The sequence below is a fragment of the Zalophus californianus genome, chromosome 9, assembly GCF_009762305.2.
Source record: "Zalophus californianus isolate mZalCal1 chromosome 9, mZalCal1.pri.v2, whole genome shotgun sequence".
Classification (NCBI taxonomy): Eukaryota; Metazoa; Chordata; class Mammalia; order Carnivora; family Otariidae; genus Zalophus; species Zalophus californianus.
Window position 1 is genome coordinate 9,320,695 of NC_045603.1, and position 139,706 is coordinate 9,460,400.

The 139,706-nt window shown below is 53.4% G+C and overlaps 3 protein-coding genes, 4 non-coding genes and 1 pseudogene across 10 annotated transcripts; 5 read left to right on the forward strand and 3 right to left on the reverse strand.

Annotated features, from left to right (window-relative positions):
* Positions 1 to 245: 245 nt before the first annotated feature.
* On the reverse strand, positions 246 to 32,414 carry TAB1 (TGF-beta activated kinase 1 (MAP3K7) binding protein 1). 2 transcript variants are annotated; one of them, XM_027592332.2, is made up of 11 exons: positions 32,309 to 32,414; positions 18,030 to 18,166; positions 17,509 to 17,662; positions 11,067 to 11,153; positions 10,392 to 10,530; positions 9,330 to 9,443; positions 8,631 to 8,742; positions 6,575 to 6,719; positions 4,779 to 5,001; positions 3,539 to 3,701; positions 246 to 1,927 (listed from the first exon to the last, which is right to left on the reverse strand). In XM_027592332.2, the coding sequence occupies exons 1-11, from the start codon at positions 32,339 to 32,341 to the stop codon at positions 1,720 to 1,722; spliced, it is 1,515 nt and encodes a 504-aa protein (XP_027448133.1). In that variant the 5' UTR covers positions 32,342 to 32,414; the 3' UTR covers positions 246 to 1,719. The 2 variants fall into 2 exon arrangements, with proteins under 2 accessions (XP_027448133.1, XP_027448132.1); XM_027592331.2 differs by lacking the exon at positions 32,309 to 32,414 and adding an exon at positions 20,100 to 20,284.
* A 21,110-nt stretch (positions 32,415 to 53,524) lies between these two features.
* Positions 53,525 to 53,666, reverse strand: LOC113923293 (annotated as a pseudogene).
* Positions 53,667 to 56,178: 2,512 nt separating this feature from the next.
* SYNGR1 (synaptogyrin 1) lies at positions 56,179 to 82,542 on the reverse strand. 3 transcript variants are annotated; one of them, XM_027592333.2, is made up of 4 exons: positions 82,376 to 82,542; positions 65,840 to 66,077; positions 64,318 to 64,463; positions 56,179 to 60,011 (listed from the first exon to the last, which is right to left on the reverse strand). In XM_027592333.2, the coding sequence occupies exons 1-4, from the start codon at positions 82,472 to 82,474 to the stop codon at positions 59,790 to 59,792; spliced, it is 705 nt and encodes a 234-aa protein (XP_027448134.1). In that variant the 5' UTR covers positions 82,475 to 82,542; the 3' UTR covers positions 56,179 to 59,789. The 3 variants fall into 3 exon arrangements, with proteins under 3 accessions (XP_027448134.1, XP_027448135.1, XP_027448136.1); XM_027592334.1 differs by lacking the exon at positions 56,179 to 60,011 and adding an exon at positions 62,099 to 62,857 and having other exon boundaries at positions 82,376 to 82,541; XM_027592335.1 differs by lacking the exon at positions 56,179 to 60,011 and adding an exon at positions 62,099 to 62,818 and having other exon boundaries at positions 82,376 to 82,538.
* A 19,746-nt stretch (positions 82,543 to 102,288) lies between these two features.
* Positions 102,289 to 110,207, forward strand: RPL3 (ribosomal protein L3). Its single transcript, XM_027592231.1, has 10 exons — positions 102,289 to 102,439; positions 103,422 to 103,614; positions 104,769 to 104,937; positions 105,643 to 105,778; positions 107,316 to 107,502; positions 108,031 to 108,191; positions 108,707 to 108,808; positions 109,261 to 109,356; positions 109,752 to 109,871; positions 110,107 to 110,207. Exons 1-10 carry the CDS (start codon positions 102,437 to 102,439, stop codon positions 110,149 to 110,151), a joined length of 1,212 nt encoding a protein of 403 aa, XP_027448032.1. The 5' UTR covers positions 102,289 to 102,436; the 3' UTR covers positions 110,152 to 110,207.
* On the forward strand, positions 102,928 to 102,991 carry LOC113923258. Its single transcript, XR_003520257.1, has one exon. It is a non-coding gene; the product is annotated as a small nucleolar RNA SNORD43 (small nucleolar RNA).
* Positions 105,588 to 105,642, forward strand: LOC113923282. The gene has a single exon (XR_003520280.1). It is a non-coding gene; the product is annotated as a small nucleolar RNA U82P (small nucleolar RNA).
* On the forward strand, positions 107,550 to 107,640 carry LOC113923276. The gene has a single exon (XR_003520274.1). It is a non-coding gene; the product is annotated as a small nucleolar RNA U83B (small nucleolar RNA).
* On the forward strand, positions 109,071 to 109,164 carry LOC113923275. The gene has a single exon (XR_003520273.1). It is a non-coding gene; the product is annotated as a small nucleolar RNA U83B (small nucleolar RNA).
* Positions 110,208 to 139,706: the final 29,499 nt, after the last annotated feature.

The window sequence follows — 139,706 nt, forward strand, 5'->3', positions numbered from 1 at the left end:
TGCTCACAGGGCCTGGAGGACTTGGGTCTGCGGCAGAACGGTCCCCTCCCCGGATGTGCGGGGACCGGGACGAGGGGGAGTGCCAGACACCCAGCGCTGTCCCGCCGGGCTGTGAGGCCGGCCGCGCACGTCCCATGAGAAGGCTGGTGCCGCCGGCTGCGGAGTGAGACCGGAGGAGGCGTCCAGCCCCCCAGGCCGCTGCGACGTACACGAGACCCGAGTAACAGCACTCTTAACACCCGATGTGTAAGACCACCTATTACTCTTTCTTTATTGCGGTAAAAAAGTGGTTCTATTTCCAGAGACCAAACAGCATCACAGAGACATTCTTGGCAGAGGATTCTCTTTGTCCGCAAGCCCTCGCGACGGACTTTAAATCTGCTCCCTGCGGAACGGAGCCGGCCTCGTGGTGCGGGGCGGGAGACGCGGCCCTGCACCGCACAGCGGCCGGGGCCTCGGAGCTGGCCTCCGACTGTCCAGAGTCCGGGCGCCCCGGAGGCCGCACGTGGCAGCCAGTCCCTGGGGTGTCGCGGGGCAGGAGCCTGGGAGCTGGGGAGCTGGGGAGGGATCCAGGGCGGCCTCCTGACTTCTGCTGCACCACTCACGGTGGGAGCCGGCACGTGTGAGTCCCCTGGGCCTGCCTGGTCCTGGGCCCGCAGTCTCTGCCCTCCAAAGGCGGAGAAGGCGTGCTCTCGGGGCCTGGGCTGGCCCGGTCCCGTCCCCAGGCGTAAGAGTGGGGCGTGTCTCTGAAGCCCCCAGTCACCCAGGGCACCTGGTATCCAAGAACCTCCTTCCCACTGTTCTTTCAAATGCGCCCCCCGCCCCCGGCCTGACTCTTGACCCGTTTTCTCCTTAAAGCCGGGCAGACTCATCGTCAGTGGTAAAGACGACTAACTGTAGTGGCTCCCCAACCTGTGGCGGTGAAGGGAAAACAACGCAGCACCGGCTGCCCCCGATCCGGGGCCTCCCCGCTCCTGGAGGAGCCTGACAAGAGCGGCCACGTCCTCACCTCTCCTGCACCCCCATGTCTGGGGGGGGGGCCCAACCACACCCAGCCTACCCCCTCCAGTGGGCTCCAGGACCAGTGCTCCCCTTGGACCCGTCCCCTCTCGGTCCTTTTCACTTGACCTGCCCCTGTGTAGTCACCCAGGCTCCCCACGCTTCCCTTGGCCTTCCTGAACACTGACTACTGGCAACAACTTGGGAAGGCCCAGGGATGGGCGCAGGCTTCGAAGGTGCAGGTGCCACACGGGGCTCCACTCTGGAGGCTGAGGAAGGAAGGGGGGAACCCCCAGCCAGGGCTGCAGGGGCAGAGAAAGCGGCGGCTGCCGGACCCATGGCATGCTGGGCCGCAGAACACCTCGCGCTCTGCCGCACACGGCAGCCCCCACCCCCACCCCCCGGCCAGCGCGGCTTCTACCCTGAGCTGTCTGTCCGAGAAACAGCAACGGTCCTGGCTGAGTCTGCCTGAGGGAGGGGCCTCCAGCCCCCCACTGCCAGTGGCGAGGCCAGGGCCGGTGTGCAGGGCTGCTCTCCAGGAGAACGTTCTCTGCAGCACCGAGGACGGCGGGGTGCGAGTGTGGTGCAGGCTGAGGACCGGGCGCTCCCTGGGCCCGCACGGCAAAGGCAGACCACAGGAAAAGGCCCATCCGGCCCCAGAGCTCTGGGCCCCCTTGTCCCCAGGCCTGGTCCTGCTCGGGCCACATCCCCCAGCCGGGGCTATGGTGCCGTCATCACGCTCTGCTCGCCATGGTCCACGCTCCAGAGGCGGTAAAACTCAGCAAAGTCCACGTAAGGCTCCACACGGCCGCCCTCGCCAGGCGGGAGGGAGTGCACGGGCCGGGAGCGGAAGAGGCCTCCGTCCGAGCTGGAACTGCTGCTGTGTGTGTGCGTGGTGGTGGACTGCAGCGTCAGGGTCGGGCTCTGGCTGTGGGGACCGCAGGGGACAGGCAGTCAGGAACAGAGAGGCCCCTCAGGCCACGAGAGCCAGCCCGGTCAGATGTTCTTAAGGGCTGATGAAAACTCAAACGTATTTTCCAAGCTCTAGCTCTACATGGCTCCTTAAGTTAATTAGAATTTAATAGAACGGATCACTCGGTTCAAGGGCTTGATCACCACGCATCCGAGTGGCTACAGTATCGGACACAGAACATCTATCTCCCCTCAGAACAGTGCTGAGCTAGAGGTGATCCACTCCAGCCCCTCCAAATCCCACTGACCACAGGCAGACAAGGGCTCTTCTCCCCAAAAACTGGCTGGGTGGGACAGGCCCCCTGTTGTCAGAGCTCCCTGGGCACCCGGCTCTGTCACAAAGCACCTCACAGCCGGGCATTACCTGCGAGCCTGCCGTCCCACACACTCCTAGCACTGCCCAGAACCTAGCCCTGGCCCACCCACAGTGGGGCCCACCTAACACCCAGACGCAGGCTGAAGGGAAGGGGCCATTTAGGGTCCCCAGGAGCAGAGGTACGGCAGGATGGCTGGTTCTCCTGCCTGGCCTGGGACCCGTGCTGTCCCGCTCTGCCTCTGTGGACACTGCTGGTGGTTTCCTCCGGGCAGCCCTGCAGTTGGGATGCCCACCACTCGGCTGCCTGGCAGGCCCCTCTGGCCCCCAGCAGCAGCAGCTCTGGTGGCAGTGGGGGCAGGGAGCCGGAAGGCCCCCTGGGAGGCCGAGGCCAACAGCACCACTCCCTCCTGGGCGGCCCTTCCAATTGGCCACATCCTCTGAGTGGGCTGGGTGTGGCATCCCTATTATTCTGCGCAGGGCTGGAATGTGGAAACCAGATCCCGGTCCCCTGGGGTGGTGGGGTTGCGGGGGGGGGGGGGGGGGGGGGGGGGGGGGGGTGGACATTCCACAGAAGGGAAGCGGCTGGAGGGACACAGACCTGTGAGGCAGGTCTGCAGCGAGGGGGGCCAGACGGCTCACCCCTAGACTCTGGGCCTCCTACTGCCTCCGCCCCTCCGCCCCCGCCCCCCCCCCCCCCCCCCCCCCCCCCCCCCCCCCCCCCCCCCCGCCTTAAACTAGACGACTCACTTAAAGCTAAAATGGGACGCTTTAGTCAGAGCACCGGCTGTGACCAGCCAGCAAAGGCCAAACAATGTCCCCCAAGCATGGATGCCACCGGGGAGGCTCCGAGATGGAGAGAAGATGGAAGAAGAGAAAAGAACAGGGGAACCTTCCCATTAAAGGGGCCCGCGGGAAAGCACAAACAGCAGGCTGTCCGCATGAGCGGCCTGCCTCCTCCCGGCCCGCCTCGCCCACTCGGCCCCCGCACCTCCACTCCTCCCAGGTCTGGGTTCAGTGAGCTGCTGGAACCTGCAGGGCTGCCTCCTCCTGCCTCCGGGTCTGGGGAGGACCCCCAGGGATGGAGCTGGAGGATGTGAGAGGCACAGGACCCCAGCGCACCTCACCCAACATCACTCGACCCCAGGACTTGGCCCCGTGGCCACTTATGTCCAGGTACTGAGGGCTGTCCCAGGAGGCAGGCTGTCCCAGGAGGCAGGCCTGCGGGAGGCTGGGGGCGGGGTGAGGGCTTACTTGGTGAGGGTGGGGGTGGCTTCGTCCAGGGTGGACGCGCTGTGGGCCCCATTGAGCAGCTGGCCCTGGGAGGGCATGACGAGGGACAGGGTCACGCTGGTCTTGCTGGTGCTCTGGGCACTGGAGTACGGCACGGAGACGGGGTACACACGTCCTCCTGCAGCTTGGGGAGGGAGAGAGCGGAGGGCCGCAGGGAGTGGCTGAGGGGAGATCCCTGGGGTGCTGGGAACAGGGCTGCTGTGGGGCCTGCTGGGGGCAGTGTCTGAGGGGCCGAGTAGGTGGGCAGCGGCCAGGCCTGGCTCCCGACACCGCCCCTTGGGACAGTGAAGGGATGTCTTGTCTCAGGGCAGACTCTTCCAGACAGCAGCGGGGGGGGGGGGGGGGTTTCATCTCAGCAACAAAGCACCAGTGGTACTTAAAGCAGGAAGAGCGCATGCGCTGAGCTGCCTCGAGGAAAGGGTTACTGCCAGGCTTCCCATGGTGCTCTCAGCCGAGGGGTAAGCTGAGGTTGGCCCAGCAAAAATCTGGTTGCAAAAACAAGTTAGAGAAAATCGGGTGACCCCGGTGTCTGTGGGGAAACAAATCCACTGCTCGCACGCTAAGCCCTGCTTGTCTGAAAAAAGAAAAGGAAACACAGCCCCTAGGAATTGATGGTCTTGACACTGAGCAGCCCTGGGAGAGAAACAGAAAAGGACCAGCACCTCTCTTCCTGAGCAACCTGATCACAGAATTACAAAGGCAGAAAATAAGGCGTCTCAGCCTCACCCCCGACAAGGCCCAGGGACAGAGCCAGGCTTCGGGGGACCCTCTGTCCACATGTCTAACCTCGCCTCCCTCTCTTCCTTCCAGAGCCTCAGCTCCTCAGTAAAAGGGGGTGCCACCTGAGCCTCGGGTTTTCAGGAGGCCTGAGGGAACTCCGTGGACCCGGTAGACACCCAAGCAGTGGCAGCTACCATCCCTATTATGTGGCCTTGTGGCTTGGCAAAGCGCTTGTTCACGCACTCAGGCCTTTCGGAGGTCTGCCAGGCAGGTGCTAGGATCCTCATTTCACAGGCAAAAGGGAAAAAAAAAAACAACAACAACAAACTCAGATCAGAAAGCTTAAAAGTCTGAGAGACCAGATTAGAATGGTTCCAAGCCAGGCCTCTGGCTCCACGTCCACTCCAGGCAGCAAGGCCCACCCCAACCCCGGGCCTGGCCGGCCTCCTCAGGTAGGTCCCCGTCTACGCTGCACACATACCTGGGGCCGGGGACGGTGTGGGCTGGCTCATCTCGCCCAGCGGGTAGCCAAAGTTCCTCACCAGCAGGGTCATGTCCTCATGCCTCGGGCAGAACTTGGCACGCTCGCCGCCGCTGGCAAATGTGTCCCCATGGATGCGCTTCACCCGGTCCACCACGGCCTGGGCCACGGCATCCAGGGAAGTCTGCTTGGCGAACTCTGTGTCGATCATGGCGGCGATCTCCTGGGGGGAAGGGGGAGCTGGTGAGGAACAGGGAGGGGGCGCCCAGGACTGCAGCCCACGACTTCAGAGCTGAATCCGGATGCTTAGGGGGCATCAGCCAAGCAGGTGGAGGAAGTCTTCACCAGCCAAGCCTGTAATCCGAGCCTTTCAAGGTATTCAGGATAATTCTTCTGGAACTTTCTCATTAGAAAAGGTGTGACCTTGTGATCTCTCCAATTGTTGGCTTCCACACCAATAAAATGGGGGATAATATCCGCCTCGCTGGGTTATTAGGAGGATTAAATTGCACAGTGGATGGGAGGGCACTCTGGAGACCACGAAAAAGCCTGGTACGAATTGCTGTTATTATTAGGTTTACTTTCCTGGAACAAACTTACTGTAGGCTACATTACACCATTTTTGTTAGAAATAGGGAATACAGAATGAAGACGGGGCTCAGAGAAGTCCACTATCCAGTTTATTCTAGAACCCAGCAAAAGCCACTGGGTAATTCTTTGGCGAAGACCAAAAACAAGGAAAAGAGGGAAAAAAAAAAAATCACACTGACAATAAGTTCACAAACACAAACACAAACTCCTCCACATGATGGCTAGCCTGAATCTCTTGGAGGTAGGAGAGCTGGGGCAGGTCACAGATGACCCAAGCCCCATCTGGGTCCATCACTGACCAGCCATCACCTCAGAACCTCAGGCAAGCCCCTGAACTCCATGAGCCCCAAGTTCCCTAACTCGACGTGGGCAGTGAGCCCCTGCCTCCTGGGTTACACGCCTACTGGCAGGAACGGTAAGACAAAATGGATGAAAAACCTTGAACATGGGTTATCAGGAGACAGGCACATGAGACATTTTCCTCCTGATTTTTAATTAAAAAGAGGACAAAGCAGAAAAGGTTACTTTCCCACAGGAAGCACAAACGGAAGGAGACCCCACAACCTGAATTCACTATCCAAGGTCAGGAAAGGGCAGCTTCCCTTCAAAATCATCCTTGAGGTGACTGTCTCGAAGCCACAGCGTCAGGGACAATTGTCTGGCACGTGTGCTCTCAGCACAGGAAAAATAAGCGGGTCCCACTGGCAGGGGACCTAAGCTTATCACACCTCGATCTCACCACAGCCCCCAAAAGGCAGATGTTATCACCCCCTGTGTCAGGGAGGAAGAGCAAGCTGTGAGCGAGTGCAGCTCAGAGGCGAAGGGAAGGGAGAGGAGGGGAGGGGAGGGGAGGCGGAGGGAGGCCGAGGCTCAGGCCATACCCTCTGGGCCCTCCTCCTTGGACCCGGGCCCTTCTCAGACACACTCCAGAGCAATGTGCCCCTGGAAATTCACTTCCAGGGGCCCTGGGGACAGACCCTGCTTCAAGCCCAGAACAAGCACAGCTTTTGGGTGGGATGGGTGTTCTCAGAGCGCTGGACATTTTCTTCCCCCAGCTTTGAACGCACAGAAGCTGTCTGGTGAGGGCATTTGAGAACCGGAGCTCTGGGTCCCTCCGTGGAGCGAGCAGGAGGGCTGCCTGGGTCCCCAGGGGAGCACACCATTCTGCGGGCTGGCTGGCGGCGCCCTGCCCGGGCCGGGCTCACCTGGTTGGCCTGCCCGGGCCCATGGGCAGCCTCCAGAGCCTTGTAGAGCCCCTCCGACATCAGCACCAGGAAGCCAGTCACCCCATCCAGGGGCTGCGCACCATGGATTTCGGGCTCCGCGATAATCGGCTTGGACTTGGCGGCACTGTGGGAAGAGAGTGTGGGGAGAGCTGTGCTTGGAAGGGCCCCAGGGGACATTTCTTCTGCTGAAGGCAAGAATCCACCCAGGATGTAAAGTAAAATGCACATGTTAACAAGAGGAAAAGAAACAGAGGAAAGAGAAAACCAGAAAAACAGACCTATCTTCTAAGGGTGGCTCCTGACGTAAAGCTCTGAGGGCCCGGAGGGCCAGTGTGGCCACTGGGGTCAGGACGGTGAGGGTCGTCGGGTGCCTGATCCTGGCCCCGGGCCCCATCCCCTGTCCACAGCGCCCGGGCGGTGGCAGGAGGGACAGCACGAGGGTGGGGATCACTTTTAGAAGCCCACTTCTCCCGGGCTCCTCCAGAACGAGTATCCACGCATACCCCACGTCCACTCCCCAAGTGCACGGGGACCCTTCACTGAAGCACTGGCAGAGCCAGAACGTCACAGAGCTCCAACACGTGCGCACGCAGAGCCAAGTCCAAGACGTTCCTGGCAAGAGCACTTGGAAGAGCAGAGTCTGGAAATATCCTGGGTGCCCATGAGTAGGGGCCGGCGAGCTCCGCTGCAGGCCCGCTCTGGGCCCCTGGGAGCCGTTTCAGAGAGCGCCGCCAGCCTACCCTGCGCTGCGCAGGGGGGAGGACAGCATCCATCGGGAATCGAGGGGGGTGCAGGGCGCTGGAAAGGGTAGGCCAGCCCCTGTGGGCGTTTTGGGAAGGGGGCTACCCCCCCGCAAACACACCCCCACACACATGTGCACAGGAGCTCCGGGGCAGGATGCGGGAGAGACCAGCAGCTTCTGGGGAACGAGTCCAGGCTCGGGGTGGGAAGAAAACTTACTTTTCACTGTGTATCCCTGGTGCTATCTGAATTGTTTTGAACCACATATGTACTTTCCAATTAAGCAAACAGAACCCCACAACTTAGAGACAAAAGTTTCCAAACTCAACTGCCTAAATCTTGTGAGAGTAAGGAGTTGTAATCATGCTTTCTAGGCCATGAGGAGTCTGGCTCCGATGCTGGGGACTTTGGTATGATCCCTCAGAGCTCTCTCTGGTTGTGACGGCAAATGCTGTAATGGGCAACACACACCTCCCGGTCCCCCCCAACACCTCATACACCCAAACCACACCCCCACATACATACCACAACCCCCCCACACCCCCCACACACCCCACATATATACCACGCCCTTCCACACACCACAGATATACACACACCACACCCCCCCCACATGTCTATTTCCCAATCAATATTAAGGACGTTGCTCTGGATTCAGGACGCCTGGGTTCAAGTCCTGCCTCAGCCCCTGCTAGCCCTGTGACCGGGCAGGCTCCCTGATGTCCCTACAGCTGTTTCCTCAGATGAACACACCTTTGGGGCAACAACAGTACCTACCTCACAGGGCCTGAGTGAGGACTAAGACTGTGTGTAAAGAGCTGGGCACAGGCTTGGCACAATAACGGCCCACAATCATCACTGCTGCCCATTTGCTGCTGTGAGCCCTGGGTGGCACCCGGAAGGGAACTGTCCTCGGAGGGCCGTGTCCGCTTCGTCTCGCACCTCTGCCCCAGGCCCAGCCCCAGGCAGCACTGACCAGCAGGCCTGTGGGCCGTCCCTACCTGCACCTGGTGGCTCGTGCCAACGCTGGTCACTCCTATCAGGCCCTGCGGCACTGGCTGCTGCCCTTGGCTTTGACTCAGCTCCCCAACCTGACCCCTTGCCAGCCCAGCTCTCCGGAACCCCCACTCCCGGCCTGTTGGGTCTAGGGCCACACACCAACCTCTCCGGAAGGAAGAAAAGTCTTGGGCTCTCAACTACCTCAGCTGCATCTTTGTGTCCCTAGAGCCTAAAATCTGCTTCTGCCCAGACCCTCTGGCCTTACAAACAGGGGACAGCTAGGCTGGCTGCCTACCTGAGTAGGTCGATGTCAGTGTAGCCGTATTTGACCTTGTAATCCCCGATGCGTCTGGTGCTCTCCTGCCCACAGACGATCCCCACTTGCTTGATCTTTCCTGCATCTAAACCTGCCAGAGGGAGAACAGGACAATCCCAGATCCTGTTCATCATGAAGAACGAAAAGAACGGCATACAGACAAAGCCCCCAAAACAAGGCAAAGAGGACCCCCTGAACGGAAAATGAAGTCACATCAGGGCACCCTAGGGAGCAGCTCACACGAAGAGCCCCAGTGCCCTCAGTGCCCAGCCGCACCAGAACGCCCCCTCCCGCAGAGGCCCTGGGCAGGGAGGGAGCGGCTATGCTGTGGTGGCTGCAACCTTGGGACTTCTCTGGCCTCTTAGTCTCTAGCAATCGTAGTACCTACTGCATGCTCAGTACTCTTAGAAGCACTTTCCACATAAGGGCTCTTAACCCTCACGACGCCCTGCGGCAGGTGTTACTACGATCCTCTTTACACAGATGGGGAAACTGAGGCACAAAAAACTTCCAAAATTCTGAACATCACCAGCTAGCAAGGGGCAGAGCTGGGATCCAACCCCAGGCAGGCTGGTCCCAAGCCCAAGGTCAGCGCCTGAGCACTTCACTCCTCTCCCTACACAGCCCCCAGAAGAGGACAGAGGGTGAGCCATGGGGGCCGGCCCCACGCTGACGCACCCAGCTGAGAGAGGCGGAAGAGCTCGTCCTCATTCTCTGTGGTGTGGTCCACGTTCAGCTGCGTCACCTGCAGCCCGTCCACCGTGGATTTGCATAGAAGGGCACGATTTGTACCTGCAGGAGAATTTGAGAAGCTGAGCCAAGTCTGCATAAGGGGAGGATACGGGGAGGAACAGACATGTTGAGCGGAGGGGGGGGGGGGGGGCAGGCATCTCACACAGGGAGATCCTTGGAACGAGCAAAGCAAATAGGCTGAGACCACTGGGGTGAGTCACCAGTCAGGGCATGCTGCTGATATTAAGGAATCAGGTTAAACTTTCCCAGTGTCATCCTAGGATAATTATGATTTTACTAGGAGACCTTCTCTCTAGAGAGACGTACTGAACTATTTACAAAGAGATAACATGGCACGATGTCTGGGGTTCATGGGGACAAAGGGGTGGAGAGGAAATGAGACTGGTCTCGCGGGGGTGACTGCTGGGGTTGGGGGATGGGCACACACGGGTGTTCACTCCCTGCTTTTCACCCTATCTTTTCACATTTTTGAGTTCTGTCCACAATGAAATCTTAAGGAAAAGGGGGATATTATCAGTGGGGTCTCTACACTGCTCCTATAGTAATCTGCACCCTGTGGGTAGGACCTTCTTGGGTTCCCAGATGGCCTCTTCTTTGCCCACAAATCCAAATATCCTTATGGCCCCTCACCCAGCCCATCTCGCCACCCTTCCTGGGATGCCGAGTGGGTCTTCCACAGCCAGGCGACCTCTTCCAGAAGAGGAAGCCACTGAGGTGACCCAGAGAGGGGACACAACTCGCGCACGGCCAGTTGGGGGCAGAGTGGGGACGAAAGCCGGGAGGCCCGCCTCCTAGCCGGTACCGCTAACTCCCCGCACTGGGACTGGGGCATTCCTGTGCAGAAATAGGGAAACGGACCCCGTGGCCCCAGGAGACACGGGCTGGAGGGCTTACGTGTCTGGGAAGCAGACTGTCCAAAGAACACACAGACCTTGAGGCTGATCTCTTGCCCAGCACTCCCCGCCCTGGGACATGTAGGTGGCTCACCGACATTGGCGACGTAGAGCTTGTTGTTGAGCAGGACCGCCACGACGGCCATGGCTCCTCCCGAAATCTCCCTCTCCAGTGCCTTGAGTCTTTCGAGGATCTTCTGATACTGAGGAGGCAGCTGGTGCTGAGGGACACCCTACAGGCCAGCATCAGGGGGTCAGAGCAGGCTGGGTCCTCGGAGACCATCTCACCAGCTGTCCCTCCCTTAAAAGGCAAGGATCCGAGGGCCTGGCCAGGATGAAGCCGCGCTGCAGCTCAAGGGCAGGCTTCTCGCAGGAAGGCCAGACACGACCTTACTCGTCCTGTCAGTTCTGGAAGTGCCGGTGGCTGATGTGGGTGGGTGGGGGGGGGGGGGGGTGATGAGGGCTTATGGACAGGTTCAGGTCGAGGACTGAGCTGGAAGGGCCTTTTCTCACATCCTTCACTGCCCACCCCTATGCCGAACCCAAGTGAAGCTGCCCACAATGGGCCAGGGAGGCCCCTCGGTGGGGGGGGGGGGTGCCTCTGCAAACGCACTGTTGCCCAGTCCCTCAGTCAGGAACTTCCCCCTAATTCCTGCCGCTCTGGCCCAGTCATGTCAATGGCTGGGGAGTGACATGGCAGGTAAGTCCCTGCTCCTCGCAAAGCTGGGCCTTGGGGTGCTTCCCTGGGGTAACAGGCTGGGGAGATCACCTCTGGCAGCTGGGACTGGAGGCTCGCCTTCTCAGCCAACGCGTCATCAATGGACTCCAGGAAGCTCCTTTCTACCACATCGAAGGCCTGGAGGCAAAGAGACAGGGAGGGGGGTCAGGGAAAAGGCCAGTTCAAAATACCACTGTCACCAGATACTGAAATGCCTATTAATAGTGACAAATTCTGGGGGCGCCTGGGTGGCTCAGGTGGTTGAGCAACTGCCTTAGGCTCAGGTCATGAGTCCAGGTCCCAGGATGGAGCCCCGCGTCTCCCTGCTCAGCGGGGAGCCTGCTTCTCTCTCTGCCCCTCCCTCCTACTCTGCTCTCTCTTGCTATCTCTCTCTCTCTCTAATAAATAAATAAAATCTTAAAAAAAATAGTGACAAATTCTGTACGAACTGCAGGCCATCACGTGATAGTGGCTTCACAGGTAGTACTGCAAGGCCTGTGGTTCCCACAGAGCCGTGTTGGACAGAGACGTCAGCCCCATGGGGCTGGAGCCTTCTAGGTAGCACTGCAGAGACCAGAGAGGCAGGAGCCCGCAGAGAGGTTCCGAGCAAGACTTGGAATCAGGCCACCCGGGGTGAATCCCAGCTCTGCCACTTGTCCGCCGGGCAGTCTCCATCTCATCCACGAAGGAGACAAGTGCTGCTCTGGGGGGGGGACACTGAGATAATCCACCCTGTGCACCCAGCACCTGGCTCAGCGGGAGCCAAGGGCAGTGACACCTCGTATCATCACTACATCCTGCCAGTCAACTGCCCGTCAGCCGGTCACACTGCTGCCTTTCAGGGGGTAGGGGGATGGGGGAACCAGCCGAGAATCACTGGCGCGGGGCCCTGAAGCCATGGAGGCCCTCTGGCCCAGGTGCTGAGGCTGGAAAATGGCTGGGAACACTGTTTTCGAGGAACAGGAATCCATCCTTCTCACTGAAAACTAAGTGCCTCCGGACGTGCTTCCAAAAAGAGATGCCAGGAGGAAAACCTCCAGAACATCAGCAAGCAGAAAGCAGAATTGGCCAGTGAGTTCCAGCAAACCCAAAGTGAGGAGGCAAGGCCCAGGGCTGCCTGCAGCCCCAAGAAGCTGAGCACCTAAGCCTCAGCTGGAGGAAAGGGATCATCCTAAATTACCGTTCCTCAGCCCTCTCCCACCACACCCCTTTGTCCAAGGTACATCCCTGATGCCCCTCTCCCCAGGAGGATCCCTCCAGAGCCCACCCTGCCACTCATGGGGAAGGACTGCAGCTGGCTGCCTGGTCCCGGACTCTGGGGGTGTAGGGAGCCCGTGTGATGGGAACAACTTTTGAGAAAAACAACTTTGCCTTTGAGCGGCTGCCTACATGTCTGACAGTGTGACAACCCTGCTCCTAACCAGAGTCTGGACTCTTAGATAAGGGCCTGAGCTCAGGAGTCCCACCCAAAATTCCTGCTTCGCAGTTCCTGGGGCACCTTTTAAAATAACCACGTAGAGTTAAGGCTATGAGAGTAGTGACCTCCACCCCAACCACTCGTTAGTAACAGGTGCTGGCTCCCGACCCGGGATGGAGGACTGTCCACCCACCCACCCCCGCTCAGTGGCGCCCTCTTGCTTCTGGGATCTGTAAGTAATAATAAATCTGTGGCACGTGAGATTGCACCTTGGGTCAGAACAGTCCTGTGGGTCTCCCGTCCCCAGAGGGCTGCCTGGAGGCTGAGGGAGCTACCTGCCAACCTCATGACATCATCTTAATTCAATATACCTGCTCTGGCTTCGCAGCACAACTGGTGACAAGGATGGGATTGGGGGTGGGGGCAGTCTGTCCTACATGATGCCTGGGAGCTGTGAATGGCTTGCTAACTTCCTCCCCCAGACTGATCCGGTTCTCTGGGAAGGAACCACTGCTTGCTGGCCGGCCGTCTGTGGTGTTGCCTGGCACCAAGCAGGGTGCTGCCACAAATGCCCACCTGAAATTGTTCGTGCTGTAAAAGGTCAGGCTCCCCTGCAGAGACCTGCCAGCAGGCCCCGATCTGAGGTGGATGTGTTTCCCATTCGTCTCTAAATGAGACCCCACTGGGTGGCTGGTCTGGAGGTGACTGGTTATAATCACAGGTGAAAGTCGAGCCCCAGTGAGCTAACTAGGACAGTAGGGTTCTGCCTCTTTCCCAGCAGGGGCACAGGCTATACGGCCCCTGGGAGCCAAGGAGAGTTCCCCCAGATTAGTGCCAGAAAAGGGAGGCTGGCTGCTGGGGCCGCTGTGCTGGTGGTCGGGGCTGGCTGTTGAGCTTGGGCAGCCGGCCCTAACCGGTGGCACAGGCAACTCCACCAGGGGCATCACGGCACCCCGGGTCAGCGCCTTCTCTGTTGCTGTGTTCCCTGCTGTCACAAATCATCCCCCAACCCCAGGGGATACTGGGAGTCCCACCCCTGGTGTGCTACAGCAGAACGAACCCTCCCTAAAAGCAGGGCCCCTGAGCACACGGCTACCAGCTCCTCCCCAGTCCCCAGAGGCTGCAAAACTGCTAGGCTCTTGGAAAGCTCTGCTGAAACGGCCCGGGCCTTCCTGAGCGCCGTGGAGTGACAGGCCTCACCGAGCGCCGTGGTGTAACAGGCCCAACTGTTGCTGCTAAGTTCTCGGGGCTGGGGGGCCTTCCCAGACACGCTGGTGAGCGCTGCACCGGTGGAGCCGCTTCCCCGGACATATACCGGGCCACCCCAGAGCCAGAGGCGGCGGCACGAGTCAGGAAGGAGACAGCCTCCTAGGTGTTGAAGGAGACAACACCCAGGTGTTCCCGGCTACCTTCCATCGCACCAGCATGTCCAATGATGACCAGCGTGACCCGGAAATGGAGACCAGTAACTGTACCAGGTTGGCAATACAAGGTTTTCTAGAAACATTTGTTCAAAGTGGGGAGAAGGGTGCTGACTGACTCTTACGGGACTCTGAACTGGCTCCGAGCTGTTCTTTGCAGCGGCTGAGATGGGTCAGTTTGGCTAGCCTGGCCAACAACTCTAAAATTCATAATTCGTTAAAAAAACAAAACACCCAAGGTACTGAGGACCCATTTTATTAGAGACACCCTAGAGGACCCCCGGACTTGGCACCACAGGGCCTCCAAATGTGTCAAGCCACAAAGGCAGGAGACAGACAAAATCAAAAAAGGTGGCAGGCTCTGAGGAAGAGATCCCCGAAGCCTCAGGAGCCCTCCGAGATAAGGAAGAAGACACTCCGCCTCTCCTGACTCAGATTTAAGCCCAAATCTTGTTTGCCCCTACAGCCAGGAACCCAATGGAGGGGCCCGAGGAGATACGGAGGCTGCAACCCTCCTGAGATGCAGGGTGGCCTGCAACCCTCCTGAGATGACCCATAGGCCTCTCTGGGTAGCTCCGGAGATCAGGGACCCTTCATGACTTGCTCTCAAGACGGCCAGGACACAAGTTAGAGGTCTTTGCTCAGGTGCTGTGTATGCTGTCACCTGCTGGCATGCCCGAGCCCCTACAGCAGGATCTGGATCCCAGGCCCTGACCTCTGAGAGGGGCAGCTGCCCACGCCCCTGCCCCAGGGACCCAGCCGTCCCCTGGGGCCTGTCCCTCCTCCAGGAGACAACCATCCGTATGCTTCTCTAATTACCCACTGGGACACATAAAGACATAAAGACATTTTACTGCTCTTGTGGACACTTCCTGGGAACCCTTCCCCACATCAGTGAGGGGCACCCTTTAAATGACAAGGCGTAACAGGCAGGATATAGAAGGCGTTCAACCTCCATGGGATGGGATCCACCTGCAACACAGAGGTTGGGCTATTGCCCCACATAAAATTCAAGGGCCTTAATTCGTCCTGTAAAGGCAGGGAAATTCCACTTGAGCTAAACACCAATTGTGAACTATTCAGTCTCCCACCACACTAAGACAAGCCCGCCACGCCTTGCGTCTCCTCACACTTTGGAGGCAACACACACCACACTCTCCTCCTTTCTTTATCCAGGCACCAGCAAAGCAAGGAGAAGCTGCACAGCGAGTTCGAGCTTGAAAGCCCGCGGGCTCGGGGAACCTGGGTGGCTCAGTCAGTTAAGCGTCTGCCTTTGGCTCAGGTCATGATCCCGGGGTCCTGGGACCGAGCCCCACGTCGGGCTCCCTGCTCAGTGGGAGGCTGCTTCTCCCTCTCCCTCTGCCGCTCCCCCTGTGCTCACTCGCTCTCTCGGTCAAATAAAGAAATAAAATCTGAAGGAAAAAAAAAAAAAAAAAGAAAGCCCAATGGTTCAAAGGTCAACTCATCAAGCCCGCTCCCTTGTTCCCTCGGCTCCTTCTTCCAGGTGGCCTAGGCGTCCTGGGGACGACAGACTAACCACGGCCCCTCCTGGCTGCCTGTGGGCTTCCAGCCCAGACGGCTGCATGCCCTCAGAACCTCGGATTCTGGCTCCTTCATGGGCTTTGTTAGCAACCGAGGCCCTCACGGACTAGGGCTGCCCTACTCACCTTCCTCACGATATCATAGATCAGGGACGGCTCCCGGCAGTGGCTCGACACCACTACAAATGCCAATTCGCCACAGCGGAAAGGGTCCCTTTGGGAACGGGCTAAATTCAGCAGGGCAGGTCTTACCCAGCTGCAGGAGGATGCGGCTTCCGCGCTCCTCAGCCCCCTGCCCACGGACCTTGGGGAAGCGGTGACAGAGCCACCACTGCCTGAGGCCCCGGCAAGCTGGGACAGCGAAGGGGGTCCGTGCGCCTCGTGGATGGCAGCGCCCCCAGGCAAGGCGGGGTCAGCTTGGCCTCCTCAGGACAAATGGCTGCACCGTGCACGGCTGCCCACGACATGCCTCTTGTCCATATTTTTACCGACTCCCACAGGCAGCTGCTCACAGGCTGGCGGTTTGGTCAGGCCAATGGCAGTGGGGTGACTTTCACATGCAAGGCTGACCCATCTGGGCTGTTCCAGTTTGGAGGGCACCAGGGTGATGAAGGTCACCCACACTAGAGCATATGCAAACACTAGCACACCAGAGGCTGTCTCTAACCTCCGGATGGATTCCCTTGCCTGAATCCCAGTCACCACCCATTTGGGGCTCTCAAGCACAACCCTCCACTCCGAGGACAACTCCACCAGCTCTCCAACCCTCCACTCCACTGTTCCATACTCCTTCTTCCCTGGCCTAAGGGTCCTCTCTGGTCCCCCATCCCTTCCGGTCTTGGGGGAGCTGTGACCACAAGGGCCTGAGCTCCAGCAGGGGCACTGTGCCCCCACAGCGCTTCCAAAATGCACTGTTTTGAATTGCAAATTGTGCTACCAAACCAAAGGCCGGAAACTGCCATTCTTTGGGCCTGTGAGGGGACAAACCTCTTAGCTGCTGGCCAGTTGAATTCACTGGGCCACTTCCTCCATCGGTGGGCACGACCCGCTGCACTGTTACAAGTGTGGTACTGTACTGGCTTATGGCTGGCTACACCCACCTGGAACACCTCTGTGGGGCAGCAGTCTTTCTAAGTGCAACCTACCCCCAGCAAGGCCTCCTGACACCATGACTCAGATCCTCAGATCCAGGATCTCATGTTACTGTCCATATAACATAGCACTGGGCTCTCCAACAGGGCCTCCGTGGAACTTTCATCTCGAACACAGGCCTCTGGCATTGCTGAATGCCACAATGGGCTTTTAAAATCTTTGCTCCTTAGGACGCCTAGCTGGCTTAGTCAGAAGAGCATGTGACTCTTGATCATGGGGTTGTAAGTTTGAGCCTCACGCCCCACACTGGGTGTAGAGATTACTTAAAAAAAAATAAAATCGGGGCGCCTGGGTGGCTCAGTTGTTGGGTGTCTGCCTTCAGCTCGGGTCATGATCCCAGGGTCCTGGAATCGAGCCCCGCATTGGGCTCCCTGCTCCGTGAGAAATCTGCTTCTCCCTCTCCCACTCCCCTTGCTTGTGTTCCCTCTCTTGCTGTCTCTCTCTGTCAAATAAATAAATAAAATCTTTAAAAAAAATAAAATAAAATCTTTTGGGGTGCCTGGGTGGCTCAATCAGTTAAGTATCTGCCTTTGGCTCAGGTCATGATCTCAGGGTCCTGGGATCGAGTCCCGCACTGGACTCTCCGCTCAGCAGGGAGTCTGTTTCACCCTCTCCCTCTGTGCTCTCTCTCTCCAATAAATAAGTAAAATGTTTAAAAATAAATAAAATAAAATCTTTAAATAAATAAAATAAAATAAAAATAAGATCCTTGCTCCTTAAGTTACACGGCAGTAAACAGCTCCTAAACTTCCTCACTGCCCGGGGCCCTTACCACTTTAAATTCTAGGCCCCACGGCCATTACGCTCCTCACACCCTGCCACCGGGAAAGGCTCCCAGAGCGGGTTCCTCTGCAGGAGAAGGAGCCGGCAGCCCCTTCAGACCAAGCCTGGCTAACCCAGCACTTTGCAGTTGCCGGGCTGAGCTCCCGGGGGACCCGGTCAGCCAGCCCGAGCAATGCTACCTGCAGCAGCACGCGCCGCACGTCCGCCTCGGTGTGCTCGGCGCTGAGCTGGCCCAGCAGGAGCTCAGCAGACAGCCGCTGGGCCACGAAGCTGGTCACTCGGTTGCCATCATAGCCGTTGAAGACCCCGTACAGGAAGCAGTTGTTCTCACTCCTGCCAGAGAGAGGGGGAGCAGCTTGAGACTGGGGGCTTATAGAAGAGTGACACCAGTTCCCAAGCGGAGGGGAAGAGGGCCAGGATTGGGGGAGGCCAAAGACACAGCAGCGGTGGCTTCAGCTGCCCACCTGAGTCTCCCCACATTGACCTTCCTTCCCCGCGGGCATGGCCTTCTGGGACACTTCCCGCCCCCACGGTAGCAGGCCCTGGGTGGGTGTGAGGTCCAGCTGTGCAAGGGACAGCAGCAGGTGCCACCTCCCACATCTCAGTGGCGAGCCCCACTTGAGAGAGGTGCAAAACTGTGGCTTTTTCTTGCCCACAGACCTGCTTCCGATGCCCAGGGGGACACTGCCGGCACACTCACCTGAACTTGAGCCAGCTGTCCTCCGGTGGGTGGCTTTCAGTGCCCTTGCCATCAGCAGAGTAGCTGCGGTTGGAGGCCGAACCAACGCCAGAGAGGTGGCAGAGCGGCAGGTCATCTGTCCAGCTTGGTTGCTGTTCCTGAGAAGGACACGAGGAGACCGAGAAGTGTCACCTTCTCCCCGAGGACAGAGCCCTCACCTTCTTCCCCAACAAAAACTAGTAGCCCCAGAGCCCTGTGGACAAGGTTCCACTTCCTCCTGGAAAACAATGCTTGTACGAACAAACACCTACAGAAGGGCCTGCATGTTTTTATGGGTAGTCCACAATGTCTTTCTCCAGGAAACCTAGAAAAGCCTAGAGCTCCCAAATTCAAGGCCCAGCAGTGGTTGCCAAGCATGAGCTGGGTTACAAAACATGAGTGAGACACACAGGTGCAGCAAACTCTTGGTAGAAAGCTCTTTGGTAGCTCCCCACCTCTCCCTGCTGCGGCTCTGACGCCAGTCCCTCGGGCACTGGTTATAACTGGAGGTCTCCAGGCCCAGCCCCCAGAGTGGCCGATCCTGGTGGGGCCCAGGATACCAGCAACAGCAGATCCTCCAGGTGACTGATTGAGGCGGCCCGGATGGCACTGGAGAAACGGTCTTTGCGAGCAAGCCTCAGTCATGCTTCATGCCACTGGGGCCTCTGCCCCTGCTCCCTGCTCTGCTCCGGTGACCTCTTCCATCTGCTCCGTGCCACATCCTTCTCCACAAGTACAAGGCCCCCAGAACCCCACTCTTTTCCCTCTGCATGAACAGACTCCTTATCCTTGTCTAGCAATTCTCCATGCCTTCGGGACTCTGGCTCAGCAGTCACCGCCTCCAGGAAGTCTTCCTTCAGGAAGACCACCCCACCCCCAGCCAGGGCTTGACTGATAGCCCTCCCATGCACTCCTACGACACCTGGGTCCCTCACTCTGGCCTGCCTGTGTCTGACTGCCCTTCTACCCCATGGATCCCAAACCAGACTGCTCAGTATCATCACCATGGAGCTTAGAACCTTACACACACACGCAGGTGCACACACACCTGTGTCCAGGCCTGGCCCAAACACAGATTCTGAACTGCCTAAATCTTCCCGCAGTTCATTCTGAGCATCTGCATTTTTTAAGCCTCAGAAAACAACTCTGACACAGGGCCCTGGTGCAATCCACTGCTTCTCACTGAGAGCCTCCCCAGAGCCATCCCTACCCGAGCTTCAGCCCAGTTCACAGGGGGCATTCCCAGGACCACCGGGCTGAACTGCAGGAAACCGAAACAACTGGGAGAATAAAAAGTCAACTGCAAGGAGGACAAAGTTTGCATCGGACGCTGTACTGAAATTATTAAACAGGCATGGCTACTGTGTGCGACTGCTCGCAAGGTAGCAGTCCGAGCCTTCAAAGGAGGCCGTGAAAACCACTTCGATGGGCTTTTGCAATCAGGTACGTAAAAGGCCTGTGGTTAGCTTGTGACTCTTGTGTCACCCCTTTGTAGCCACACCCTCCCCTAGCCCTGTGCTAGGCCACTACGTTGTCTTTTCAGTAATATCTTTGGTGAGGGGCGCCTGGGTGGCTGAGTCGTTAAGCGTCTGCCTTCGGCTCAGGTCATGATCCCAGGGTCCTGGGATCGAGCCCCACATCTGGCTCCCTGCTCGGCGGGAGCCCTGCTTCTCCCTCTCCCACTCCTCCTGCTTGTGTTCCCTCTCTCGTTGTCTCTGTCAAATAAATAAACAACATCTTAAAAAAAAAATCTTCAGTGAAATTAAGCAGTACATGACTTTTTTTTCTTTTTGTGATAAAACGCATTTAGCAAAATTCACCATCTTAACCGTTTTTAAGGGTATAGTTCGGGGTACTAAATATTCAGTATTGTGCAGCCAGCCCCGCCACCCATCCGCACGGCTCTTTCCATCTTGTAAAACTGAAACTCTGTCCCCATCGAACACTAACTCCCCCTCCCCAGCGCCGGCACCCACCACTCCGCTCCAGGTCTCGAAGGGCATAACCTTTTGAGACGGGCTCCTCTCCCTCAGCACCATGCCTCAGAGATACCTGCCATAAGTTGCTGTGGCAGCAGGTTTGTCCCTTCATCACAGAGTTTTCCATCAGATGGATGCAGAAGCCCATCCGCTCATCCACTCAAGGGCATCTGGGCTGTTTCCAGTTTGAGGCAATTATGGAGGGCCGGTATGAACAGTCATGGGCAGGTTTTTGTGTGAACATGACCTTTCACATCCCTAGAGGAGGGATGAGATGGCTGTCTAATTTTGTAAGAAATTGCCAACTGTTTCCCAAAGTGGTGTACCATTTGCGCTCCCGCCAACAAATGCACAAGGAGAGTTCCAGGGGCTCCGCATCCTCACCACTATAGCGTCTCCTTTGTTAAATGGAGACATTCTAGGAAGTGGGTAGTGCTAGCTCATCAGGGCTTTGATCTGCGTTTCCCTGGTGGCTAATAATGGTGTTAAGCATCTTTTCATGTGCTTCTTTGAAATCGCCACAGCTTTGGTGAAGTGTCTGTTTTAAGTCTTATGCCCATTTTTTTTTATGTCCATTTTTTAAGTGGGTTGTTTTTTCACCTGCCGAGTTCTGAGAACTCTTTTATGTTTTTTGGATAAAGTCCTTTGTTGGACATGTGATTTGCAAATCTTTTTTCCCAGTCTGTAGCTTGTTTCTTTCTTTCTTTTTTTTTTTGCAAGATTTATTTACTCTGTGAGAGAGAGAGAGAACGAGCAGGGGAGGGGCAGAGGGAGAGAATCTTTCAAGCAGACTCCCCACTGAGTGGGGAGCCCGACTCAGGGCTCTATCCCACAACCCATGAGATCATGACCTGAGCTGAAACCAAGAGGCAGAGCTTAACCGACTGAGCCACCCAGGTGCCCCTGTAGCTTGTTATTTTATTTGCTTATTGGTATCTTTTGCAGGCCAAGAGTTTTTAGTTTTGATGAAATCCATTTTATCAGCTTTTTCTCTCACGGCGCATGCTTTCGTGTTCTAACTATCTGCCTGGCCCCAGCCACAGAGACCTAAGTTTTTCTTCTGATAGTTTCACATTTAGACCGGTGATCCATTTGGGGTTAATCTCTGTATTAGACAGGAAGTTTAGGTCTAAGGTTTTTTTTTTTTGTTTCACATATGGATATCCAATTGTTCCAACACCATTTGTTGAAAAGACTGCCCTTTCTCCATTAAGTTATCTCTGCACCTCTTTCAAAAAAATTAACTGGCCATCCTTGTGTGGGTCTCTGTCCTCCACTCTGTTCCATGGATCCATGTGTCCATCCCTCCACCAATTCCATGCTCTTGATTACCATAGCTTTATAAATCTACATCTAAAATGTCCATTATCAAACCTACGTTTTATTTATAATCTATATTATACAATTGGGTAGTGGCTTGCTTCTAACTTCATTCTTCTTCAAAATTATTTCAGTCATCCTAGTTCCTTTGCTTTCTCTATAAATTTTAAAATTAGCTTGTCTGTATCTATAAGAAAATCTTGCTGGGATTTTGACTGGAATTGTTTACAGATCAATTTGAGATCTGACATCTTCACTGTGCTGAATCTTGCAATTCATCAACATGGTGTGTCTTTAATCTTACTTACTTTTTTTTTTTTAAAGATTTTATTTATTTATTTGACAGAGAGAGACAGCGAGAGAGGGAACACAAGCAGGGGGAGTGGGAGAGGGAGAAGCAGGCTTCCCGCGGAGCAGGGAGCCCGATGCGGGGCTCAATCCCAGGACCCTGAGATCATGACCTGAGCCGAAGGCAGGTGCTTAACGACTGAGCCACCCAGGTGCCCCTAATGTTACTTACTTCTTTATAAGACTTATTCACAAGATGTCACCACAAGTTCTGAAAAACCACTAATGCCTATTAGTAGCCTTAGAAAACAGAAAATGTGAACGAAACCTAGCCGTGGAAAAGAAACAGCAACAAGAGCTGAAATTCTGCTCAGCTTCTGAGGACACCAGGTATGTAGGGCATGTGTTCCCTCTCTCGCTGTGTCTGTCAAATAAATAAATAGAATCTTAAAAAAAAAGATTTTATTTATTTATTTGAGAGAGAGAGCAAGCGAGAGCGAGAGAGAGCACACATGAGCAGTAGGCAGAGGGAGAGGGAGACAAGCAAGGAGCCCAACGTAGGGTTGGATACCTGGGATCATGACCTGAGCTGAAGGCAGACGCTCAATGGACTGAGCCACCCAGGCGCCCCTCTAGCTGGAATCCTGACCTGTCTCATTTGAAGGCAATATAAATGTCTCTCTTAATATAAATGCGAACTACCTTAATTAAGTCTTTGGAATTCACATATGACATTATGCAATTAGAGTACATTCAATGAATACAAACACGTATTCAATAAACGTTTACTGGGCATTTATAAAAGGCTGGCATTATTCTAGGTGCTGGAGCCACAGTGCAGAAAACGACTGAGGGTCCTTGTTTGAAGCCTCCTTTCTAGTCAAAGAGAAACTTCAAACATGTAATACTATAAATAGAGCTATTTGAGACAGGGATATGTGCCATATAATATATATAGTTATAGGGTAAGGGGACCGAGAGTGATGGTGAGGGCTCTTTTAGATGAAATGGTCAAAAGAGGCAACCTCTGAGCCAGACCCAAATGATTATGGAGCAGTGACCATTTCAGAAAAGTGGGAAAGGAGCCTTCTAGGCAGAGGAAACAGCATGTGCAAAGACCCTGAGGTGGAAAAATAAGTGTGTGAGGTTTAAGGAGGTCCAAGAAGGCCAGCGTGGCCTCTGTAGTGACCAGAGGGGAACGTGGCTTGCTACAGTGTTCATACATGTGCGCCTGGGTGGGAACAGGGTAAGGCCTTCCATGCCATTGAAAAGAGTTCATTGCCAAGGAATTAATTATTTTTCAATGAACTGCTTTGTGCCAATTATCCCTTAGGTCTTAGATCTGACTAATATACCACCATTGTCAGAGACCTTACAAAGGCAACCTAGCAAATAAGTTTCCAAAAGAAGTTCTTTTTTTTTTGAGTAAATATATATCATCTTTTTTTAAAAATTTTATTTATTTGTTCATGAGAGACAGAGAGAGAGAGGCAGAGGGAGAAGCAGGCTCCCCAAGGGGCAGGGAGCCCGATGCGGGACTCGATCCCAGGACCCCGGGATCATGACCCGAGCTGAAGGCAGACGCTGAAGTTCTTTTTTTTTTAGGGTGTGTCTCTTGCCTCCAATTCAAGTGAGATTAAGCATGACATTAAGCACAAAAGCATCTCCCTAGTCAGGTGTGTCCCATGTCTTCCTCCTGAAAAGATGGGTCAAGAGACCAATATTCAGTACCCCAAAGCATCACAGCTGTTTTAAAGCACGGCAGAAGGGGCACCTGGATGGCCCAGTCGGTTAAGCCGTTAAGGGTCCTGGAATCGAGCCCTGCATCAGGCTCCCTGCTCAGTGGAGAGCCTGTTTCTCCCTCTCCCTCTACTGCTCCCCCTGCTTGTGTGCTCTCTCTCTGTCAAATAAATAAATAAATCTTTTAAAATAAAGCACAGCAAAAGATGTTTATACTTTCTAAAGTATAGAAAGTGATTAACTTAATCACTGTCTGTGATTAAAGATGAGATTAAGATGGACTGAACTTGTCCTCGAATAGAAGATGAACCATACAAATGTGTCATCCAGGATGCAAAACCTGTCACTGGTGCTGCGACCATGGTGCTTCCTCTGCCATTCCCTACCTCCCACAAGGGACAGGGACAGGCTTCCGAGGACTCAAATCTTTCCAACAAATTCATACTTTCCAGCAAAAAATAAATGTTACCCAAGCAACTTATGGGCCCACTTGACATTGAGATAGGCTACAAAAAACACTAAGGAAAGAGTCTTTTACAAGGAAGGAAGGAAACAAACTGGAACAAATGACCGAGGAACTGGCCACGTCCGTGTTTCAGGGCACAGGGACAACTCATCTGAAAGCATTTCCCGGTGGGCGCCCATGACATTGCTACCAGGAATGGGCTGATGCTGCCTGGACCGCTGCAGCCACACTCAGCTCGTGTGGGAATAGCAAGCCCTCCCAAATCCGAAAAATTGTATGACAGTGGTCAATCTACTTACAATCATCTTGTTCTTCCATATTTATGACTAGTGCCTGGCCACCTCTACAATGTTAAGTGCTCTTTTTGAAATCTGATTTTCATAATGTTGAGCTAGCAATATTTTGGAAATATGGTTGACTCTTGAACAATGCTAAGGTTGGGGCAGCAACCTCCTGCACAGTCTAAAGTCCACATGCAACTTCTGACTCCTCAAAAACTTAACTATATTGACATAGGCTACTAGTGACTGGAAGCCTTACCAATAACATAAACAATTAATTGACATGTTTTGTATGTCATATGTATTATATAACGAATTCTTACAGTAAAGTTAGCTAGAAAAAAGAAAATATTAAGAAAATCATAAGGAGGGTGCCTGGGTGGCTCGGTTGGTTGGGCAGCTGCCTTCGGCTCAGGTCATGATCCTGAAGTCCCGGGATCTAGTCCCGCATCGGGCTCCCTGCTGGGCGGGGAGTCTGCTTCTCCCTCTGGCCCTCCCCCCTCTCATGTACTCTCTCTATCTCATTCTCTCTCTCAAATAAATAAATAAAATATTAACAAAAAAAAAAAAGAAAATCATAAGGAATGGGGCCCCTGGGTGGCGCAGTCGGTTAAGCATCTGACTCTTGGTTTCGGCTCAGATCATGATCTCAGGGTCCAGGGATCAAGCCCTGTGTTGGGCTCCACGCTCAGTGTGGAGTCTGCTTAAAATTCTCTTTCTGGGGCGCCTGGGTGGCTCAGTCGTTAAGCGTCTGCCTTCAGCTCAGGTCATGATCCCGGGGTCCTGGGATCGAGCCCCGCATCGGGCTCCCCGCTCAGCGGGAAGCCTGCTTCTCCCTCTCCCACTCCCCCTGCTTGTGTTCCCTCTCTCACTGTGTCTCTCTGTCAAATAAATAAATAAAATCTTTAAAAAAAAAAATTCTCTTTCTGCTCTCCCTCTGCTCCTCCCTCCATACACCTGCTCACGTGCTCACTCCCTCTCTCTTGAATAAATAAATCTTAAAAAAAAGAGAAAATTATGAAGAACATACACAATACAGTACTGTATTCATAGAAAAAAATCTGCATATAAGTAAATCTGCACAGTTCAAACCCATGTTGTTCAAGGGTCAACTGTATATTATTTGATTAACTAGCAATTGGTTTTCAGATCAATGGGTATGGACTCCAGTGCTGTTTGTTTAAGGACAGTCTTTGTCCACTGCCAATAATAACACTCAAGAAAACAGTAGTCGATGGATAGTTAACATGCCATTATATATATATGTCTACTTCCGTCGGCACTAATGCCAGCATCTTCGTGGGGAAACACCAGAGGCATTCTCATTAAGATCAGAAACACAGCAAGGATGCCCACCTTCTCCATTACTGAACACTGAACCAGAGATGTCAACCCACACAATTAGATAAGAGAAAAGAAGCTGAGCTTAAGAATTGGAGAAGTACAATTATCTCTATTTGCAGTTGATAGGATGGTAAACCTAAAGAATTAATGTTAAAATTAACTCAAATAAAAGAAATCAGTAGGGTGGTAGGATAGAAAAATCAAGACACAAAAACCAAGAGTCTTTATACACTTAAAGATCGGCATCTAGCCTCCACGTGAAAATCCCCACTTGCTGTCAACTAAAATCACAAAGTCTTTTTCCTCTGAGGTTCTCTCCAGTCAGTCTCCCCCAACCACACTCCCACAGAGGATGTTTTTAAACCTAAATTTACATTAGCTGGATTATATCTTAATGCTTTCATCTCAGCCTTCCAGCCTGTTGACATAATTTTGAATCTTACCCTTTGAAGATTAACAATCTCACTCAGCTGTCTATCTTGTACAGATAAGGCCTTCTATACAGTGTTCCAAACGGTTTCTAAAAAACTGTGACCAGAACAAAAAAGCGTGGGAAGCTAACCTACTTCTGGCAGGAGGAGTCCACACCAACACAGGAGGGAAGTAACACCTCTACCAAAGGTTTGCTCTACTTGAAAGGCCAAATGTATTTTGGGGACCTCAAATAAAGAGGCTACTGACCCCACAGGTACAATCACAGAAACAGGCACACACTTTAAAACATATCAACTATTTGAATACATTAAGCTTGCTGAGCAAAGTCCTACTTATTTCATACTGACACTCTTTAAAGTTCCTAGCCAATTGGACTTGACTTGCTCTTAAAGGAGAAATAAGAAAAAATTACCCAAAATCATATTAAAAAAAGTACCCATGGTGAGACAAGGCCTCCCTCCCCTTTTCTTGTCTTTCCGAGTCCTGTCCACCTCCAAAGGCCCTGCTCAGATCCAACCAGCGCCAGAGGCCCATGTTTCCCAAACCTCAACCAGCCGTTCACTATCTTCAAGGAATTACCCACTTCGTATTTTTTCTTTATACTGCCACATATTCTTTTACTCAAATGACTTCATTTTGAATGTAAACATTTTCAGTATTATAAGTACAAAACCAGTATCACTTGCTGTATCTTGAAGATAATAAAAAATGAAAACAAGATTATTAAATTCTAGCTGAACCTACTGCCTGCATTAGACTCTGAGCCAGAACCCTGTTCTCGCTCTTTAAAAAAAAAAAAAAAAAAAAGGCGGGGTTAGGACACCTGGCTGGCTCAGTCGGTGGAACATGTGACTCTTGATCTCAGGGCTGTGAGTTCAAGCTCCACACTGGGGGTAGAGATTACTTAAAAATAAAATCTTAAAAACAAAAACAGGGAGGAGACTAGCAAGAATCAAGAAAGGTGTTAAGGACATACTAGGACCAAACCAAGTCTTTCTCTCTTGATCTCATCAGAGTTTGAAAGAGAGCTGAAAAGCAAATAACCTGTGTGATATATAACAATGAGTTTTATGCCAGCACACACCAAACCCTCTCACTGTACGTGTCCCACACTCTGGGAAAATAACCACCCAAGGCTGCAGGGCCCCTTCCCTGAGAAATCCATCCTAGTGGTTCATGAGGCAACCTGGTCATTAACCATTTGGTGTTTTGGCAACTTTCATGCTATAGTTTGGTATTGGTTTCTTGGTTTTTGTTTTATTTAAGCAATCTCTACACCCAACATGGGGCTTAAACTCACGACCCTGAGATGAAGAGTCACAAGCTCTTCTGACTGAGCCAGCCAGGGGTCCCTGTTTTGTTGTTGTTGTTTCATAGCCTAGTACTGTTAATTAGCTACTTATTTTGCTGATTCCAAGACGTGTATTCTCAATCTTTTAATATCTGAAGTTGATGCGTTACACGTTAATTAGCAAAGTGTTTTCTTTCTTAGTAGTATATAAAATAATGATGGGTCCTTATAATTAATGGTGTCTTGGATCCAAAGATATATGGACAATTTCTCATATAGTTATGAGTGCTCCTTCAGTGGGAGGCCCTGCCTAGAATGCAGTCCCCACAGCACCTCAGACGTTCAATGACAAGTGGCCAGAGAATTCCAGGAGGTTCTGCCCAGGCGGGAGTGGGACAGTCCTCGGTCTTCCCTGACGTCGGCAATGGCCCCGAAATCACACTGACGCTGCTGTGGCCGGGTGAGCAGCCATCCTGCTGCCGCAGCTCTCTCCCCTCCATTGGGGATTAGCCACACCAACCCTCCCCCGCTGATTCCACCCCACTGCCAAGTCTCTTGCTTCCTTCCTCCACATTTCTGGAACAATTTTCAGAAAGGTCATGTATTTCCTATTCACACAAACCACCCCCTTCCTCACCCCTGCACGCACTGATGCATACTTCCTCCCACACCCACAAATGCCAGGCCTGCCAGCAGGAGCGGCGATGGATGCCTCAGCACCCGCACCCGGAGCCGAGATGGGGGTGCCTTGCGCTCACATAGACTCATCACAGAGCTGCATAAATACACTCCACAGTGAGCCTGCACCTCGTTCTCTGGTGGGTTCCAAGTTATTTCTCAGAAATTGAACACAAAATACAGTAAGAAAGAAGGCTGTTTCAAAATGCCGAATTTTGGGGCACCTGGGTGGCCGAGTCGGTTGAGCGTCTGCCTTCTTCGGCTCGGGTCATGACCCCAGGGCCCTGGGATTGAGCCCCGCGTGGGGCTCCCTGCTCCACGGGAAGCTTTCTTCTCCCTCTCCATCTGCCTCTCTCCCCTGCTCCGCTCTCTCTCTCACTCACTCCTTGAAATAAATAAAATCTTAAAAAAAAAAAAAGCCTAATTTTGACTTGTGTGAAGGAGCTCCCAAAATTCATATTTTGATGTGAAAAGTATTGATAGTGATCCAATTGCAACCTAAGTGAAGGGTGTTACAACCTCTGTATGCACATACCCTTAAGCAACCTCATTCACATATGTGACCGTGTCACAGAGTAACAGTCTATAACAGTCCCCGCAGAGATTCATCTCAAACTCCTGGGCAGCAAAAGTGGACAAAGCATGGTTCCAAGTTCAGGCCACAGCTTGAATATCAAATTATAGTATGAAAAGGCTGAGTGTTTTTGTGGTGAAAGCACCCGAATTCCTTGGAGGGAAAAAGGAAGCTCAGAATGAGAGAATAATGCCCCCAGGAAGATGGCTCAGGGTGGGGGGGGGGGGGCAGCTGTTCTTTCTCTCCGAAAAGCTTAAAATACCCAATGCCTCCTGCCATCTCTGTCTTTCTGAATGACCCCCTTTTCCTTCCCCACTCCTCCGGGACCAGCTCAACTCCTGGCCCCCACCTCTCCCAGCAGGGTTTTCATCAAAGGCTCTCTATGTTTTCATCACAAATATAGTCCTAATACATTCTTAAAGGGGCTACTAATAATTGTGGAGCACTTACTGTGGCTGGAGCAGCTGGGCCACATTCTGAAGGCGGATGAGATGGCTGTAGGTGATGGCCTCATGGATGTTTTTATTTTAATGGGGGCATTTATTACATATATTAGAAAAAATATAGAGCCAGCACCTGTGATCTTGTAGATGTAGTTGCTCAAGGTTTTTGAGTTAAAAAAATTAATTTCAAGTTGATTTTCTTTTTATAATTAAGTACAGAATAGCACAGGCAACACCAAACACTTGATTCTCTCAGTCCCAAATGTGCTCCTCTTCCAGAGATCCTAATCTCAGTAAAGGGCACTGCTGTTGTTCCAACTGAAAACCTTGCAGTCCTTCTTGACTCTTCTTCCTCAGTCATGCACCCCACATCTGATCCACCAGCAAATCCTATCAGCTCTTCCTCCAAAATACAGCCCTTCCTAAAAACCACTGAGTTTCACAGCACACTTAGAATAGAATCCAAAGTCCACACCAGGGTCCACAAAGGTCCCTTGGACCTTGGCCACCCCCACTCCCCCCAAGGCACTCTACTCCAGCCATGCTGGCCTCCTTGGTGCTCCCCAAACACAAAAGCCTTTGCATCCCTATTCCCTCAAGCAGAATACTCCCTCCCAAATCCCCTCCTTCATCCCATCAAATGTGGAGAGGTCGTCCCCTACCACTCTAAAACGGCCCCTCCACCATCCTATGAATCCAGACTATTCTTCCTCACAGCACCAACTGATGCTACAGATATTATATTGCTTACAATCTGTATTTACTCATTGTGACTGTCTCCCTTATTAGAACAGAGGCTTCATGAGGAAAGTGTCCCCTGTACCTACACAGTATTGGCCACATGGCAAGTGCTCAGTGACACGTGAATGCTCTGAACTTCATGGCCGGACTGGGACCATGCTGGGCTCAGGACAGTAATGTGTTAGTTCATTTAATCCTAACAGCACTCCTGGGATTCCTTTCTTTTGGGAACCAAGGTTCAGGGACGTTAGTTAAGTGACTTGCCCAAGTCCACATAGGACTTGTACTTTTTGTTAGGCTGCGAAGGGCCCAAGTTCCCTTGAACACATCAAGCTACCTTTAAAAGCTCTTCTTTTCTTCAAAAGACCTTTTAAGGTACCATGCTGGCTAGGGACCAAAGGTGAAACTCCCCAGTGCTCTGCCATCTGGCCCCAGCACACCCTCCCAGCACCACGTTGTCAGCAAATCCCCGGCCCTTCTGCAAGCCTCCACTGTCCCAGTCAAATGAGGCCACCCACAGCCGCTCAACACTGACGACAGAGTGCCTTACACACTGTTAGCGGTCAATGGCTCCTTCCCCCATGCTGCAAACGCAGTGAGGGTGCGCACCCATCCTCTTTATCTTTGTATCCCCAGGCCCCGCAACCGCAGACCAGGGACCCTCATGGCCATCTGCTCAATGCTGCTACTTGAGCTGCTCTTACCAGACTCAGGACAGTGGAGAGCAGGTCAGTGAGCCACACACGCTGCCTGGACACTCAGACACCCTGTGGGCAGAGACGTCTGGTCATCCTTAGGGTGGGAGGGGCCTTGCGTGGACTTCACTGCCATCCCCTTGCCTTTCGTCACGATGCTATGCGCTTAAAGCTAATCGTCCTGTCTTGAAAGGATTCCACTTCCACCCAGGAACACATTCTGGAGCTAGCAAAGCTTCTGCTTAACCCGAGTCCCCTGGGCTCCATCACATCCAGAAGAGACGGACGCTGGAAGCCACTCCCCTCAGCAAGCCGAGTCGGCGGCCCACAGCAGTCACCACTTCCAGCATTCACTACAGTCCAGCCTGTTATTTCTGGAATTTTTACAACTAGTAAATTTATACAGGGGCCCTGCCCTTTGGAAGCTTACAAAGCAAAGGGCCGGCCCTACCTATCTTGATGACAAGGCTGACCCACAGAGCACTAGTAAAATAAAACGGCAGCCAGAGGTGTGGAGTTGGGGGCGCCTGAGTGGCTCAGTTGGTTAAGCGACTGCCTTCGGCTCAGGTCATGATCCTGGAGTCCCGGGATGGAGTCCCGGGATCGAGTCCCGCGTGGGGCTCCCTGCTCAGCGGGGAGTCTGCTTCTTCCTCTGACCCTCTCCCCTCTCATGCTCTCTATCTCATTCTCTCTCTCAAATAAATAAATAAAATCTTTAAAAACAAACAAACAAAAAAACAAAGGTGTGGAGGGGAAGAGAGCAATCCCCACTGGGGAAACCTGGGAATTGCTATGGTGGAAGAGCAATTTCAAAAGAAAGTCTACACAAAGCTTGTCATTAGTATACAGCACTGACAGTCATCCCTGCCTCCAATTCTGATGCTTTAAGGCCCTCGAGAACAGGAGGGCCAGTGTCTGCTGTATCTTTAAGGCCAAGGCCAAGCCCTGGACATGTCTACAAATGCTTTTTTACAAATATTTATTGAGTGCCTGGCCCCTCGTGGTGGTAAGTGCCGGTGATACTGTTCATTGTAGATCACAAGTACAGGAGGCAGACAAGTGCACAGGCAAGCACAACAGACTGCCCCACCTGGGGAGGACCCAGAGGCCCCACACCCTACACTGGCCGGTCAGAACAGGTTCATGGCGTCAAGAGGGGTGTGCATCCATGTGCACGTGTGTCAGGAGGATGCAGGGGCTGTAAGACACCAGCGACAAGCCCATGAGGGTCCAGACGAGGGGGTAAGAGTGAGTCTCAGGACAATCCTCCTACTGCCTGCTCTCACCTTAGAGTCAAGGAAACTGAGGCACAGTGCGTTAGAGCCAGGACCAGAACCCGGGCTGCCCCTCCGGTCACATCTTCCGTAGTGCCAAGAGGTTAACAAGGTTTCTGGGATCAGACTGCCTGGTTTTAATCCTGACTCTGCCACTTACTAGCTCTGTGGCCTTGGGCAAATGACCACCCCTCTGTGCCTCAGTTTCTCACCCGTCCAACAGGAGTAATTGTAGAACCCACCTCCCGGGGCTGTTATATAAATTAAGCTTACAAGGTAAAGCCATTGGCAGAAAACCCGGGAGATAAGCGGTACACAAGCGGCTGCCGCGGCTATCACTGTTATTATCCCACGGCCGCTCGCTGCCCGCGGTGGCCTCACCACCCCGGCGATCTCCGCCGCAGCGCGCCACGTTCCCTTCCGGCTCCAGGCCGCTCCCCACTCTCGACGCGCCCTTGACGCTCGGGGTCGCTGGACCACGAATCCCAGCCCCCGACGACCGGGCGGCAGCGCGCACGCGCGGACCTCGCGCGGTCGCACGCGCCCCCGGCCTCGGGAGTGAGGGGGGCCGGCCCGGGAGAGGGGAGGGCGGCGGCCACACCTCGCCAGGGAGAAGGAGGCGGCCCAACGGCGGAGAGGGAGCCGCGCCTGCACCCGACAGGCCCCCCTTGGGCTCCCAACCCCCAGCCCGGAGAGCGGGTCGGTTCCTCACACTCTGCAGCAGGCTCCTCCTCTGCGCCGCCATCTTGGAGGGACCCCCCGCAGGTGCGCCCGCCTCCCAGCAGAGCAGGCGAGAAGGGCGGCTAGAGCGGTCTGAAGCCGGCCGGGAAGTTCAGGCGCCAGGGAGCGCGCCCACAGCGCCACCCCATGGCCAAAGTGGGATGGGGCCGTAGAGGAGTGTTGGCGCAGGCGCTGTCTTCCGCTGTTTTCTCTTTAGGGAGGAAAAGGGAGGGCTTTCCTAAATGATGGCCTCTCGCCCATTTTATTTGCGCGTTTTCTCCGGGATGCTTTTCAGGTGGGGCTCCTAAGACACCGGATTTGCGTTCTTTATGGACGCTTTGGGCGTGGGGTCCGGTGAATTATTCATTCACTCGATAAATATTCATTGGGTGGCCATGCCTGGCCCTATGGGGTGAAGCAGCAAGCAAGACACCCTCAGAAAGCTAATGTTTTAATTGGGGAGGACATCATTTACATACATAAGTCATTTCGAGATGGGCTAAATGCTAGGAAGAGAAGTTTATGGATGTGGCATGGGAGTGGAGGGCGGGCCAGGCCTAGGGGACAGCTAGTGCTCAGGCACGAGAAAAGGGAGCGTGTGAGTGTGGGTTCAAGAAGCATGCGTGTCACAGAAGGCCTCTATGGCTGGAACAGAGGTGGAGGGGAAGTGAGATAAAGGGCTGTGGGGTGAGTTCTGACCTTGCCTGCTCCAGGCTGGAGTTGAGCTATTCATGTGGTGGACAAAGGAAAGTTGTTGACTTCTGAGCAAGCCAGCGACATGATCCCCTTGGTAAAAGATGTCTTCGACTTCTATGTCCAAAACATGTTTAGGAGTATTGGAGTGAAGATCAATTAAGGGACTGTTGTGTTGTTAGCTCAAGGCAAGAGATGATAGTAGTTTGAGTCGGCTGCCACTGCCAAGTCAATGGATTTTATTTAGGAGATGAAATTGTCAGAGCTTGATTCATGGATTGGTTGGCATTGATGATGGAAAGAGATTTGTCAAAGATTCTCCTAGATTTCTTGAAAGAACAGCTGGAAAATCTTAGGGGGAGGGAGAAGGGAATGAATGACCTTGAGTTCAGCTTGGATATGTTGAGTTTAGGTGCTTTTAACACATGCAAGAAAAAGGTCAGTCCTGAGATGGAGAGGGCGAGAGAAGAACACAGTGAAGGAGCAGGAGGGGCTGGAGAGGCCGGGGAGCAGAGGCACATAGAACCCAGGGTGAGGGGCGCCTGGGTGGCTCAGTCGTTAAGCGTCTGCCTTCGGCTCAGGTCATGATCCCACGTCCTGGGATCGAGTCCCACGTCGGGCTCTCTGGTCGGCAGGAAGCCTGCTTCTTCCTTTCCCACTCCCCCGGCTTGTGTTCCTGCTCTCGCTGTGTCTTTCTCTGTCAAATAAATAAATAAATAAAATCTTAAAAAAAAAAACAAAAAGCACCCAGGGTGAGGAAGGCAATGGCAACAGTTTCAGCTCTAGGTAGATTACTGAACAAAGTCCACTAGGTTTAGCTATCCAGAGGCCCTTGGCCCAGGCAATTCAGGTAGGAAGGTAGCACAGAAACCCAGATGCAGTGAGTTGAGGAACGGTTGGGATATGGGGACATGGAGACCTTGAGAATCGGCAGTTATTCCTGGCTGGTGGGCTGTGAAGAGAAAGAGAGAGGGAAGGGAACTTGAGATTAGGTGTGTTTTCTTTTAGGTTGGGAGAAACTTGAGCCTGTTTAAATGCTGAAGAAAAGACTTACCAGAGAAGAGCTGACCATTTGGAAGAGGGAAGGGGAGGCCATCTAGGTCTGGGATGGTGACTCACCATCTTGTCTTACCAGCATAGCTCCACGTGGCCCAGGACGACTGCTTGAACTCCGGCTATTTTGTCTGGGTTCAGCCAGCAGGAAGGAAAGAGGGAAGGAAGGGAAGAAGATGGCACTTCTCTTCCTCTTTTTTTTTTTTTTTTAATTAAACATTTACTTGCAAGCAATCTTTCCTTTTAAGGAGACTTCCAGAAGTTCCACCTGATGTTTCTCCTTACATCTCATTGGCTATAAACTAGCCCCATGGCCGCATCTAGCTATAGGGAGGTAAGGACATGCAGGCTTTGGACTAAGCTCCAATGTGCCCAGCTATAGTTTCCGTCACTAAAGAAGGATTGAGACTTGGATACTAGGAGGTTATGAAGAGTCAGTGCCACAAAGGGGACTGGGAGGAGCCAGACAGTTTTTTGAGGAAGAAGAGTCTGGAAGGATTCAAGATTTGGAGCCCAACCCACTCCATTCTAATCCCAACCCCATATACTTTCACCTCTGTGACCTTGAATAAGCCACCTGAGCCTCAGTGTCCTCTGTAAAATGGGGGTGACAATCTACTTGGCAGACTGCAAGGATTAAATGAGATGCTGTGGAAAGACCTGCCCTGTAGTAAGTGCTGATGTTTGTTACATTCAAATTACAATTTCATTTTTTTTTAAGGATTTTATTTATTTATTTGACAGAGACACCGGTGAGAGAGGGAACACAAGCAGGGGGAGCAGGAGAGGGAGAAGCAGGCTTCCCATGGAGTAGGGAGCCCGATGCGGGGCTCGATCCCAGGACCCAGGGATCATGACCTGAGCCAAAGGCAGACACTTTAACGACTGAGCCACCCAGGCGCCCCACAGTTTCATTTTTTTTTTAAGATAATAAACGCACCCTGAGTGCCTCCTGTATGCCAGACACTTGCCAGATGCTTATTCATCATAGTTATTTCTCACTCCAACCTGGTATTACAATCATCCTTAATTTTATAAAACAGGAAACTCCAGTTCAGCGAGTCACCCAACAGGTAGATGTTGGGATTGGAATCCAGGTCCAGTGACTGTGATGCTGTGATATGATGAGAAATATACATCTGGTCTTCATCTCTGGTCCTTGGCTTCCAAATCCTTGAATGATAGGGGTTCCACCAGCATCCTTTGTTACAATATTTGGTCATCCTCATAGCTTCTGGAAGGGCTTTGGAACTTTAGTTATGGAAGCGATAGGGGCATCTTTTGTTATTCACCGAAAGCCCCTTCAGCCATCCTGGAGTTTATGAGATGACTGGTGGCTGGAAGGCCCTAGGTAACTTCAGGTGGGACGGGTTGCCAGAGGATCCAGTCATGGGATTAGAGGGTTAGAACTTTCATCCACTCCCGCCCCCACTTCCTTGGGGGGGCGGGTGTCAGATTGAGTCAATCACCAATCGCCAGTGATTTAATCAATCATGCCTGTGTAACTGAACCTCCGCAAAACCCTGAACAAAGGGGTTTGGAGAGCTTCTGGGGTGCTGAATGCATCCACAGGTGGTGGATGGTGGCACACCCCAAACTCCATGGGTCCAGAAGCTCTGGCACTCTGTGGACCCTTCCAGATCTCCCCCTATGTACCTATTCATCTGGCAGTTCATTTGTATCTTTTATAATAGCCTTTTTAATAAATCAGCAAAGTAACTCTTTCCCTGAGTTCTGTGAGCTGTTTATACAAAAAAATCATGGACCCTGAGGAGGGAGTCATGAGGATTCCTGATTTGTAGTCAAATCAGACAGAAGTGGGGGTGGCCTGGGGACCCACCACATACGACAGGCTTCTGAAATAGGGACCAGTCTCATGGGACTCAGCCCTTAACCTGGGGGTCTGGTGCTACCTCCGGGTGCTAACTGTTAGAATGGAGTGAATTACAGGGCACCCGGTTGCTATCCACGGAGAATGGAAGAGTTGCTCGCCATGCACACACGTTTGTGGTCACAAGTCTTCCGCTCTTGTAGATAAAAACACCCTGGTGATAGATTCCAAGGCCTTTGCTGGCAGCCCTGCAAGGTCAGCAGACCCTCTAACACCCTTCACTGCCTAGCCTGGGCTAACTGCTTGAAGGCTCCCAGACAACCCCGTGGTTCCCCTCCCCCATCTTTGCAGCTCCTTTCCCACTTGACTACCTGGTGAACTTGACTGCTCTTCATGATTCCTATCAAATCAAAGTCCTTCCCGGAAACTGTTTTTTTTGTGTGTGTGTGAGTTTTTTGTTTTTTTTTTTTTATTCACACCCCAAGAATTGCTGCCTCAGTCAGTTTAAAATCACACTTATTGGGGCACCTGGGTGGCTCAGTCGTTAAGCGTCTGCCTTCGGCCCAGATCATGATCCCGGGGTCCTGGGATCCGGCCCCGCATCGGGCTCCCTGCTCAGCAGGAGGCCTGCTTCTCCCTCTCCCACTCCCCCTGCTTGTGTTCCCTCTCTCGTTGTGTCTCTCTCTGTCAAATAAATAAAATCTTAATATAAATAAATAAAGTCATATTTGTTGTTTGCAGAGGCCTTCCTGACGGCAGGAACTGTGGCAGTTCAGCTCTTGGTCTCCTCACAGGCTCCAGAGAAACAGCTCAGCAAATGTGTGTGGCACCTAGTCGGTTGAAGAGGCAGAGCTGAATAGATACATTGGTAGACGAGGCAGCTGGGGGACAGGCCATCTGTCCCCAGGTCCCCAAGTGACTAGAGGGGAGCTGGGACTATGACTTGGGGCTTCCGCTCCCCACCCCAACTCCTCTTTCCACACCTGACCATCTAAATAATCCGCTGTGGTGGGTCCTCCTTCCAAAATTCCTCTGGTCTGGTTTTCCAGGTGACGTAGTTCTGGAATGTTGGTGTGTTGGAGGGGTCTGGAGTCGATGGCCAAGAAAGAATTCTTGAGACGTCTTTGGTGCAAAAAAGGTGGTTTTATGAAAGCATGGGGACAGGCCCCGGGGGGCAGAAAAAGCCACACTGGGGTCGTGAGGAGTGGCCCATTATAGACTTTCAAGTTGGGAGGAGGTTAGGGATAGTGTAAATCTCTAAGGGATTTGGAGGCAAGGTTTCCAGGACCTTGAGGGGCTAGCTGTTGTTTAAAACAGGTCATTTACTGGGGCGCCTGGGTGGCTCAGCCGTTAAGCGTCTGCCTTCGGCTCAGCTCCCTGCTCGGCAGGAAGCCTGCTTCTCCCTCTCCCACTCCCCCTACTTGTGTTTTCCCTTTCTCGCTGTGTCTCTCTCTGTCAAATAAATAAAAAGTCTTAAAAAAAAAAAAAAGGTCATTTACTACTGTCTAGTAAAACCTTACTCAGAGACCCTTCAGATGTATATCAGGGAACCATATGCTTGGAGGATGATTGCTAACGTCTATCTTGGGGGTGGGGGGGGGTGGTAGAGAGAAAGGAAGTTTCCAAAGGGATTTTTACAGGATCCTGGAGGTTGGGCTAATGTCGAGCTAAGGTGGCCTTTTGCCTCCAGCAAAGTATTCACAGGGAGGTAGCTAAGGAAGGTCACCCTGTCTGTCCCAAGTACTTGTCAATGGGCTGCAAAGGAAATTTAATTTTTTCTATATTCCTTTGGCCTTTGTTCTCCACATCAGTGAGACAGGGAAATCTGCTATGGACAGTTCCCCTTCTCCTCTGGGGACAGCGTTGCCGGGGCACCAGGTTGTGACGTGGATCCTGTTTTCTCCAGGACAGCCCTGTGGTTCACACTGGGGCTTGCAGTCAATCCAACAAGCCAGAGAAGCAAAGATTCCACAGCTACTGACCTTGATAACCACTTAAACAGCCAGAGAGAGCTCCAGGCCCGCTCACCAGAGCCCAGATGGAAGGGCTGACCCGCGGGGACCAGGGTCCCAATGCGCTGTGCAGTGTACGCATGGCCCAGAACATCAGATCATTCTGTGCCCCTGCACCATGACCCTTCCAAACCCCAGACCTCGGAGGAAAACCCAGCCGCACAGCACGGAAGCAGAAGCCGAGAGGGCTGGGCACGGGAGGTCGCAGAGGCCCCGTGTCACAGGGTCTGCGGCAAGGCTTTCTCTTTTTGCACTCCAGCTGGCTCCATCGGTCCCTCGTGTGGCTTCTCAGTGGCTGCCGGGACCCTGGTTTGCAGATTGCAGCTTGGAAAGATGACGCTAAGGACACCGAAGAATGTTTTGAAGGGTGTCCCACCATCTGCACACCCACCTTCCTTTTCACCGTCTCCGTTCTGGCTGGGACCCCAGGCCGGTGAACGCTGGCTGCCAAAGGAGAGCGCAGAGACCACCTGGCACCCAGCTCTTTGCCTTTCTGGATTTTTCCTGGCGCAAGTGTTTTGCCACGTGGCTGCGTGGTCTTCATATTGATCATCTTAATGGAGGTGTCATAGTCCTTTGACTGGATACACTCTTGTTTCCAAATGTTCGCCAATAAGCTTGTTTCCACTAGGGGGCTGTTACAAATAGCTCTGCAACAAACAGTCATTTATGGGTTTAAAAACTATTTATTGAATTTCTTAGAGAAGCACAATGAACTATATAAGGGGGAGGGGAATGATTTGCTTTATTTTAGCAAATAGAAAAAAGAAAACGGGAGAGCTGGGGCCAATGGGACAAAATCAGTGTAACCTGGGCTGATGGGCTTACAGGGTCTCTTGGTGCTGCTGTCTCCTTTTTCTGTATATGTTTGAGGTCTTTCATAATAAAAAATTGAAAAATGCAAACATGGTCCCTGTCCTCAGCTCACAGTCGGACGAAACAGACGAGAAACCAGGATCTAGCAGAGCAGTGTGACAAGTGCCAGGATGGGACTAGGGGACCCAGACGAGGGCCACTTACCTCAGACTTATGAAATCAGGGAGGGCTTCCTGGAGGAAGTGACCCCTGATGCCTGAAAGATGTGGAGGAGGTGGTCACGTGACACTGAAGGGAAGGGTGTTCCAGGCAGAGATCCTGTCAGGAGCAAAGAGCCGGTAGAGAAAGAAGGTGGCCCAGATAAAGCCTGGTGCGATGGTCCATCTGGCCCGAGTGTCGGTGAGGTTGAGCCAAAACTGGGGCAGGGGGCAGGGGCCGGCCCAGCGGCGGGGCGTGAACCTCAGTAGGAGTCTGGGTGGCTTCCAGGTGCCGGGCAGCTGGGGGAGGTTGCAGTCACATTGGGATTAGAGGGACTCCCGTGACTCCTGGATGAAGGACAGATTGTGCGTGGTGGAAAGAGACCAGAGCATCCTCATGCTTGCAGCTTTTTGCTTCTCCTGGATCACTTCCCTGAGATCATTTCCGGAATGCTCACCCCCCACCCCTACATTGTACCCTTGATTTCTTGGCTGTTTTTGGCTTACCTCTTCCAAGAGGCCGTGACCTCTTTGAAAGCAGAGGTTAGGTCTTACTCATCCCTGCAACCCCAGCCATTAGGGCACCCAGCAGGCACTGAGTAAATGCCTGTGAATGAGTGAACTTCCATTGAGCAATTACCAAGTGCCAGGCACTACTCTCAGCACTTACACATATTCCTTTGTGTGCGGGGCCTTCATGACCACGCTCCTGGGATGTGTTACTGTTAGCCCCGGTTAGTTCGGGTCCTCTGAGAAGCAGACAGCAAGACAGGATTTGAGGGGAAAAGGAAGGGGAGCCGGGGAAGGCAGGTCTGACTCTTGGGGGAGGGTTGGGTAAGAAGATTCTCAGACAGCAGATGGTATGGTCCCAGGAAAGTGTCAGCTGGGCAGCTGGAAAGTGGTCCAGCTGAAGTCACTGGTTAAAGGGAGCGCTGTGCCCCGTGGGAACTGGCCTGCGTAGCTCCCCCTTACCGGTTCCACTAGGCCCCCGCTGCCTACCTGAGGCTTCAGGAGCCCAAAGGAGGGGGAGTTTGCTGGAAGATGGTCAAGAGCTGACAAAGAAGACAAAAGGGGTCTTTCCTGAGCACCCAGAGGGCTACGGAAAAAAAGATCAGTGTCTGAATCCCCACTGGAGCATTGCTGTAGCTGTATGTCTGCCCGTTCAGCCATTCAGTCAACAGATACTTGTTACCTCCTACCTACTGTGGGCCTGACCATTATAGATGGTAGTATATGCAGTGTGATTGAGTGCACAAACTCTGGACACAGAGGGACCTGGTTCAGGTTCCAGCTCAGCCACTTACTGTGTGGCCTTAGATGAGTTGCTTAACCTCTCTGAGCTTCCTTTGCTTCCTCGGTTAAATGTAAGTAATTTTACCATCACTCTCACGGGATTTTTTTTTTTTTTTTTTAAGATTTTATTTATTTATTTGAGAGAAAGAGAGCACACGAGTGGTGGGGAGGGGCAGAGGGAGAGGGAGAAGCAGACTCCCCACCGAGCAGGGGGCCTGACTGGGGGCTCGATCCCAGCCCCCCCAGGAACATGATCCAAGCCGATGGCAGACACTTACCTCACCGCTGCAGGATTGTCAGGAAGATAGAATTGCTATAAGTAAAGGGTTTAGCATACACCCAGCGCGCAGTCAGTGCTCCTTGACCTTATTGCTGCTATAGAAGTCTGAGAGGAGAGTGAGGTGGAGTCCGGGCCCTTAAGAAGCATTTGTACACTTACGGAAGACAAATGTGAATCAGTGATTACTGAACACATCATAGGTTCAGCACAGAAGGACTGACACACTGGATGAGGTGGGGAGCGGGTGGGGAGGAAAGAGGATAGAGAGGCAGAAATCCAAGAAGGCTTCTTAGAGGGGCGCCTGGGTGGCTCAGTTGGTTGAGCGACTGCCTTCGGCTCAGGTCATGATCCTGGAGTCCCGGGATCGAGTCCCGCATCGGGCTCCCTGCTCAGCGGGGAGTCTGCTTCTCCCTCTGGCCCTCCCCCCTCTTGTGCTCTCTTGTTCATTCTCTCTCAAACAAATAAACAAATAAATAAATTTAAAAAAAGAAGGCTTCTTGGAGGAGGCAACAACATTGGGCAATTTATCTAACTTCTCTAAGCATCTGATCAGTTGTTTATTTTCTTTAATAAGTAACTCTTAGGCAAAACTATAGTGACCAAAAGTCGATCAGTGGTTCCTAGAGGTGGGAAGAGGTAAAAGGCCCAAGGAAATTATTCTTACTTCTCCTTCTTCTTCTGCTTCTGCTTCTGCTTCTGCTTCTGCTTCTGCTTCTTCTTCATTTTATTTATTTTTTTGGTTTTGGGAGTGTTCTATGACTTGGTGACAGCAGTGGTTACAAAACTGTATATTTTTGTCAAAACTTACCAAATTGTACACCTAAAAGTGGTGAGTTTTATTGTGTGTAAATTATACTTCAAGAAGACTGATTAAGAAAATTAAAAAGAGCTTTTAATGTGGTTTATATCTTATAAAAATAATACAAATTTAGGGGCGCCTGGCTTGCTCAGTTGGTTCAGCCTCTGCCTTTGGATCAGTTCATGATCCCAGGGCCCTGGGATCGAGCCCTGCATGGGGTCCTGGGTTGGGTCCTGGGATCCAGCCCCCACGTTGGGGGCCCCCTGCTCAGTGGGGAGCCTGCTTTTCCCTCTGCCCCTCCCCCTACTTGTGCACTCTCGCTCTCTCTCTCAAATAGATTCCTTAAAAAATAAGAATAATCATATTTAATGTGGAAAATGAAAAAACAAGAGCAGAGAAAAAATATTAAATCGCCATATCCCAAGACCACTTAGATACAACTACTATTAACAATTTAGTGGGATGCCTGGGTGCCTCAGTCAGTTAAGCGTCTGCCTTCAGCTCAGGTCATGATGCCAGGGTCCCGGGATCGAGCCCTGCATTGGGCTCCCTGCTCAGCGGGGAGGCTGCTTCTCCCTCTGCCTCTGCAGCTCCCCCTGCTTGTGTTCACTCTCTCTTTGACAAATAAATAAAATCTTAAAAAAAAAAAACTAGGTAAATATCCTCTGAGACTTTCATATATATATATTAACATGTATATTTCATGCTTTCCTTTTACAAAAATTAGATATCACTGTACATATTATTTTATAACCTGCTTTTTCCACTGAATAGTATACTTTGAATGTTTTATTTTATTATTCTTCTACAATAAAGTTTTTATTTCCCTCATGATATCCTGTTGTAAAGATACAACCAAGTTTAATTAACCAGTTCCCCTTGTGTGATGCCTCTGTCTGTTCTTTCCCATTTCTCAGGAGTATACTCAAGGTTGCGTCGTGCGCCTGAGACCAGAATTTCTTAACCTTCTGTTTTAAGAATGCCTCTGACCACCTGGAATAGCCCCCTCTCAAAATAATATTTAAAAATGCAGAGAGAGGCACCTGGGTGGCTCAGTTGGTTAAGTGTCTGCCTTTGGCTCGGGTCACGACCTCAGGGTCCTAGGATGGAGCCCTGGGTAGGGTTCCCTGCTCAGCAGGGAGTCTGCTTCTCCCTCTCCCTCTGCCCCTGCCCCCCCCAACTCATGCTCTCTCCCTCTCAAATAAATAATCTTTTTAAAAAATGCATAGAATAATATACCAATGTTTACAAAGGAAACCAATGGTATGGAAACATATTTATCAAAACATATTTTTTAATTTGTGCTACAGTGATCCAAAGGTGTGAAGCATGTGGAGCAGAACCACCCCAGCAGAGCTGGACACCCACAGTGAGACGCAGAACAGTCCCAGTCCCACCACACTGCAATCAGCTAAACCCCAGAATACTGACAGATGTGTGGTCATTGTTTTAACCTACTGAGTTTTGAAATCATGCCTTACACAGCAAGGCTATCTGATACAATGGGGTCAAGTAACCTTCCTGCAGAAAGCATCACCTAAGCTTATAGTTAAACCTGGAGCAGAAATGGCAAATAAGCATATGAAAAGACGCTCCGCATCCTGTGTCATTATGCAATGGCAAATTGAACAACAATGAGATACTACTATGCACTTACTAGAAGAGCTAAAATCCAAAACACTGACAACACCAAATACTCATGAGGATGTTGAGCAACAGGAATTTTCCTTCATTGCTGCTGGGAATGCAAAATAGTACAGACACTGGAAGTTTGGTGGCTTCTTACAAAGCTAAACACAGTCTTACCGGATGGCCCAGCAGTTGCTCACCTTAGTATTTATCCAAATGAGTTGAAAATGACATCCACACAAAAACCTGCACACAGGTATTTATGGAAGCTTTATTTATAATTGCCCAAACTGAAGCAACCAAGATGTCCTCCGACAGGTAAGTGGATAGACAACTCTGGTACATGCCCACAATGGAATATTATCATAGATACAAAGAAATGAGCTATCAAGCCATGAAAAGACAGGGAGGAAATGTACATGCATTAGTGCTAAGTAGAGAAGTCAGGAGACAAGGCTACATACTGTATGATTCCAACTATACGACATTCTGGAAAGGCAAAACTAGAGAGAGTAAAACAAATCAGTGGTTTCAGGGGTTCAGGAAGACAAAGGGAGGGATGAACAGGTGAAGGGGAGGGGATGTGTAGGGCAGAGTACATTCTCTGTATGATACTGGAATGGTGGATGTACCACATTGTGCCTTTGTCAAAACCCATACAATGTGCAACATAAAGAGCGAACCCTGATGTTAACTGATGTGGGGAAAAAAGGCAAAAGAAAAATTAAGTTTTCTGACTCCCTACAGCCCACTGACAAGCCCTTGAAACAGGCAGAGTGACCTTCCTCTAGGAACTCAGCTGCCCCAACGTTAATACTTTGCTAAGGGCAAAAGGCAATCTTAGCCCGTCCCCCAGGATCCTGTAAGCCTACCTTAACATATAAAAATTCCTTTGGAAACTTCCTTTATCTCTAAACCCCCCAAGATACATGTTGGCAATCGTCTTGCAAGCATATGGCCTACCGATATTCATCTGAAGGGTCTCATGACTAAAGTTTTATTAGACGGTAATAAATCACCTTTCCCTAACAATAACTAGCTCCCTCAAGGTCCTGGAAACCTTGCTTACAAATTCCTTGGAGAGGGGCGCCTGGGTGGCTCAGTTGGTTAAGCGACTGCCTTCGGCTCGGGTCATGATCCTGGAGTCCCGGGATCGAGTCCCACATCGGGCTCCCTGCTCAGCAGGAAGTCTGCTTCTCCCTCTGACCCTTTCCCCTCTCATGCTCTCTCTCTATCTCATTCTCTCTCTCAAATAAATAAATAAAATCTTTAAAAAAAAAAAAAACAAATTCCTTGGAGACTTCGCTATCCCTAGCCTCCTCCCAACTTGAAAGCAAATAATTGGCTACTCCTCAGGACCCTGGTGCAGCTCTTTCTACCCACGGGTCCTATTCCTGTGGGCAGAATAAAACCACCTTTTTGCACCCAAGACGTCTCAAGAATTCTCTCTGGTCCATAGGCTCCAAACCCCAACATCTTTCCTACATCATTAACTATGGCAGCCTTTAGTCAACAATAAGAGGTCGTTATGGCTTCATCAATGGTAAACAATTAAAGGCAGGATGTTAATAATAGGGTAAACTCTGGGGGCCGGGAGACAGGAAGTATATGTGAACCCTAGTTCCTGCTCCATTTTTATGTAAACCTAAACCTGCTCTAAAAAATAAAGTCTATTGTGAAGTGCCAAAAAAAGGACTATAATTATAGATATGCTGCTTCTTATTAATGCATTTAATAACAAGACTGCCTAACTTTGAACTGGCAATGGGCCTTCAAGAGCTCCATGGCTCTGTGACTCTGTGGTCAAAGCCCCTGGTACTGCTGATTCTGCCGTGGGTGGCTGCCCGCATTCGGAAGTGCTCAATCTCATCCAGCGGTCTCTGAAAATACAGGTGCAATGTTTTTGTTCCCTGCCAGCCTCCCAGATTCCTGTTGTACAGTCAGCTTCCTTTGACCTGAGGGTAAAGTCCTAGACGTGGTTTCGTTGGGTCAGAGTCTGTACACTGGTAAACTTTGGCTGGCGATTGGAGAGGCAATTTCCAGTCGCCCAGCATGAAAAGGGCCTGTTCTCCTGCCTCCAACCTGCAGCCTGGGGTCCTCAAATTCTTCATCCCCTGGGGCCACTCTGCTCTTTAACACTCCAATGGAAATGGCCTTGAGCGGCTGTTCTAGAGACTGAGCTTTCACAGGTTTGACTCCCCAGCGACTTCCAAGCAACACTTCCTCTCCCTGCTCCCACCTGGCTTGTCACCTAGGCCACCTCCCTTCCTCTGGATCACTGCCCTACTCCCCAGAAATGGGTCACCTCCTGCCATCTGGATCCCTCTCCAGGCTTCAGCTCCCAGGATGGCTTCCCTGGGCTCTGCACCCTCCCAGAATTCCCTAAAACACAGCGGCCACCAGCCTGATGACCCTTTCCAGCAGGTTTGGGAACAGAAGGCCGATTTAAACTAGAGGTCACTGCCACCAAAGTCTGCCGTCTCCGAGTCTCCCCTGGGGCCACCCTGGTGTGTCTCTTTTCTTCTCCCTCACTACAGGGACTCCACAAGGGCATGGAAGCCCTTGGCTGAGTCTCTATTGCCTGGAGCATAGACCTCCACAGCCTCCCACTCCAGGGGGAGGAGACATCCTGCTTCAGCTTCTGCTCCCGAGTCTTCCATGGTGAGAATGCTCATTTTCTTCGGGAGCAACCCCTACCCTCATCATGGGGCCTGGTCAGGCCAGACCATCACAACATGTGACTGCATATCCCCAGGTCAGGCTGGCCGCACCACTTGCCGACCGACAGCCCAGACCAGTGGTTCAGGAAAGGTCTGGCCTGCCTGGCTCAGCCATCCTCCTGTTTGCAGGTGGTGGGACCGCGCTCATGCACACACACGATTTTCCCTGCATAGAGTGGGAAATCCAGATTAAAAAAAAAAGAAAGAAAAGTCCTTTCACTAACAGACCCAGTTTACATAACTCAACAGAATCCTTAATGTCTTAGTCTAAAGAAGCTGGCTCAGGGCTTTCTCAAGAGCGGCAGCAGCTCTCACCCCACAGCTGCCTGACCAAGAGGGTCCACGAAGGCGATCTTTCCAGAGCAATCTAGAACAAAGGGAAGGTCTTCTCTGCAAACAAATTCTCTCTCCCCTGCCCTAGAATGCAAAATATGTTTATATCTTTTTTTAAAAAAAAGTTTAAAGTCATCTTGGGGAGCCTGGGTGGCTCAGTCATTAAGCGTCTGCCTTCGGCTCGGGTCATGATCCCAGGGTCCTGGGATCGAGCCCCACATCGGGGTCCCTGCTCTGCGGGAAGCCTGCTTCTCCCTCTCCCACTTACCCTGCTGTGTTCTCTCTCTGGCTGTCTCTCTCTGTCAAATAAATAAATAAAAATCTTAAAAAAAAAAAGTTTAAGTCATCTCTACACCCAACATGGGGCTCGAACTCATGACCCCGAGATCAAGAGTTCCAAGCTCGGCTGAGTCAGCCAGGCACCCCTGTTTATAACCTTTATTTATTTTTAAAGATGTATTGATTTATTTGGCAGAGAGGGGCAGAGGGAAAGAATCCCAAGCAGACTCCCTGACGAGGACAGATCCTGCCCCGCAGGGCTTGATCCCATGACCCTGAGATCGATCACAACGTGAGCCAAAATCAAGAGTTGGACATTTAACCCACTGAGCCACCCAGGCACCCCTATAACCTTGAAAATGGCAGGTTCTAGTGATGTAGTTGGTTTGAATATTGTTGTGTTGGTGAGGTTGGTGGGGTCGGGAGCCAAAGGCCAAGAAGGAACTCTGGAGATGTCTTTGGTGCAAAAAGGTGGTTTTATGAAAGCACAGGAACAGAACCCTGGGGCAGAAAGACCTGTAGTCCGCCGCCTGCTGCGCCTTGTTGCCCTGGGATTGTGAGCTGCGTCTGGCTATACGCCTTGGGGCTGGGGGAAGTAAAGATAAGGGAAGTTCCAAGAGGACTTTCATATGCTAAAGAAGACCCAGGCTGGGCGCCTGGGTGGCTCAGTTGGTTAAGCGACTGCCTTCGGCTCAGGTCATGGTCCTGGAGTCCCGGGATCGAGTCCCGCATCGGGCTCCCTGCTCAGCAGAGAGTCGGCTTCTCCCTCTGACCCTCTTCCCTCTCATGCTCTCTATCTCCCATTCTCTCTCTCTCAAATAAAATAAAAATAAACAAAATCTTAAAAATAAATAAATAAAGAAGACACAGGCTCCTGGAGCAATGTTATAAATCTGCCTGTCTCAAGTATCCGCGAATGGGCTGCAGGTTGTAAAGACATTTCATTTTAGCTACATTTCCTTCTGCCTTTGTTTCTCACCATCACTAGATCTGCAGTTTTAAGATGCATTCTCCCGTGGCACCTCGTGATAGAATAATCTTATTAAAGCGAATATTTGATAATTTGGTAGATTACAAATGGTACCTCAATTCAATTTAATCTGTGTTTCTATGATTACTCAGAAAATGGAACTTTTCTGGATAGGTGTATTGGCGCACTTTATTTCTTATTATGTGAATTATCTGTTTAGATCATGAACCTATTTCTGTTAACATGTTGGAAATAGTTTTCCCAGTTTTGTATTTTCATTTTAACTCTATTTTTTTTACATACTGAACATTCACATTTTGACTAATGAGATCTCTCAGTATTTTCCTTTATGGTCTCTGTCTTCCGTGTTATGCTGAGAAAGACCTACCTGACCCCAAACTGAAGTAAATATTCGCTTAACCACGGTCATGTTTATTCTATTTGGGGTTTAATGCAGTGGAAGGGATCCAATCTGGTTGTTTCCATACACATGGCCAATTTCCTATGAAAGCCTTTCATTGATTAATCTCTTCTTTCCCCCACTGCTTTGGAACGCTGCCTTTATTAGTTTTGTAAACCTTATGTACCAGTTTCTTTGTTTTTGAAATCCCCACCATCCAGAGATGTGACAACGATTAAATGAAGTAACATTTTCAAAGCCTTTAGCATGGGAACACAGAATCCGCTCCAAACATGCTGGTTCTCTGCCCTTCTTCTCCAGACCATTACTTCCTCCTCATGCCATATGCTTCTACTGTTTGACCTTGGGATTCTGGGAACGGTTCCAACCACACAGAAGGTGCTTACTCAGGCCTCACCGTTTGGCCCCCAAACTTCTTTCTGGCCTGTTATCCCCTCGGCCAAGGTGACCCTGCTCAGGAGGGCTGGGTGGGTGAGCTGCCAAGGGAAGATGGTAGTTACCCAGTGCGGAGGACGTGGTGGAGGTGGGGTGGGGGGAGTCGGGGGAGACTTCACAGGAGCGGTGACTTTGGAGCTGGGCCCAGGAGGGGAGAGGACCTGGGCAGGCAGAGAAGGGAGAAAGGGCATCCTAGGCCAAAGGAATAGCGTGATCAAAGAGGGAGTGGGAGGGAGCAATGGCAGAAGTCAAGAGTGGCCGGAGGCTGGGACAAGTCAAGGAGGGGGGTGGTCTGTGCGTGGGAAAGGGTAGGGATTCACTTAAGTGGGGGAGTCCCGTGATCACACTTGTATTTTAGGAAAATTAGCCCAGGCCAGATGGCAGGCAAGGAGTCCAGCACTGGGGGGCGGCTGAGATAACACAGATGAGATGGGGTGGTGGCCAGGACTAGGGTGGTAGCCTCGAGGATGAAAGGAAATGGGCAGTTTTCAAAAACATCTAATTTGATAAAAAGAGAAACACTGGCAGTGGGTTGGAGGTGGAAGAGAGGGGTGTTAAGGAGGACCCCCAGGTTCCCGGCATGGGCAGCTGTGTCGATGGCGGAGGATTCACTGAGACAGCAGCACTAGAAGAGGAGCACATTTGGGCCGGGTTAGGGAGGACAAGGGGATCAGTTGAAAGGGGTGGGGGTAGAGAGGACAGGGAAAAATTCAAAATCTGCAAAACTCAGTGTATTCTTGTATGCATTCCAGGCATCTGTTACGGAAAGGCAGAACCCAGGAGGTGGCAGAAGGGGTGGTGGGAAGTGGATGGTTTGAAAAATATTTAGGAAGTTGAGTCAACAGGATCTGGCAGATGCTTTGATTTTTTAAGGGAGGGACAAAGCTCAGATATTACCTCCAGGGAGGGGAACCAAAGGCTGAAGGTGCCTATCTCTGGGATGGTGAGCACAAGGAAAGAAGGAGGTTTGGTGGGAAGATTAATTCATTTAGGCAACAATTCTCAATTAAGCCCCTACTATATGCCAGGCACCCTGTATTTAGGATAGAGCAATGACAAAATCTCTGCTCTCACGAGACTTAAATTCAGTGAGAGCTAGACAATAAAGAAACAAACAAACATATGTCAAGTTGTAAGAAGTGTTATGGAGGAAAAGAAAGTGTTATGGAGGAAAAGAAAGCAGGGGTGGGATCTGCAATTTTTATTTTTGTTTTATTTTTAAGTAAGCTCTACACCCAACGTGGGGCTGGAATTCATGACACTGAGATCAAGACTCACACACTCTACCGACTGAGCCGGCCAGGCGCCCCTGGTCTGCAATTTTTTAAAGACATGACCAGGGATGGTCCCATTGACAAGGTGTCATGTAGGCAGAGACTCGGAGGGGGATGAGCATTCCAGGCAGAGGAAACAGCATGTGCAAAGGCCCTGAGGCAGGAACATGCTAGATATATCCTAGGAACAGTGGGGGAGGCCAGTGTGGTGGAGCAAGGAGGAGCAATGTGGTAGAGCAAGGGGAGGAGTGACAGCTGATTGGATGGGAGGGGTAGCAGAGGCAAATCCTGTGGGGCCTTGTAGGCCATTGTAAAGACTCTGGCTTTTATGCTAAGAAAGCCAGGAAGGCTCTCTGGAGAGTTTTGAGCAGAAGAGGACCCTGAATGGCTTGTATTTTAGAGGCTTAGTGAATAAGAATTCCTTGGTCCTTAGATCCCAATTCCACCACTTTCTAGCTGGGTGACCTTGGACAAGTTGTTTAATTTCTCTGTGCCTCAGTTTCATAATATGTAAAATAGGGATAATAACAGTAATCACTTTGTATGGTTATTGCGAGGATTAAATAAAGTTAATATAAAGAAAGCACTCGGAACAGTGTCTGGCACGTTCTAAGCACTTTAGACTGGGAGCAGCAATTATGATAATTATCATCAAGGCTGCTGGTCTGAGAACAGAATGGAGGGGGCCAGGGTGGAGGCAGGGACACCATCTGGGCAGCTTCTGCAGTGGTCCAGGGGCCCAGGAGAATGGTGAGGATGGCTTGGACCAGAATGGTTATGGTGGAAGTGGAGAGAAGTGGTCAGAACGAGGAAGAGCTGATAGCATCTGCTTGTGGATCAGACATGAAATATGAGAGAAAGGGGAACCACGACGGCTCCAAGGATTTTTGTCCTGAGTGCATGGAAGCTGAAGTTGCCATTTACGGAGATGGGGAGAAACAACAGGAATCTGGCTTTGAGCGTGATAAACAGGAGACGTCAACTAGGTGTCTCAGTGTAAAGGCAGGCAGTTGGATATACAAGTGGCCCAAGCTGGGGGTGTATGCTTGGGAGTGATCCGTATACAGTGGATATTTCAAGCTGTGGGTTTGAAAGCCCAGATGCGCTTACCAAGGAAGCGAGTGTGGATGGAGAAGAGAGCCAAGGGTGAGCCTGGGAGTCTGCCATGCGCACAGCAAGGGCTCAGCCAATGCCACCACCCAGCTGATGTAATTTGTGAAAAGCCTGCAGAGTTTTGAAAAAGCTTGAGGAAAAGGTTCTCGGTTTTGTCAGAGATCTCTCACATGTCTGAAGTAGCATTTCTAGGACACATCATTAGGACAGGCTTGGGAAGACACCAGAGATGGGTAAGCACAGAGGAGGCTGGATGGGTGACCAAAGTTGAAGTCTCTGCTGATCCAGAAAACATTCTGAGCGGGGTCAATTTTTGTGTAAAACTGGCTTTAAGGATATGTGAAATACCAATATGACCAGATACTGGTATTAAAATAATTTAACAAAAGGCAGTGGCTAAGAACATGGATTTTTAAAAACGATTTATTTATTTATTTGAGAGAGAGAGAGTGAGCAGGGGTGGGAGGGAGGCACAGGGAGAGGGAGCGAGAAAGAGAGAGAGAGAATCTCAAGCAGACCCCCCCTCCCCCCACTAAGCACAGAGCCTGATGTAGGGCTCAATCCCACTACCCTGAGATCATGACCTGTGCCGAAGTCAAGAGTCGGATGCTTAACTGACTGAGCCACCCAGGCGCCCCAAGAGCATGGATTTCAAAGGTGGTAGAACTATGGTTCTTCAGGCTCTGCCCAGTGAAACCCTGGCTGTGTCACTTCTCTGGCCCAGCTCCTCACCTGTAGAACGGGCTCAGCTTGTCTCTAACACAGGCATTGAAAGAAGTGAAATACATATGCTAACAAAGCGCGTAGCATAGCTCTGGCCCTAACACACACACACACACACACACACACACACACACACACACACACACACCACACACACACACACACACACACACACTTTTTCTTCTCTACTACCACTAGCACCAACACTCCTGACACCAAACATGTGGGTTTTTTCTCACATTGACCCACTCTGACACCAGCTGGGTGTCCTGTAGTTCAATTCAGTTCAGTTCTGACATTCTCTACCTAGAGTTAGTGTCAAATCCCACAACTTAAGGCCTCAGTCCCAAAACTGCCTTCACTTTAGATATTAATGGAAGGTCCCAGCCTCCTCTACTTCTGATATGCTGGATATATAAATCAGGGGTTCCCATGACTCCCTCCTGAATAAGTCAATAATTTGCTAGGATGGCTCACAGAACTCAGGAAAATGCTTTGCTTTCTATTACCTATTTATTATAAAAGGATACAACTCAGGAATAGCCCGATGAAAGAGATGAATAGAGCAAAGTACGTGGGGGCGAGGGTGGGTGCAGAGCTTCCATGCACTGGGTGCATCACCCTCCCAGCACCTTGATGTGTTCACCAATCTAGAAGCTCTCAGAATCCCTTTGGTTAGGATCTTTCTGGAGGCTCCATCATGGAGGCATGCTTGATCCAATCATTGGCTATTGGTGATTGAACTCAATCTCCAGCCCCTCTTCTCTACCCAAAGGTCAGGGGGTGGGGCTGAAATTTCCAACCCTTCAATCCCAGGGCTGGTTTCCCTGGCAACCCCCCCTTAGGGGTTTTCCAAAAGTTACCTCATTAATATGCTTGCAGGTGTGACTGTAAGGGGCTTGTTATACACAACAAAAGGTGAATCCCTTAACCCTATCATTCAGAAATTCCAAGGATTTTAGCAGCTCTGTGTCAGGAACTAGAACTGGGTGATCAAATTTATTATAATTATAGCCAATATGACAGGCGCACAATTAAGTGTTGCTAACTAATTGACAAGGAGACTAAAAGGAGAAAAAACCAATTCAGAATAGAAGGAAGGAGGGGCACCTGAGTGGCTCAGTTGGTTAAGAGTCCGCCTTTGGCTGAAGTCTTGATCCCAGGATTCTGGAATCGAGTCCCACGTCGGGCTCCCTGTTCAGTGGGGAGCCTGCTTCTCCCCCCCCCAACCCCGTTCATGTGCTCTCTCTCAAATAAATAAATAAAATCTTAAAAAAACAAACAGAATAGAATGAAGGAGCAGTGGAGAGGGGGCTGGAATCAGTATTCTGGGCAAGGCTCAACTCATAGGCCTGTGACCTATGCAGTTATAGAGGCCTCCCAGCTCAAAATGGACCCAGTTCTTCCCTTAACGCTCTGCTCTCGCCACCTTGAAATTCATAATAATTTTCTCCTTGAACCTGTGTTTCATAAAGCAAGTCCAATGGGAGAGTGAAGTATGGTGTGAAGATACACCAGGTGGTAGGGAGCTGGCCCTGGCCAGCAAGTATGGCGGGTGGTGGGCAGTATGGGTGCTGAGCAGTTGGCCTGGCCACCCAGTGTGCACCCACACGGCTGGGCAGTCTGGGATCTGTGCCCAGATTGGCAGCAGCAGAATATGGCTGCAGTCCACCAAAGCCAGGGTGAGAGAGGGTACTCCCCCCATGGAAGAGCCCATCCAGTAGATTCACACAAACAGAAACTCTGCAGCCTAAGGCTGGGACAGGAACTGCCAGCACTTGGGCAGTAAACTGTCAGTAAATTATTACAAAACCAAAGCATACACATGGATGTTGCAATAAAGCATATCAGGGAGTTGCCAATTCTTCAGAGTTTAGAATCCTTGGTTTTGAAACCACCGCAACATTGCAAAGCAAATATTCAGAGGCTTAGGACTAGAACTCAAATTTAAAACTCACATTTTATAGAAAATAATTGTATTTTCATGTGAAGTTTCATTATTAGTGAGAAAGACAACTTTAAAATTAATTTTTCTTGTAATCAAGGATATGGCAAACAGGTGCATAAACAGTTTATTAAAATTATAGACAAATTATGAAGTCGCTTTCAGTTTTTTTTCCCCCCAGAGGAGAACATGAATGCAGGCCCCTACTATTAGAAATTACACAGTTGAGGGCGCCTGGGTGGCTCAGTCATTAAGCATCTGCCTTCAGCTCAGGTCATGATCCCAGGGTCCTGGGATCAAGTCCCACGTCGGGCTCCCCGCTCAGTGGGAAGCCTGCTTCTCCCTCTCCCACTCCGCCTGCTTGTGTTCCCTCTCTCACTGTGTCTCTATCTGTCAAATAAATAAATAAAATCTTTAAAAAAAAAAAGAAATTACACAGTTGAGTTTCCCACATTTCCTAAATGTAATGTAAGAGCCTCACCCTGCAAAAACCACTTTGGCGATCACTTAGTATCTCCCCTGCCAGGTAAGTATCACTTTTAGTTTTTGTACAACTTCACAAGATACAGAAAATGTTAGAAGAAATATTAAAATGTCACTGTATAAACTCACATATAAAATTAAATTCAGGCATATGTGAAGTTGATTTTTTGAAGACAAATATTTTGACAAATTGTTCCACAAGATTAATCAACTCAAAACGTACTGATTATAACAATTTTTTTGCAATTTTCAGTTTATGATGTCACTCGTGTAACCCCTATTTCATTTTATAAGTAATCAAATATTTTGAAAGGAAAAAATTTTTATTTTAGTACCTTTAACTGCACTTTTTTTTTTTTTTTTTAAACTGCTGTGTGTGTCTGTGTAAGTAGGCTCCACACCCAGCATGGAGTCCAACTCGGACTTGAACTAAAGACCCTGAGATCAAGATCTGAATTGAGATAAAGAGTTGGATGCTTAACCAACTGAGCCACCCCCGTGCTCCTTTTTATTGGTTTTTTAATAAGAGGCCCCCCAAATTATGTAGGGGCTCTGATTTTGAAAACTAGTATTTCTTTGAGAGGATTTTCATATTTCCCCAAATTATTCTGACTCTGTTAAAGCCCTTTCAGGCTTTTAGTGATTTCTGTCAAGTCCAAGGAATGGCCATCATGTTATCACGTTTTCAAACCCACATCACAGCATGGAGGACTGGTTATCTTTGAAGCAGAGATGACCACTGTGATGTCCTCCTCATCCCAAACTGGGAGCCATCTTCTCCAGCCAAGGCTCATTCTTCTGAGTAGTCCGCCCTCCCCAAACCCCACTCCCCCCCGGGTGGATCCGAGTCCTTTCGATTCAGATTTTAAGTTTTGAAGTCCTTTGGCAGGTAAGGTATGTGACGAGTATTTTGGTAACTCCAGAGTGGAGAAAATAGGTGAATAATAATGACAAAAACAGAAAATGCAAAGGGAGGGCGGCGTGACTATTAGGTAATAATAATAATGATGTTATAAGTCTCGTTAACAGTGACTCCGCACATGCGCTCAGCTGTCTGGTTGGTTCACAATTCCATTAGTCTTCTTGATGCCTGGCAGGGAAGGGTTGTTACAGGTGAGGCAGCCTTCCCGGGGCAGTCAAGCTCTTGTGATTGCAAACAGTTGCAGCTCTCAGGCCTCCTGAAAGCAAGAGGAGGGAGGATGAACCCAGGAGCACTGAAACTCGCTCCGCACTTTCTCTCGGAACTGTGCCTCTTCCAGGGTCTCCTCCAGCCTCCTCCCACTCCTGATTGACCAATCCTCCCGCCCCATCGTGGAGGGAAGCAGTCTGATTGGCTTAGTCATGGAGGGAGGGTGGTGCTCTTTAGTGCCGCGTGGCACCTAGGCCCTGAGACCCATCAGCCTATGAAGGGGCATCCCGTAGATCAGGTGCTCACCTCTGTCCAGTCAGAGACCCCGCGGTGGGACTAAGGCGGGACTTGTGGACGGCCATGGTGTGGGCGTGGCCAGCACTGTGACTGACAGGCTGATACAGAGGCCGGAGACCCGGATCAGCTGAGCTCGGGCTTTTGCGGGAGAGTGGTTCTTACACCCACCTCAGCCATCTCTTACTGATCTGCTCTTTCCCCAAATCTATCTAGATTTCCTCTATTCTCCCCATGTCCGTGGTGACCTTCCAGTCTGAACGACGGGCAGCAACCTCTTGGCTGTCATCCGACCACAGGAGTGGTCTTTTTCAAACACACGATGGTCACCCGCCTGTCAGTGGGTTCCACATCGCTCAGCGGGAACCAGACCTCCTACGGAAGACTGGAGGCCCTCCGCGGTGGGACCCCTGAGTACCCTGTGGCCTGTCCCTCCTCCTCCTCCTCTCCCCCGTGTGTCCGCCTCTCCTGCCTTCTGCCGCTCCCAAGCTCTTGCCGGGCCAGGGACCTCCGCGTTTCAGTTCCTCTCTTCAGGTCCCTCGGCAGCCCACCCCCTTGCCACTGAACACCTGCTCATCGGAGTGAGTTCCAGCGAAGGGTCACCAGCTCGGAGGGCTCTGTATCTGAGCCCAGGTCTAAACGGCATCTTCTGACGTTCTCCCAGCACTTGTCACAACTTACATTTTTGTTTGCATGTTGGTTTCACATCCATGCCTCCTGCTGGAAGACTGCGTTTGCGGGGACAAGGGCTGTCTACCTTGCTCAGTGTGGACTCCTAGCGCCCGGCTCAGTGTCTAGATAAATATTGTGCCCGCTCAGGGCCATTAACTTTAAATAGTGACCTGCAAACATATGTGTAGATCTGGATGGAGGCTTGGGTGCCTCTGGAGATAGGGAACATTGACGGGGTGTGTGTGTGTGTGTGGTGTGTGTGTGTGTGTGTGTGTGTGTGTGTGTGTGCCTGCAATCGCACATGTAAAGCTGGGGGGGCACTGGTTTCAACTGTAATGATCTTACTTGTATTGAACAGTAAGAACAAATAAAGCATGAGCCAGGTCAGGGGAGAGAGGGAATGGGTGATCCCAAGCCACACTCAGGAAGAACAAAAAGATTGTGACACGCCGCAGTCAGCTGGTGGGTTTGTCTTCACTTTATTACTATGTCACCAGAAGTCACCACCTTCACTTGGTTCACCACAAATGGACAGATGTTGTAACGGAGGGTGCCACGGGGCCATTGGATTCACTCGAGACTTAACCGGGTGGTGGGGGAGTCCAGAGTGGGGGCCCAGGATGGGGACCGCCATTCACTGCACACACGCACACACACAGAGATATATTTGTGGAGCCTTATATTATACATCTTATATATAGAAAATATATATATTTATACTATACACAGGCAGTTATGCTGCGGGAGGACCGGGACACCCAGACAAGGGCTGTGGGCACCAGGGGATGGGGGAGTGTCACATCAAAGGGCCGCGCTGGGAGATGGCTGGACCAGCCCATCCTCCCACAAACTCTTGGGAGGGGTGCTCCCCCCTTCCTCCTCCTTAGAGAATCAAAGGGGTCTTGGGCCAAGGTTGGGGGGCCCTCAAGGGGTAACAAGTGGGGGCTCTTGTTTACATGGGGGAAGCCTGGGACCCCCCAAGAGTCTTTGAAGATCAAAAATCACAGGGGAGGTTGGAGTAGGGGAGCGGATGCCAGTCCCCGGGGAATTAGTCCCTCAATTGTCACACCCCCAGGTACCAGAAGCCAGACCCAGGCAGATAGCCCATGACTGTGCAGGATGAGGGTTAACTCAGAAGCAGGAGACCTAGGTCCTCAACCTCTGACTCTGTGCGTAACTTTGGACAAATGAGTCTTCCCGGCCGACTCCACCATCTCGAAGGGTCCTTGCAGCTCTCAACTTGGGTGGCACCCAGTTTTCCTGGGCCCTCTCTTGTGCTTGGTGGAAGGAGGGAGCCCAAACTCAGCAAGGTCAGGAGGCAGGGGGCAGCCTTCTCCAAAGAAAAGGGTTGGAAGCAAGGAAGAGGCAGAGGGAGGGAGCAGGGAGGGGAAAAAAGAGGACACCACTGGCTCTAAGCTTGGGGACTCCAGGGCACTGTCCTCAGCCAGTGGGAAGCAGCAGGGAATCCCTACGAACCGCCCCGGAGGGGTAGTTAGGAGCCCTGGGTCCCAGCCGAATCCCGCCCTCTGCCCGTGTCTCACCTCCACCATTGGCGGGCCCCGCCAACACCCAGCCTGATGGTGGGATCATGTCTGGGCTGTACCCCAGGCTGAGTGAGCAATGCAAAGTGAGAAGATTCTGCGCCCCTCCCTCCTGGCAGGGGTCCTGTAAACTTTCCTGGTCTGGGGTGGCAGGGAGAGTCTGTAAGAAACACCCAGGGGATCGGTGAAGCTTAAGTGGTAGCCTGCCCTCCAGCTCGGTATCACAAGCAGCTGGGCGGTGCCCAGGGAGAAGCATTGGATGGGCAGCACCCTGGGGTCTCCCGGTGTCCATCGGCAGGGGAGGTGTTTGGTGGGGAGTGGGAGCGGGGAAGGACCTCTCTCAGCCTCCCGCATGGGCACAGAGCTTCACTTTGCCAGAAGCGCACCCACAACCACCCACACCCTTACCTGCTTTGCAAACCTGGTCTGGTACAGGCTCTGCTGCTTGGCCTGGTAGATGCCACAACCCCATCCCATGCCCACTTGGGCTACTGGGGGGGGTACCAGAGACAGAGCCCCTTCCCCAGATGTGGAAAATTGAAGTCCACAAAGACCAGTTGTTGCTCAGCTGTCTGGGATTCTCTCCTGTCTCTGCTGCCCCTTATGAGGACTTGAACAGGCTTAAGTTCAGATCCATGCTCCACTGCTAACTCGTTTACACTCTCTGAGCCTCAGCCTCCCCTTCTGTTAAGTGGGGACAACAACGCTACTTCTGAGCCTAGGAAATTCCTTCTCCTTCCCTCACCACCGTGCTAACTGCTGCGCATCCTCCTGGCCCCTCCTAGGGGCGCCGCATCCCTTGGCAAGCGCTCGGATAGCACTCTGCCCTCTGGTGGACCCTGAGTACAGAGGTTGGCTTGGTGCTCATCTCTGGACGGCCAGCTTGCATGCCTTCTGCAAGGATACCTGCTGAGTCCAAGGGCAAGTGAGTATCACCTGCCTCTGAGGGTTCTCATGGAGGCATGGGGTGCTGGTGGTGGGAACATCCAGCACTGTGCCAAGCCACGATCCCCTGGCCCTGCTCCCCGGGTCACTGGCCAGTGGACACAGGGACCCATGTCTCCCCACACCTCTCTCTCTCCTTCAAGACCTCCCCGTCCTTTAAGGTTCAGTGAAGAGTCCACCTGTGCAAGAGTCCCTCCCTGCCTCAACCCTTCTTGTGCCTTTGGAGACACCTGCTACAGCCTCCCCCAGCCCACCGCGCACCAGGGGCTCTCAGCGTTCACTTTGGGAGCAGTGTGTCCCATGGCAGCAGCTTGAAGGCTGGCCTTGCTGGCTCCAGAGCCCCCACCCTCTCTACTCTGACTCCCACAGAGACTGTCCTCTCATCAGGCCTTCTGGAAGGCCAGTGGAAGGACTCTCCATGCCCTTGGCCGTTCCAGCCCCTGAGACCCTGGCTAACCCCGGCTGAGGGAAAGATGACACAGTGTCCCAGATCAGTTCTGTTTCCTGGGAGGTCACAAGGGCAGGGCAGGGAATCGGGGCACCTGCTGGGTGGCTGGGGCCAAGAAACCCAGGAAGCAAGCCCAGCTCTGCCACTTATTCACTGTGACCTTGGGCCGGTCGCTCCCCGTTCTGGGCCTCCTCGTCCACCCAGCCCTGGGCAGGGACAATGGTCAGTCCTTTGGGAGGCCACAAAGAGGGTGTTGGAGCTCCCGGTGGGGAACGCACAGCATGGAGCAGTACATGGGGAAACAAGCGAGTGAGGCGAGCCCCCTTGGCCCTCCCACCCTGACTGGCGGCTGGGAGAGGGGCCGGTGGGGATGTGGGGAGAGGGGCCTGGAGGCAGAACAGGCCCCTGGCTTGCAGCAGAATCAGGGTTATATCATGGGCTGAGGTCCCCAAGGCCTCCCAGAGTGACGGGAGCACGGAGCGGTGGAGCCCCAGGCTCAGGGATGGGGAAGGCAGGGAGGACAGGGGACAGCAGGGACTCTCCGGTCAGGTGGCCGGGGCTTGGCCCCAACTCTATCACTGGCTGCCTGAGTGACCCTGGACAAGGGACCTTGACCTCTCCGGGCCTCAGTGTCCTCAACATAAAATGGAGACAGCCCCCATGCTCGTAGTAGGGCTGGGTGACGGCCCCTGATGTCCTGCAGGTGTTGCCACCCACCCTGGAGCCAAACCTTCCCAGCATCATCCAGGTCTATCTTTCACACCGATTCCTACCTCCGGGACCAATGGGGCTCCTCTGTCCCTCATCTTCGCCCTTCCCGGGACCCCTGGTCTCTCACCACCGGTGTCAAGCACATACCTGACACGCAGTAGGCACCCCATGAATGCTCAGTGACACAATGCACGAATGCAAACGCCCCCAGCCCCTGCTGGACAGACTTGCACACATGTGGAGATGCACCCCCCACCCAACACCCTACCGCCCCATCCCACCCTGAGCTGCCCTGGACCTCAGGGGAACAACCCAGAGGCTGCTGAGGCACTGGGCAGGGCAGCCTGGGAGGGAGCAGGGGTCTGGGAGTGGGCGGGGGGGGGGCAGCTGGCGCTGGGGCAGGGGACAGGCGAGGGGCAGGTGGTCACTGCAGCTCAGTAGCCCTGAGACTGGTAGCCCTGGGGCTCGGTGTCAAAGGCGTTGGCCGGCTGCTGGTAGGTACCGCCCAGGCCGGCAGGGTCTGGCCCGGTGCTGGGCTCCACGTAGGGGGCATAAGGCATGCTGGAGTCCTGGCTGGGGTCCATGTAGTCCTGGGAGAAGAGAGCCGAGTCGGCGCCAATCTGGTACCGCTGGAAGGCCAGCACGGCCTGGCCCGCCTGGGGATGGGCGCCCAGGGGGGGGGCAAGGACGGGGTGGGGGGGGACGGTTAGAGGAGAGAGACAGACAAGAACAGTGGGTTAGTGGCAATTAGTTCACAGGACACAGGCAGTAGGGGTTAAATATCCTCAAAGACCCAGAGATGAAACCAAGCTTGCCTGATGGGGGGGTCTGTCCTGGCGGCCAGCCCTCAACAGATCCAGAGCCACACTGTCCATCCAGCCAGAAAGCCCTTCAGAAGTCACCTATCCCATGTGCCCCAACCCCAAAGGTCATGATGGGTCCCCAAGCATCCTCCGCGGTGGAGCGTTAAAATGGCCCAAAGGCCACGACATCCTTCTCAAACTGTGGTCTCAGGGGTGTTAGGTGGAATGGGGAAAAAGAGTTCTCGGTGGGATAGGGAACTGTTGGTATCTCCTAAAAGCCATCCTGTCTCCCTTGCAGCTAGGTGTAAGCATGTGACGAAGTTCTGGCCAGCACGTCACCCCAGGTCCTTTGTTCCACCCTCTGACCTGACTCGAGGAATGCAGATGTGGTAGCTAGAGCTCTAATTGCCACACGGGACCGCGAGGTCCATGAGCCAAACTGGAGGGATGGAAGAGGCCCGGGTCATGAAAGGCCTTGGAGCCACTAGGTCAGTCCTGCACTGGGCTGCATTTAAACCACTGCGATTTACAGTTTCACTTGCGGCTGAACCTGATTCTAACTAAAACATTCGGTCAAACAAGTTTGGGAACAGAGTAAAATAAGTTTCAAGGCCACAGGACTTGTCAGAGCCATGACGGATGTATGCTGGGATCCCCAAGGGGAAAACTATGACAAGTGGCATGTGCCAACCTTATCTGACCAACAAAGCCCTTTCCCCACAGGACCTAGTTGGGAAAGACTTGTCTACAGCATATGTATGTAGGTGGGAAATTCTTTTTCAGTAAAAACCATCACACTGTTATTAAGGACAATGACACTGACCACACCAAGCGAGGGAATAAATTTTAAAAAATAGTTTTGAGGGGCACCTGGGTGGCTCAGATGGTTAAGCGTCTGCCTTCGGCTCAGGTTGTGATCCCAGGGTCCTGGGATCGAGCCCCGCATCGGGCTCCCTGCTCGGCGGGGAACCGGCTTCTCCCTCTCCCTCTACTGTTCCCCCTGCTTGTGCTCTCTCGCTCCCTCTATCAAATAAATAAATAAAATCTTTAAAAAAAATAGTTTTTAGGTTTACATTGAAAGCCGCCTCCAAAGATCTTTCCAGCAGCTGGTCCGCCTGTGATGGAAAGATGCTAATAATACTCTACATACCCGCTTTGGGGCTGGAAGGACCGAGGCTTCGTTAAGGGAAAGCTCATGGCAGAGTCAGTGCCAGAAGCCAGATCCGAACACAGAGGTCCTGCCTCTTCCCAGGCCAGGGCCCTCCCCATCTCTTTCCCTTTCATCAGCCCCCCGACAAGGCAATAAACCAATGAGGAACCCCAAAAGGCCACCTGGTGACAGGCAGGGGGTGAAGTGTGCTTGGCATTTTATTCTAGCGAGTTCCAGAAGCCCAGTGACTAGGCACTGACTGTCGATTTGTGTCACTGGTAAAAGCTCTGAGGGGCAGCCCTTCCTGAATGGCGGCTGCTTAAAGCAGTGCAGGAGCCTGAGAGAGGTGTACCAGGTGTACCAGGGTTGAGCTGAGGAAATCAGGCCTCCCTTGGTCAGCCAGTTCAAGGCCACAACACAAGAGCCTGGGCAGTGTGGGGGTGGGAGTGGAGGTGCAGGGGGAGGGTGAGACGGACCCTGCTGGTGAGCCTGGCCCTGCTTCTTCAAGAGCGGGTACACCATCTGCAGCCGTCTACACTTGTATGCCTCTCGTGTTAGGAAGCTTACTCTGTGCTTTGCTCTGGGGGCCTGTTTGCTTTAATACCCCCTCAGTTCCTACAGAGGGTGGAGGGATAGGTGGTTCCTGCCTGGGGAGCTGGAGGCTGTACAGAACTGGAGGCCAGAGTCTTTTGGAAGAACAAGGATTCACCCCGTGAGAACTGTCCCCAAAGTAGGGATTATGGAGGTATCTCTGACTCCTGGCAGAGAATGAATGAATGAATGCATGAAAGAACAAAAGAACCTACATTTATTGAGCATCTCTGTGCCAGGGCCCTGCGCCGGCCTTTGCTGCATCCACACAACAGCCCTGCGAGGTTGATCCACTGGGTAGTGGACGGAGGCTCAGAGAGGCGCAGGGGTTTGCCCAGGGTCACACAGCATAAAAGAGCAGAGCCAGGCAAGGCGTCCTCTGACGAGCTCGGCCTGTCCCCCTCAGCAGCCTGTAAGGTCAGCCTTCATGCTGCAGCGAGGGACAGGCTCCCCCAGTGCCCACAGCATCCTGGCAGCCCGTGTATGAGTCACCTCCCCCCATCTCAGAGCCACTGGCGGTCTGGCTAGGGGAAACTGCGATTTGTTTGTCCTCCCCTCCTCAGCCTGTGGGCTCCTGGGGCCAGGCCCCCCGTCTGATTCATCACTAGGCACAAAACAGCTCAATAAATGTTTACTGAATGAATGGATAAACGAAACATAAAGGAAGCAACAAGCGATCAAGTGGCGGGTCTGAACTGGCCTCGCAGCCGGCCGTCTCCTGCCCCGCGGGCCCTGGTATCCTGGCCACTCCTGGCAGCAGGCTGCCCCCACAACCTTGCCACTGGCCATGACACGGGGCGCCCCTGCCTCTGGAAGCCGGGCAGGCCTACGGCTGTGCCGAGGTGGAAAACAGTGTGCTGTATTCCTCCTGGAAGGTAAGGTCCTTGAATCTCCGCACGGCCAGGGCTGCGGTCAGGCTCTGCCAGGAGAGAGCAGGGGTGAGGCCAGTGGGGAAGAGCTGGGAAAGGCAGAAGCCAGCCGTCGGCCAGCGGGCTCCTGTCAGTCAGGCTCTGGGACCTGCCCCTGGAAGTCCTGCCGTCCAATCACCCACTCCTCTTCCGTGAGCCCCACCCCCATCTCGGGGCTCACTGTTCCAAACACCTCCCTGTAGGGCTGGGTGGGCTGGGACGTCCCCACACACGGGGCACCTTCTCTGGTCTGAGATGCCCTGGGGTCGCCTGATTCTTCCGACCAGCCTTGAGGACCTGGAGGGCTGGTGTGACCACAGCTAGGGAGCTGCGGCCTGAACCACAACTGTTCTCCTCCAAACTCTGGCTCCTAATATTGCACTGGCGGGGGCGGGGGGGGGGGGGGGTCCCAAGAGAAAATGGATATTCAGGGGCCCTCATAAGGCGCAGGAAGTCACTCCAGGACAAGCCCAGGAGGGTAGAGGGACAGGGAGGGCTGGCTGCAGCACACTTCGCAGGAGGGGCTGGGGCTGCCCGTATCCAGCCCCAGGGGCTCCCTGCAAAAGGCTGGGCCCAGGACTGCGGGGAGGCCTGGAGGGGAAGGGGCTGCACACAGGGGACGGAGAACCTTTGGGATGGGGGCCTGGAGCCCATGTGACCCCAGACATCTGCAGGAGGAAGATGAGGAGAGAAGAAATACATCAAGGTGACCTGGAACCAGTGGGAAAGAGGGCCCAGCCTAGCTCTAGAACTTGCCAAGGGGTGCCATCTGGCCAGTCAGGCCCAGAGACATGCTTTCTTTGACCCACATGGTATTTTTTTTTAACTTGAATAAATTGCTAACACATAAAGATCAGATTTCACACAGAAATTCAGAGTTCTGGCTTCTCTGGAAAACGGGAAGACCTGGCCTGTGTGAATCCCCATTCCTGCTCTGGAACAGGGGCCGAGGGTGCCCTTTTGGGGGGGCATGTACCTGCCACCGGCCCACTCATAATTTCTCAGGTGCTGCCCGCCCCGTGGGCATCTGAGTTTGTGACACCCTCCCACCCCAAATCCAATCGCCTGATTTTACAGACGGGAAGACAGAGGCCCGGACAATTAGAGGCAGCCCCAAGATGTGGCCCAGGTCTCCTGACGCCTAGGCCTGGGCTCCTTCCCAGCCTTGGGACTGCAAAGCCTTATCTTCCTGCCTACGCCTCCGCTAGTGTTTATAAAAGCTCATGGCAAACGCCCACAACCCAAACACCAGACTGGTTGGGAGGGGCGTTCATGATCACTGGAGGGTGCTCTGGGCCAAAGCAAGGGTCTCCTGCCACTACGGGACTGTCCTCACCGGCACCGGCAACAGCCTCCTTCCTCAGGAAGAAGCCCTGTGTGAGCGTCCAGGAGAGACACAGGGGGCCGCTCGGGCCCCAGGAAGCAAGAGTCCCTGGCTAAGCTGCACGACCTGCAGCCTGGGAGCCTGGCTGGGGCAGGGGAGTGCGCGCCGGGCCCGCGGTATACTCACCCACGTGAAGATGGAGAAGAAGGAGAAGGTGATGGCGGCCCGGGCCGCATCTGTCCCTTCATTCATCGGGTTGTCCTTGGGCTTGGACACCTGCCACTGGTTGGCCAGGAAGCAGAAGCCCACGAACCAGAGGAAGGCCCAGAAGGCTGGGGTGTCCACCGGGACCAGGCAGAAGGGGCCACACGAGAGAGAGAGAAAGAGAGAGAGAGAGAGAGAGAGAGGGAGAGAGAGAGAGGGCGAGAGGGGAGGAACAGGGAGAGGTTCAGGAGCACATCTCCCATGCTCCCCCACCCCCAAAGGGAGGGGCAGGGCCGGGGGCGGGGAGCAGGGCAGAGAGGGGAGCACAGGAAGGTGAGACCAGAGCAGGGAGGTCGGTCAGACGCGGAGCGGGAGACAGACCACAGAGAGGAGCCCCCCGTGCAGACAGCAAGGCCCGGAGCAGAGCCGGGGAGGAGAGCCAGGGGCGGTGAGGGGAGCGAAGGAGGGAGAGACAGAGAAAAGTCAGTCAGCCTGTGCGGGCATTTCTGTCACCTCAGCCTCGCACAGATTTCCCAGCTGCATCCCTGCCTGGGGACCGCTGACCGCCCTGCAGCGGTCTGGGAGGGGCACTGCTCTGACCCCCCGGCCCACTGCAGCCTCCCTGAGAACTGGGCAGAGAGAGGAGGATGAGGAGGCTGGTCAGGGGGGGCAGCTCAGCTGCGCGGGTCTGAGCACCGGCTTTTCATGTGCCTGCGGCCTCACAAAGCCTGAGGTTAGGGAGGAGCCTCTTGAGCAGAGGCCTGGGGAGTTTAGCAGTGAGAGCCTCGTGGCAATGAGATCTTCTGTGGGTGCCCAGAGTCTACCCAGAGAGAACCAGAGCTGCTCCAGTAAAGCGTGTGTGTGCCAAAGGGCTGTGGTATCTAGAGACCAACGTCTCCCACAGGCACTGCTGCGGAACCCTGGCGCTCCGGGGAATACAGTTTGAGAACTACTAATTTCATTCTATCTTTCAAGTCTAAGGGACTGGCCTCACTGCTTACAAGTCAGCCAGGCTCATCCTGAGAGTCCCAGGCCCGGTGATGGGGGGAGGTCCCAGCCAGAGACCTGAGACCACAGCCAAAGCCTCACTGCCCCTCAACCAAAGCACCCAGTGATCAGACTCTCAGAACTCGTAGGGAGAGAGGTCGGGTTACCTCCACCAAAGACTGTTTCTGGAGGACAGGGGCAGCAGGTCACGTCAGGCCCCGACCCTCCCCGGGCCCGGACTGTGTGCCATGCCGTCAGTCTAGCCTTACTTCTCACGAGGCTCCACCAAGGGAGGTGGCACAGAAGCCCTGTCCCCTCCCCGCTGTGGAGCTGAGGGCTCTTCTAGCGTCTCAGGCCCAGCCCTGGGCCCACCACTCCCTGTTGCCAGCCAGGTGACCCCCAGGCTGTCCCCTCGCCCGCCTCATAGCTGTGCGTGAGGAGTGGTGGGCCCATGGCTGGGGCAGCCCTCTGCAGTCTCTGTCGTGCTGGGGGGTGCCCACGGGGGCGGGGGACTCACCTGAGACCCCAATGTCGGACAGGACGGCTTTCTTGCGGTCCTTCACGCTGCTGATCTGGGGGAAGTACACGTCCAGGGCCAGGTAGAGCAGGCAGGTGAGGAAGGCAAGCACACCCACGGTCACACCATAGCTGCAGGCGCTGGGGTTGCGGTTGTAGATGCAGAACTTCTCGCCCCCCGAGTTGCTGTTGAGGTAGCCCTCGTTCACGATGGAGCCGAACACCACAATGGAGAACACCTGTCGGGGAGGGGGAGGGGCCGGGCCGGGCATGAGACCCAGGCCGGCCCCGACCCAGCACCAGGTCTGGAGAAGGGGCGGCCACTCCCCTCGGCCTGCTGTCTGCCCCCACCCCAGCCAGCCCTCTTCACCCCAATCAGCCACAAGGCTGCTGTTAAGCAGGCATATCAGAGGGGAGGCCCAGAGAGGGAGGGCAACTTGCTTGGGGTCACACAGCACGGGAGGGGACAATCACTTCTTTCCTCAGCCTCAGGCTCTAAGGACACTCTGACCACAGATTTGGCACTACCATCCCACCAGCCAGGTCCTGAGAGGTCCTCCTGGGCCCTGACATCAAGATTCCTCTAGAATTGTGGACTTAGCCTCCCAGAACGAGTGGTCGGTCTCATGCCCTTCTGGGAGGTGGACCTGCCAAGGCTGAGTCCTCTGGATGCTGGCACATGCCCAGCCCCATCTCCAATCATGAAGATGGGCCGAAGACAGACGCTTAACTGACTGAGCCACCCAGGTGCCCCTAAACCTGACTCTTGGTTTTAGCTCGGGTCATGATCTCGGGGTCCTGGGATCAAGCCCCGTGGCCAGCTCTGCGCTCAGCCGGGAGTCTGCACGGGGCTCCTTCCCTCTGCCCCTCCCATCGCTCATTCTCTCTCACAAATAAATATAGTAATTAAAAAAAGTAATAACACCAGTCACAATCCTGCCAGTTACAGGGCAACCTGCACTCCCCCAAGTACAGTGCACGTACCTCATTTAACCCAATAACCCTCTGTGACAGGTCTATTGCAGCTGGGTAGGCAGCCGGCTGAGATTCCACCCCCCACCCCACCTCCTGGTATTCACAGCCTTGTACAACCTCCTTCCCCTTGAATGCGGCTGGGCCTTGTGATTCACTTCTAACCAACAGAATATCACAAAAAGTGACAGACAACATCTCTGCGAGGAGATTACAAAGACTTTGGCTTCCACCTTGTTTACCCTCTCTTGCCACTCCCTACCTGCTCGCTCTAATGGTTTGAGCCGCCCTGTGGAGAGGCCCACGTGGCATGGAACTGAGGGAGGCCTCCAGCCAACAGTCAACAGGGAGCGGAGCCCCTCAGCCTATAAGGAATCGAGTAGGCCAGCACCATGTAGGTGAGCTTGAAAATGGGTCCACCCTCAGCCTTCAGATTAAGACCACAGCCCTGGCTGACACCACACTGTAACCCGTGAGAGATCCTGAGGCAGAGGCACCTGGCTAAGCAGATTCCTGACATTAGAAACTAGGAAATGACAAATGTTTGTTGTTTTAAGCCACTTCATTTGGGGATATTTTGTTATACAGCAATAGCTAATTAATACATCAGTTATGATCAGCATTTTGCAGATGAGACAGTTAAGGTACGAGTATTGATTAATGTTACCAGAGTCATAAAACTGTTAAGTTTTTAGAGTCCAGGGGATAGACTCTAAAGTTCATGCTTTGGGGCGCCTGGGTGGGTCAGTCAGTTAAGCTTCTGACTTCGGCTCAGGTCATGATCTCAAGGTCCTGGGATTGAGTCCTGCATTGGGCTCCCTGCTCATGGGGAGTCTGCTTGTCTCTTTCCCTCTACCCCTCCCCCTGCTTGGATGCTTTCCTTCTCTCTCAAATAAATAAAATCTTTAAAAAAAAAAAAAAAGTTCTTGCTTTTTCCTCCTGCCTCTCACCTCCCCTGAAACTGTGTGAGGGTGAAGAGGCCCAGACTCAACAGGCAGCGCCTCAGGTGTGGCCTTCAGTGAGCATGAGGCAGGGGCCAGAGGGTATTTTTATTGTCTGTTTTCCACTTCTTTGTGGTTTCCAATTTTTCTAAAATAAGAAACTATAATTTCAGGCACATTTTCATCCTCAGCTAATATGCAGGATGGGCAGTAACCCCATGGCAGGTGTGGGAAAACATATGAAAAGCATTATTATTTTTTTTAATCTCATCTTCCTAAGATGTCTATACTTTTTTTAAAAAAAGATTTTATTTTTTGAGAGAGAGTGAGTGAGACACAGCACACGTGAGCAGGGGGAGCGGGAGAGGGAGAAGCAGCGCCCCCACTGAGCAGGGAGCGCAATGCGGGGCTCGATCCCAGGACCCTGGGATCATGACCTGAGCCGAAGGCAGACGCTTAACCGACTGAGCCACCCAGGTGCCCCTAAGATGTCCATACTTTACATGGGTTCTGTAATGTACTGGATCTGTGTAGTAGTAATGTATATCAAACAAATACATCTACATTTAATGGGAGGATTGATTCAAAAGTTTTTCCTAAAGAATAGCACGACCAAAAGTGTGGAGACCACTGGTTCACGGCACTGTGTGCTAAGAAAAATTCTAACCCAAATGTCCATCGATAGATGAATGGAGAAACAGGTTGGAGCATCTCCACATAATGGAATAGTTTTCAGTCATTAAAACAAACAACAAAACAGTTCTGACACGTGCTACATCTGGATGAACCTTAAAAGAAGTGGAAAAAGAGGTGAAGGAAGTCCAACACAGAAGGTCAATGTTACATGATTTCATTTCTGTCCTGTATCCTTAATAGGCAAAACAGACAAGAAGCAGACCAGAGGTGACCAGGGCTGCAGGAGGGAGGGATGGGGAGTGATTACTTAATGAACACGGTTTTTTTTTTTTTTTTATGGGGTGATGAAAAGTTTTGAAACTAGACAGAGGCGATTGTTGCACAACATAAATGTCACAGAACTGTGTGCTTTAAAATGGCTTATCATGCTCTACATGAGTTTTTCTGCAGTTAAAAAGAAAGAACGACGAGACTGTGGGTCTGTGTCCTGGTTCAACCACGAGCACATAGCTGGGCCATGGTGGCCCGTGAGCCACACATTTGCCAATCCAGACTTGAGAATGTAAACACAGCCACGGTCCAGCCCCGCGCGGGCATGCTGGCTCTCGGGGTAGCCGTGTCACACGTTCTGCGTCGTCATGATCACCCTGTGAAGCGCAGAGGGCAATTCGCACTGCTCCCAATTAGCGGTGTAGGAAAACTGAGCCTCAGAAACAGCAGGTGGCACTGTTGTCAGCAGGACAGGCTGAACCTGAACCCAAGTGTAAGCTCTTTCCCACCTGACCCACCTGACCAAGTTGACTCTCAGCCTCAGGAGGTGGGCCCTGAAGGAGACAGACACCTGAGGGGCCCGTAGTGTGCCTGAGAGCCAAGTCTGTGCTCAGGGGCACAGGAGCGGAGAGGCAGCAAGTCCGGATTTCACAGCAATTGTCTAAGGGACTCCTAGGCTACTGACACAGTCTGGACAAGCCAGGCAGACGCTGGACACGGGGAGGCGAAGGCGGGCTCTGATGGCCGGTTGCCAGAGCCGTGCACAGCACAACTCCGGGACTGCCATTCACGCAGCCCCTTGCACCTACGCGCTAAGAGAAGTCCAAGGTTCCTACCAGGAACCTGCCAGGTCAGGAATCTGAGGCCCAGCTCCGGATGTCACCCGTGGTCCCCAATCCAGCAGAATGGAAAAGCCTTTTGATTAGAAGGCGCTCCAGACACTGAGGAGTCATACAGGGTTGCTGGAGTCAAATCCCAGGCCTGCTGCTTATGCTGTGTGACCTCAGGCAAATGACAACCTCTCTGAGCCTCAGATTGGTCCTCTGCAAAAATTAACCTTCCCTTCAGGGCTAATGGGTGAATTACATGCAAGCACCCTGAGCAGAGCAGTGCACTGTAGGGGCTTAGCAAGGATTAACTCCCTTCTCCAGAGGCCCCAGGGAAGAAGGAAGAGCACGCGCAAGGCCCTCTTGGGCAGCACTTCCTGACAGGCTCCACCAGGGGTGGGGACAAGGGTGGACGCCCCCCAGCCAAAAGCAGGCCAGGAGGAGGTGGGAGGGGAAACAGGCAGGCAGAAGTCGGGGCTTTGGGGACAAGCAGAGGAGGAACCATTCAGACAGGGTCCTCTTGGGGGGAGAGAAGCAGGGAGTCCCTGGAGAGGCCGGGAGGCAGGTGCTGGAGACACTGAGTCCCCAAGAGGGTGAGGAACAAGGTCACAACATCCTCCGAGGACCGGCGGGGCCCAAGGGCAGGCAGAGAGAGGAGGCTCTGTGCCCGCTCGGGGTCTCCTCTCCAGCCCACGGCTCCGGCACACGGGGCGCTCAAAGTCACCCTGGGCAAGTGACTTGCCTTCTCAGCACCTCGGTCCCCTCATCTGTAAAGCAATGGCGCCTCGCAAGGAAGGGATGAGGTCGTGCCCGTGAGGACCGGCAGGTGTCCTGGAGGCAGCGTCCCCAAACACCAGACTGACGCTGAACAAGTGGACGGGATGACGAAGCATCGAAGCACCGCCGGCGGGGGCAGCGGTGGGAGGGACACAGCAGTGGCCAGCGAAGGAGCCGAAGCAGCGATCCTGGAGCGCAGACAAGACGCAGCCACCCCGGCCAAGATGAGGGGAAGCGTGTTTCAGGCAGAACAGAAAGGGCAGAGGCCGAAGGTGGGAGGAGGTGACCGACGAGTAGGGCTGGAAAGGTGCATGGGATGGGGAGGGAGGGAGGCAGGGAGAGTGTGGGGGGGGCAGGGCCAGATGGACCACAGTGGGGCACAGTGAGAAGTCACAGGGGGGTGACCAGACCTGTGGACCCCCATCCCCACCCTGCAGCAGGAAAAGCCCTAAAGCCATTCCCCAACCGCCTTCCAGACACAATCCAAGCTTCCAGGGCCGGTGGTCAAGGCCCTTGGGCCCCACCTCCCTCCACGGCTCACCAATCAGTGCTTCCCCACCTTCCCACGCCCCGCCCTCCCCACACCATTTTCTCTCTGAACCTGGCTGCTACCTGCACAGGTTATGTTCTGTGGGGGTGGAGCCAGCTCCACCCAGGCCAGACCCCCAGAGCCGCCAGGGGCGGGGTGAGTTTGGATCCACTTCAGGCCTAAGAGCAGGTGGGTGACTTGATGTGACTTAGGTCTGAAAAGAGCCCCCCCGGGCGGATGAAGAGAAGAGTGTAGGGCCGGGGTGAAGGCTGGGAGACCCCCCCGGGGGCTAAGCGGTGCCCTGGGCTGGCGTGGGCAGTGGTGGCGGCGGGACGGGGCTGGGCGCTGAATGTGTGTGGCAGGTAGAGCCACACCATCATCTGCTGACAGGCCCGCCGTGGGGGATGGGAGCAAGAGCAAAGGGCAGGGGCGGCAGGGGGTGGGGGTGTGTGCATGACCCCACCGGGGACACAGGTGTGCATGCCACGTCCCCCGCAGGCTGCAGAGCTGGGCCAGGACAGGGAGCCTCACCTAGACCGGGCCTGAGAGTCTACACACGGAGAAGCGTTGCCAAGGATAGACAACTGGCCCCTTGTGGTTCCCAAACTCCCTCAAGGACCCTGCAAACCCCGGGTTAACGTCTCCCTTTAGCTGTTGTCCCTCCACCCTAGTGGGAGGGAGCCCCCCAAGAGCCGGGATGGGCCTCAGGTTTCTGTCCCCCAGAGCTCCCATCCCGCTGGGAGGGAGCGGGGGCTCCCTCAGGATCTGCTAGATGACTGAAATGCGTCCTCCTAACTGGGCAAGGCCAGTGTCCGGGGATCTGCCTGGGGCCACAGCTGGTCGGGCTGGCTGCACACTCAAACCCAAGTCTCTCTGAGCCCCGCGCCAGGCTCCGCATCAGGTCAGGAGGCCTCCAGGAGACTTGCTAAGGCCTGATCTGCAGCAGGGAGCGCATGGAGCCACCACCAGAGGCCCGGAATGAAACCAGAATGAAATTCTATGCTGTTGTGGCCAAACTCTTCCTGACAAGCAGATGTGCTGGAGGGACGGGACACAGGTCCCTGGCGGCAGAACCAGCGCCCTGGAAACAGGACAGGGTGGCCTCAGGGGGGGTCCCAGAGAGGTCGCTGGTCACGGGAAGGCACAGGAAAAAAAACCACCCCTTTTCCTTGAACTAAAGAAAATGCTATAAAAAAAATTTATTTATTTTTTTAAAAAGGCACCGGGGCGCCTGGGTGGCTCAGTCGTTAAGCGTCTGCCTTCAGCTCAGGTCATGGTCCCAGGGTCCTGGGATCGAGCCCCACATCGGGCTCCCTGCTCAGCCGGAAGCCTGCTTCTCCCTCTCCCACTCCCCCTGCTTGTGTTCCCTCTCTCGCTGTGTCTCTCTCTGTCAAATAAATAAATAAAATCTTTAAAAAAAAAAAAAAAAAAAAAAAAAAGGCACCAATGTAAATGGGCCAAGGCTGGTTTTTTTTTGCTGTCTTTATAATCCAATCCTGGGTCTTTTTAAAAATGGATTTTAAAAAAATGGATTCCAGATGGCAGTTAGAACAGAGCTAGGTCGAACTCAGAAAAACAAATCAGGGGTACCTCAGAATTTCAGGGTCTTGGGGTACTGGGATTCAGAGACACAGAAATGGAGACCCCAGGACAGCCGGACCCCACCCTGGCCTCCCCTCCCCCTCTCCCCCACTTGGCTCAGCTACCCCAGAGGGCCCGGCCGCAGGCTGTCTGGTAAGTTTGCACCTGCTGTTCTCACTCCCAGAACGCCCTTCCCCACCTTCTTCATCTTTCAAATAGGATCAAACTCCTTCTCACCGTTCAAAACTCTCCTCCACCCCGACCCTGCACACACTCATTTCTGGGTCTGTCTCCCCCAGGAGACCCCGAGCTAACCCCACAGCCTCTGCAGGAGCTCTGCATCAACTGGGAGTGCCGGGCAAAAATCATGTCACTTAATCCTCACCAAAACCTCTAAGGAAGGGCACCTGGGGGGCTCAGTCAGTTAAGCGGCCAATTCTTGATTTCGACTCAGGTCATGATCTCACAGTCGTGGCATCCAGCCCGGAGTCAGACTCTGAGCTGGGTGTGGAGCCTGCTTGAGATTCTCCTTCTCCTTCTCCCTCTGCCGCACCCCCCTTTCTAATAAAAATAAAGTATCTTTATTTTTTTTTTTAAGATTTTATTTATTTTTTAACAGAGAGAGAGAGGCAGACAGTGAGAGAGGGAACACAAGCGAGGGGAGTGGGAGAGGGAGAAGCAGGCTTCCCGCTGAGCGGGGAGCCCGATGCGGGGCTCGATCCCAGGACCCTGGGATCATGACCTGAGCCGAAGGCAGACACTTAACGACTGAGCCACCCAGGCGCCCAAAAATAAAGTGTCTTTAAAACCTTTAAAGAAAAACATCTCCACAATCAGGCTCACTTAGCTCATTTCACAGAGAAGAAAGCTGAGGCTGACAGGCCTGGACTCTAGCCTGCCCATAACAGGCTGGCCCCTAGCGGGTAAGCAGGGTGCCAGCCCCCAGCCCAGGCCTGCCCCCCTCCAGCCCCATTCCAGAATGTAAGCCAAATCTCTACCTTCAGCTGCCTCCCCAGGAGGGAATTCCAGATCCCAAACTCTAGGACAAGCATGAGTCCTGGGAGGGACACCTGCCGTCCGGAGCCGTGTCACCACCCTACAGGGCAGGACAGGCGGGGCCCACTTTACTCCATATCCGCACCCAGAGCGGGCAGGCCATAGGCTGTGTCTGGGCCACTGCTGGGCATCAGGCTGACCCGGCTCCAGGGAGAGCTGGGCCCAGCCAGCATGAGGGGCAGAGGTCGCTGCTGTTTGCTGGGAACTCCCCAGAGGCTGGCTTTAATCATCTTTAGGCACATGCCGGGTTTCCCCCCAGAAAAACTGTGTATAACATCATTATACACAAATGTCCCTAGTTATTGGTTCATTTGTGGGTGAACATCTCCCGCCTTGGACCCAGAGGGAGGGTCAGGAAAAGGCTTAGAGGGGAGCAAATAGCAAATCTGAGATGGGCAGAGGCACAGGCAGCATGGGAATCAGGAGAAGGGAGGATTCCCTTCTTAGCATCCCTAGTTTGGGCCTCTGCTTGCACATCTCTGGCCACGGTGAGCTCATTCCCTAAAAAGGGGGGCTGCTGAGTCCTCTCCCTCACCCCGAGCTGACCCTGCCTTCCTGTCAGTATCCCTACCAAAGTCCTTGATCCTGCTTCCTGGGCCCGAGGGAAAGGCTGTGAGGAAAGAAGTAGCTGTGCTTTTGAGGGATGAGTCAGGCTGCCAAGGGCCCCCCTCCTTCATGGGAATGGGGCCCTGCCTCCCACGGGGTCATAAGAGGAAAATGGCTGAAGCCAACGCAGGGGCACATGACGAGCACCAGGCAGCCTCTCTGCTTCCTGGAGAGCCTCGTGCGGAGCCGCAGGGCTGAGGCAGGGTTGCGGGGGGGCGGGGGGGGGGGCTCCCAGGGTCCCTTCTCTCCTCCCCTGCCCGGACACCCTGTTCTGAAGCCTTGGATGTGACCTGCAGGGGATTAGGCCATAATCTTCCTGCAAGCTGTCCCTCACATTCTCAGCGGTGGGGGTGGGGAGGGGGCTCTGCAGGGCAGGGGCCTGAGCAAGCAGACCCCTGTCCCCAAGGTACTGAGAGCCTCAACTGGGTAATCTGAAGGCTCCCCCTCCTCTCTGCACTGTCCCCACCTTCATCCTCCTGTGGCTGTGTAACCATGGGGAGCAGGGAGAAACCAAGACCCCGAGACAAGCTGCCTGACGGCCCCGGGCAGCTGCTAGGGGACAGGAGTATCCCCGCTCCCCCCCGCCCCGGCCACTACAGCCCAGGTCCTTCCTCACCCAGGTCCTGCCACCTCGGAACTTTCAGAGGTAGGGAGGCGGAACAATGCCACCCCTGGAAAAGTGCTGTGAATGCCAACCAAGCACGACTGGAGCCCTTCCTAGGCAGGACCTTGTTTATGCCCCAACAGCCCCCCTGGGCAGGCCCTGCTCTCCCCATTTTGCAGATGGGAAAGGCTCTCTGCTGTCTTTCTGCTACTAAGGGCAGGGATAACCACCCAGGTCTGTGAGCTCCTCCTCACCTCAATGCCTTTCTCTGCCCTGCCAGTTCCTACAAGCCTGACACTGTCCACTGTTTCTTTTGCTCTGTGGAAATTCCAGGTCTTCAGAGAGATAATCTGGTCCCAGGCCCTGCATCACTTTCTAGAGAAAAAGACACAAAGGGGGAGATGCCTTCTGCTTTGAGAGTTCTTACAGCCTTTCACATACAGCACAAAGGAAGCAGGGAGGAGACAGTAAGCTTGGGGGTGGGGGGATCCTGGAAGGCTTCAAGGAGGAGGCGATATCTGAGTTGGGCCTTGAAGGCTGCGTGGGAGACCCTAAATAGGGACAAAGGGTGGAAAGAGGGAAGCAGAGCAGTGCAGTTCCCCACCTTGTCTACCCTTACAAGACGGCTCGCACCATCTAGCACTGGATACAAGAGTGACAAAATAGACGCAGTCTCTGTCCCCCCAGAGCTTACACCCATCGGGGTGGCAGCCTCTTCACTGCTCTGCTGCGCCTCTCGGCCTTTACCATGACCTTCCTTCTGCCTAGAGTCCCCCCCCCCCCGCTTCTCCGCCTGGCTGGCCCCATTCCTCTCATCTCCGCCGTACTGTCACCTCCCCGTCCCTGACCTGAGTGTCTCCTCACTCGGGCTGCGCGCTCACCTGTTCTTACTGGTTTCACACCACACTTCCCTCCACCAGACCGTGAGCCCTTGGCAAAGGGCAGGCCCCCAGCACACGCTCCCGTGTGTATTAAAGGGAAGACGGCAGGGTGTGTGCGTCCTGTGGCCATTGGGACCAAGGGGAGAACAGAGAAGCCTCTCACGGCCGGCCAGCTTCGGCGGAGAGAGCCGTTAATGACAAGCGACCGTGAATGTGGCAAGAAGGTCACGGTCTCCAAGGGTTCTCCCTCAGTTTCTCACCTGCACCCCACTCAGGCGTTCTCCCTGTCCTCTCCACCATCTGTGACCTTCGTCGGGGGAGGCCAGGTTACAGTGCAGCTTATAATTAGGGATGTTCAGTGTGGGGCTGAAGACTTGGGGACCCAGGCCATGTCTGCTCGCCCCCTGGACCGTGAGCTGAGAGCCCCAGCTTGTTGGGGTTCTTGGAGGACTATTGTTCTAAATAGTCTGGGCCTGGCAGCCTAGGGCTGCCCCAGCCAAACAGCCACCCCCTCCCCATGGCCCCCTTCACCGCCCCTTCCCCCGCAAGGGGAGCTGAGCATAATTCCATCCCTGGAAGGGAAGTGTCCTCCAGAAACACAGGGGTATGAGCCGCCGTGCCAGGATCCAACCGACTCTCTGCTCACATCCATGGACCTGGGACCCAGGCCCCCTGCTGCAGGCCCCCCAAAAGCACTGTGAGGGTGTAGTTCTTGGTATAACTTCTTCAAAGACTGACCGGTCCAAAAGTCCCCAACCTGGAGTCCACTAGGAGCAAGAGTGGGGGTTCTTTGAGGATAGAAAGTTCGGGAACCACGAGCCCAATCTGATTATCCTTTTCCCCTTTGACAGGTGGGGCAACTGAGGCCCAGAGCACATGGCGTCCTGCTCAAGTCATACCACCAGTCAGGGTCAGAGGGGTTGCAGAACGTGGCCCCAGGCCCTTCCCCGTGGCCTGCCCTGCCTGTCCTCCCACCAGACAGCTGGTTCCCCGGCTTTGGTGCCCAGCGCAGCTCCCTTGCCAGCTCTGCCATCTGCCCTCCTTTCCTCCTGGTTTTCCTCCTCTCTGCCCCTCCTCCCCCAGCCTTTGTTCTTTCTCCCCAGGCTCGGGCTTGCCTCACAGCTTCCCAGCTTCCCAGGCGCAGGCGCAGGTCCCTGCAGGAGCAGGTCGTGGGGCTCGCCCCATGTGGCTGGGGACTCCCCGAAGCAGAAGCTGTCAGCTGTGATCCCAGCCACTCCACAACCTCTCTGGGCCTCAGCTTCTCACCTATAGTGAGGTAACAAAACCCACTCGACCAGGATGCCACAGGCCTGGGAGGAGAGGATGTATGGCAGACCCCTTACACATCCATCTTCATAAAGCTTCGAATCTGCCCCAAACCTAAGCATTCCAATATTGCAGGTCACAGATGAGGCTTGGAGAGGCCAGGATTTTCCAAGGTCCTGCTCAGGCGATCCTGCTCCCTACGTCAAACACCAGGCTCCCCCAGGCTCCCAAGTTCCCACACTGCCCCTGTGCATGAGGAAAGGCCCAAGATACAAGGCAGGATCCTACCAGCTAACATCTCCTGAAGACCTCAGCCCTCAGCCAATGTCTCCTGAAGACCTCAGCCCTCAGCCAATGTCTCTTGAAGACCTCACCTACCAGCCAACATCTCCTGAAGACCTCACCTACCAGCCAACATCTCCTGAGGACCTCACCTACCGCCAACATCTCCTGAAGACCTCACCTACCAGCCAACATCTCCTGAAGACCTCACCTACCACCAACATCTCCTGAAGACCTCACCTACCAGCCAACATCTCCTGAAGACCTCACCTACCAGCCAACATCTCCTGAAGACCTCACCTACCACCAACATCTCCTGAAGACCTCACCTAGCAGCCAACATCTCCTGAAGACCTCAGCCCTTGACCGTCTTCTGAAGACCTCACCTACCAGCCAACATCTCCTGAATCTCTCCTTGCCACTGACTCCATCCTAGACCTAAGAGAGAGAGACCAGCCAAAGGTCAGTCACAAGCAGATGAAAAGACAAGGAAGATTCCAAGACTGTTAGTGATAAAGGCCAAACGAGCATGTGATCTACCTCCATGGACGTAGCTCCCTGAGTTAGTGACGGGACTGTGCCAGGTGCTGGGAGAGGACAGGCTGTATGAGGCCACCCATTTCCTGTCAGGACACCTGCCCCCAGGACCCTCTCAAGCTACACCTCTATCTAGCAGCCACAGGGAGCTCTTCTCTGTTTGAAACCCCTCTCTGTGGCTGCCCTTGGCCCTCAGATGAAGTCATCTGCCACCTGAGGTCTTTTGTGAGCTGCCCCCGCCACCTGCCGCTCTTGAGCACACCCACAGAGTGTGACGTCACTCTCACTCACATACCCGGAACCTCCAAGAGCTCACCATCGTTTCTGAAGCCCACTCGGACCTCCTGCCTCCAGATATTTGCACATGCTGTTCCTTCCACCTGGAATGTTCCCTCCCCACGTCTGTATCAGAACCAACTCAGAAGTCACCTCCCCTTGGAAGTCCTTCCTCCATACCCCCCTGGCAGAGGCAGCTACCCCCTACTGGATTTTCTTCTTGTAGTGTCTCAAGTCTCCGTGTCACTGGACTGACAGTCTCTGGTAGGACACACAGGCTGGTACTGGGCAGGGACTTGGCGTTTGTGGAATGGATGGCTGAATGCCAGAGCTGGCCGAAGGCTCCATCTCCACCCTGGACCCCTTTTCGCCACCCCACAGCTCCAGGATTTTGATGCAGGATGGCTAGGGAATGGTGATCTGGATGGGAGAGGGGACAAGGGATCTCATCTCGAAGCTGCTGTGTTTCCAAAGCTAGCTCAGCTTTTATAGTCAGTGTTCACTGGGATGACGGAGGGTGCTGATGAAATGAGACCATGGCAACCTAGACAGGGAGGCCACAGGGGGTACACTGAATGTGGACCCTGCAGACCTCAGGTTGTGCCTTATTCTGTCGTTTGGGGGGGCAATACCCATCCTACTCACAGAATCCAGGGGTGTTCAGAAATCAACCCTGAACACGCTGAAATTTCAAACTTTTAGCATCCTATTTTGCTCAGACTGAACATTAAAACACCAACCACCCTCTCCTCTACCAGCGCCAATATTCCTTCCCTGCAGATCAGGTGGACCGTCTAAAAGACTGCAAAGGGGGCGCCTCGGTGGCTCAGTTGGTTAAGCGACTGCCTTTGGCTCAGATCATGATCCTGGAGTCCCGGGATCGAGTCCCGCATCCGGCTCCCTGCTCAGCAGGGAGTCTGCTTCTCCCTCTGACCCTCCCCCCTCTCATGTGCTCTCTCTCTCTCATTCTCGCTCTCTCAAATGAATAAATAAATAAATAAAATTAAAAAAAAAAGAAAAGACTGCAAAGGCCACAGAGGAGGGGGTCCTTTATATGAAATCAGTTAGCTCCCTGCCAGAGCTCCATGTCCCCCACCTTTCTTTGGCCCCAGCACAAAGAAAGGTGCCCGCTGACAGGCCGCGGTCTTGGAGCACCTCTGACCTAGCTCAGCCTCCTCACTGAGCTGCGGAGATCGAGGCACAAGGGTGGTCGCAGATGCTGCGTGGGGCAGCCTAGAGGCAGCCTTCTCCTGGCCGCCAGCCAGCACTGCGCCATCTCCCTCCAACCCGGTCAGAGGCCGCAGCTCTGAGCTCGCCCTCCACGCTGCACCCCCTCAACCGTCCCCTCCTCACCCCAGGCAGGAAAGGTCCAAGTCAGCTGAGCCAGAGGGCTGCCAGCCCCCTCCCCACTTAGCCAAAGCGCTCAATGCCTGCTCTGCGTAATCATGGGGCCTGGGAGCCAGTGGGTGGGGAAGGTGAGGGCAGAGAGGAGCTGAGGAAGCCAAAGAGGAGATGGCTGGGCAATGTGCTTCTGCCCCAGTGGCTCAGGTTCCAGGGTAGATCCAGGTATGGGGGGGTCCCACTTTCAGAAACAAGATCTGTCTTTTACAAATTGCACAAAATCACCAGCCCACAAGCACATGGGGCTAGGGCCGCCCATGGGCTGCACGGGGGAAACACAGGGGTGGTCCTGGATGGAGGGACCAGGCGTCCAGGTTTGTGTGGGACTGACGGGGCTCCCAGGACACAGGACTTTCAGGGCTAAAGCTGGGAAAGTTCCAGCAAACCTGGATGAACTGGTCACCCTAGCCCTGGAGCTCAGGCTTCCTTAGCTTGATGATAGAACCTGATGCCTCCCTGACCCTGTGGGGCGCCAAGGGAACACCAGGGTGAAGGACAGGTCACCCACTGCATCCTCTGCATGCTTGTCAACAGGTTAAGACATGTTGGCGTACCACACATTTTCAAAAAACACTGGAAGGAAGCACTGGGCCTCCCTGAGTGGTGGGATCACATGTGAGTTTTTTTATTGTGGTAAAATAGGACATAAAATGCACCACCGTCATCAGTTTTAGGTGCACAGCGGTATTAAGTCCAGTACATTTATATTGTTGTGTGACCATCGCAAGTGACGTTTATATTTTCCAAACATCAGCAGGCATTACTTTTGTGATCAGAAAAAAAATACTATATATTTTTTAAAGGCGACGATCAGCCTGTATCAGTGGCCTCTGCTCACACAAAGGTAGTGAGCAGAGCTAGGAGGCCGTGGGAGGATTTGGGCCTTAGATGCTGGTTGGCCCAGATGACCTTTATCCTGCCCAGTCCTGAAACCCAGGATTCTGACCTCTTCCAGCTCCCAGGGAAGCAATCCATGTGCTTTGGAGATGCCAAGATTTGGGTTTGGATCCTCTGTCTGCCGCTTACATGCTCAGTAACCTTGGGTCTCTCTCAGCCTGCTTCTTTGAGTGATGCAGGCCATAGGGGAATGAGCTGGGTGACTGTGTGCACCCCCCTCCACCTTGCACACGGTGGGTTCTCCGTCAGTTCCTTTTCCTTCCTCCTGCTTGGAATGTTTCCCTGCACCCAGATATGAACAGAGGTAAGCCGTGCTCATCCTTCAAGGCCCAATTTGATATCACCTTCTCCACGAAGCCTCTCTGATTCCCACGGCAGGGGGACCCCTCTGCTGGCTCTCACGGCCTCTGCCCGGGGGGTACCTGGCTCCCTTCCCAGTGGGACTGTGCCATCCCTGAGCACTAAAGGCTGTGTCTGAGTCATGCCGCCTTCCCTAGGGGCCCAGCAGACTTGAAGCTTTGCTAAATGAAGCCAATCACAGGCAGAAGTGCCCCAAGCAGGCAAACTGCCCACACCTCCTCACAAAGCCAGTGGCTTCACCCTCCCAGGCCCGTGGCCCAGGGGCTGGCAAAGGGGAGCAGAGCACACAGCTGGCCCACCGGATCAGGCAGGTGCCCCCCCAGAGCCCTATCTCTGCCAACGGCCAGTCGGGGTCTCTGGGGAGCTGGAGACTGGCACAGATGAATGAATCCAGCACCACAAAGCCTTCTGGATGTGCCCAGGGTGCCAGGCCGACTGCCAGGTCCTGTGCAGCCACTGGGGCTTCCCTGCCCTCAGCGAGCTCCCCGTCTGGTGGGTACTTCAGAAGAAAGGGGTTTACACATGGCTTCTTGTGGCACCAGGGGGAGGTTTTAACATTTTCAGACAAAGGACAGTTAGCTTCCTTTCTCTCTGGGAGGCCAGAGATAAACACCCATGCTGTCCCACCCATCAGACCCTAATATTGCCCTGAAAACCCGGGAAGTGAGGGGGCTTGAGCACCCTGAGGCCACAGCTGGCCTTAGGTGTAGCCCCTTGGGGTCGCTGAAGTGACCCTGCCCAGTGTCCCCAATCCTAGCCCTTCCGGTATGGGCCCACAGGAATAGGCCCCAGGCCGGCAGAGGCATGACCCTCTAGTGAGGGTGTCTGGGCAATGGCCAGCAAACCCTAGGGGGCCCTTGGCACCCCTTCCCACAGTGGGCCTTCCTCTCCTGGGGTGCTGCCCAGACCACCTGAACCCCTCCCTCTGTGCTCACTGTCTCTGTCCCATCCTCCTCCCCCACAGCCCCAGGTCTGAGCAGGGACCCCCTACTGCTGGGGGATTCTAACACCCACCAGGCCGGAGCTCCAGAACAGGCCTCTCTGCTCTTCCCTATGGGCAGGGGACCTCTCCCTTATTCCCCGCCCCCCCCCCAAGCATCCAGGTGTACTTGGGGGGGGCGGTCATGGATTCAGGAAATATCAGAGCCCAAGGTGGCTCCTCCCACCTCTCTACAAATCGGGAAACTGAGGCATGAGAAAGGAGTTGACTCTCCCCACCTCAGAATGTAACTCCTCGTTTCCCATAAACATTTCTTGGGTGGTTCCCGGTCCAAGGTCACGCAGCGAAGGAGAGGCAGTTGCCGGGTGGAAGCCAGGTATCCGGCTCCCCACGCATCGCTCCTTACCTTCGGGGCCAAGCCATCAAACCTGGTTTCCGGCCCTCTCCCTCCTCGAACGTCTACGGCAGGCGCGGCGTGCACCCCGTGAGATGATCCACGCCCTGGTCCACCCCCCCCAAAAAAGGCCACCTGAAACCCGGACTCAGTCCCCACCGGCGCTGATCCGCCGGGGCGGCAACGCTCAACACGAGCCGCGAGCCGCACAGCCGCGGCCTGGAGGTCACGACCATGGGGGGGCCACAGGCGAATGGGGGCGCCGGCAAGCAAGGGCGCCGGCAGCAGGAGCGGGCGCCCCTCGCCAGCGCTGGGACCCCCCGCCCGGGGCCCGTGAAGGAGGGAGGGGGCGGGCGCCGGCACCCTGTCGGGAACGCTCCCCGTGGGCTGCGGCACCTTTGCCCGGGGTCCGGCGGGTTTGGGGTCCGTCCGGGCGCGCCGCCCTTGCCCGCGCCCCCACGACACGCCACCCCCGGCGCGGCCGGGCCACCCAGCCGTCCTTACCCAAGACACGACGCGCAGAATGGTGTGCGGCTGCCGGACCAGGGTGTGGGGGTCGAAGGCGCCCCCGGCTTTGCCCGCTCCGTACGCACCCCCTTCCATCGTGGCTGCACCCGCGCGGTGCCCCCCGCTCGGCGCGCGCCGCCGGCCCTGCGCGTGCGCGGCGCCCCCGCCCCCTCCCCGCTCGCGCGGCTAGCGTGGTCGAGGGCTCCCGCCAGGGGGCGTCGTGCGAGGAGGGCGCTGGGGCGCGGGCGGGCAGTGCGCCGCGCGCGCTCGTTCGCGGGGGCGCGCGTGCTGCGGACAGGGCGGAGGGCGCGCTCGTCGCCAGCGTGGTGACCTCCTTGCGGAGCCGGGGCGCGGGGGTGGATGCCGCAAATACAGGACGACTCCGTCCCCGGGCAGCCGCTCCACCGGACCGCCCTGTTCCCATCACGGCCCCGCCGTGCCTAAGGCTCTGGCTGAAAAGCGTCTTCGTTATTTTTTTCCTGTCGCTGTCTGCCCCCCAACATAGTAGAGCAGGGGCCGCTTTGGTCTTCCTACACAGCAGGTGCCGCCTGAGATTTCTCGAATGAATGAATGGACCACGAATGAATAACCCCTCTCCCAGAGCCCTCCAAAACACAGCCCCCACCTCCCCGAGGACCTTTCCACCTTGCTTTTAGGCTGACATCATGTGGGCCCCTGTGTCTGAGCACCCCCACCCAGAGCCCGGAGGGGCCCGAGACGCCTGGTACAGGGGCGGAGGCTGAGGAAAGGCAACAAATGTTTTATTGGACGTAACCCCCCCATCCTTTTCCTTAATTCAGTAATTAATTATGTAATTATTTGTTCATTTTTTTCTTCTGCTAGTCTGTGGGTTCTATCTCGTTAGCTGCTGGAGCCAATGGCCTGGCACAAAGTAGGTGCTCAATAAATAGACCCTTGTCCCCAGAACAGCGTCATAATTTGGGCTAGACCTCCAGGTTGCATGGAAACAGGCAGGCTGGAGGAGAGCTAGTTGCAGTAGGAAGAACACCTTCCGGGTCTGGCTCTTGAGATGACCTGTAGTCCTTACCACCTCCCTCAATTGCCTCTGTACCTCCATTGGTTCCAGGATCCGGTTGGACAAGGATATGCTTTGCTGCTGTGTCTTGTCATTCTGTGATGACAGGACACAGGTCTGTGCAGAGGAAATGTGTGGTGGGTGTGAGGGCACGTCTTATAAATATCACCTAGGCAAATGTCCATTTTAGGCTCTATTTAATGAGGGTTCATTCTGTGCCAGGCCCTGTGCTAAGGACTTCATATATATTACCCCCATTCAATACAACAACCTCATAAGGTAGCTGCTATGATTATATAAAATTTCTAGAAGAAAACACAAGAGAAATTTTTGTGAATTTGGGTTGGGCTAAGAATTCTTAGATATAATGCCCAGAGCATGATCCCTAAGAGAAAACAATCGATCAATTGAAATTCGTCAAAATTGAGAACTGCTCTTCAAAAGTCACTGTTAACAGGAATGAATGAAGGCAAACCACAGTCTGGGAGAAAATCTTTACAAAGCATACGTCTGATAAAGTACTTGCATCCCAGGGGCCCCTGGGTGGCATAGTTGGTTGAGTGTCAGACTTTGTTTTGACTCAGGTCATGATTTCAGAGTCCTGAAATCAAGTCCCAAGTTGGGCTCCGAGCTCAGGGAGGAGTCTGCTGAAGTTTCTCTCTCCCTCTCACTCTGCCCCTCTCTCTGCTCACACTCTTTCTCCCCCTCTCTCTCTCTCTAAATAAATCTTAAAAAAAAAAAAGAACTTGCGTCCCAAAGATATAAAGAACTCTACAAAGTCAATAATAAGAAAATAACCTGCTTTTTAGAAAATGGGCGAAAGACTCGAACAGATGTATTTCACCGAAAAAGACATATAGATGGCAACTAAGCACATGAAAAGATGCTCAGCATCACTAGTCACTAGGGAAATGCAAATTAAAACCAGATGAGATACTTCCACATACCTATTAAAATGGTTAAAAATTTTGATTTGACAATACCAAGTGCTCAAGAGGATTTAGAACAACTGGAGCTCTTGAACCTTGCTGGTGAAAATATGAAACGGTATAGTTCATATACATATAATAAACAAGAATGCCACAAGTCTGACACTCACCCAACTATGCCACCCAGGGCCCCTGGGATGCAAACTCTTTATCAGATGGATGCTTTGTAAAGATTTTCTCGCATGATCTCAGGGTCATGAGTTCAAGCCTCACGTTGGGCACGAAGCCTACTTAAAAAAAAAAAAAGGTACAAAAAAAGAAGTGTTCCTTTAAAAACTTGGAGGATAAACAAGAATTTCAGCGGAGAGTCTGCTTCTCCCTCTCCCTCCGCCTGCCACTCCCCTGCTCATGCTCTTTCTCTGTCAAACGAATAAATAAAATCTTAAAAACAAAGCAAAACAGAAAAAAAAAACAGGAAATAATTAACAACAAAAACTACTTAAAACCTTATACATTAAATTTTTAAAACACACTATTAAATAACCCATGGACCAAGGAAAAAATCATAATGAAAATTAGAAAATACTTAAGATTGCAAAGTAATTAAAGTAAAAATTTGGGGGACTGCAGATGAAACAGTGCACAAGAAGGAAGTTTTTTAAAATTTTAAATGCTTAATATTTTCTAAAGATTTTTATGTATTTGTTTATTTGAGAGAGAGAGAGAGAGCGATAGCAGGGTGAGGAGCAGAGGGAGAAGCAGGCTCTGCGCTGAGCAGGGAGCCTGAAGTGGGGCTCCATCCCAGGAGCCCGGGATCTTTACCTGAGCTGAAGGCAGAAGCTTAACCCACTGAGCCGCCCAGTAGTCCCTAAATGCATAATTTAGAAGTCTGAAAATTAATGAACTAGGCACCCAACTTTGGAAATCAGATAAAGATCAACAGAATGACCCCCACCCATTGGAAGCAAATAAATTATTTTAAAAAACCCATAAATTAATTAATAAAAACTATTACAATAAATTCATGAAGCTAAAAGTCAGTTCTCTAAAAAGTCCAAAAATCTGATATATTTTTTGCAAGACTGATCAATAAAACAGAAGACTGAAATAAACAATATTAGGGATGAAAAAGAGCCCATATATACAGATGCAGAGATTTTAAATAATAAAAATTATTATAATAAAAAGCAAGAGAATATTGTGAACAACTTTATGCCAATAAATTTGAAAATAGACAAAAATGGGCAATTCCCCACGTTTATAGAAAAATATAATTTTCTAAAACTGATTCAGCATCAAAATCAGACAAAGATATTACAAGAAAGGAAAAGTTTCAGCCAGTCTCACTCATGAATATCATTACAAACAGTGCTGAGAAAATACTAGCAAACTTAATCTTGCAATTCATCAGATAATACATCACAAACAAGCTGGGTTTATCCTAGGAACGCAGACTTGGCTTATTATTAGAAAATCGAGAAATGTGATTTCTCATATTAACAGATTAAAAGGTAAAAACTTCAAGATCGTCTCCACAGACACAACAAAACTAGTCAATAAAACCAACACCCATTCAATATAAAAGCTCTTACCAAATTAAAAATAGGATGTTCTTGACTTAATAAAGATCATCCACAAAAACCATACAAGATGGGTAAGTTTCAAAGAAGAAACATTAAAAACATTCATTTTAGAGGCGCCTGGCTGGCTCAGCCCGCAGAGCATGCCACTCTTGATCTCAGGGTCATGAGTTCAAGCCCCATGTTGGGCAGGCAGCCTACTTAAAAAAAAAAAAAAAAAGTAAAAAAAAGAAGGGTTCCTTTAAAAAGCTGGAGAATAAACAAGAATGCCAGGCATCATCACCACGTTCAACATTGCTCTAGAGGTCCCAGCCGGCACAGTAAGACAAGAAAAAAAAAGCTATATAAAGTATGAAGATTGGAAGGAAGAAACAAATATTTACTATTTTCACATGATATAATTGCTCCACATAGAAAACTCTAAAGAATGCACAAATTATCAGACTTGATAAGAGTTTTGTAAGTTTGCTGATCAGAATATCAAGATGCCAAAAACAATTGTATTTTTATATTCCCATAGCCAGTAGTTAGAAAATGTATATTTAAAAAGGGTGCCATTTGTAATATTTTAAAAAGCAACTGGGAATAATTTAAAAGGAGGGAGGGGTGCCTGGCTGGTCCAGTCAGAAGAGCGTGTGACTCTTGATCTTGGGATCGTGAGTTTGAGCCCCACGTTGGTGTAGAGATTACTTAAATAAGTAAATAAATAAAACTTTAAAAGGAGGGGGGTGGACAGATCTTTAGAAGGAAAACTCTAATTAAAGGAAACAAAGACCTAAAGAAATGGAGAGAGAGTCTGAGATAACCCTGTGTAAAGATCTCTATTCTTCCCAAATTGATGTATAGAGTCAGTGCAATTCCAATCCAAATAGCAACAAGATTTTCAGTGGACCTTGATAAGCTGATTCCAAGACTTTTTTTTTTTTAAACAAATATTTACTTAGGGCGCCTGGGTGGCTCAGTTGGTTAAGCGTCTGCCTTCTGCTCAGGTCATGATCCCAGGGTCCTGGGGTCCAGTCCCACATTGGGTTCCCTGCTTAGTAGGGAGTCTGCTTTTCCCTTTGCCTCTGCCCCTCCTCCCTGCCCCCTGCTTGTGCTCACTCTCCCTCTTTCTCTGATAAATAAATAAAATTTTACAAAAAAATTAATTATCTAGGCTGTTTAAAACAAAACAAAACAAATATTTCCTTATTTATTATTATTTTTTAAGGTTTTTTTTTTTTAAGATTTTATTTATTTATTTGTCAGAGAGAGACACAGTGAGAGAGGGAACACAAGCAGGGGGAGTGGGAGAGGGAGAAGCAGGCCTCCCGCCCCGAGCAGAGAGCCTGACGCGGGGCTTGATCCCAGGACCCCGGGATCATGACCTGAGCCGAAGGCAGACGCATAACGACTGAGCCACCCAGGCGCTCCTATTTTTTTTAAGGTTTTAATTTAAATTCCAGTTAGTTAACTTACAGGGTAATAGTAGTTTCAGGTGCAGTGACTCAACATTTCCATACCCCACACCATGCTTGTCTGGACAAGTGCCTCCTTAATCCCCATCACCCATCCTCCACCCACTCCTCCAGTAATGTTTGTTCTCTATGATTAAGAGTCTGTTTTTTGGTTTTCCTCTCTTTTTCCCCATATGTTCTTTTGTTTTATTTCTTAAATTCCACAATTGAGTGAAATCATAGGGTATTTGTCTTTCTCTGACTAACTTATTTCACTTAGAAGCTGATTCTAAAATTCTTATGGAAAAGCAAAGGGCCAAGAATTGCCAATCCAATTTTGAGGACGAAGAGCAAGTTCTACCAGATAGGCATAGCAGATGTAAAGGTTTATTATAGAGCTGTAGTAAATCAGATGATAGACGAAAAGAACAATGGAACAGAATGCAGAGCCCAGAATTAGAATGAGGAACATTTGGAAATGTGATATACAGAAGTGACATTGCAAATGAAAGGATGGGCCATTTAGTAAGTGAGTAGTGCCAGGAACATTGGCTATCCATATGGGGAAAGAAATGAGGTTGGGTTCCTACCTCACACCATTCACACAAATTAATTCCATGTGCCGGCTGGAAATTGAAGACAGTTGCACTCAGGATTCATTCACCTACCCACCTCCCCAAATCAGCAGGACTCAGGATGCCAACTAGGAAACTGCTAAAGCTGGTAGAAGGTGAAACCATGATTAGCTGGGGGCAGTGGAACCAGAGGGAGCGCTTGGAGCTGTCTGGTGGACCCTGGAACTTTCTGCCCCCCACCACTGCCAGGGCTCATCCTCCCCTCTACTCAAACTTCTTGGGACTAACACACGCCAGGAACTGGCCTTTTTCCTCTCTCGATACACACAACCAGATTGAATAATTGAGATCCTTGTGCAGAGGGGAAAGGAACCCAAGGGCTAAAACAACTAGATATCTGAGTAGTACAACTCCCTGAAAATAAAGTCAGTGAACTATCTGACGTATGCCATCTGAAGCAGGGGTATTAGGACAAACACACCAAAAATTTGAAATAAGCATGATGTGCAGATAAGGGACGATATTAGCAATATCAAAGAAGAACAAGAAGGGCGCCTGGGTGGCTCAGTCATTAGGTGTCTGCCTTCGGCTCAGGTCATGATCCCAGGATCCTGGGATCGAGTCCTGCATCAGGCTCCCTGTTCGGCGGGAAGCCTGCTTCTCCCTCTCACACTCCCCCTGCTTGTGTTCCTGCTCTCGCTATCTCTCTCTCTCAAATAAATAAATAAAATCTTTAAAAAAAAAAAAGAACAAGAAAAAGGAAAATGAATCAAGCAGGAGTATTAGAAATGAAAAATATAAATGTTGAAATAAAGGTCGAGAAAACAAGAGCCTGGATAGAGCTAAAAACCGAGTTAGTGAGGTGGGTGACCAGAGTGAATAAATAAATGCCTTGGTACAGTTTACCAATGGGTGTGGTGCCCAGTTGTTCCATCAAATGCTATTCTAGACGTTGCTGTGAAAGCATTTTGTAGAAGTGATCATCATGTACAATCTGTTTACTAAATAAAGGTGGTGACCCGCAAGAGTGTGGGTGGGCCTCACCTGATCAGTTGAAGGCCTTAAGACGGAAAACGGAGTCTTCCCAGAATGGAGAGAATTTGGACTCCAGACTCCAACATCAACTCCTTTCTGAGTTCCCAGTCTGTCGGCCTGCCCTGCAGATTTTGGACCCAAGACTGCAACATCAACTCTTGCCTGAGTTCCAAACTTGCTGTCTTGCCCTATGGATTTCAGACTTGCCAACCCCCACAATCCCATGAACTAATTCCTTAAAATAATCATATATATGCATATATATATATATATATATATATATATGTAACACACACACACACACACACACACACACGATTAGTTTTGCTGGTTCTGTTTCCCTAATACCGTGGAAAACGAAATCTCCCTGCACCCTCCTGCTTTATGTTGTAGTTGTTGTATGTATCATTTCTTTTTTTTTTTAAAGTATTCTTTTTTTTTTTTTTTTAAGATTTTAGTTATTTATTCATGAGAGACAGAGGAGCAGAGAGAGAGAGAAGCAGAGGGAGAAGCAGGCTCCCAAGGAGCAGGGAGCCCGATGCGGGACTCGATCCCAGGACCCTGGGATCATGACCTGAGCCGAAGGCAGACGCTTAACCATCTGAGCCACCCAGGCGCCCTGTATGTATCATTTCTGTATATGCTGGAAACCCCAGCTGTGGGAGTTGCAATAAATCAAGAGGGGCTGAAAGGGACAGTCGGAGAAGGGACAGGGTGAAAGTGGAGGCCAGAGAGGCCTGATTGGTCTGTTTTCTCATGATCGCACTTACATAGAACATTTGGACCTTAGTAGTTCACAGATGATGTCAGACACTTCAGCGAATGCCCCATCGGGAGGGACACCACACCAGGTTGTCCCACTCTGAGTGTTGCTGCTTGCTTAAAGTGGTCTCCCATTGTTGAAGTACACTTTCCCTTCAGAATTTGTTAGTAAACTGTACGTAATACTTTGCATGACTCTACTGTTTCTAACTCTGTTTCACCCAGTGCTTTTAACATCTCTTGGAGCTCCTTGCCTGACTCAATTAGGGATGACAAAGGGGTGATTTTCTACTTTTATTCTGTATTCATTAGCAGGACAGTTATCTGGTGTTATGATGTTTTTTTTGTTTTGTTTTTAAATGTTTTATTTATTTATTCATGAGAGTCAGAGAGATAGAGATAGAGAGAGAGAGAGAGAGGCAGAGGCAGAGGAAGAAGCAGGCTCCCCTCCTAGCAGGGAGCCCGATGCGGGACTCGATCCCAGGACCCTGGGATCATGACCTGAGCTGAAGGCAGACGCTTAACCATCTGAGCCACCCAGGTGCCCTGGTGTTTTGTTTTTAACAAGACAGTAGTAGGTCTTGGTTGGTTGGATTAGAAACACAGCCCATCTAGAATCCTAAAAGGTAAGTGGAAGGGACCTGAGACCATCCATTAAAGAGATTCTGGTCCAACGTCCTCATTTTCCAAGGGACTCAGACCCAGAGATGGAAAGGGATTTGCTCAGAGCCTTCCAACATGAGCTTTGTCATGGCACAGAAGAGCATTTTGGTGCACAGAAAAGACTTTTACAATTACTTGGATTTCAAATTCAAGTGATTTGCCAAACTTTCCCTGGCTGAGTGGTGCTTAAGGGGGAGTGCCCATCAGAATTACCTGGGGTTCTTTTCCGGGCTTGCTGTGCTTCCCTTCCCCCAGCTTCTGATTCAGCAGGCCCCAGGGTGGTATCTATATTTTGAAAAAGTCCAGATGATTCCTGTTTTGTTTCTTCTCAGAAGTTCACTTTGATTTTTATTTTTAAAAATTGCCCAAGTAATTAACAATGAGTACATTCTTGTGAGGAACACAGCAGGCTATACAGAACCATCTGGAAAAGCCACCTTCACACCCACCCCTCAGGCCCACTGCACTCCTCAAAAGTATCCACAGTTTAAGCCACTTTCTGGTTGGCTGTCTATGAATTTACTCATTTTGCATGCGTGGACATGTATCTAATTTTTAAATAAATAGGATTATAGCATTTGTGTCGTTCCATGACTTGCTTTTTTTACTTGACGATGTGTCTTGAAAGTCTTTTCATGTTGCTATATATATAGACCTACCTAATTCTGGTTAACAGACTGCAAACTATTTCACTGTACAGAAATATCATTGAAGGAAACCAGAATATGACACCCCAAAATATGCTTCTTTGACATAAGAATTATTTTGAGCTGAAGGCAATTAAAAAGTAGCAAATACAGGAAAAGCTCTCTTTCCCTTCTCCCTTTCTAGGGTTTAAATTTTCCTTTACTGGAGACTTTAGACTCTTATGAGGCCAGTGGCAGCACCAGAAGAATCTGAAAACAAACTGCATTCTGTTAGTTTCCCACCATATATTTACTTTCCCCCAGTTTGCCACCCTTGGAAGTCTAAAACAGTTTCCTTTGCCCTGTCATTCTCTACAAATGTGTTGTTCTTTGCTGAAGATGCCAAATAAGCCCAAGTTTTAGCCACCCCTTTGAGCTACTTTTCCCCAGATTTCTCCCATGCATATACGAAATATACAGTGTTAACGGACTTCTGTTTTTCTCCTGTTAATTTGTCATTTCTTTTTTTTTCAAAGATTTTATTTATTTGACAGAGAGAGACACAGTGAGAGGGGGTACACAAGCAGGGGGAGTGGAAGAGGGAGAAGCAGGCTTCCCGCTGAGCAGGGAGCCCAATGTGGGGCTCGATCCCAGGACTCTGGGATCATGACCTGAGCTGAAGGCAGATGCTTAACGACTGAGCCACCCAGGCGCCTAATTTGTCATTTCTTTTTTTTTTTTTTAAAGATTTTATTTATTTATTTGACAGAGAGAGACACAGCGAGAGAGGGAACACAAGCCGGGGGAGCAGGAGAGGGAGAAGCAGGCTTCCCGCTGAGCAGGGAGCCGATGCGGGGCTCGATCCCAGGACCCTGGGACCATGACCTGAGCCGAAGGCAGTCGCTTAATGACTGAGCCACCCGGGCGCCCCTAATTTGTCATTTCTTACAGAGATGCAGCTGAGAACCTAGAAGGGTAGATAGAAGGAAAGATAATTATCATGGTGATATACATATATATAATCTATATATAATCTATATCTATATCTATATATAATCTATATCTAAATCTAAAACATATATAGATTTTATTTATTAATTTGAGAGAGAGGCAGTGCTCCAACATGAGTCGGGGTAGAGGGACAGAGGGGAGGGAGAAGCAGGCTCCCGCTGAGCAGGGAGCCCAATGCGGGGCTCCCTGGGATCATGACCTGAGCCTAAGGCAGACGCTTAACTGACTGAGCCACCCAGACGCCCCGAGCATTTGACTCTTGATTTTAGCTCCAGTCCTGATCTCAGGGTCATGAGATTAGGCCCAGTGCCAGGCTCAGCACTCAGCACAGAGTCTGCTTGGGATTCTCTCCTTCTCCCTCTGCCCCATCTTCCTTGTTCATGTACTCTCTTTTTCTCTCTCTCTAAAAAAAAAAAAAAAAAAAAAAAAGGTATTTAAGTAATCTTTCCACCAAATGTGGGCTCGAACTCACGACCCCGAGATCAAGAGTCACATGCTCCACAGACTAAGCCAGCCAGGTGCCCCTGTTTGTGTTTTTAAATAGCTTGAATGGCATTGGGCTGTAAACATTGCTGTTTCTTCCCTTTCTCGACTCCATATTATGTGTTAAAACTTACCGACATTACGGTAGGAACATTTGACTTGTTCCTTCCCAGTGGTGCCCAGTGCCTCATTGCACACATGCCCACATCTTATTACCCATCCTGAGGGTGATGGATGCTGCAGCTGTCTCCAATTCCTGCTCTATTTCCACTGTTCTCATTTGCTTCAAGAACCACTGAATTAGACGAAAAGGAAGGTTAAGTGTTTCCATACCCACCTGATAAGGGGATAGGGAGCAGGGAGAAAGGGCTCCTATGGAAGCGCAGAGAGAAGGTGTGACAGTTTCAGGTAAAGTTTGTTTAAGCAATTATTCAGGTTACGATGATTAGTCTCCTTTCTGGCTGTGAGTCACCCAGACTGAGGATTTATGGTGACTGTATCTTTCAGGAAGTCCTCTGTAAGGCAGCAAAGAAGTTTAGGCAAGTTTTCTCTTTCTCGTGACTGATGTCCGTTCAGGTGTTTTTAGCTTAAAAGAATCCCAATGCTGGAGCGCCTGGGTGGCTCAGTCGTTAAGCGTCTGCCTTCAGCTCAGGTCTGGGTTTCAACCCCAGAAATTGCAATTTGTTGTTAAAAAACAAAAATTCAACAGAGTAAATTTGAAAATCTAATTGGTTTTATTAAACAATTCATGAAACAGGCAGGATCCCATTTAGCAAGCAGAGGGGAGCTCCAAGGAGTTGTACAAAGTGGAAGATTTTTACTGGAAGGAGGACGAGGCAGGGAAGTTATTAACAGAAGAAATAGAAGGATTGTTCAAGGCAAGGTCACCTTCCCTTAGTGGGAAGTGCAGAGGTCTTATTAGGTGGATGACCTTATTTTCCTTTGGGGAATGGAGAGGGCCCATGTGATTTATTACCACATTGGTGCTGATCAGAAAAATCTCTGACTAGTGAAGATTGCATTTCTGGGGGAGGTTGAAACTGCATTAGGTTAGGTATTAAGCCCTAGTTTGGTGACTAGGCCTAAGGATGCCATTTTGGATCTGTAGTTTTCTTTTTAACAGTTCTGAGATTCAGCCTGGGGGTCAGAATTTCTGAACTCTCCCTGGGGTGATTCTAATGCACAGCCAACGCTGAAGAACCTCTGTTTACTCAGTCCCTGAAAACCCTCTCAATGTCTGCCAGCTTTGGGACCTACAATCTCTCAGAGCCTCAGTGATCTGGGCTATATAATGGGTGGTTAATAAGATGTGTTTAGGGCCTTGCTGTTTAAAGGGTGTTCCATGGACCAGAGGCAGATCTAGTCTTCATGAATCCGAACCTACGTTCTAACAACAAGCTGCCTGGTAATTTGTTTGAGGATCGACTGAGATAATGGATATTATAATTATATAATGAATTATATGTCATGACTATAACTGATGAGAGAAAAGCTCTCTGAAGGCCTGAGATATGCGGGAAGTCATTTTAGATTTCCTTCTAAGCCAACATGACTGGTATATAAACTCTGTTCAAACCAAAAGCCGGATTTAAGGCCCGCCGTGCATGCATTGTGCATCTGCATCGTGAATGAGTAGCCTGAAGGAAAACCATCTTGTCCTTGAGATATCGATCAATGCTTCTACTCCCTGCATTCCTTTCTGATAAAACTCGTGATTCCTGACTACATGCTAACCTATAATCTTTTGAGCTTTTACAAGATGTAAAAATGTATATAACCTTGTAGTAACTGTTCATTCTCTGAAACACTTTTTTTCCCTGTGAAGAGCCTGCTTCCCTGGTAGCTGTCCTAACTTGGGCTCAAATAAAATTCTGACTCTTAGAGACTTTACTTTTTTTTATTATTTATTTATTTATTTTTAAAAGATTTTATTTATTTATTTGACAGAGAGAGAGATAGCGAGAGAGGGAACACAAGCAGGGGGAGTGGGAGAGGGAGAAGCAGGCTTCTCACTGAGCAGGGAGCCCGATATGGGACTCAATCCCAGGACCCTGGGATCATGACCTGAGCCAAAGGCAGACGCTTAACGACTGAGCCACCCAGGCGCCCCTGACTCTTAGAGATTTTAAAAGGTTTGTTGGATTTGCATCCACATAACAGAATCTGGTGTGTAACAGGCAATCCTACGTATTTACTGAATGAATAAATGAATGAATGAACCCTTGATTCAGATGTGATTGTTACTTTACACCTAAGGAAACAAAGGCTCAGGTGGCTATTAGGTCAGTTGGTCAAACTAGGAAAATGCTGGGGGTTCTGGGCATGGTGTTTGCAGGGATGGCAAGAGGACAAGTTTACCAGAGACGTGATGTTCCGGACACAGAATCGGACCTTTGCTTCTGGGAAGAGGGGCTTCTCGTCTTCACATTGCCCCCAGGGAAGAGAAACACATTATGGTTAGAGGGACCCAGGAGGTCCAAACCTGAGGCTCCCTTGACAACATTTACATATCCCTCCAAACAACAGGCTCACCCTTACTTTCATCCACAAATATTTATGAAACCTGCCTATGTGCTTGGTGCCATGCAAAACGGAGATGCCCCTTCTTTAAAGCAACTGACATTGGCAATTTAAAATCCTCGCTGGCTCAGTTGGTAGAGCACGAGACGCTTGGGGACTCTTGGTCTCCAGGTCGTGAGTTCTCAAGTTGGGCATAAAGCTTACATACATTCCACAACGGGGGATAAGACCTGAGTAGGGGAGGGAAACCAGTCTGTACTATCAGGTGATTGGGGAAGGCTTCCCAAGAGGTAACCTGTAAGATACGATCTGAAGAGTGGAAGAAAAACTGAAAGATTTTGGAAGAAGGAAAAGAGCTCTCTGATTGTCCTTTTGCTCACATGCTGGAGCCTTGGCGATTATCAAGTTGGGTGTAGTTTAAAAGATTGTTCTTCGCTCTTAAACTGTTTTACAGCTCTGTGGATTGTAGATAAAAGTGTAGCTACGCAAATAACCCTAATCTATCCATACGCAAATAAATCGCCTCTGGTGGAAGGACACATTCCCCCCCCCCTAGAAAAAGCCAGTTTGACATCTATTTGTAAATTCGTTTTGACATTTCTTTGCTCCATATAAATGTGTGGTTCTGCATCTTTTCCTTTAAACCCGTTGTGGCATCTGTCTAGTTCTCTCATTAATTAATGAGCTGAATAAAAATCTTTGACATATGTTCATTTTATATCTGTATAAGAGTTGTGATTTTATCATCTCTTAACATTTATGCTTTAACAGGAATAAGTAGAAGTCAACCCACGTTCTGGGCAGGGAGAGAAGCAGATGCAAAGGCTCTGCTGCTGGGAGGGCTGCATGTGGAATGGGAGGGATTTTGTGGGGGGCCCCCGGGGAACCCAGGGTTGTGCTGGGACCATGATTGCAGTCCCCCCCCTTAGGTCTCATACTATGGGAAGCCACTGAGGAGTCTTTTTTCTTTCTTTTTTTTTTAAAGATTTTATTTATTTATTTGAGAGAGAGAGAATGAGAGATAGCACGAGAGGGAAGAGGGTCAGAGGGAGAAGCAGACTCCCCGCCGAGCAGGGAGCCCGACGTGGGACTTGATCCCGGGACTCCAGGATCATGACCTGAGCCGAAGGCAGTCGCTTAACCAACTGAGCCACCCAGGCGCCCTTGATGAGTCTTAATCAGTGGAATGACTTGATCTAATTCACAGTGTGAGATCTTACCCTGCTGCCAGGCAGAGAACAGATCTCAGGGGCAAGATGGGGGTAAAAGGATGCTTCTGGAGGCTGGTGCAGCAAGCCCGGCAGGAGGGGACTTTTGCCCTGACTTGTGGGTTGAGGACTGAGGAGGCAAACAGTCTCTGTGAGCAGCAAACAAATGGGGATAGCACAGGCAAAAGTCTACAGGAGCACACTGGCATCTGACGTCATTCATAGGCTCTATGCTTGCTCTTGGCCTGGGGACAGAGTAAGGGAATTCAGTAGGGCCTGCCTTCCTGCCACCTCCGTGCTAGTGGGGGCAGGGAAGGAGTTAAAACCCTGGAAAGAGCTCATTCTGAGCAGGGACAGGAGGGCTGGTGCCTGAAGGCATGAATTCTGCTGTGGGATCTCAGGAAGTCACTAAATTCTTTTGAGACAAATCTCTTTAGCTATAAAATGGAGCTGAGAGTGCTTCCCTCAAAAGGTTGACTGGATGATCGAATGAAATGAAAGATTGTTTTGCCCTCAATAAAGGGCAGCTAAGATTACTTCCCAAAGAATAATAAATGTGTTGGGCACATACAAATCATTGTAATAATATAAATAATACCAATCTGCCTTGATACAGCACTTCATATGTTTTTGGACCTTGGGTATAGAGCTGAGACACAGGGTAAGGATCTGTATTCGTTTCCTGTGGCTGCTGTAGCAAATTACCAAAAGCTTGGGGGCTTCAAACAACACAGATTTTCTCTCTCACAGTTCTGGAGAAGTCTGAAATCGGGGGGTTGTTGGCAGGGCTGGTTCCTTCTGGAAGCTCTGAGGAAGAAATTGTTCATGCTTCTCTCCCAGCTTCCAGTCGCTGCTGGCAATCCTTGTTGTTCCTTGGTTAATCTGTGTCCCCCTTCACACGGCCTTCTTCTCTGTGTTTCTCCTCCCCTTAGTTTCTCTCTCTCTTTTTTTAATTAATTAATTTATTTATTTCAGAGAGAGAGAGAATGAGAGATAGAAAGCACGAGAGGGAAGAGGGTCAGAGGGAGAAGCAGACTCCCTGCCGAGCAGGGAGCCCGATGTGGGACTCGATCCCGGGACTCCAGGATCATGACCTGAGCCGAAGGAAGTCGCTTAACCAACTGAGCCACCCAGGCGCCCTTCCCCTTAGTTTCTCTTATAAAGACACTTGTCATTGGGTTTAGAGCCCATCCTAATTCTGGATGATCTAATCTGAAGACCCTTGGTTCAAAGAATCCTTTGCAGAGGACTCTTTCCCAAATAAGGCATCATTGACAGGTTCTGGGTGGACATATTTTTAGGGAACACCTTCAATCCACTACAGGATCCATATGCATTTATTTTCTCACACTGTGAACCAATTTCTCCAACCCCATCTGCTAACAAGGCCATGCTCTCACACTGGTTTGGGATGTCCCTTTTTTCCTGTATTAGGTTTCCATTCCCCAGCCTCTGTCTGGGGTTCTACAGACGTTCATCTGCCTGTGTTTCCTGTCACTACCACATTATTTTTACTGCTGTGCTTTTGTAATATGTAGGTCTTAACATTTGGTAGAGTAAGTCCCCATCTTGGCTCTGTTCTTTCAAACATGCCTTAAATTTTCAAAGACCTTGATTTTCTCTATACGTCTTAGAATCAGGTTCCCTTGGGATTTTGGTTGGAATCCTAATGACTTTATAGATTAGTTTGGAGACAATTGACATTTTTAAGACATTAGGCCAGTTGATCCATGAATTGACTATGTCCCTCCATTTATTTGGGTCTTCTTTTTATGTCTTTTAATAGAATATGAATGTGGTCGGGGCGCCTGGGTGGCTCAGTTGGTTAAGCAACTGCCTTCGGCTCAGGTCATGATCCTGGAGTCCCGGGATCGAGTCCCACATCAGGCTCCTTGCTCAGCGGGGAGTCTGCTTCTCCCTCTGACCCTACCCCCTCTTGTACTTTCTCTCTCATTCTCTCTCTCAAATAAATAAAAATAAAATCTTAAAAAAAAAAAAAGAATATGAACGTGGTCTCTAAGGAGGTCTTACACACTCTCTGAGGGTAATTATAGAAGGAAGAGCACCCTACAATTTACAGATGGCACCATTGTATATATCCCCTCTCCCGGGAGTCCTATTATCTATATTTTACAAAAAAGGAAACTGAAGCTAAGAAAGATGAAGGAACCTCCCTAGGGACACATAGTGGTGACAGAGCTGAGACCCGGTCCCCCAGCCTAGCCCTGGGTATGCATGTGGCTTACCACTGACCCTTGCCCCCTGCGCAGCAAAGGCCTAGGTGGACAGACCTGGGACCATTCAATCTCTCATGGACAAAGCAAAGCTGGGGACATACCAAAGGCTGGCTCCCACTTGATCATTTATTTTAAGATCTGCACGAACAGAGATGCGGCATAGATAAAGAGAGAAGAATGATGAGAACACAGGTGGCCTTGACATGCTGGGCAAGGGCCTGCTTGGATGAACCCCTGAAGGCCATTTTGCCTGTCCTGCTGCTCTGGAACCTGGTGCTAATGGGCACCTGGGTGGTCCCAAAGCTGCAGCCTCCTCCCTGCTCGCTCGCATCCTTGTCCCCAACCACGAGGCACAGGCTGATGCAGGCTGGTATGACCCTGCTCAGGGTGGCTGAGTTAGGTCCAGGGAAGTGCCAGCTAAAAGGGATGGTGGTGGCTGGAAGGATGGTGGTGACTGCATCCAGATCTTTGGAGTCTGCCCAGCACAGCTTGGCCCACTGCAGAGGTTGTAGGCCACTGCCCTGCATGGCCTGGGCTGCCCGTCGCATGGCCGCCCACAGCCTATCTAGGCAGCGGAGTAGCGGGGACACAGCCACCTGCTGCAGGGCGGCTCGCAGCAGCAGCTCCACGGCCTTGCTGTTCTCGTGGTGGAAACTGGCCAGGCTGTAGTAGGCCCACTGGGCCATGGAGAGCAGGACTAGGCTTGCCTCCCACTTCAAGTGCCGCAGCTGCTGCAGGATGCAGTGGTGGGCTCCATGTATCATGGTGGTGAGCTGCTGAAGGCCCGAGCCCCACGCGATGGTCAGTGGCTGCCACAAGGCCCGCTGGATGGGCAGCAGCGCCTCTATGCACAGCTTCCTGGCCAGGATGAGGGTGAGCCCCCTGCTTACCTGCAGGCTGTTGCACCACAGGATACAGAGTCCCAGTATGTAGACTGAGCGGCAGTGGGAGGCCATATTTGTTATGGCCGCCTGCAGCCCCAACAGAGGGGCAGAGAATTTTACCAGGCCTGGGCCACACAGGAGCAGCAGTAGGAGCTGCCTTGCACCCCTGGCCAGTCGGTTCCCGTTCTGTGGGGCATTGTCCTGGCAGCTGGTGGTGGAGGAGCAGGGATGGGAGGCTTTCATGACCCAGAGGCTCCGTGCCCAGGGTCCTGCCCCGGGGGCATTGGGCTGGGCTCCTGCCACAAGATCGCATTAACTGAGCCTCTGGCCCAAACACTCTGTCGTTTGGGCCAGGTGGTTTTGCAACAATCAATGACAGCACAAAAGATCAAGATGTGAGCTCATGTCAAAGAGGGGGCATTATTGCTTCAAAGGGACAAGGGAGGCAGCCTTTGGAAAATAAAACTGTGGTGTTCTAGTTTGGGTCCCCTGTGTTCATGCCCTCATCTGACAAATGTGACCCACACCTCTGTGTTAGGCCCTGCACTGGGTGCTGAGCACATGGGAACAGGACATGGTCTCTGCCTACAGGAAGCTTCCAGTCTAATGAGAGAGATGAACACTGAAACATCCTCATGTCATACCCATTCAGCTCCTCATCAGGTCCTCCTAACCTTCCACACCTTGGGTTTTACTTGGCTATAGAGAACGTCTGCTCTTTAGGTATTTGAACAAAGCCTGGGACCCTTTTCTGCTCCTTACTAGAAGTTCCATTTTATTTTTTAATTTTTTTAAAGATTTTATTTATTTTAGAGAGAGAACGTGTGTGCGCAAGCTGGGATAAGAGGCGGAGAGAGAGGAAGAGAGAATCTTAAGCCGACTCCTGCTGAGTGTACCGCCTGTCGTGGGGCTCGATCCCAGGACCCCGATATCATGATCCGAGCCCAAGGCAGATGCTTAACCGACTGAATCACCCAGGTGGCCCTGCTCTCTTTTCTCTGAGGGAGAAAACAGGGAGTTTCTTTTAGGGAGAATATTTTGTCTAGCACCTTTAGTGACATTGTCAAACCTTTTAAAACTCTCCTCACGGTTTTAAATAGTCTTATTTGGTGTGTGATGGTGGCCGTCTTGTTCTTCTCTGTACTCCCGCAGCCTCGTGCAGTACCCAGCACACAGCAATTTCTTACTGAGTGAATACTTGGGACCCCAGAGATCTTTCCAGTGAGGGGGTTACTGAACACCAAGTCTGATATGAAAACCCAAGGTGGAGTCAGCTCTGTCCTTCACTGATAGTGTGACTTTTGTCAAAGTATTTCCTCTTGGACTGAGACTTTGTTTTCTCTGCAAGAGGGGACAAGAGGGGACAGACAACAGTCATAATCCCTTGTTTGCAATTCTGAAATTAAAAACTTAAGTCATTTGATAGCAAAAACCAAACTGATCTGAACTTTTTAGGCAGCACAGTCAGGCTTGAACTGATGTGAAGACATTTATTTTTATCCCGCTCTATGAGAATATGCTTTTTTTTTTTAACAGAATTAATGTGTTTCATTAAAGAGTTTGGGGAGGATTACATAAGTGTGTGCACCATATTGCATGATTTATTTATTTATTTATTTATTTTTAAGATTTTGTTTGTCAGAGAGAGAGACAGCACAAGCAGGGGGAGTGGCAGGCAGAGGGAGAGGGAGAAGCAGGCTCCCCACCGAGCAAGGAGCCCGATGTGGGACTCAATCCCAGGACCCTGGGATCATGACCTGAGCCGAAGGCAGATGCCCAGCTGACTGAGCCACCCAGGTGCCCCTGCATTTTTTTAAAACACGAAAAATGCTGAGTTTGGAAACACATCAGGCCCCAAAGATTTCCAATAAGGGATTGAGGACCCATCAGCACTGCCTCTCAAGGGATGGTGTGAAGATTAAAAGAATTTTTGTTTTGTTTTGAACAATGGTTGGAGCAATGGTCAGGCCCAGAATCAAATAACAGGACTGGGTGGGATGGAGGTGCAAGGTGATATATGGGAGAGAGCGTGCTGCTCTCACCCAGAAAAAGGGGTGGAGTAGCCAGTTACCACAGAGCCTTGGGTGGCAGCCAAAGCAGTTAATGCCTAATCCCAAGGAAACAGTACCCAGCGCACAGCAGGCCTTCAGCAAGAATTTCTGAGTGAATGACTTGGGATCCCAGAGGTCTTTCCAGGGAGGGGAAGATGACACCTGATTCTTAAAAAAGATTTGGAGGCAAGCCTGGAGGCAGGGAGAGCACTTAGGAGCCCCGTGGGTCACGGAGGTGGGGGTGTGGGGGTGCAAGCAGAGATTAGCGAGGGGCTCCGAGGCCGGGCAGCTGGACCCGTCACCGCAGGTCCCGAGGTCGTTTTGCCGCCTCATTGACTCTCAGAAGCAGGGCCGCAGCAGCTGGACACCGGGAGTAGTGGCCGAGATGAGGCTGGAGCGACCGATGTCCGAAAACAACGCATTGAAGGTGTCGTGGAAGCGGCTCTGGGATGGGAGCCAGGAAACCAGGCTTCCAGTCTTTTCGCTCCAACTTTGAGCAGGTGGCAGCCGGTCAACTCTGTCCCAACCCAGCGCGCCCGCCAAATGGCAACACCGCGGATTTACTGTGTGGGACGGAAATGGGATACCACGTGCGAAGGCGCTTTGGAACTGAAACCCACAGCTGGGTTATTCAATCCTGGAGGTGACTGCATTTCATATGAAAAAAAGACGCAGCTACTTAGCTTCAGCGGAACGGCGTCTTTCAGCAAATTTGGCAGCGACCTAGAGCCCTACAGTCGCCGCAGTCCCAGTTCTCTGCCAGCGTTTCCGCGGCTCTTCACGAAGTTTGAACGCGGTCGCTCGCCGTAGTCTCTAATCCCCGCCCCCGAGGCTGACGTCCAGCTCCGAACGAACGCTAGGCGGGGACGAGCGTGCGTGGAAATGGCGGCCCTTACCCGCCCCACGACCCGGCGCCCACCGCGGGCGCGCGCTCGCACGCCGGAAGGGGCGGGCCCAGGCGGGGCTTTATAAATCGTTCGTTGAGCGCGGTCCGACCTCTACCGGTAGCATTTGGCGGCGGGATGGTACGTGTCAGTATGGCGTTTTCCTCTTTGTCGGCGCGGCGGTGCGGCTCAATCCGTGGCGCATCGCCGCCATCTCAACTCGGCGGGCGCGGGGGGCCTGCTCCGGGAGCACGGGTGACTTAGATCCACAGTGAGGCCTGTTTTCTGAAAACCGCGGAGGCCTGTGGTCGGCCTGGGGCCCGCCGGGCAGCGGCTGGCGAAGGCCGGTGGGGCGGGCTCCGGTTTGGAGGCCCCGAGCCCGGAAATTTTCAAGCCACCGATCATTTCCCGAGCTCACCGGTTGAGTGTGGATCGAGATTGGAGTCCGTGAGCACATTGGTCAGGAGGACTTTGAGTGGGGGCGCTAGGCCCTGTTCGTGCTGACCGGGGGAGGTGCGGAAATCAGCGTAGCACGTGGGAGGGGAACCTGGGCTGGGGTTGCTGAGGCCTCGGGCTGAACTGGGCAGGACGTTGGTACCCCGTGTAAGGCCTCTGGAGTTCCCGGGAACCACAGATGATGAACTCTCTGACGGGCGGACAGAGACTCTGTGCTGATTGTCATGTTCTGATTTGGCTCCGTCGAGTTCTAGTGGCCTTTGGGTGTCCCTCTAGCGGGGGGAGGGGGAGCCTGTGGTGCCGTCTGCCACCTAGCTCCTGGTCCCAGCAGCCGTTTTGTGCTGACTTGATCATAAAGCCACCTGTGGAGTGATTTTAAGGACATCACCTGGTGTGCTTTTGTCTTTATAGAGAAGAAAGGGGAGGGTACGTTTTCTTAGGTTAAAAAATGAGATTTTGTGGCAAAGATTCAAGTCATTTAGGCCGTGTGACCTTTTCTCAAAGTGAACCCAGCCCAGCCTGTAAGCGAGTTTGTTAGCTGGGCCGCCGGTCTCTGGTGTGGACTACGCGTTGGGGCGGGTCCTTCCACCACTGAGGCAAAGCCGGGCATCAGAAGTGAGCTGCTTGTGACAGGTTTGAGTGCTAACGGTGATCCTTTTTCGCCCAGTCTCACAGGAAATTCTCTGCTCCCAGGCATGGGTCCCTGGGCTTCTTGCCTCGGAAACGCAGCAGCCGGCACCGTGGGAAGGTCAAGAGCTTCCCCAAGGATGACTCTTCCAAGCCTGTCCACCTCACAGCCTTCCTGGGCTACAAGGCTGGCATGACTCACATCGTTCGGGAGGTGGACAGGCCAGGATCCAGTGAGTACCAGCAGGACCCTTCACCCTGGTCGGGGGGGGGGGGGGTGGTGGTTAGGAGTGGAGGATGGGGATGGACTGGACTGTAGTCAAAAGGAGGACAGACCTTTTGACAGGATGGAAATCTCCATTAGGATTGATTCCTACTAAAGGCTACAGGTGGCTGGCATTATTGCTTTAGGTGGGGGATGTATTGAAGTCAGAGCAGCGCGTGAGTAAATTCAAGAGCCACAGCGTAGAGGAGTATGCTAGTTGGTACCTGTGCATCTTAATCCAGAGCTTGAATGCTGCCCGTGTCCCTGGGTTATGAAGTGCAAAGGAGAAAAATCACTAAGTAAAACAGCACTGGTGGGGCGCCTGGGTGGCTCAGATGGTTGGGCGTCTGCCTTCGGCTCAGGTCATGATCCCAGGGTCCTGGGATCGAGCCCCACATCTGGCTCCCTGCTCGGTGGGGAACCTGCTTCTCCCTGTCCCTCTCCGGTATTCCCTCCACTTAAGCTCTCTGGCTCTCTCTGTCAAGTAAATAAATGAATAAAATCTTTAAAATAAACACTGGTTAGTGAACCACATGGTACACACTAATGTTGGTATTAAACATCTACGCTGAGCTCAGAGCTATTACCACAACCTATCATACTAAGTACTCTTGTATTATCTAGGTAATAAGGAATTTGCTTTTATTTTTTTTTCTTTTTTTTTTTTTTAAGATTTTATTTATTTATTTATTTGAGAGAGAGAATGAGAGACAGCATGAGAGAGAAGAGGGTCAGAGGGAGAAGCAGACTCCCCGCTGAGCAGGGAGCCCGACGTGGGACTCGATCCCGGGACTCCGGGATCATGACCTGAGCCGAAGGCAGTTGCTTAACCAACTGAGCCACCCAGGCACCCAAGGAATTTGCTTTTAGAGATTTGTGATGAGAACTGAAGCTGGACTGTTTGTCTTAGAGTCCTGAAATTTTTTTGAGTTAGAATTTATAACGTATCTGGTAAGGACAGGCCTGGGAGTCCAGATTGGTGATAAGGCCCTATTTCCACAAAGTTGCTTACCCGAAGCACGTTGCCCTCTTGACCTAAATGGGCATTTCACACAAGACACCATGAATCCCTTGTGGGCAATTCTAGCCATCCCACTCAAGTCTGACTACTATTTTCGGCAGAGGTGAACAAGAAGGAAGTTGTGGAGGCTGTGACCATTGTGGAGACACCGCCCATGGTGGTAGTGGGCATCGTGGGCTACGTGGAAACCCCTCGAGGCCTCCGTACCTTTAAGACCATCTTTGCCGAGCACATCAGTGATGAATGCAAAAGGCGCTTCTATAAGAACTGGTAAGGGGATGGAGCACTTGGGTGGCTCAGTGAAGCGACTGCCTTCGGCTCCGGTCGTGATCCCAGAGTCCTGGGATCCTCAGCAGGAAGCCTGCTTCTCCCTCTCCCTCCCTCTGCTCATGTCCCTTCTCCTCAATCTCTGTCAAATAAATAAAATCTTCTGGTAAGGGGTGAGGAGGCTCTGGACCTAGGATTAGAGAAGGGAATGCCCTGTGTGGGCTTCTCTGTAGCAGGGGGAGAACTGCTCTGGTGTCTGGTTTAGTTGCTTCCCGAACAGAACAGTTCTGAGGACAGATCTTGAGCAGCACCTCTGGACCGTCACGTTCACCCTAGTGGGTGTTGGCTGAGGACTCCGTATTCAGTGTTCTCTTAGTTCTGGGAAGTATTGAGAGTCCGGTTAAAAACAGCACTGTAACTCACCCAGTCCTGCCTGGGAATGTGGTTGGGTTGATGGCTAAGCAGGAGCAAGAATTAGTGTGTACTTGAATGCTGTGACTTGAATTAATTCTGTGGACCTCTGCTCAGCTCCGCTCGGGTCTGCCCGATGAGCTCCATCCAGGCTCCGCTTGCCGGTGGAAAAGGCTCCTTAGAAGCCGGCAATGAGCCCCGTCCCCATGTGGTGCTAGTGTGCCTTCCGCTCACCCCTTGGAGGGGTGATGAAGGCCCGCACCCGGCCCCCTCCCCAACTCTGCTCTGCTCCTGAAGGCATAAGTCTAAGAAGAAGGCCTTCACCAAATACTGCAAGAAGTGGCAGGATGATGATGGCAAAAAGCAGCTGGAGAAGGACTTCAACAGCATGAAGAAGTACTGCCAGGTGATCCGGGTCATTGCCCACACCCAGGTGAGCACTCGACAAGGGGCACAAAAGGAGGGCGACTGTCCCACTGCTTCAAAGTAACTACCTTGTGCTTACCTAGTTACCTGCTGAGTTGATCCTCAACTCAAGCTGACTTTGTGCCAAGTCTCAGGATTTTAGAGGGGTGGTAAGACCGGTTCCGGTTCTTTAGGCTTGTCTGGATGGATGGGCATCCAGCGAGTAGGCTGGGGCGCCTGCGCGGTCGTTAATTTCTGGGGCCAGGCTAAGACTACTGTTGGTCTGAGAAAGCAGCCAGGGCTGCCTCCAGGCTGGTGGGTTGGTTTCTCTGTTGCCAGCAGAGGGCGCTGTGTCTCTATGGGCCTTGTATTAGGGAAACCGTGCCCCATTTTATTTTATTTTATTATTTAATTTTTTTTAAGATTTTATTTATTTGAGAGAGAGAGCACATGAGAGGAGGGAGGGTTAGAGGGAGAAGCAGACTCCCTGCTGAGCAGGGAGCCCGATGCAGGACTTGATCCTGGAACTCCAGGATCATGACCTGAGCCGAAGGCAGTCGCCCAACCAACTGAGCCACCCAGGCGCTCCAGCTGTGCCCCATTTTAGAAAAAGTGGTGGAGGAACTGGTGACTCCTTCATGTTTTAAAATGCCTACCTGAAAACAGTAGTCAGTAGTAGGATGTTGGCCATTTGTGCTCAAATTGACTTGATGCAAACGGAATGAGCCTTTTCCTGACTTGGTTAGGATGGCTACCTCATACGCTGTTGACCTGAGCCATCATCCTGGGTTTACGTCCAGTTCTTAAGTACTTCTTTTCCCTATGGTTAGCAATGATCATATGTACTTATATTTGTAGTATGTGTGTTACTGAAGAAAGTTCTGTGGAACAGCGCTGGGCTGCTCTTAATGAAAAGCTTTAGGCTTGACTTTCTTTTTTCCCCCTAATATTTGCAGCTTGTGCCCTTGACTGAGGTGCTGTTTCCACTCTCCCACGTTGTAAACGTCTTATTGACTGAGTAGACCAAGATAGATAGCGTAAACCAGGGCAGTACCCCAAAGGGACCGGCCAAAAGCCTGCTGATGGGGAACATGGGGCTAGTTGGTCCTAGGATCTTGTCTCTGGTCTCCTTGTGTTGGCATGGCCCTTGTATGTCTGTTACGGATCAGCTCATCATGGTGAACTTGGGCATCAGAATTGAAGAGGGGAATTAGGGATGCCTGGGTGGCTCAGTTGTTAAGCGTCTGCCTTTGGCTCAGGTCATGATCCCGGGGTCCTGGGATCGAGACCACATTGGGCCCTCCGCTTGGCGGGAAGCCTGCTTCTCCCTCTCCTACTCCCCTGCTTGTGTTCCCCCTTAGGCTGTCTCTGCCAAATAAATAAAAATCTTAAAATGAAAAGGGGAATTGTACCCAGTGGGGAGTTAGAACACAGGAAGGAGTCTTTTTTGCTGGTAGGGAGACTTGAGGTTCAAGGTTGCCAGACGGTTCTGCCCACCCTGAGTTCCCTTGCCGTGGAAGGAGAGCTCGAAGCTTGGGATCTAAGCTGTATCGATTCCCTCCTAGATGCGTCTGCTTCCTCTACGCCAGAAGAAGGCCCACCTCATGGAGATCCAGGTGAATGGAGGCACAGTGGCTGAGAAGCTGGACTGGGCCCGCGAGAGGCTGGAACAGCAGGTGCCTGTGAACCAAGTGTTTGGGCAAGACGAGATGATCGATGTCATTGGTGTTACCAAGGGCAAAGGCTACAAGGGTGAGCTTTGCGGTGGGCCAAGTTGTGATAAAACTTAGGTTTCAGGTCCAGATCTTTGAGGCTGTGGAATGTGCACCTGGCAAATGGCCTGAGTAAGATTCCAGAAACTTGCCTCACTGCCTGCCTTCCAAGAACAGCTGTGCGGTCAGGCGTGAGGGAAGTGTGGAGGACTGGGGGAGATCCCTCACCATCCATCTGCACCCTTAGCATTCACAGCCCACCGCAGAAGACAGAGGGGACTGGGAAGTTGGCGGGGGGGCCTCTGCCAGTGAGGAACTTGGATGCTGTGAAGTGCATGTGGTCCCCTTCTAGTTCAGGGCTGATTCTCCAAGGCTTTTTGTTACAGGCTGAGAACAGGTTTATGTCTAGGCTTGTGGTCAACCTGAGGAAATAGGGGGGAGAGGACATTAAACCCGTGTGTCGAATGTTCTGTGTGTGCGCCACAAGTGGGTGAACTGGCCTTTGGTAGGAAAGGGGCCAGTGGCACGAGTGCCAGATGCCCCGGTGATAAGCTCACGTCTCTTCCAGGGGTCACCAGCCGCTGGCACACTAAGAAGCTACCCCGCAAGACCCACCGGGGCCTGCGCAAGGTTGCCTGTATTGGGGCATGGCACCCTGCCCGAGTGGCGTTCTCTGTGGCTCGGGCTGGGCAGAAAGGCTACCATCACCGCACTGAGATCAACAAGAAGGTGAGGTGCCAAGGGGGCTCTTGTGGAGACTGATGCTGGGAAGGGAAAGACGAGTCCCGGGTTGGGAGTGTGGTTTCCGGTTCCTGTTAGCGCTGCTGCGGTGGGGGAGCTTCTGGAATGCATGTGGACTGGAGGTGCTCATCTTGTCTGACGGGCATGGTTTGGGTTCTTGGGTGGGATTTGTAAGGTGTCATCAAAGGTGGTTCTGGTACGGCTGACTTGGAGTGACCCAGGATGAGAGCCTTGTCTGTCCCTTCCTTTGCCTGTGTGCATTGTTTCAGCCAAGTGGCAGTATCTTCAGGCCCAGCCGGTTTTTCTTTCTGCCACCAGGCTGGGATCCCCCGTACAGGGCCTGGTAGCTGCTTTCCATCCAGAGTCCTTTGTTGGTTAACCCACTGCTGAGCTGAGGGTTACCTGCCCCTGTTGGCTGGCTGTCCTGCAGCCAGCCTTCTGTCTAGGGACACGTGAGCCTGTTTCCCTCTCAGTGTTAAAGTGTTCATTCTTTTACTTCTTAGATCTATAAGATTGGCCAGGGCTACCTCATCAAGGATGGCAAACTGATCAAGAACAATGCTTCCACGGATTACGATCTGTCTGACAAGAGCATCAATCCTCTGGTGAGTAATGAGAGTTGTCGTCTCAAAGCCTCTAGGGTCTTGGCTCTGGCAGGGATTTCCCCTCATGCCGTGTGCATTTGCACCCGGCCTTGCCCGTGGGGTGGGACCCTAGTGCTCCTGGGTTCTGGCTGATGCATGGAGGTCATGTTTCCAGAGCTTGTTAACTGTCCCCTGCGCAGACCGCACCCAGCTGTCTGTTCCTTGTAAATGCCGGGTCTTCCACTGGTGGGGCTGGCTGGTGAGAAGTGGGGTCTCAGACCCAGCTGTTCAGTGATGAGGCTCTGGAATGAGCGCTGGGCACAGCGCCCGAGTCAGACTGCGGAAACATTCCTTGCTGCCTTCCTTCTGAGAACAGCTTGGCCGTTGTCAGGCGGCAGACCACCTGAACCTGAAGGGGTCGTTCATGTGTATTGTCTGTGCTTGATCTGACCTGATGCCTTGGTTTCTTCCAGGGTGGCTTTGTCCACTATGGTGAAGTGACCAATGACTTTGTCATGCTGAAAGGCTGTGTGGTGGGAACCAAGAAGCGAGTGCTTACTCTCCGCAAGGTGAGGCCAGGGCCCTTCTCCGCAGTCGGGGCGGGTAGGCAGGAGCTCGGCCCTCCAGCAGGGGGGTAGTGATGGGTAACAGCGGAACATAGTGCCCGCACTTTGTGGAGGGGAGTTCAAAGGAAAAGGGGGGGCTTGCCACTCCAGCAGCAGCTTTGAAGTCCTGGGAGGAGGAAATTCCCAGTCGGGCTTGGCCCAGCTGTTTGCTGTGTTTGCGTTGTTTGCTCAGTCTGGCGGCAGGGTGAGATCCTTGGGTAAACCAGCTAGCCAGGAGGTGTTGCGGGAGGGGCTGAGTGAGGTTGTCGATCCTCTGCCCTCTGCTGAGGGGGCCTGGGAACCAAGAGGCAGAGGACGGCCCAGCTCTTGGAAACTAACCTTCCGCTCTTGGCCCATAGTCCTTGCTGGTGCAGACCAAGCGGCGGGCCCTGGAGAAGATTGACCTGAAGTTCATTGACACCACCTCCAAGTTTGGCCACGGCCGATTCCAGACAGTGGAGGAGAAGAAAGCATTCATGGTGAGCACCCCGACCTGGGGTTGGGATAGTTCCCAGTTGATGTCCCCTGTCAGCCTGCCACCTGCCCATCCGGTGCTGGTGCAGAAGGACACAGCTGGGCTGGCTCCTGGGGGTCCTGAGCTTGTGTCTGCACTGGGAACCCACGCAGAGTCCCTGGTCCCCTTGGAGTGTGGGGTATTCTTCGTGCCCAGCTGCTTTCCTTCCTCTGACCTTGCCCCCTGTCCTCGCTCCACAGGGACCACTTAAGAAAGACCGAATTGCAAAGGAAGAAGGAGCTTAATAGCGGGAGCAGATTGTGCAGCTGGTGGGATCTCAATAAACATTATTTTCCAGTGATTTCTGTCTCTGGTTTTGCTTGTGTGTTGTGGCTGCTGCCGCCGAGGCCACAGGGGCCTCAGTGTTCTCAGAGATGTTGCCCTTGGCCTCTGGGCTTTGCCAGAGGGTCTCCTTTTCCCCCTACTGCTTGTCTGGCTCAGGCCTGGAGCAGATGGGGTATAAGGGGGGTGCTCAGAGCTGCACCCCAGTCTGCCCCTGGATTGTCGAAGCCGGGCCGGAGCAGCGGGCTTTGTGCAGGTGCGCGTGTGCCCAGGTGAGAGCGGGCTCTGCTGTAGAGCTCGTGTGTTTGCACAGCGTGGGTGGCAGCCCAGTGGGAAGGAGGCTGAGGATTTCGTGTTCCCTGTGGTCTTTAGATTTGTGGATGGGCATGGCAGGACCAACCCTGCTCTGTTGAGAGAGTAAATAATGTAGTCACTAATCCACATAGGATTGGGTTCCAGTGATGGCTTGTTTGCCATGTGACCCTGGGGGAGGGTGGGCTTGCTGGGCAGAGGCACGTGGGCCTGCTGGGACCCTGGAGTGCTGACACTGGAGCTCCCCCAGCTTTGTCACACAGGTTGGGGACATGAGCACACAGGTGAGATTTGGCCAGCTGGTGAAGCCATCAGGCCCCTTTTCCATTCTGGAATAGAATGGTTTAGTCTCCGCCCTGTGCTCTATTGACCAGCAAATTGGGCATCTACTGTCCTCTGGGTTTGGGGACCTGTAGTGCTGCTGAGCACCTTGGCCTCTCCACTCGGAATGTCCTGGCCTCTGATTTCGGACTGACTTGGCCGTAATCCTGGCATTCCAGGTGTCCCGATGCTCTTACGGACTCTGCTAAGCCCATCCCCAGTCAGAGCTGCCTCACACAGCCTTTGGTTACATAGCGTGTTTTTTGCCTCTGACCCCTTGAGACTGCAGCTGGGGCAGCTCTGGGTGCTCCCAGCCCAGCCGTGAGCCACTGTCCCACCTGGTTCTGACGCCCTCTGCAGTGGTGGTGCTAGCTGGGGATGGGCTGGTGCTGTGGATGTGGTGCTAGGCCAAGTACATTCGAGGTGGCCCAAGTTGTCCCTCTGGTTCCCAGTTAGCATGGTGCCCACAGTGAGTGGGGTGAAGTCCTAATGCCCAGGTTGGAAGCCCACAACAGGTTGCTAAAATTAAGACAAGGGCCCTGAGACAGGCAGGGTGAGGTCTGGGGTGTACAGATGAGTCCCAAGCTGGGGCCCCTCCCATGATGTCTTCTGCCCAGCATTTCTGGAGCCCCCCTTCTGAGCTCTGGGGGAGTGGGCTTCAAAGCCCGCTCTGGGCTAATGCAAAGGACCTGTTGGCTGCCGCCGTGCCTCCTGACCTTGGGTCCTCTGCCTCCGGATCCCGATTCCGGAGTGGCTGGAGCTGCACTTCAGGCCCTGGCCGCCAGGGGGTGAGTGGGCAGCATCCTGCCGGAGGAGGGGCCCAGGGCTTCATTCTAGGCTTTGGAGAGGGCAGTTACCCCTCTCGCCCTTCCTACCAGGGTCTCCTCACCAGGATTCCCCGTGGTCTTGGGGGTCAGGCCCACAGGCAGAAGGGTCAGCACATGGTCCAAGGCCACCAGGCACCTCTGGCAGAGCCCGGCATGGGACCTGGGCTCTGCCTCTGTGGGATTCTCTTGTCAGTCCCCACCCAGTCCAGCTTCTGGAGAGGACACTGAGCTGGGCGGGAGGCCCGCCCTCATCCCCTTGGCCACAGCCTGGGGGGTTCCCCACTACCCTTAGACCAGCCCTGGAGCCCACCTGCCCACCCAGCCCAGGTAGGAGGGGTTTTGCGGGTCAGAGATGTCCTCGCTGGCCCTTGCTCCCTGTCCAGGGCTCTGCTCAGTCGTGGGCATGGCCAGAATGATGGGATGTGGGGTCCAAGGCTTGCTCCGAAGGGCAGGAAGGAATATTCTGTGTGCCTTCAGGCTGAGGACTGCACACAAGCATCCAGCACCACAGATACACCTCCAGGTGATGGGCTTACCACGCCCTTCTCTGTCCCCACACGTGTGACACGTACACAGCCCTTTTCAGGGGCTGGCTTACTCGATAGGGGCGAGCCCTTGGCTGTTGACCATACCCTCCTGTTCCCATCCTCTTTGTTTCTGCCTGCCCCCAGCCAGTGAGTGACCTTGAGCAGTTCCGAGCCTCAGCCTCATCTGGTGGTGACTCACCTCCTCAGCGGTGTTAGTGGGACCAAATGAGCAAGACCGCCCCAGCGGGGGCACAGGACAGCTGACGTTGTTAGGACGAATAATAGGGTTTCCTGGGGGGCAGTGGGAAAGGCCAACCACACGTGTGTGGGGTCAGCTGCACTCACTCAAATCCTGAGCACCTGCTGCGGACACAGCACTCCTCCAGCTGCTGGGGGAACAGTGGGCAACTCAACCGCCCTTCTCCCCAGAAGCTGATCGAGGTGGGTGCGCAGACAGTAAACACAAGTAAACAAGACAGTTTTAGAAGTGTTGGATGTGGGGCGCCTGGGTGGCTCAGTTGGTAAGTGTCTGCCTTCTGCTTGGGTCGTGATCCCAGGGTCCTGGGATCGAGCCCTGCGTCAGGCTCCCAGGGAGTCTGCTTCTCCCTCTCCCTCTGCCTCTCCCCTCTGCTGGTGCTCTCTCCCCTCTCTCAAATAAAATCTTTAAAACAACAACAACAACAACAACAAAAAACGATGGATGCCTTGAGGAAATAAAATAGGCCAGTGGGCTACAGAGTGATGGGGGGCCGCTCTGAGGCAGAGTGTAAAGGATCCAACCAAAGTGAGCTCTACAGAGCGGACACCCCCCCGCCGAGCAGAACAGCAGGTGCAAAGGCCCTGAGGTAGGGGAGGCTTCGGTGCTTGGATTTGAACTCCCAAGGGAGGCAGGTCCGTGAAGGTGGGACTGGATCCTCACTGCCTACCTAGCCGGGGCCTGGCATACGGTAGGTGCTCAGTAAACTTTCCCTGCTTCGGGGACCCGCCCGTATTCGTTTGTGTGTCTGGGTGCCCCAGCCAGGGGTCTCCAGGCATTGCTGTGGGCCCACGGTGGGTGGGGCAGCCGTGTCTGTCTCCCTAATCTGTGCCTGCACGTGTCACTGAGGGTGCTTCTCTGAGGGTCTGTCACTGTGCGCTTCCTGTCACCAGAACCCCCAGACAGGCCTCGCTGGAATCCTGCAGTGACAGAACAAGGAGTCTCATTCCATTCCTCCTGGGGGAAAAAAAAAAAAAAAAAAGAAAGAAAGAAAGAAAAGAAAATACCTGCTGGGAATTTCTGAGCAAGTGGGAACAGGGAGGTGGCAGGAGCCACCATTGCCTTAAAAGGCACGACAGAGCCAGTGACTTCGCTGAGCTCACCTGGGGATGGCTGTGGAGGGTGGAGGGGTGGGGAGCCGGCTGCACCTCCCAGGCTCACCCCCAAGCTACGCGGCCCCCTCCCCTCGGATCCCCAGTGGGATCCTTGCCGGCAGAGGCTGCACTGCTGGGCCTTCTCTCCTCCTGTCCCCAGGCCCCGACCCCACCCCTGGGAGCCCACCCCTGCGCTCCCAGGGGCCTCGCCCTCCTCCCATCGGCTCTCAGCACACAGCTACTTGTCCGAAGCTCCCATGGGTCCCTGCCCGCCCTCCATGTGGCGTCGCACTGCATAGGCTGGTACTTGAGACTTGCCGACCTCTCCAGCATCACGTCCCTTCGGGGCCAGACTCCTGGCCTGGTCCCAGGAGCCCAGGAGCTTTCCCTTGCCCCTTCAGCAGCAGGCTCAGGGGGCTGGGCTGGGGCCGGACCCAGACTCCGGAGGAAGCAGGAAATAACAGCCCTGGGCTTGGAAGTGAGGGAGGCGGCCTCCAGGAACCTTCCAGGGCCTACGAACACATCAGAACTACGAAAATGCAGAATCCTGACCATGTCTCATCTGTCAGTCCCCCGGACCTGGGACACAACGCTGCCCAGGGCCCAAGCTCAGCAGCCCCTCCCACGGACGTTGCCTCTAGGGGGGCACTGCCTGGTGGGGCAGGTGGCACTAGCTGTGAATACCTCACTCCTCGCAGGCACTACACACCCAGACTCCGGCTCCGGGATCAGCTCTTGCGGCAGCTTCTCTTACTACCCCATTTTGCAGAGGAGAAACCGAGGCTCAGAGAGGTTGGGCAGCTTGCCCAAGGGCACAGAGTGGATAACTGGGAGGGCTGGGATTTGAGGCCTGGCATCTTTTCGCCCTGACCTGATGCTACCGGGGGGCCATTTCAGCTTAGGGGGAGAAGGACTAGAGTGCTCATTTGTGCTAGATCCTCTCAGAGTTACTTCCATCTTTACAACCAGCATTCCCGTTGTACAGATGGGAAACTGGGGGTCCAGAGAGATTCAGGGAATCCTGCGAGGTCACAGAGCTGGACCGTGTTCTGCCGGGCATCTGACATGCTGTCTCCCTGTGGGATTGTCACAGCCCCGGGAGCGGGGAGCTGGGGCTCTTGTTATCACTCCTGTTTTTGCAGTGAGAAAATACAAGTTGGGTAACGGCCCCTCGCGTGGGACTCTCCGGAGTGGATTCAAATGCAGGCTCCAGAAACCCAGCTCCCACCCCTGTGCCCTGCTGCCCTCGTGGAGTAGGTGCCTGGAGGCTGCAGGTGAGGAAGGGGCGGGGCAGCGCTTCCCAGCAGCACCTGCAGCACCACGGTCCCTTTGTCCCCCCCCAGCACCCCCCCGACCCCCAGCATGGGCCTTGACGGATGGGAGCGCGGGGGATGCTGCCTGCAGCGCGGCGGCACACAGGTGGGGGCCCTGGCCCCGCAGCTGGCCCCCGGGCCCCCAGGCTTCATATGACTATGGAGAAGTGGCCCTCCCCACTGGCTGCCGCCCGAGCCCCAGCAGCACGCAGAGGAAAAGGGCTCTGAGAGAAGACGCTAAAGATAGCCGGCTCGCCACTTCCCCATCCTCGCGGGCCACCACCTCGGCCCCGATGGCTCCCAGCCAGCCCCCGCCCTGTGGCAGGCCACTCCTCAGAGCCCGGTCGCCTGGCCAGGGGCACAACACAGGGACCCAGGCAATGGTCACCCTGGGAAGACTCTCTGGGTACAGGCGCCGGGCCGGGGAGGGATGTGCCTTGTGCCGCTCAGACAATCCCCTCGACAGGAGGCGGGGTGCTATCGTCACACCCCCTTTGAACCATGGACACACCTCGACACTGACACAACCACACCATTTCCAACAAGGCCGGGCCCGGGACCACACTGGCGTGATAACCCTGGGGCCCACCAGGACACATGCCACCACTCATCCATCTGTGTGTCTGTCTCCACCTTCTTGGAAGTATTTATACCAGGGAAATCCATAAACACTACAAATCAGGGCGTTTCTTCCAGAGAGCTGGTTGTTAAACATTGGCCAGCACACCACCGCCCTCAACCTTCGGCTCTCCTGCTGGCCGAACCCAACGGGAAGCCAGCACAGACGCTGGGTTGAGGCTGTCCTCAGAGGTGGCCCCAGACGTCAGTGTCCTGGGGCGCAGAGCAGGGGGTGGAGGGTGGACGGAGGCTTTGGAGGAACAAGCACAGGGATCCAGCACTGTGCCTAGCACTTTGCTCCTGGGACCAGCACTATCTAAAGCCTTGAACATTTATATTCAATCAAGGCAGCCTGTCCCCTGCTCAGAAGCTTTCCATGGCTTTTCTGTGACAGCCCTCTGAGGGCCACAGTGAAGATTCAACAGGATCAGGTGGAGGATGTGCTCCACTTGGCTCCTGGCACGGAGTTCTCGCTGGACGTCTGGCCTGCGCTCCCTGTCAGTAAATCCTGAATGTGCGGACAGCCCTGTGAATAGGCAATATTACTTCCATTTCACAGACGGTAACACCAGGGCTTGGAGAAGGCAGCTGACCCACAGGGCTCTGCCCAGTCTGGTTCCCAAAGCCCGCTAAGCTGGAGGTGACAACTGACAGCCCAAGGGCCAAATCGGCCCACAGCTGTTTGGTGTGGCCCTCCGAGTGAGTTTGTTTCACGCGAGGCTTTGAATTCCGGAGTTCACAGCTCTGCTTTTATCTTTAAAATCCTGATCGACAGCACAAACCTGGAAGCCATCTGAAGGTCCGGTGGCCCGAGAGGCGCTAACAGGACATGTGGCCTCCCTGGGCCCGGGAGCTCCATGCAGCGGGCAGATGAAGGAGCTCCTGGTTACCTGGGCCGCCCAGCAGAAGAGCCACCTGGAGGGATTCTGTGATATGGAGGCCGCCTTCACATTTCCTTCGGTCTGGGTGAAAGATTTGATAATCCGTTTAAAAAGGCAATTGGTATATCTGATCTGTGCTGGCTGCACGGTGTCCTCGACAGCGACCAGGCTGGCTATGGGGGCGGCCCAGCTCTTGTCTCTGCTCCCCCTGACGCCTCGGCCTGGGCTTCCGTTTCCTCACCTGAAGCATTGGGTCTCAGGGAGGGATGATTTCTCAGCGCCCTTTCAGCTCTGAGGCTGGGACTCAGAAGACCAAAGGCCAGTGCAGAGTGTGGAGAGAGACTTCATGGGCTGTAGCAATCAGGGAGGGCTTTCCGAAAGAGGGAGGCTTGAGATGAGCTGTGAAGGCTGAGCAATACCCTGCCCACGGCTAACCTGAATGGAATGGATGGTTCTGGAAGGGTGGGAAAGCACAATTCAAAAGAGTGAGCTTCTGATGGAGAAATGTCAGGCACAGCAAGTAGAGGGGGGTTTGGGAGGTCTTCCCTGAGACCCTCCATTGCACCAGGGGGCCCCAGTTCTCCAGACCACAATGGGGTGGGTGGGGGCGGGGAAGTTGCCCCGCATGGTCCACCCATGCACTGTGTCCCAGGCACCACATCTGACACTTGCCAAGCATTGGCTCGCTTACTCCTTCCATCTACAGGAGACAGGCACTAGGAGGACCCCCATTTCACAGAAGAGGAATTTGGGCTTGACCCACAGGCTCCTCTGGGCCACTTTACCTGGAGGAGCAAATAGCGAGGAAGCCTTTCATAGAAGCAGGTGGCTTCTGCATAGGCTGTTCCCCTGCCGGGAATGCTTTTCCCTCTTTTCTGCAGGGGGCAGTCCCAACTTGCCCTTCTGGGCTGGGCTCCGAATGTCACGTCCTCCTGGAAGCCTCCACAGACAACCCCCCCCATCAGAGTGCCCTAATGCTGGTTCTTCCTGCTGTCTCAGCTTCTCCCTCACCACCTCTCACGATGGCCATCACATTATCATCAATTCTTGCTGCTTGTGGCTCTGTGTCCAACTTCCCCCAGCCGGACAGCATCCTCCTGTGTCTGTTCTGCTCTTCTTGTGCCCCATGCACCCAGCAAGTGCCGAGCACATAGTAGGTGTTCCATACAATAAATACCTGTTGAATAACCAGCTGACTGAAGGCGAGAATGAACACGCGAATTGAAGAATGAAGCGGTTTTGCCAGGGTCACCCAGACGGTCAGGGCCGCGTGGCCGTGGTGGAACCCGGGGGGTTCTTGCCCACCGTCTGTCTTCCCCGCTTCCATTCGGGAGGCTCATGTCTATTCTCCACTCAGCAGCCAGAGTGATCCTGTTAAAGCCCCCGTCGAACGACACCCCTCAGTGCAGAGTCTCCACTTTAGGAGAGGAACAGGGCTGTGGGGTGCTGGCTGCACAATGTGAGTGAATTTAATTCCGCTAGTGTACACTTAAAAATCCTTAAAATGGTAAATTTTATGTGATGTGGATTTTACCACAATAATAAGACAATGTGCCTCCCTTCTCGGCTCCAAACCCTGCATAGCTCCCATCGGACGCAGAGTACCAGCCCCAGTCACCCCAGTGCCCAGTTCCTGACCTCACCTCCCTCTCTCCCCACACTCCTCCATGCCACACTGGCCTCCTCTGTTCCTCTCATGGTGGGCGCACTGCTCCCTCAGGGCCTTTGCACCGGCTCTCCCCTTGTCCTGGAATGCTCCTCCTCTAGAAGTTGGCAGAAATGCCACTTCCCCAGCGAGGCCTCTCCTGACCACCCTAGTGAAAACCGCAACCCGCTCTCCTGATGTCCCCGTGCCCACCTCTTCTTTCCACGGCACTATGGCTTGCCACCTTAGGGAGAATGGCCTTACTCATCACGTTGACTGTCTTCCCTGTTCCCGTATTTTGGTCATTGTTCTCCAGGTTCCAGAGAAGCTGGGGAGGGAAGGGATGTGGTCTGGAGCGCGTGAGAGAGAGGGGAGAACCCGGAGGTGGCCGCAACTTCCTCAGAGCAAATTTAGGAAAAGCTGAAGTGAAAAAGGCTTGGGCAGCTGAGGGCTTCCTGCCGCCGGTCCCAGGGGCCAGGGGCACGCGGGTGTGTGTGCATGCGCATGCGCATGTGCATCTGTGCACGTGGGTGCGCGTCAGTGCGCGCGTGTGCATATGTATTGCGTGCGTGCGCTGTGCATGTGTGTCTGCACGCATATGTGTACATCTATGCATGCGTGTGTGCATGAGCTGTGTGTGCATGTCCGCATGCACGTGTGCATCTGTGTGTGCATGGGCGTGCTGCGTGTGTGTCCGCATGCGTGTGTGTGTGCGTGAGCTGTGTGTGCATGCCTGCATGCACGTGTGCATCTGTGTGTGCATGGGCGTGCTGTGTGTGTGTCTGCATGCGTGTGTGCGCATGCGTGTGTGCATGTCCGCATGCACGTGTGCATCTTGTGTGCATGGGCGTGCTGCGTGTGTGTCCGCATGCGTGTGTGCATGCGTGTGTGCATGTCCGCATGCACGTGTGCATCTTGTGTGCATGGACGTGCTGCGTGTGTGTGTGTGCATGAGCTGTGTGTGCATGTCCGTATGCACGTGTGCATCTGTGTGTGCATGGGCGTGCTGCATGCGTGTGTGTGCGTGTGTGTGTGTGTGTGTGTGTGTTAGAGAGAGAGAATGAGAGGCGGTGTGTGCCTCTGTGTGTGGAGTGTGTCTGTGGGGCTGCTGGAACAAGGGACTGGCCCTCTTGGGGCCTCAGGGGGTTGAGCTAGGAGGTCCTGGATGCTCCAAGACTCCCCGGCACTGTGGGGCTCAGGGCTAGGTCCTCCCCCTCCCTGGGTGGTAGGACCGGGATGGAAGAGCATGTGGGCTCTGGAGCCAGACTCTCAGGGTCCGGGTCTCAGCTCCGCCACTGATTAACTGTGACACCTTGAGGAAGCACTTTAGCCACACCGCCCGAGTCTCGGAATCTGAAAGATGGGGATGATGGGAAAAGAACCCACTTCCTATTGTTGTTGCAGGATGTGATGAGCCAGAGCACGTGAGGGGCTGAACCAGCAGTGGGACCTCAGTCAACAGGCACAATTGGTATTGGTCTCGGATCGGCCTGGGTGAGACCCAGCCCAGCCTCAGAGAGCACACACCCAGGTGGAGGCCACCACATGCCGCAGAGGGAAGTCTGAGGTGGCCCAGAGGAGGCACCTGCCCCCAGCAGGTGGTCTCAGCTGAGGCTTGAGGGATGAGGATGCTTTGGCCAGGGAAGAAGGGAAGAGGGCAAGGGGCTACAGGGAGCAGGGAGTGCGGGAGAGAGATGGCCTGGTGGTGGCTGCCAGGAACTTGGTGAGACCTCTGCCCAGTGGGACCAAGGAATGAGGCTGCAGTGCAGCCACGGGACCCCCGTCCCGGAAGTGCCTGCCTGCATTTGTCTGGGGCAGCTGGGAGCCATGGTAGGTGTTTGAGCAGGGGCATGGAAGCTTCAACCCAAGGCTTCTGGTTCCAGGCTGATAGGGGGAAACCACATAGCACAGGCTGGAAAGATGAGACATTTCCCCACAGAATACCTACAAAACATAACCTGTAAAAACAAGACAGTAGTTAGAGCATACTGCTCGGCATGGAGTGGTAAAGTCTTAAGGGGCATAGGGGCCCAGGGATCCATAAAACCTTCCTAGAGGAGGAGGCCCCTGGAAATGAGCCTTTGTGGAGGCAATAAGAGACTCTGCCGCAGTGTGCTGGGTGACTTTGGGCAAACCACTGTCCTCTCTGGTCTCCGCTCCCATCTGCCCTGCCAGGGCTGACCCAGGCCCCTTCTCGGTAGCTCTCTCAGCTCTGACATTCCTCCATCAGAGATGAGGACCACTGGAACCTGCCAGGGGCCGATTCAGGCTCTTGGTTTAGACAGAGACCCCACCTGCCTCGGTTTCCCCTCTGCAATGGGTGAGGCAGGGAGGATAATAATGCTTGATTGTCAAGGACCTTGCACGCCTCAGGGACCAGATGCCAAGGATTGTTTTCCATTCCTGGGAGGGTGGGCCCTTCCTGCCAGGAGAAAATTTCAAGCTCCAGCAGCCGGGGAGGGGGTAGATCCTGCCACCACCCCCTGTGACCACATACCCGCCGCCCAAACCTGTGGCATCAATGGCTTTCTTTCTCTTCTCCTCTCTTGGCAAAGGTACCTGCCCAGGGCCCAGAGGCAAGGCCCTCAGCTCCTTTTGTTTGCTCAGAAGCGCCCTCTCTCTTCCCGCCTTTGCTGTTCAGGCCCAGAGACACAGCCCCACGGCAGGGGCCAATGGAACGACCCCCACCCGGGGCCTGCTCATCCTGCTACAGGATGTCTGTCGGTCTGGCGGGTGGGAAGATCGAGGGCTGGCGTCCTCTGGGACAATGGGATTCTTGTTTGGGAATTTGCTACTCAGAGCCCGTGCCCACTATTCCCTAAATCCATTTCCATGGTTATGCTCTTTGGTTGCAAGACGCTGCATTTCTGAAATTATTTGGTTATAAGAACCTCCCTGGGCCTGAAGTGGAAAATGTTCCAATATTCGATGGCCTTGGAATTTTCTGGTTGTGAGAACCTGTGGTGCTAGAATTTTCTAGTTCAAAGGCTCTGTGGTTCCGGAAGTCTGGATCCGGTTGTATGTGGTCCCAATGCCACACCGTGGGTTGAGGTGCCATGGGAGCTGGGGGGCGGGAGGAGGGACGGGGGAGGGGTCGGCGGTGGGTGGCTCAGTGGCAGGCCAGGTGCACGGGTGTGGGCGTTGGCGACAGCCCCGGCGCTGACAGCTGGGCAGGGGCCGCTGCCTGAGCTCGTGGCACCTGGCCTTGACCCAGGACCATAAGGGGACGGCACGGGAGGGGGTGCCCAGAAGTGGTCAGGCTGAGAAGCTTCCATGAGCTATGCCGCCTCCCGCCCTCCTGTTGCCCACACTCCCAGGGGCTGAGGGTGCCAAACCCACCCAGGGCAGCCCCTCATGGAATGAGGGGAGACTAGGGAGGGAGGGAGGGGCTTTCCCACTCCCACCGAGGGCAGGGGCAGCCCAAGGCACGCCCACCTCCCGCCGCAGGTCCAGGGCTCTTTCTATAGAGTCTCGTGCTAACCGGCTGCTCAGACACCCCTCTTCTTCCCTGGACATATGGTCTCTGCTCACAGACTGAGCCCCCCACCTCACGCCCCTAGAGTCCCAGCCATCTCAGATCTGGGGCCTGCCAAGAGCCAGGAGCTCAGAGTTTGACACCAGGGGGCCTCAGTCTTCCCATCTGGGCACTGGAGATGTTGAGCTCTGCCCTTGGGCCCAGCCCACGTCCACTCTGACGGATCTGCTTCTTCGGCACCCCACCCCCCACACCAGCCCTTCCCCAGGCCCCCTGTGCCCCCCTCGCTCCTGTAAAGGGGCTCCCCGCCCCTCCCAGCCCCGCTTTGGCATGCGCCCAGCAGGCTCGTGGGAGCTGGAATTCGGAGCAGTCCCTGGCGTGTGTGCACGGCCTCCCGCCTGCCGGGGCACCTCCCCTGACGAGGGGCCAGGAATTCCTCCCGCTGGCTCCCAACAAGCCCCTGGGGAAGGAGGAGCTGTGGGAAGGGGCAGGGAACATACTGGAAGTCGGGACTGAGTGGGGCGTTTGGGAGAGAGCCCTGACCTGTGGACACCCAAGGTAGGACAGGCTGGTGGAGAGAGGCAGGGTGCGGGTGAGTTCTGACCACATCCTCCAACCTTGTCTGTGGCCCCATCATGTGTGCCAGGGATGACAGCTTTAGCGGCCTTCTCTGCCCTTATATAGATTCACTTGCGGATTCAAATGTTTACTGAGCATCTACTATGTGCCAGGCATTACGCTAGGTGCTGGGGACACAGCCACGTGGGGCAGAGACATGTACCGTCCACATGGGGCTTACATTCCTTGCAACGACGGCCGATAAACACAGACGCCATCTGAGTTGTGTTCCTGTGAGTTCCTGGGGGCAGGGGTTTCTCCTGAGCACAGCCCTCTCCCACTGCTCAGGCTTCTCCTCGGGCCCTCACCCATCAGGGTGCTGGAGACCATGGCCCTTGGCCGGGCACTGTGTCCCAGGGAACATAGAGGGCAGAGCACTGTGCTGGGTAGCTCCCAGGATGTGCCCTTCCCTTGCTAGGTAACCTTGGGAGAGGTGGCTGCTCAGTTTCCTAATCTGCAAGACGAGTCCCCCAGACCGGAGGCGATGGGCACCTTCCCCAGCCCAATGGCCTCACGAGGGCCAGTCATCCTCCAGGGGGCTTTGGCTGCTGATGGGGGGTGGCCCCAGGGTTGGTGACATCCTTCCAGCTACCTACCTGGCCCCGCCTCGGCTTGCCTGTGCCTTGTCCTCCAGCTGTGCGGCCCAGAGCAGTGATGTCACGGCTGGGGAGACGGTGACCTCAGGTGGGGGTTACCCTGCCCCAGGCTCCTCGGGCCTATTGCCAGGCCTGCTTCCCATAGGGAGCCTTCATGGCTTACTTTGCCCTTCTGAACACCTCCCAGCTAACCTGGACCCTCAGCATGGCCTGGACCCTCATCTGGACAAAAGTCAGGTCTCTCTGAGCCCATCTGGTACAGCCGGAGGGTAGGGCAGGGAGTTGTGGCTCAACCCTAACCTGCTGTGTGCCCTTGGGCAAGTCACTCTCTCTTGCTGGGCCTCAGTTCCTCTCCTGAAACACAGGTCAGTTTGGCATCCCCTGGAGAGCAGGTGGGGGGCCTGACCCAGAGCAGGTGGCCCTGGGTCTGTGGCAGGGAGACGTCTCCTTCAGTTGTATGGATCATTCAAACACATCCCTACTCTCCAGCTTGAACGACGCTAACAAGCGGATGTTGCCTTTCATCACCAGCCTGTGCTCAGCTGTCTCTTCCGTGGCCCCAAACAGAACACCGGATCCCCCACCCCCAAACTGCTCCCCCCTGCTCATCCCCGGCTCAGTAAATGGCACCACTGCTCACCTAGTTTCTTAAGCTAGAAACCCGCGGGTCCTCCTTGCTGCCCACAACAATGGGGACAAATCTCCCATCAGGAGCAAAAAGTCACACAAGCTAAGGAGCCCGGGCCGCAGCTGTGGGTACACGCAGGTCAAGGAGGGGCGAGGCAGGAGGACGGTCCTCGTTGGCGGTCGGGTGGGTGGGTGGGTGCTGACCAGAAGGAGAAGAAGGGAGCTTCTGGGGGCCAGAAGTGATCTGGCTCTCGATCTTGGCGCCCGTTTTACAGGTATGTTGAGTTAAAACACCTCATCATCAGTCTTGATTCATCTCTTTCCTCTTGTCTACTTCGTACAGTGGGAGGTGAAAATCCTAGCTGTTGCACACCTTCCCATCTGCACAGGGCAGGGGTGGGGGGATTGGGCAGCCGCTGAACAAGGAAAACAGGTAAATATGTTGTAAACTGGAGAGCAAGAAGAGGTAGAAAGGACATGGCTAGGGAGGCAAGCCCTCAAGCAAGCGAGGGAAGGAGCTGCGAGCCTGCTGCAAGGTGTCCCCGGGGTGGGGGGCTGTACAGAGCGCGTGCCAATGCCCTCAGGAGGGAACGGAGGACATGCAGACAGATTTGTACTATTGTGGGTTAGAAGAGGTCACTGTGAGGGCTAGGGAGAAATAGAAAGCAGAAAACGGGGATTGGAAGTTGTCATTTTAGGGATCGATAAGGAAAGTTGAAATACTTAGGGGCTGATATTTTAGATAGGGTGGTCCCTGGTTTGATTGCCGGCAGAGCCCTTACTCTCTCCCCAGCCTGCGTCTCCTGTTCTCCCTGAAACATGCCCCCCTCTCCCCGAGGGCATCCCTTGCCTTGCATCCTGGCTCCCGGCCGCCTTGCCTGGATCGTGGGATGGGTACCCGCGTGACGGACAAGTGAACAATCTTTGACAGACGGCCCTGCCTTGGTGCACCACGAACACACCCTTGCTGCGGAGATTTGTTTGGACACCACTTTCCCCCTGGATGTTCTCTCGGTGCCGCCCACCAGGCCTGCTCTGTTCTGAGCTGTTCCCTGCAGGAGGTGGAGGGCGTGGGCTGGGACTCACGACCTGGGCTAGATCTCATCTCAGTTGCTCCTCGCTGGGTGGCCTTGGCAAGCGCCTTCCTTCCTGAGTTGGCTTCCTGGACTGTAAAATGGGGATATTCACACCCAGGCAGGGTGACGTGAAGGCGGGGGTCGCCGAGGGCCAGCATGGGCCCGGCCCGTGGGAGGAGCTGTGAGCTGGGGCGTCCAGGGGCTCCCTGGGTAGAGGGGCTTGGAAGGGGAAGTTCTTAGGGAAGAGAAATTCATGGGGGTTGGTGTCCAGGGATTTGGATTTTGGCCTGGGTGACTTGGGCAAGTTGCCTTCCCTCTCTGATCACTGCAAGATAGCTGGTGTGGCTGCCCTCTGGGGGACTGGGGCCTGGGACCCGGGTGCTTTGGCTTGTGGAGCCCCACCTGGCAACAGGAGGGTGTGGGGTGGTGTTGGAGGCCGGGAGAGCGGCAGCTCAAAGTGTCTGGGGCAGACAATGAGCACTGTGTACGGGGGAGCAGGGTGGGGCTGAGTGGGTGGCACGGTGGCACCCCAGCAGGAATGTGCTGGCCTGTCTAGGAATGTGAGCACATCACTTCCCTCGTGACCTGCTCCCCCACAGTGGCCTCGCGCCCACCCTGCCGCTCGTGGCTCGGCGGAGCCCGGAATGGCCGAGGTAGGCACGGACTGACCAGGAATTCCTGGGTCTCCGCTCCCTGCAAGCCTGAGCAACCTCCTGGGCCTTGGAGGAATGATGGGGGCGGGCGCACGGAGCTTCCCCGTGCTGTTGGCTCTCTGGGTGGCCTTGGGCAAGTCCCTGCCTCCTTCAAGGCCTCAGTTTCCCCGTGTGTATAAATGGTCTCTGATGGCCCTACAGGGACTTCCTTGGGTTAAAACATCTCTCGTGGCCAAATCACCTCCCTCTCTCTGCCTCGCTCTCCCTCCATGGAGTGAGGACTTGGTCTGTCTGGGTCAACCACGCTGTCCCTTGGCCCAGAACAAAGCGTGGCCATGGCTCCGCTCAGTAAACATTTGCTGAATGAAGTCATTTTCATTATCATTCAGATCATTTTCTGCTTGCTGCCCCCTGGTCCTTTCTCTGCTGCTTCTCAGTCTGTCTGTTCGTTGCTCTGTTCTGGGGGTTTTTGGGACAGCGGGCTTCCCACCCAGCAGCTTCCAGTGGGCTTAGCCGATGGGAGGGTGTCTCTCCCCTGCTCTCCTCCTCGGTCCAGCCAGGCGCCCCCACCCCCACCCCCAGCTCCTGTGTGTGTGGGGCCTTCCTCCCGGCTGCCCCTTTCACTGGCTCTCCCCTCAGCCCCTCCTTGCCCCTCAGCTCTGGGGACGTTCCTAGATCCTCCGATACACCTCTGCATAACTCATCTGCCCAGCTCAGAGTGGCTCCTTGTCCAAGCTCGCTTCTCCTAAAGCCCCTTCTGTGTGCTTCCTGCCAGGACACTGCCACGTGTGTCCATTGTATCCTCCCAGCTGCTGGGTCAGCAGCTTTCATGATCCCCATTTTACAGAGGTGAAAACTGAGGCCCAGAGAGGTGCTGCGCATGGCTCCAAGCCTTGCGGCCGGGGAATGACAGAATTGGAACCCCGGTCTGTTACTCTGCCGTCTGGGGCCTTGGGTCCCGGACAACACTTGATTTTCAGCTTTCCTGACGGTCACAGTGTTAAAAGCTTCAGTCCCTATGTCTGGCTCACTCCGGCCAGGCCCGGGGCTTACTGCAGGCCCTCCCCCTTGGCTCCTCCCTGTGACAGCGCTGTGGGGGACGAAGGCGGCTGGTTGGGCCAGGGGACGGCTCTGCTAAGGCCTGCAGTCAGGGCAGGTGGAATCGAGGGCTGGGAGCCTCCGGACGGTCTCCCTCTGTCAGCGGGCTGCCATCTCCGTCCTGCAGCCCCGGGGAGCAGACGGCCCCTCCCTGGGGAACTCCCCGACCGGCCGGTGAGCCCAGGGTCCAGACAGCCTCCCAAACTCCCGGGGTGGCCGCTGGATGACTTCATGGGCCTTTCCCCGCTCCTGAGTCACCACGACTCGCTCGCTGACCCCTTGGGCACCTTTGGAGGGAGGAGGCGGGGCGGTGGGGCTGGTGGGCAGGGCGGGTCCCTGTTACCTAACGGTGCAGGGGGAGGTGGGGGGAGGCAGGCTGTGGTGTTGCCTCTGGTGTGCCGTATGAGGGGGCATCTCGGCCCCTCTCTGGGCCTCGGGGACAACATCACCCCCTCAGGGGGTGCATCTAACCCCCCCACCCCCCATTCCAGCTTGGGCCTGGGAGAGTTGGCCGGCTTGGGACTGCGGATGCAGCAGCAGCAGAGCGAAGGAAGGAAAGTGTTCTTGTCTGTTTCTTCCCTGCTCTGCCCCCAACACAGGTGTGAGTCAGCCCAGGTGAGGAAGCTGACTCACCTTCCCACCTGGCCCTGGAGAAAGGGCCACTTTCCCTTCCCCGCCACGGGGAAGTTGGCCCTTGACTTTTACTTGCAGAGAAGAGAGTGACTCTGACTCGGGGTTGGGGGGGCAGACACAATGCAAGGGCTTAGGGTGTCAGGTCCCTGGAGGAAGACACCAAACACCTACTAAGTGCCAGACTCATGGCATCCACTTGGCAGACATTATCTTCGAGAATCCTCAAGCCGACCTGTCAGTAAATACTACCGACGACGACGTCGGTTTGCAGATAAGGAGACTGGGGCTCAGTGCGGGGAGTCACTCACTTTAGGTCGCACTTCCTGGTAAGTGCCTGTGGATGGAGATCTGACCCAAGCCTGGGAGTTTTGTTTTTGGAGGAACTTTCTTACCCCATCTTACACCCCTAGCCCCCCACTGTGAGTTCAGCCCCAACTTCCTTAGAGATCAGGGGAGGCTGGGAGGTGCAGAGGCAGGGAGGAGCGGGGAGGGGGTGGTGGTGTTGCACACCCCCGCACCTTCACCCCCCCACCTGTGTCACAGGGTCCAGGGGTTGCCAAGGAAGGGGTGAGATCCTCCCCTGTGCCCCCATCATGGGTTAAGTCTTCTCCCCAACATGCTGCTGTTGTTAATCTTTAAACAGCCTGATGATTAATTACTTACCAAAACCCATGGGGGCCCGGTTGAGTGCACCTGCTGCTTGTGACCAGGGCGCCCTCTCCCCAGGCCCGTCCCCCAGCCACAGTGTGGGCAGAGAGAGGCACAGGTGAGGCCCGCTGGACTCCCAGATGCAGAGAGAGCAGCTCTGTCACTGCTGGGGGCAAACGCTGCTCTGTCCCAGGCCCCGGCCTCAGCACGGCCTGCAGATGGCAGGGACAGGGCAGGGGACAGGGCAGGGGACAGGGCAGAGGACAGGGCAGGGGATGGCCCATTATCTAGAGGTCTAAGGGACCCCAGGTGACTTCCGGCCAGGTCCGCCAAGGCGCATGGGAGAAATGTCAGTCTTGCCCATGGTGACAATTTTTACCTCATTTCTGAGGGGCCCAGCCTCCCTGAGAGCCTGAGACACGGACCCTGGGAGGCAAGGGGTCTTTGAAGACACGTGGTCTTCGGGGGTTTTAGAATTTTTGAAAATTAAAAGGAAATAACACAAGTAATCCATAAATCCATAAGCACACTCTCATCGTAGGAAAGCATACTGGCCTTCCTACCCTGTCGGAGTTCAATCGAGTCCCCCCAAAATTCATGTCCACCCAGAACCTCCGAATGTGACCTTATTTGGAATAAAGTTTTTTTGCAGATGTACTTAGAATAAGGATTTCAAAATAAGATCATAATGGGATTGGGTGGGTCCTAAAGCCGCCAAGAGTGTCTTTACATGAGAAAGGAGAGGAATATTTGAAGATGAAGACACGGGAGCGAAGGAGCCATTTGAGACAGAGGCAGAGACCGGGGGACCAGGTAACAGGCCACACAGGCTGGGGCCACCAGAAGCCGGAAAAGGCAGAAAGGATCCTCCCCTGGAGCCTTTGGAGGGAGCGCGGCCCTGATGACACCTTCGTTTCAGACTTCTGGCCTCCGGGACAAAGAGAGTCAGTCTTTATGTGTTGTCTTAGGCCACTCAGTTTGTGGTGATTTGTTACGGCAGCCACAGGGTACACACCCGGGTCCCTGGGTCTCTCACAGTCTGCGGTCTGTCCCTTCGGGGCTTCTCTCTGCTCTCCACACATGACTATGTCGTGTAGACAGAGATTATGCCCTTAAAACTCAAATAGGCACACGCCCCACGGGATGTTCCATAAATGGCTCTCGCCCACCCGCCCACCCGCCCACGTGCATCTGGGAGAGGGTCCAGGTTCTTCCTCTCCAGCTGACTCCATCCTTTCTACTAGTCCACGTGTGACTCTGTCGTCCCTCCTTCAACAAGCCTGGCTGATGGGCACGCGGGTCCTTTCCAGCTCTTTTCCATCAGACACAATGCCACGATGAATGTCTTTGCCCCGTCCCTTTGGCAGCTACTTGGTGGTTCCTGGAGCATAGAAGTTTCCTTAGAAGGGGAGTTACTAGGTCAAAGGGGTAAGCTCTTTTACAATTTGATTGGTTTCATCAGATGGAGTCAACATGTATTAGAAACGTAGACCCTTGAGAAGGAGAGAAGCATGGAAGTAGACTTTTGGATTTATTAGTGTTGGATACTCTCAACCCCGGAATCAGGACACTCGAAGGCATTGGGAGAGGAGCCCTGGAAAGGACATCTGTGCTGGGGTCTCACTCAGGGGGAGCCTTGAGTAACCTCTCCCCAACCCTCTGTGGGTCTCTGTCCCTCTGGGGTGGGCAGGGGAAAACAGAGGGGATAGGACAGGGGCCCTGGGACCCTGGCAGGGGAGCTGGGGGAGCTTGGCATGGCGTAAAGTACCTCCCCAGCCTGAGGACCCAGCTCCTCAGAGGTATCAGGCCTAGTTGGGCCCCTGGAGCTACACACAATGGTCCCTCTGTGCGTGGCTCAAAAGATGTGCATGGAAAGGGCGGGATGGGGGTAGAGGAGGTGGGGACCACCTGTTTCTAAGGCTGATCTGCTAGCCCAATATGGTGGAAGTGATGCTATGTCAGAGCCTCAACGCAGCCCGTGAGAAATGGCAGCTTCCACGGCGCATCTCTTGGGACGCTTGCTCTTGGAACTCAGCCACCATGCTGTAAGGAAGCCCAACTGCCCCACGGGAAGGCCACGTGGAGAGGAGAAGAGGCCCCAGCCCCCAGCCCAATGGAGCTAATGAGTCACCCAGGTCCCAGCAGAGCTGCTCCAGCCGATGCCACAGAGAGCAGGGGGTGTGCCTTCCCCACCGAGCTCTGCTTATTTGCAGCTACATGGGAGAAACAAATGCTTGCTCTGGTTTAAGCCACTGAATTTTGGAGTCATATGTTACTTAGTGATAGAGAACTGGAACACCCCCAGGGCCAAGAGAGTCACCACCAGTGCCTAGGAATAGGCTCTGGGTTCAGACCCACCAGCCAGTGCTCACTTCGGCAGCACATATACTAAAATTGGAACGATACAGACCCACCAGCCATGTGCTAAGACCTCTCTCTGCAGATAGTGATTGTACTGGTACTTGCCCCACAGGGCCCTGAGAGGGTGAAATGGGATGATGCAGGGAGGGGCCCGGCATGACGTGAGCCCAAGGTGAGCGGTAGCTGTTAGGACTGTTGGCTGTTACTGTTATTTTCATAGGCACTTAGAAAATTACTCTGGGTTTTATTAAAACAGGTAGATCCTCCACTGCTTCTTCCTTCAGGGGCCTCCCCCTCCAGGAAGCCTTCCCTGATCACCCCAGGCTGAGCCACCGCCTCTTCTGCGCAGCTACAGTCCCCTGTTCCACCCCCACCACGGTGTGGGTCCCCGCATGTGGCCATGGCCCGTTTATAGCTACCAGGGTGGGAGCTCCTCAAGGGCATCATTAGAAGGGCCAGCTGGTCCAAAGTAAGGGCAAGGTCTGTATGCACCCGGGTGGGGGGCTCTGGGGTGCTTCTGTAGTTGAATGCAGTCACAGTGTGCACCTGGGTGGGTCTGGGGCGCAGGCCGCTGTGTGTTTCGGCAGACCTGTGTGCTGTGCGTGTGTGTCTGTGTGCACACGAATACCTGCATGCGTGTCTGGAGGTGGATGAGGGTCCGCTTCTGTGCGTGGTGCGCCCCGCGTACCTGCCTCCATGGGGGAATGTGTTCGTTCGCACGCATTCATGGATTTGCATGAGGGCCGTGTGCATGGGTGTGTGTGTGTGTGTGTGTGTGTGTGTGTGTGTGTGTGTGTGTGCATGCACGCGCGCCCGAGACCAAGCTTCCAGGGCCCAGGCTGCTACCGTGAAAAGCCTCTGTAGCAGCTGCTACATCCAGGTCCCACCATTCCTCATTTGAGAACTAAAAATAGCCCATGTCCAGCTCTGCCCCAGCGGGCAGGGGGCCGACGGGCAGCCCCACCGGGCACCCTAGCCAGGCAGCTGCTCTCCTCCCTTCTTGGGCCACCGTCCTCCTTGCCTGTCTCCGCCTTGGGCTCCCATGAGCTCATGCAGGCCCCGCTTAGCCGGGGCGGAGAGGGGGTGGGGAGGTGCCGAGGCCCTGCCCCTGGCCGGGCGGCTGGACTCAAGCAAGGCCCGATAAGGTCAAGCATGGCCTGGGGTCCGCCCCCTCGCTCCAGCCAGGGCCAGCCGGACGGACATGAGTCAGCACAGGGGGCATCGGGCAGCCCAGACCTGACCACGGGCTGGCGGCAGCAGAGGCCCAGGAGTGGGCTCTCCTCCCTGGGCAGGGCAGGAACTGTCCAGGAGGAATCACCTCCTGGTGTCGGCCAAGCCCTGACCTCATTCCCCATCTTGAGGAACACCGCCTCCCCCTGCACCCAGAAAGCCCCTCTTGGAGGCCCCCCGTGGGCTTCCTGCCCTGGTCTGGTCATACCCCTTTAGCATCCACAGGCCGGACACCCACCCTGCACAAGGATGCTTCCTGGCTTAGCTGCAGTGCCCCGGGGGGCTCCCACACACCACCCCCAACCAGGAAGTCCTTGCTGACGCCCAGGCTGCCCTGGGGCATCTTCTGACTTCGAGCTCCCTCCCTTGGAGCCCCTCACTCTCAGCAGGGAAGCATATCTTTTTCACGTCCGTGTTCCCACTGGGGTCCCTCAATCCTTCTCCATCACAGCCTGGGAGAAGGTGTCATTCTGTCCTCCTCTACAGGGGACCAAGCCAAGCGATGTGACTGGCCCAAAGTCCTCATTTACTGTGTGACTTTAGGCTAATGGCTTAACCTCTTTGGTTTCCTTATCAGAGGGCTCAACATCCTCCTGGTGAGGCTGTGTGTTGTGTAAGGGGACACCACGAATTCTTGAGGTATCCTGCAAATCGCACCTTGGGCAGGATGTACTGGGGGATCCCCAAACACAGGCTCTACTGGGGGCTGGGCAGCCCCCCAGCTGGACCGGAGGTTCAGGGATGGAAATGCTTCTGGCTGGAACCCAGCTGGTCTCTGGACCTGGGGTTGAGCCATTCCCGGAAGGAATCCAGCTACTCTGAGCCCAACTGGGGTAGCTGGGGGACCCGGAACTGCCCCACTAGTTCAGGAAGGAACCTGGAGAAGGGGCCCCTGGCCTGGGGCGTGGGAGGGGCCGTGGCACGACCCAGACTGTGGAGCCTCAGCTGAGAAAGGGGAGGACTTAGAGGGGGACCAAGGACTCCCTGGCCTGGCCCCTGAGCTCTGAGCCAACCTCCCCAACTTCTTGTCGCGTGACTCGGTTTCCCCATCTGTAAAATGCGGTTATAACTGCCTCACCTCAGAGAGTTGTTGTGGGGGCTGAGTGGGTCAGGCGCATGTGCACAGGGGCCTGGTGCACAGTGGGCCTCGTCTGGGGCACCTCCCCTCCCCCATCCTCTCTGCCTCCCAGACCCCAGGACACCTGCAAATGCCTCCTCGGTCCCAGGCTCAGAGAATGACACAAAGGGGGGAAGAGGGGACAATTAAAACAAACAAACACCCTATATACTTGCTAAGAGGCTCACGCATGTCCAACAATCCAACTACATCAAAGGGTGTGGAATGAAACCTCTCCCTCCCACCCCTTCAGTTGGCTTCTGGAGGCTTCTCCCAGAGAGGGCCTATGCAGATACACTTGGATATATATTATCCTTTTGTTCTTCTCCTTAAGCCCATATCCCTAAATGGCAGATTCTTCCTTGCACCTTGGAGAGGGGCCCACACCAATACAACAGGGCTTCCTCTTCCTTCTCCATGGCTGAGCTGTAAGGTGGCCCCTCGTTTCTTTCACGAGACTCTGGACGCAAGTCTTATTTATTTATTTAATTAGGAAAGCAAGGGAAGGGCTTAAGGAAAGCATCCTCCCTTGCGTCTGCAATGGGGACCCCGGGTTTGAGTGTGAACTCTGCCACATACCACGTGGTTCGGCGGGGGGCTGGGGGGTGCTGGTGACTTGCTTCTCCTCTCTTGGTCTCAGTTTTCTCGCCTGTGAGATGGGGGTTGTATCCGGCACTGAGATAATTTGCTAACTGGTGGCCCACTGGCTGTACCCTGTTCGTGGAGGTGTTTTGCTCCCCCCAAGTTTTCCAAAATCTGGAGACTTCACATTAAAGTCCTGCCTTTTGAAAATTCAAGCCTGGCAATAGGGGGCTGGAGCACTTTGGATGGGGCAGGGGCACTCTGCTTGGCCACAGGCCCCACCATGCCCCATTGCTACTTCCGTTCCCTCTTGCCTGATTTTGTCAGCCTCCTCCATGGGGCGGGGTGGCGGGGGGAGTGTCTGGGATTAGGGTTGTGCAAGCATAATGGGGTCTTTGTGAACTCCCCAAGGTCAGGGTCGCCCGCACCCCGCACAGGCCCAGCTTCATCCTCCAAAGTGTCTGGGATTTGGTATCTGGAGCCAGGGCTCCTGTAGGCCGGGGGACCCAGGCCCTGAGCAGGAGGCTCCAGAGTGTCTCCCCTGCCAGAAGGAAAGAGGAAATGGCTGGCACCATGTCTGGGAAGGGCTCCGGGCTCCCAGCCAAGCAGCTGTGTCCCAAGAGGCAGCGGCTAAGTCTTCTTCCCTAGGCTGGAGCCGGAAGCTAGGCTACAGGCACCTGGAGTTCCCATCTCCTGGTCCCCAGGATGTGGATTCCTGTACGCCGCCCCCCCACGCCTTCCTCTTCCTCACCTCCATTTGGTCGCCACATCCTGTAGGTTGAGCCAGGCCTAAAGGGGAGGCAGGACGTGGGTGGGCTCCCGGGGGGGACCTCAGTGGCATCCTTTCTCCAGGGCAGTTGAAGTCTCTTCTTGGAGCCAGGGTGCCTTGAAACACAGTTGGAAAACCACTGATGGAGCCCTTTTGACAAATGGAAAACAGGGACCTGGAGGGAGGAACGGTAGGAGGGTCAGACCCCGAGGACCCTTGCAGTCCCTCCTAACCCCCAGTCTACACTGGAGCCTGGCACGGGAAAATGCAGCGTGCACTGCCCCAGCCCTCCTCCCCTGGAGAGCCTGCCCTGACGCCCCCCCCCCCCCCCCACCTTGCTCTCGTTGGTCCAGACGGCCAGGGACATGTTGGGACTCCACCGCTTCCTATGTCCGACACCCTTTTTCTCCAAGCCTCACTGTGCACCATCTGCCAAATACCCACCTCCTAGGGTTGTTGTGAGCAGCGAAAGGGATGCTAATGCAAATAACAGGAATACTAAGCCCAGCATTACCCCTCCCTGAGCTCCAAACAGATGCTGCAGCTCATTTGTTAAAAAAGCTTTATTAAGACCTAACTTGCATCCCATAAAACTCACTCATTTAAAGTGTGTGATTCCATGGTTTTTAGGGTGTTTACAGAGTCATACAACCATCACCATAATCTAATTTTAGATTGTCCCTGAAAGAAACCCAATCCCCACCAGCAGCCATGCCCCGTTTCCCTTCCCCCAGCCCCGGGAGCCACCCACATACTCTCTATGGATGGGGCTCTTCTGGACTTTTCACATCAATGAAACCACACAGTATACGGTCTTTTGGTCTTTCGCGACTGGCTTCTTTCACTGAGCATCCTGTTGTGGCACGGATCAACATTTCATTCTTTTTTTTTATGGCTAAATAATATTTCATTGCATGGATTTACCACATCTGATTTATCCATTCATCCGTGGTGGACACTTGGGCTGTTCCCTCTTTTTGGCTATTACGGCAAATGCGTCTATGAACATTCCCGCACGAGTCTTTGTGTGGACATATGTTTTCATTTCTCTTGGGTGTATGCCTAGGCAGAGAGCTGCTGGCTCAGATGGTAACTGTGTTTAACATTTTGAGGAACTGTCAAATCATGTTCCAAAGCCGCTGAATCATTTTACATTTCCACCAGCCATGCACGAGGACTCCCATTTCTCTGCATCCTCACCACCCCTTTTTTCTAGTCTGTCCTCCTGATTATAGTCATCCTGGTAGGTGTGAAGTGGTACCTCATTGTGGTTTTGATTTTTTTTTTTTTCTAAATAGGCTCCGTGCCCAGAGCAGAGCCCAACACGGGGCCCGAACCCACAACGCTGAGACCAAGACTTGAGCCAAGGTCAAGAGTTGGATGCTCAACGGACTGAGGCACCCAGGCGCCCCCTGGTTTTGATTTTGATTTCCCTAACCACGAATCATGGTGATCATCTTTCATACATATTTTTTTGGAGAAATGCCTATCCAAATGGCAGGATCTCATTTAACCCTCACAATGACATCATGAGATTTGTGGTTCAGAGGAGCTCATGAGAGCTGGTGGGGACAGGGCTGGTAAGCTCCGGGCCACCATGCTGGGCACCAAATCTGGGGAAGAGGGGCCTCATGCATTACAAAATCACTGGAGTGGAGGCCATAGCTGATGGTGGGGATAAGGCAGTATTTGGACTTCCCCCCACCCCACGGCTGCAGCAAAAAAGAACTGAGCCCTGAGTTCTATTTGTGTCTGCTTCTGTTTCATTCTGTGACTTTGGACAAGACACCTCCTGCTCTGGGCCTAACATTTCCCTATCTATCATTTATTCTGCTGTGAGAACCAGGTTCGGTGCTACAGGTGAATGCACTGAAAGTAAGATGAGGGGCTTGGTGGTTCCAACCCCCAGGTGGGTCACCTCCAGTCCCTGGCCTGTTGGGGCCGGCTGTGCGCGGGGGCCTCTGTTCTGGGTCTCGGGCCAGCCCGCGCTCTTGGGCATCACATGCTGGGAGGTCTGGGTCTGCAGGGAAGACCTTACTCGGGCTGGTGGTGAGCGGAAAGCAGGTGGTCCGTGCCTGGGCTGCTAGTCTGTGGGAAGCAGCCCATTTGTCCCTTGGCTGAATGCTCCTCCCCACTGTCCACCTGCAGCTTCCACCTGGGGGCGGGGGTGAGGCCCGAAGCTGGAAGGGGCGAAGAGGTGGGTCAGGCTGGGGAGGAAGAAACTGAGCAGACTGACTCACTCACTCGTTCACTCACTTACCAGTTGTTTGTCCAGCCCTGGGTGCCGGCCTTCCACGGTGCCTTCCGGATGGAAGTGCTGAGCACAGTATAGTCATTATCTCAGGAGACTTGCGGAGGGGATGGGCCCCGCAAACCTGGGACCCGTGCTGCACGCAGCACACCCCCAGCCCTGCCCCCACGGAGCTCTGGTTGAGCAGGACTGACAGAAAGAGAAGCCAGTGCAGAATCACAGCCATTCCTTAGGGTGTCTGCCAGGGGCCAGGCACTGCCCTAAGGCGCTTAAACAAGTAAAGTCATTGAATTCACCATGCAGCGCTCTTATGGCAAAACCATTATCAACTCTGGTTATAGATGGGGAAACTGAGGCTAGGAGAGGAGGAGGGGACTGGGTCAAGGGCCCCAGTGAGTTAGTTGCAGAGCTGGGGGCAGAAACCTGGTGTCCTGCTCCCAGCTCTGGGTGCCTCCCCACCCTGCAGCCCCTTCGTCTTTTCCCCACCCCACCCTCTAGAACTCAGACCTGGTGCTTTGTTCCCCCTGCCCCCTACCTCACAGTATCTGAGCAGTGTTTTAGACGGCCGTCCGGTGTGCTGCGGAGAAACTTGCAGCAGCCAGGGTACTGGGTTCAAGCCCTCACTGTGACTTGGGCAAGGCCCCTGATTTCTCTGGTTCCAGGTTCTTCCTTGGTCAGCAAGAGGGCTGGGCTGGGTGCTCTTGAAGGGCACTGTCTTAGGGCAGCTCTGGAGAGCATGGGCTGGGTGAGGGTGGGCTCCCTGGCGAGGTATGGGTAAAACTGGGCTTGGGGAAGGGTGGCTGCAGCCGTTGGGTCACTTTCCAGGGGACACTGGAGACCTGCCCCCCCGCCCCCCAGCTTTGGCCCACTTATCATCTGCCTGTCTCAGGCGGCTCTTCCGAGGGGCTCCTCGGATTTCAGCCTGGAGTTTGTGATAGTGAGATCGTGGGAGCCCCGGGGGGCAGGCCGGTTGCCCCGCTACTAGCAGGGTTCCGGCACCCCACCTCCCCTTGGGTTATCTCTGGTCTGGGACAGGCTGAGAAAGTGAGAAGCTGTGTTATCTCCTCCTAGCTTCCCTCCGGAGATAAGGCTGCCTCAAAGCCCTCTTGTTCTGCCCCCCTCACACCCACTGGCCCCCCGGGAAAGTGGAGAGGCACCGATGCAGCCCCGAGGCCATGGGCAGGGAGGGGGAAAGAAGTGAGGCTGAGTGGACCGAGCACTGGGCAGGGAGCAAGGGGGGCCTGGAGGGTTTTCAAACCTCCCTCTTCACTCATTCACTGCATACTCACTGAGCACCTGCCATGTGCTGGAGGGAGGGGGAGAGTTAAAGTAGTTCACACCCAGTGCGGCCCAGGCCCTGGCCAATCAGGTGACGGGGGGGGGCAGGACGAGGGATCCCCTTCTGGAATACGGGGTGCACTAGTTACTAGTCATGAGGAGGTCTGGGAGTCCTCAGGGAGGGTTCGGGCAGGTAGGGGGGCGGTGTTCGGAGGCCTGGAGCAGAGGCTAAAACCAGACGGAGAGACATTCTACAGACCACCCAGTACTCCTCAAGTGTCAACGTCAGGAAGGCTGAAGACTGTCACATGTGGGAGATACTAAGGTGACCCGAAGGCCAAATGCCCCGTGGGATCCTAGATGGGTTCTGGAACAGGGAAAGGACATTAGTAACAAAGCTGCGGACATCTGACTAATGTCTGTGGTGTGCAGGGTTGTATCCCCATTAATGTCTTCCTTCTGATCAATGCAGCCCAGTTATGTTGAATGTTAACATTGGGGGAACCTGGGTGGAGAGCGCGTGGGAGCTCTCAGAATTATCTTTATAAGTTCTAGAAGCCTAAAATGAGTTCTGAAAAAAAAAAAGGTAAAAAAAAATGGAGGGGGAAGAGAGTCAAAGTCAGAGAGATGTGACAACAGAAATGGAGATTCGAACGAGGTCGGAAGACGCTACGTTGCCTGCTCTGAAGATGGAGGAAGGGGCCGCAAGCCAAGGAATGCAGAGGCTTCTAGAATCTGCAAGAGGCAAGGAGACGGACTCTCCAGAAAGGAGAGCCTCCAGAAAGGACACAATCCTGCCGCTATCTGGATCTCCAAAAGTAGAAGGTAAAAAAATGTGTTGTGTTAAGTGCCCACGCCTGTAGTCATTTGTTACAGCGGCCACGGGAGACTCATGCAGACGGTGAGGAGGTCACAGTGACGGTTGCCACCACTGATGAGCCCTCAGAAAGGGCATGGCAGCATCCTTTAAGCGCTTTACATATGTTAGCTCAGTGAATCTTCAGACACCCCTCTGCAGAGGGACTATTATTGCTCCCATTTTAGATGAAGAAACTAAGGCACAGAGAGGTTAAGTAACTTGCCCAAGGCCGCACAGCTGGATAGGCCACGCAGGTGGCGACTGCACGCATGGGTAGCCGCTGTCCCCACTGCCTGGCTTCACCTTGGGTGCAAATGCTGACCCCACACCGCCAGTGTTAGGCCCTTTACACGGACGATGAGGTTAACTTCATAACTACCCTACAGGCTAGACGTTCTTGTCATTCTCCATCTTACAGGTGGGGAAACTGAGGCCCAGTCAGGTGAGGCCCTTGCCCGAGGTCAGAAGGACAAGGCTGGAGAGTGCCCCCCCATGAGCCTGCTGCCTCCTGCTGGGGAGCTGCCTCCAGCCCCCTCTCCTGCCCTCCTGTCCACACTCTCTGGGCTCCCAGAATGGGAATGGCATCCTGGTCAGATGTCCCCGCACCCCTGCATGCCAGAGGCCGAGGGACATCCCGGCCCCATTGTTCAGGCCAGGAAGCCACCCCCTCCCTTGATGGCCAGGGGAGGCGGTCTTTGGGGGGAAAGTTCCTTCCCTGAGAGGTGAATGCCCAGGGAGCAGACCCTGGCTGGGCCGAGGCCAGAAGGCACAAGCTGGTCCTTTAAGGGAGGGGCAGGGGTGGGGGTGGCGCACCAGGGGTTTCCTTATCAGAAACCCTTTCTGGGGGGTGGGGATGGACCCAGGACCAAGGGCGGCTGGTGTCAGCAGCTGCGGTGGGGGTAAGGGGCTCTTGTTTAAGTAAGGTCTGGCCTCCTTCCTCTCTGGGCTCCGTTTTCTTTGCTGTCAAAGTGAGAGAGTGGGGCAGGGGCTCTCTAAGCCCCCAGGGTTCTGTGAGCCTCTGACCCCGTGGGTGCGTGCTCCCCTGTTCCTCCACAACGATGCCGTGAACACTCACGGGGGCATCCACGCCAGGTCTGCTCCTGACGGCGAGCGAGGCACTCTCCTTTACAGCGTGTTTTGGAGGTGAGGAAGCTGAGGGACAGAGAGGTTAAGGAATGCCCAAGGTTCCCCAGCCAGTGGGTGTGAAGCTGGGAGGTATGCCTGGGAATCAGACTGCGGGGGCGCCCAAGACCACCAGCCACAGCCACTGTCCTGTATCAGGGCTCACGCTCCCTTTTTCTCCTACCTGCCCCCTCCCTGCCCCCAGCAGCAGAGGGGTGGAAGCTGGATCAGGGACTGAGGAGTGAGGGTCTTCTTGCGGGAACTGAGAACATGGATGTTGCCGGAGCTCTAGTCTCTCCCCGCCTCCCTGTCTGGACGAGGGCTCCAGACCAGCTGCAAACCCTCCCCTGGGTTAGGGAAGGCTTCTTGGAAAGAGGTGGCATCTCAGTGCAGCAGGAGTAAGTGATAAGCAGGTAAAGGGAGAGGGGGAGAGGGCATTCTGGGCAGGAGGAACCCCAGGTCCAAAGAAACGGAGGGGCGCCTGGGTGGCTCAGTCGGTTAAGCGCCCAACTCTTGATCTCGGCGCAGGTCTTGATCTCAGGGTCATGAGTTCAAGCCCGCCGTGGGGCTCCACGTTGGGCATGGAGCCTACTTAAAACAAAACAAAACAAAACAAAAACCCACAAAGAACTGGAAAATCCCTAGTGCCTGACTTTTCACTTCCAGCTCCCAGGTGCATTTTCTCGGGGCTGCTTGGGCCTGTGCTGTTCTGGGGGCCCCTCCGAACTTCC

What these genes read in the sequence shown, in the direction of transcription:
- TAB1 (XM_027592331.2), bottom strand. Translation starts at nt 20,174, where the DNA reads ATGGGCTTCTGCATCCATCTGATGGAAAACTCTGTGATGAAGGGACAA. An exon ending in TGCGGCGCGTGCTGCTGCAG is followed by an intron (nt 11,154 to 17,508) that starts GTAGCATTGCTC and finishes CTTTGCCTCCAG; the next exon opens with GCCTTCGATGTGGTAGAAAG. An exon ending in TCCAGTCCCAGCTGCCAGAG is followed by an intron (nt 10,531 to 11,066) that starts GTGATCTCCCCA and finishes GCTGGCCTGTAG; the next exon opens with GGTGTCCCTCAGCACCAGCT.
- SYNGR1 (XM_027592333.2), bottom strand. Translation starts at nt 82,474, where the DNA reads ATGGAAGGGGGTGCGTACGGAGCGGGCAAAGCCGGGGGCGCCTTCGAC. An exon ending in TTCTGCGCGTCGTGTCTTGG is followed by an intron (nt 66,078 to 82,375) that starts GTAAGGACGGCT and finishes CCTCCCCGACAG; the next exon opens with GTGTTCTCCATTGTGGTGTT. An exon ending in GTCCGACATTGGGGTCTCAG is followed by an intron (nt 64,464 to 65,839) that starts GTGAGTCCCCCG and finishes TGGACACCCCAG; the next exon opens with CCTTCTGGGCCTTCCTCTGG.
- RPL3 (XM_027592231.1), top strand. An exon ending in GGGTCATTGCCCACACCCAG is followed by an intron (nt 105,779 to 107,315) that starts GTGAGCACTCGA and finishes ATTCCCTCCTAG; the next exon opens with ATGCGTCTGCTTCCTCTACG. An exon ending in CAAGGGCAAAGGCTACAAGG is followed by an intron (nt 107,503 to 108,030) that starts GTGAGCTTTGCG and finishes CGTCTCTTCCAG; the next exon opens with GGGTCACCAGCCGCTGGCAC.